The 118720-nt window shown below is 44.8% G+C and overlaps 4 protein-coding genes across 6 annotated transcripts in view; 2 read left to right on the forward strand and 2 right to left on the reverse strand.

Annotated features, from left to right (window-relative positions):
* Positions 1-21017, forward strand: part of ARHGEF16 (Rho guanine nucleotide exchange factor 16) — a 28964-nt gene extending 7947 nt beyond the window's left edge. For both annotated transcript variants that reach the window (XM_087701875.1, XM_087701876.1), the window contains exons 3-16: positions 1-52; positions 1681-1732; positions 2945-3108; positions 6470-6526; positions 7027-7187; positions 9171-9323; positions 10389-10518; positions 11712-11786; positions 13165-13257; positions 14949-15106; positions 15757-15930; positions 16827-16900; positions 18411-18512; positions 20686-21017. The exon at positions 1-52 is cut by the window's left edge and continues 520 nt beyond it. In XM_087701875.1, the coding sequence (XP_087558001.1) occupies positions 1-52; positions 1681-1732; positions 2945-3108; positions 6470-6526; positions 7027-7187; positions 9171-9323; positions 10389-10518; positions 11712-11786; positions 13165-13257; positions 14949-15106; positions 15757-15930; positions 16827-16900; positions 18411-18512; positions 20686-20825 (1585 nt within the window). In that variant the 3' untranslated portion in view covers positions 20826-21017. The remainder of the gene's footprint in view (positions 53-1680; positions 1733-2944; positions 3109-6469; positions 6527-7026; positions 7188-9170; positions 9324-10388; positions 10519-11711; positions 11787-13164; positions 13258-14948; positions 15107-15756; positions 15931-16826; positions 16901-18410; positions 18513-20685) is intronic.
* Positions 21018-24419: 3402 nt separating this feature from the next.
* On the reverse strand, positions 24420-70531 carry MEGF6 (multiple EGF like domains 6). Its single transcript, XM_087702452.1, has 34 exons — positions 70360-70531; positions 64587-64709; positions 60857-60982; positions 59961-60083; positions 58290-58412; positions 58037-58171; positions 56632-56754; positions 56362-56484; positions 55971-56141; positions 54863-54994; positions 53857-53985; positions 53337-53465; positions 52130-52264; positions 50478-50612; positions 47358-47483; positions 46948-47079; positions 45972-46100; positions 45003-45134; positions 43777-43905; positions 43555-43683; positions 42174-42302; positions 40763-40891; positions 39609-39737; positions 38693-38824; positions 36464-36592; positions 35772-35903; positions 34692-34820; positions 33095-33223; positions 31406-31534; positions 30371-30499; positions 30150-30278; positions 27582-27710; positions 26215-26346; positions 24420-24436 (listed from the first exon to the last, which is right to left on the reverse strand). Exons 1-34 carry the CDS (start codon positions 70529-70531, stop codon positions 24420-24422), a joined length of 4359 nt encoding a protein of 1452 aa, XP_087558578.1.
* An 8277-nt stretch (positions 70532-78808) lies between these two features.
* Positions 78809-85614, forward strand: TPRG1L (tumor protein p63 regulated 1 like). Its single transcript, XM_014057772.2, has 5 exons — positions 78809-79058; positions 81144-81235; positions 81357-81533; positions 82407-82560; positions 84130-85614. Exons 1-5 carry the CDS (start codon positions 78867-78869, stop codon positions 84322-84324), a joined length of 810 nt encoding a protein of 269 aa, XP_013913247.1. The 5' UTR covers positions 78809-78866; the 3' UTR covers positions 84325-85614.
* Positions 85615-87088: 1474 nt separating this feature from the next.
* Positions 87089-109279, reverse strand: WRAP73 (WD repeat containing, antisense to TP73). Of its 2 annotated transcripts, XM_087701882.1 has the most exons (13): positions 109228-109279; positions 107722-107833; positions 106807-106959; positions 104200-104316; positions 97522-97594; positions 95965-96068; positions 95704-95790; positions 93848-93982; positions 93636-93713; positions 92324-92429; positions 91074-91199; positions 89133-89324; positions 87089-87501 (listed from the first exon to the last, which is right to left on the reverse strand). In XM_087701882.1, the coding sequence occupies exons 2-13, from the start codon at positions 107791-107793 to the stop codon at positions 87356-87358; spliced, it is 1389 nt and encodes a 462-aa protein (XP_087558008.1). In that variant the 5' UTR covers positions 107794-107833; positions 109228-109279; the 3' UTR covers positions 87089-87355. The 2 variants fall into 2 exon arrangements, with proteins under 2 accessions (XP_087558008.1, XP_087558007.1); XM_087701881.1 differs by lacking the exon at positions 109228-109279 and having other exon boundaries at positions 107722-108070.
* Between the last annotated feature and the right edge of the window lie 9441 nt (positions 109280-118720).

The following is a 118720-nucleotide window of genomic DNA, read 5'->3' on the forward strand; positions in this document are numbered from 1 at the left end:
CGTGATGGAAGACGCCAAGCCCCCCGCCATCCGGAGTCCTGCGAGGAACAAGGTAGGCTAAAAGACCCCCTCAAAAACATTTGGTTCATCCATCCTCAAAGGTTCCCCTCTAAGGGTCCACCTCGAAGCAATTCTTGAAGGCATCTCCCATGCTTCATCTCTAAACTAAAGAGTCCATTTAGGGACCATTCAAAGTGGCTACCCAAAGGGTCCTGGAGGTTTTGAAGAAGACATTGGACAGCCATTTGTCTGAGATGGTAATAGGGTCTCCTACTTGAGTAGGGGGTGGACTAGAAGACCTCCAAGGTCCCTCTATTCTGAATGATTGATTGATGGATGGATTGAAATGGTCTAGGGCCTTCTGCTTGTGCAGAGGGTTGGACTAGAAGACCTCCAAGGTCCCTTCCAACTCTTTTATTCTATAATCCCAGATCAAGCCATGGAACGTCTTGCCACCAAAAGTTGTGGGTGCTGGAGGTTTTTTTGAAGAGATTGGTGTGGAATGGCAGAGGATCTCCTGCTTGAGCAAGGGGTTGGACTAGAAGACCTCCAAGGTCCCTTCCAGCCCTAGGATTCTATGATTCTGAGATTGATAGATAGATAAGATACATGACAGATGGAGGTAGGGAGAGATGGAAGGATGGATGATTGGGTGGATGAATGGTTGAGTGGATGGGTGGATGGATGGATGGGTGAAAGGATGGATGGATGGATGGATGATTGGATGGATGGAAGGAAGGATGGATGGATGAATGGATGGATAGATGGATGGATGATTGGGTGGATGGATGGATGGATGGAAGGAAGGAAGGATGGATGATGGATGGATGGATGGATGGATGGATGATTGGGTGGATGAATGGTTGAGTGGATGGATGGATGGATGGATGGATGGATGGGTGAAAGGATGGATGGATGGATGGATGATTGGGTGGATGGATGGATGGAAGGAAGGATGGATGATGGATGGATGGATGGATGGATGATTGGGTGGATGAATGGTTGAGTGGATGGATGGATGGATGGTTGGAAGGAAGGAAGGATGGATGGATGGATAGATGGATGGATGGATGATTGGGTGGATGGATAGATGGATGGATGGATAGGGTGGCTGGATGGATGGGTGAATGATTGGGTGGGTGGGTGGGTGGATGGATGGATGGATGGATGGGTGGGTGGGTGGGTGGGTGGATGAATGGTTGGGTGGATGGATGGATGGTTGGCTGGATGGATAGATGCAAGGATGGGTGGGTGGATGGATGGATGGATAAATGGTTGGGTGGATGAATGGTTGGGTGGATGGGTGGATGGAAGTAACAACTTGCCTCCAGAAGTTGTGGGTGCTCCATCACTGGAGGTTTTTAAGCAGAGATTGGCCAGCCATTTGTCTGTAATGGTACTGGGGGTTGGACTGGATGACCTCCAAGGTCCCGTCCGACTCTGTTATTCTATAATCCACCAAACCTGTGGAACTGCTTGCCACCAGAAATTGCGGATACTCCATCACTGGAGGCTTTTACGAAGAGACTGGACACAGCTCAGTTTTAACCAACCTCGGTCCAGCTGTCATGATTTAACCTGTTTAGATAGGCCTGGCTCAGCGGCCGAGGGGGGAGGGTGAATCCAGCCACATGGGAAAGCAGAGCCCACTGATGGGGGCTACCCTCTTCTTCCCCACAGCGAACGTTGGGACGCAAGCGACTGCAGCATCACGGCGGTTCGTTCAAAGACGGTGAGTCCCATGCCAATCTTCACCCTTCCTTCCTTCCTTCCTTCCTTCCTTCCTTCCTTCCTTCCTTCCTTCCATCCATCCATCCATCCATCCATCCATCCATCCATCCATCGAACGCTTACAATCGATTTTATTCGGAGCCAGAGAGTGACGAGGAGGCAGACGTAAAAGGGAGAAATGCCAGTGCAGCCAGTCCTTGACTTACAACCCTTTAGGGCCTCCTGCTCGAGCAGGGGGTTGGACTAGATGACCTCTGAGGTCCCTTCCGACTCTTGTTATTCTATTCTATCCTATTCTGTTCTATCCTGTTCTGTTCTATTCTATAAAAGATGATATACTCAAGAAGAGATGGGAAGACCTGGAATGGTTTATAGTTTCCTGCTTGAGCAGGGGGTTGGACTAGATGACCTCTGAGGTCCCTTCCAACTCTTGCTATTTTATTCTATTCCATTCTATCCTGTTCTATTCTAGAAAAGATGATATATTCAAGAAGAGATGGGAAAAACTGGAATGGTAATAATTTCCTGCTTGAGCAGGAGGTTGGATTAGATGACCTCCAAGGTCCCTTCCAGCTCTATCCTGATTGATTGATTGATTGAAATGGTCAAGGGTCTCCTGCTTGAGCAGAGGGTTGGACTAGAAGACCTCCAAGGCCCCTTCCAGCTCTATTCTGATTGATTGATTGATTGAAATGGTCTAAAGCCTCCTACTTGAGCAGGGGGTTGGACTAGATGACCTCCGAGGTCCCTTCCAACTTTTGTTATTCTTATCCTGTTCTGTATAAATCTATATAGGAGATTATATATTCAAGAAGAGATGGGAAAAACTGGAGTGGCTTAAAGTTTCCTTCTTGAGCAGGGGGTTGGACTAGATGACCTCCGAGGTACCTTCCACCTCTTGTTATTCTATTCTATTCTATCCTGCTCTATTCTGTTCTATAAGAAATTATATATTCAAGAAGAGATGGGAAAAACTGGAATAGTAATAGAGTTTCCTGCTCGAGCAGCGGGTTGGACTAGATGACCTCCGAGGTCCCTTCCGACTCGTGTTATTCTGTGATTTAGTCTGAGATCTGGCCCCGGGGGGGGGGCTTGTAGTCGATGCTCCGACCCGTCAAAATATTCTTGACCCCGAAAACTGTCTGTGACTGTCAGCCCCCCCACCCAAACAGTCCCCCCCCCTTTGATCCGCCTCTCGTCCGTCCCTCACCAGATCCGCGCTTATACCAAGAGATCCGAGAAAAGGGCCTCAACTCCATCAACCACGAGTCGGACGACGACCTCCTCGACCTGGACGCCATTCCCGAAGAACAGCCGCCCGCCATCGTGGTGAAAAACTACCGTCCTGCTCAGGTCACCTGGAGCCAACAGCCCGAGGTAGGGAAGGCCGAGCAGAAGGCTTGGTTGGCCGAATCCTCTTTCCCGGTTTTTCCTTACTCTGTCGGGGTGCGGACGCTGCCCGGATCGAGGTGGGGAGAAGTCCATTGCGGTCATAAATCAAGGATCAGCTGGAATGCCCTTCCCAGCCTCCCTGGTTTTTCTCTCCCTTCCATTCAACCCCAAGGACGCCCTTCTCTAAATTCTAAATTCTCTAAATTCTAAACTCTAAATTCTAAATTCTAAACTCTCTAAATTCTGAATTCACTAAATTCTACATGCATTAAATTCTCTAAATACTAAATTCTAAATTTTAAATTCACTAAATTCTAAATTCTTTACATTCTAAGTACTGTAAATTCTAAATTCTCTAAATTCTAAATTCTCTCAATTCTGAATTTGCTAAATTCTGCATGCACTAAATTCTCTAAATACTAAATTCTAAATTTTAAATTCACTAAATTCTAAATTCTTTACATTCTAAATACTCTAAATTCTAAATTCTCTCAATTCTGAATTCGCTAAATTCTGCATGCACTAAATTTTCAAAATACTAAATTCTAAATTCACTAAATTCTGAATACTCTAAATTCTAAATACTCTAAATTCTTTACATTCTAAACTCTCTAAATTCTAAATTCTCTAAATTCTGAATTATCTAAATTCTACATGCACTAAATTCTCTAAATATTAAACTCTAAATTCACTAAATTCTAAACTCACTAAATTCTAAACTCTCTAAATTGTAAATTCTTTACATTCTAAATACTCTAAATTCTAAATTAACTAAATTCTAAATTAACTAAATTCTAAATTCTCTAAATTCTAAATTAACTAAATTCTAAATTCTCTAAATTCCAAATTTACTAAATTCTGAATTCGCTAAATTCTGCAGGCACTAAATTCTCTTAAATACTGAACTCTAATTTCCAAATCCCCTAAATTCTGAATACTCTAAATTCTAAATACTCTAAATTCTAAATTCTTTACATTCTAAGCTCTCTAAATTCTAAATTCATTCAATCCCATATTCTCTAAATTCCAAATTTACTAAATGCCAAATTCTGTAAACTCTAAATGCCAAATTCTTTAAGTTCTGAATTCTTCTAAAAGTTCCGAATTCTCAAAATTCTAAATTCACTGAATTCTAAGCCCCCCCAAATTCCAAATTTGCCAAATTCCACCTTCTCTCAATTCAAAAGTGACCAAATTCTAAACCCTCTAAATTAGAGAAATTCAGGCAGACACAATTCCAGCCGCCGTTCTTTGATATGTTTTAAAATATCGACTCGGCCAACGTCCACCCATCCTTGGAGACGGTGAAGGTGCAAAGGGCAGCTGAAATGCAGAGGGAACACACGCACACACACACAATCAACAACCACAATCATCCCAAACTGGTGGCATCGCAAGGAGACTTTGCCCATTTGACCCACTGCTTGAATCAGCCAGCAGGAAATGCGACGTTTGCATTTTGTCCCAGTGTCGCAATAAGAAAGCCGAAGCTTGGAAACTCCCGGAGGTGTGTGGCTGTGTAATTAAACACACACACACACATATACTCCCACACAGGTCCGTGACTGCCTCTGATTTAGACACAGGTGATAGAGGCCTCATCAGAGGCCACTCCCTGCTTCATGGATTGTCATTCCGTTTCTCTAGTTTCCCATGGAATAAAATATTCCTCTTTTTGTGTTTGTGTGTGTGTGTGTGTGTGTGTGTGTGTGTGTGTGTAAAACAAGCCAAAACTTTCCTTCCAGCACACACACACACACACACACATTCACACACAGAGAGATATTTAGAGGGAATCAAAGGATATTACTTTCCGTTTGGTTTTAGATAATTTGCAACGAAAGCAAAACATAGAGAACAGAAGAGAAGAGGAAGAGAAGAGAGAATAGAATAGAATAGAATATAGAATAATATATAAAGTAGAATAGAATAAGTTAGAAAATATAATAATATAGAATGGAATAGAAAATAGAATAGAATAGAATAAATTCTATTCTATGCAGGCTACTGCTAGATCAGCAGGTCAGCGGTTCAAATCTCACCGGCTCAGGGTTGACTCAGCCTTCCATCCTTCCGAGGTGGGTAAAATGAGGACCCAGATTGTTGGGGGCAATATGCTGACTCTCTGTAAACCGCTTAGAGAGGCCTGAAAGGCCTATGAAGCGGTATATAAGTCTACTGCTATTGCTATTGCTATTGCTATTAAATTAGAAAATAGAACAATATATAAAAGAATAATATATAAAATAGAATAATTTAGAAACTAGAATAATATAGTAAATAGAATAAATTAGAAACTAGAATAATAAAGAATAGAATAGAAGATAGAATAGAATAAATCAGAAAATAGAATAAATTAGAAAATAGAATAATACAAAAAATAGAATGATATAGTAAATAGAATAAATTAGAAACTAGAATAATAAAGAATAGAATAGAATAGAGAATAGAAGATAGAATAGAATAAATTAGAAAGAATAAATTAGAAACTAGAATAATACAAAAAATAGAATAATATAGTAAATAGAATATAGAATAGAATAAATTAGAAAATAGAATAATATAGTAAATAGAATAATATAGAAAATAGAATAATAAAGAATAGAATAGAATAGAGAATAGAATAGAATAAATTAGAAAATAGAATAATATAGAAAATAGAATAATATAGAATAATATAGAATAAAAAATAGAACAGAATAGAATTAAAATTAAAATTAGATTTAAAATTAGAATTAGATTACAATACAATAATAAAACACAAACACATAAAATACACTATACAATACACAATACAAAAACTTCATTTGGCCAAGTGTGATAATACACCCAAGGATTTTGTCTCTGGTGCAGAAGTTCTGATTTGGGCTCTGAGGATACAACAAGATCACAGCCTCCTAAAGTTGGTGGAACTTTTGGGCGTGTTGCGTGGTTAGCTGTTGTTGTTTTGGGTTGACGTGAATTCCATGTCCATCCCAATCACTTTGGAGACACGGTCCAACCCGTCTGGAGGCTTCAAGAAACTTAAGTTTATGGGCCAGCGTCTGAACTCGTCCCTTACAAAGGTCTGGACTTCACCTTTCCAGATGTGAAGTCTTCACCTCCCCAGAGCTGAGGATTGAAATGTGCACATCTGGAGAGCACAAAGCCCAACAGAGCAGTTGAAGGCCTCTAAAAATTCTACTAGAACTTCTTGGAGGCTTCTTGGTGGGTCCTAATGGGAGAAGAACTGAACTTCTAAAGCATGGATGGTCCTTCTTAAAGCCCATCTCACCTCTTTTTCCTCTCTTTTTCAAACAAAGAATTAGGATATCGGGAGAACATTTCTTGAACTTGTCTTCTGCAGGTCCTGGAAAGCGGCATCTTGGACCGGATATCCCCAGAAGAACGTAAGAGGCAAGAGGTGAGCAAAGGTGTGGATGGAGTACCCATCTCCTTGGGAAACGGGAGGTCTTCTTGAGAGCCTCGAAGCATTTTTCTGTGGCCTTTCATGATCTTCAATCCAACTCAACGTTCAAAAGAAGAGATGGAAAAGGCCTTGGGCGTCTGGTGGCCACCAGGAGAGCCCCACAAGGGCCAAATTTAGGAGAGCTACAGAAAGATAGGGAACCAGCTTGGAGAATTCTGGGAGTTGAAGTCCATCCATCCATCCAGAATTCCAGGAGTTGAAGTCCACACATCTTAAAGTTGCCAAGATTGAGGAGCAATGTTAGGTTCCAACATAGCTTCTCCTTAAGCCAATTTAACGATGATTGCTTCATTCTAAGACCACCCCAATTACTGGTCCTAGCTTAGGCTTTCCAAGCTGTCTTCCTTCCCCAATGAACCTCAACGAAGAGTCAACAGGCCATCATTCGCCCACCTTCACCGTCCTCTCCCATCATCTCTCCATCTTCCCCCCAGGCCATCTTTGAGATCATCACCTCGGAGTACTCCTACCTCCATAGCCTGACCATCCTGGTGGAGCATTTTCTGAAATCGGACGGGTTGAAGGAGACCATGACCCCAATGGACCATCATCACCTCTTCTCCAACGTGGGGGACATCTTGGCGGTCAGCAAGAGGTCAGTTTTAGAGGACAGGGGGGGAAGAAGCGCGGGAACCGAAGTGACGTGGTAGAGCGGTCATCCTAATGCTTTTTAAAATTCTTATTTCCAGTTCTGTTGTCCAACTGTGGATCCAACATGTCCCATATTTGAAAGTATTCTGTGTCTTCCTTTTCTTTTATCTTCAGTGTTAGTCTGTTCATTTCTGCACAGTCTAGTATTTTTTTTAATTACTGTATTTTTCAGAGTATAAGACACACTTTTTCCCGCTTAAAAGAGGGTGAACATTTGGGTGCGTCTTATACACCGAATGTAGCCCCAATGGCCCCATCCTTTGGCCTCTGCCTCCCAGCAATTTGCCTCCTTGCAGGAAACAGCAAACAGCCTGTTTCAGTTTCAGTTTCAGTTTCAGCACAGCCTGATTAGCACAAGCAGCTGATGGTTGGTTGGATCGGCCTCCCAACCATCAGCTGTTTCAGGCTGCAGGGATTGCCAGTGCCTATTGCCGCCTCTACACTTCCCATCACCCCCCATCCCATTTTTGGCTTCTGCACCAGAGGTGGGTTCCTACCAGTTCGCACCAGTTCGGTAGAACCGGTTCGTCAAATCTACCGAACCGGTTAGAAGAGGTTCCATCAGAGACAGACAAACACAGACAGACAGACAGACTCACACAGAGAGAGAACGAGAACGAGAAAGAAAGGAAGAAAGAAAGAAATAAAAAAGGAAAAAGAAAAAGTGAGAGAGAGATGAAAGAAAAAAAGGGAAAAGGGACAGAGAGACAAAAGGAAGGAGAGAGAGAGAGAGAGAGAGAAAACACATGGCCGGCAAGCCACTCCCACCAGGTCACATGGCCGGCAAGCAACTCCCACAAAGGAGGCCACACCCACAGAATAGGTTCAAAAAAAATTTGAAACCCACCACTATTCTGGCTTCAGTGCATCATTCCAATCCCCGCCGCCCGGAATGGGTAGGAAATGGGGCACACAGAGGCCAAAAACAGGGCGTGTGGAGGCTGAAAAAAAGGGATGCAGAGGCTGAAAATGGGGCCCGCAGAGGCGGCAATAGGCAATGGCAATCCCTGCAGCCTGAAACAGCTGATCATCGGGACAATCAGCTGCTTGTGCTAATCAGGCTGTGCTGAAACTGAAACTGGCTGTTTGCTGTAAGGAGGCAAATTTCTGGGAGGCAGAGGTAGATTTTTTTTTCTTGTTTTCCTCCGTAAAAGCTAGGTGCGTCTTATACTTCGGAGCGTCTTATACTCCGAAAAATACGGTATATCTTCTTCTATAGGCATTTCCTTGTTTTTCCAGACTTATTATACAAATACAATTCTTCCTGCTCTCCAAAGATGCAATATCAAACATATATTCTTTTGGTTGTATTTTTCTAACATTATGCCTAACAAAAATAGTTCTGGCTTGAACAGCCGAGGTGGCGCAGTGGTTAGAGTGCAGCACTGCAGCCACTTCAGCTGACTGCTAACTGCAGTTCGGCGGTTCAAATCTCACCGGCTCAGGGTTGACTCAGCCTTCCATCCTTCCGAGGTGGGTGAAATGAGGACCCGGATTATTGGGGGCGATATGCTGACTCTGTAAACCGCTTAGAGAGGGCTGAAAGCCCTATGAAGCGGTATATAAGTCTAACTGCTATTGCTATCTATCTATCTATCATCTATCTATCTATCTATCATCTATCTATCTATCTATCTATCTATCTATCTATCAGATTGTTGGGGGCGATATGCTGACTCTGTAAACCGCTTAGAGAGGGCTGAAAGCCCTATGAAGCGGTATATAAGTCTAACTGCTATTGCTATTATAATCTAGATGCTGTTTCAACATTTTTTTTCTAACCACGTATGAATTTTCCTCCGAATTATTCTTTTGCCGTTGCTCTTGGGCACTTCCACCACATGTGATGATATGTGCTTGATATTCCTGCTAGGAATTTAATTGTAGGGTTGTGAGTTTCTCACAAGATGGTTTTTTCTCTATCTAGCTTTTTTGAGGACTTGGAGAAGAGGCACCGGGAGCATGTGGTGATTTCGGACATCAGCGATGTTGTGGAAGCGCACGCCTCCGGAAACTTCAACCCTTACATCATCTACTGCTCCAACGAGGTCTACCAACAGAGGACCCTTCAAAAGCTCTTGTGAGTTTGAGCGGTGACCCCCTTTAAAAAGCGAGGCTATAATTTTATATCCGTTCTCCAAATCCCAATTTTGCAAGAGGGGAAGACCCATTGTGGGGCAGAGATCAAGAGGCACAATTTAATTATTCAGTAATGCTAAAATTTTGGGCACTGGAAACTGTTGTTGTTGTAAAACTATAGCAGTAGACTTATAAACCGCTTCATAGGGCTTTCAGCCCTCTCTAAGCGGTTTACAGAGTCAGCTTATTGCCCCCAACAATCCGGGTCCTCATTTTACCCACCTCGGAAGGATGGAAGGCTGAGTCAACCCTGAGCCGGTGAGATTTGAACCGCTGACCTGCTGATCTAGCAGTAGCCTGCAGTGCTGCATTTAACCACTGCGCCACCTTGGCTCTTGGGAACTGGGAAAGGCATGCAAGATGTGGATCTCCTTTAAAGACAGCTGTTTGTCTGTAATGGTCTAGGGTCTCCTGCTTGAGCAGGGAGTTGGACTAGAAGACCTCCAAGGTCCCTGCCAGCTCTATTCTGATTGATTGATTGATTCATTGATTGATTGAAATGGTCTAGGGCCTCCTGCTTGAGCAGGGGGTTGGACTAGAAGACCTCCAAGACCTCCAGATCTATTCTGATTGACTGATTGATGGATGGATTGAAATGGTTCAGGCTTTCCTGCTTGATCAGGGGGTTGGACTAGAAGACCTCCAAGGTCCCTTCCAGCTCTATTCTGATTGATTGATTGATTGATTGATTGATTGATTGAAATGGTCTAGGGCCTCCTGATTGAGCAGGGGGTTGGACTAGAAGACCTCCAAGGTCCCTTCCAGCTCTATTCTGATTGATTGATTGATTGATTGAAATGGCCTAGGGTCTCCTGCTTGAGCAGGGGGCTGGACTAGAAGACCTCCAAGGTCCCTTCCAGCTCTATTCTGATTGATTGATTGATTGATTGATTGATTGATTGAAAATAGAGGAGGGTGCTGTGGTGGGAGAAGGCTTGAATGGTCCTGAAATGGCTTTCTGGTCAGTAAGGGAACCCAACCCTCTTTCTTCCAATTCTGTTTTTAGGGCTTCGAACGCTGCCTTTAAGGAGACGCTAAAGCAGATTGAACGGAAGCCGGAATGCGGCGGCCTGCCCCTGATTTCCTTCCTCATCCTCCCCATGCAGAGGGTGACACGCCTGCCCCTCCTCATGGATGTGAGTAAAACTGGGGGCTCTTCAGCTGTGCCGCTAGTCCTAGGAAAGGAAGGAAGGAGAGCAGGGACGGAAGGAAAGGAAGCAGGAAGGAAGGGATGCGAATGAGGTAAGGAAGGAAAGAGCAGGAAAAAAGCAGGAAGGAAGGAAGAGATGGGAAGGAAAGAAGGAAGGAAGGAAAGCAGGAAGGGAAGGAAGGACATGAAGGAAGGAAGGAAGGAAGGAAGGAAGGAAGGAAGGAAGGAAGGAAGGAAGGAAGGAAGGAAGGAAAGAGCAGGAAAGAAAGCATGAAGGAAGAGATGGGAAGGAAGGGAAGCAGGAAGGAAGGAATGGGAGGAGGGGAAGGAAGGAAAGAAAGCAGGGAGGAAGGGATGGGAGGAGGGGAAGCAGGAAGGAAGGGATGGGAGGAGGGGAAGGAAGGGAAGGAAAGCAGGAAGGAAGGGAATGGAGGAAGGAAAGAAAGCAAGAAAGCAGGAAGTAAGGGATGGAAGGAAGGAAAGAAAGCAAGAAGGAATGGATGGGAGGAAGGGAAGAGAAGGATGGGAAGGAAGGAAGGAAAGAAAGCAGGGAGGAAGGGATGGGAGGAAGGAAAGCAGGAAGGAAGGGAAGGGAGGAAGGAAAGAAAACAGGAAGGGATGGAAGGAAGGAAAGAAAGCAGGAAGGAATGGATGGGAGGAAGGAAAGCAGGAAGGAAGGGAAGGGAGGAAGGAAAGAAAACAGGAAGGGATGGAAGGAAGGAAAGAAAGCAGGAAGGAAGGGATGGGAGGAAGGAAAGCAGGAAGGAAGGGAAGGGAGGAAGGAAAGAAAACAGGAAGGGATGGAAGGAAGGAAAGAAAGCAGGAAGGAATGGATGGGAGGAAGGGAAGAGAAGGAAGGGAAGGAAAGGAAGGAAGGATGGGAGGAAGGGAAGGAAAGAAAGCAGGAAGGAAGGAAGGGATGGGAGGAGAAGGGAAGGAAGGAAGGAAGGAAGGCTAAAAATCAGGAAAAACACCTTAACAGTGGCAGCTGTGGAGCATTTATGCAAACTTGGGGGTCCCTTAGATGTGCAAACATTTGGGCTGGTTGGGGGGGGGGTCCCTCTGCCAGATGTGTCCTGAAACCCACCGGGACCCACAAAACTCGGCATTGGGAGCCTCTGTAAAATGGGGAGGGGACATTGGACGAACTCCCCTCTTTTTTTAAATTCCATTTTTCAGACCGTTTGCCAGAAAACCCCGAGAAAGACCTCTGCGTACCGAGCGACCACCCAGGCTCTGAAGGCCATCAGCAAGGTAGATTTCCCAACATCTGCAAGAAAGTCAGAATTGGGGTTTGGGGGAAGAAGGGAGAGGGGGGGGGGGAATGGTCGTTTTTGGTGCCTTTTGAAATTTTTCCGCCCCGTTTGAAGGGGGAACAAAAAGGGAATATTTATATATATATTTTCCTCAGCCATCTGGCCTTCAAAATACAGGAAGTCCTCGACTTACGACCACAGCCGTGCTCGCTGAGACCCTTGTGAAGTGATCTCCCCCCCATTCCAACCTCCTTCAACACCGTTGTTAAGCGAATCACCACACTTCTTCAATTAGTCACCTGGTTCTTAAGCAAATCACTGCACTTCTTCAATTAGTCGCATGGTTGTTAAGCGAATCACTGCACTTCTTAAATTAGTCACCTGGTTGTTAAGCGAATCACTGCACTTCTTAAATTAGTCACCTGGTTGTTAAGCGAATCAATGCATTTCTTCAATTAGTCACATGGTTGTTAAGCGAATCACTGCACTTCTTAAATTAGTCACATGGTTGTTAAGCGAATCACTGCACTTCTTAAATTAGTCACCTGGTTGTTAAGTGAATCACTGCACTTCTTAAATTAGTCACCTGGTTCTTAAGCGAATCACTGCACTTCTTAAATTAGTCACCTGGTTGTTAAGTGAATCAATGCACTTCTTAAATTAGTCACCTGGTTCTTAAGCAAATCACTGCACTTCTTAAATTAGTCACCTGGTTGTTAAGTGAATCAATGCACTTCTTCAATTAGTCGCATGGTTCTTAAGCGAATCAATGCACTTCTTAAATTAGTCACCTGGTTGTTAAGTGAATCAATGCACTTCTTAAATTAGTCACCTGGTTCTTAAGCGAATCACTGCACTTCTTAAATTAGTCACCTGGTTGTTAAGTGAATCAATGCACTTCTTCAATTAGTCGCATGGTTCTTAAGCGAATCAATGCACTTCTTAAATTAGTCACCTGGTTGTTAAGAGGATCTGGATTCCTTGTCAACTTTGCCAGTCAGAAGGTCACAAACAAGTGAACCCCCCCCACTCCCCCGGGATCATGCGACGGTCATAAGTATGAAACACGGTCTTCTGTCCCTTTTTTCGGTGTCCCTTGTAACTTCAGTCACTGAACGAATTCTCGTAAAGCGAAGGACTTCCCCGTATTCATCGATTCATGCGTTAACTTTTGAACGGTCGCTAAACGGACCTCGTCCTAAGACGAGGACTTCCCGCATCTTGCCGGTGCTCCATCTGATTGGATGAGAGAGGTGGTCTCTGCCCCATTTCCCCCCCTCCCGGAGGTCCTGGGTCATTTTAAGCGCCTCCTGTTGTTCCGGGGTTCGAGTCCCTCCTTCCCATCCATCCTTCGCCGCTTCCCTTTGTCGTTGAAGCTGGTGAAGATGTGCAACGAAGGAGCTCACACCATGGAAAGGACCGAACAGATGTGGAGTTTGCAGAACCAGCTGGATTTTGGAAAAGTCAAGGTGAGACACACACACCCCTCCCCAGAGGTCCTTAATAGGGAACTATCGTGGCTAAAGCCTGGCTCGCTTCCCAGATCTCACTCACAGCCCGAAAAGAAGCCACGAGGGAGCAGGGCATGGGTTCAAATGGAGGGGAGGGGCTCAAAGGCGTGCCAGATAGCCTCCTCCCGACATTTGAGGGGCTGCCCCAAAGGAGAGGGTCCTATTTACTCTCCAAAGCGCCTTGAGGGCAAGACAAGAAGAAGCAATGGGTGGAAACTAATCCAGGAGAGAAGCAACTTAGAACTGAGGAGGAATTCCCTGACAGTGAGAACAATTAATCAGTGGAACTCCTTGCCTCCAGAAGTGGTGGGTGCTCCATCACTGGAGGCTTTTAAGAAGCAGCTGGACAGCCGTTTGTCTGGAATGTCTAGGGTCTCCTGCTTGAGCAGGGGGCTGGACTAGAGGACCTCCAAGGTCCCTTCCAGCTCTATTCTGATAGATAGTTAGATGATGATAGATAGATAGATAGATAGATAGATAGATAGATAGATAGATAGATAGATAGATGATAGATAGATAGAAAAATAAATAAATAAATAAATAAATGGTGTGGGGTCTCCTGGACTAGAAGACCTCCAAGGTCCCTTCCAGCTCTATTCTGACAGATAGACAGATAGATAGATAGATAGATAGATAGATAGATAGATAGATAGATAGATAGATAGATAGATAGATAGATAGATAGATGATAGAGAGAGAGAGAGAGAGAGAGAGATAGACAGACAGAGACAGATAATGATGATAGATAGATAGATAGATAGATAGATAGATAGATAGATAAATAGATAGATAGATGAGAGAGAGAGAGAGAGAGATAGACAGACAGACAGACAGATAATGATGATAGATAGATAGATAGATAGATAGATAGATAGATAGATAGATGATAGATAGATAGATAGATAGATGATAGATAGATAGAAAAATAAATAAATAAATAAATAAATAAATAAATAAATAAATAAATAATAAATGGTGTGGGGTCTCCTGGACTAGAAGACCTCCAAGGTCCCTTCCAGCTTTCTGACAGATAGATAGATGATAGATAGATAGATAGATAGATAGATAGATAGATAGATAGATAGATAGATAGATAGATAGATGATAGATAGATAGATAATAGATAGATAGATAGATAGAGAGAGAGAGAGAGAGAGAGATAGACAGACAGACAGACAGATAATGATGATAGATAGATAGATAGATAGATAGATAGATAGATAGATAGATAGATAGATAGATGATAGATAGATAGATAGACAGACAGACAGACAGATAATGATGATAGATAGATAGATAGATAGATAGATAGATAGATAGATAGATAGATAGATAGATAGATGATAGATAGATAGATAGACAGACAGACAGACAGATAATGATGATAGATAGATAGATAGATAGATAGATAGATAGATAGATAGATAGATAGATAGATAGATAGATAGATAGATAGATAGAAAGAAAGACAGACAGAAAGACAGAAAGAAAGAAATGTCTAGGGTCTCCTGCTTGAGCAAGGGGTTGGACTAGAAGACCTCCAAGGTCCCCTTCCAGCTGATTCTGTGTTTTATGGTGGACAGACTTGGTGTCCACTTCTGGGCTTCATGGTTGACCTCGTAGCCAAACCAACTTCCTGCCTCTTTCAGAACTTCCCACTGATCTCAGCGTCCCGTTGGCTGTTGAAAAGGGGCGAGGTCTCCCTCCCTCCAACCGAAGACGGCGGGATCTTTCGGAAGGGACTCGGGCGAGGAATCTGTTACCTCTTCGTCTTCAACGACGTCCTGATCATCACCAAGAAGAAAAGGTGAAGGCGGCAACGGAATCCTTGGTTTTATTGGCATTTTTCATGTACTTAAAGAAATTGTGGTGAACGACAAAACTTTCCCCCCCCTCCCTTCAACTCTAAACCAGGATTATTTAAAGTCCTTCTCGGCTGATCAGAGCTTTGGAGGGAGCAAAAAAACCAACCAGAATCAAGCCAGCATTTGGGAATCGGGCACAGTTCAAATCACTCACAGTTTCAAACAAGCCAGCTTTCCTAAAACAAAGCTTTGGTTTCAGATGATGGTTTGTTGCTAAGGTGGGAAGCCTTTTAGCCTCCTCCTGTCCTCAGCCTTGAGGGGTGGGGGTGGGGGGGCAGTTAGAGCATTGCAGTAAATCTTCGTGGTTGCAAATAAACCATGGTTTTCTCCTGGCGTGGTCTGTGGCCTCGAGGGAGCTGAAATACGAAACGGCGTAAATATTATTCTGTTTGTTTGCACATTGTTCTGCTTTCTCCATGCATATCATTCTTCGCTCAGCTTTCTCCACCCACTGCTGCGTGGACTTCATTTCCCAGAATGCCCCGCGTGGGAAACTCCCAGAATCCCTCCCTCTCCCCTTGGAAAGAAAAGCTTTGCAATCCTTTTCTCGCATCCGTCATTTCCCTTTTTTTAATTTCCTCTTCCGGGTCAGCGAGGAGAGCTACTCCGTCTTGACCTACTCCATGTTGGAGCACCTCTCGGTCGAGAAAATCGACACCCCGGACAGTCCCACCGGCCTCGGACGTGGCGGGCACCTCTTCCGTCTCGCTTTGCGAAAGGACGGCGAAGGCAAGCCGGAGGAAGTCGTCCTGGCTGCAGAATCGCGGTGAGTATTTTCCCGAGCGAGAAAAGAGTCGGCAACTGACCGGGGCCGAAACAGTTCTCCGCCTGCTTGACGAAACGGCCTCTTTCCCCCCCCCCCCTCTCTTGCACTGCCAATGGGGAACGTGTCTTTTTTTCAATGGCAGAGATAACGGGGTGTCCCGTCGGGAGCCCGAAACAATTCTCCTCTTTCGAGAACGAGAGGGAGACCTTGGGTTCGAATCAGGTCACTTGGGAAACGGACTCAAAGGGGAAATTGAGGCGGCTTACTCGTCATGAACAGATTTTTTCCCCCCGTCATTTAATGACTCCATAATCTCCCGTGGGGTGGAGTTAGAGCAACTGAATGGAGCTGTGTGTTTAGTGGCCCGATGCCCTTCCTGTCACCAGAACGGAGTCACCCGAGTCACCCATGGCCCAGACAGAACCGAAAACCTTTCCCTCCTTCTTCAGGGCTTCCCATCTTAAACCTGGTTTATTTGGGGCCCTGGATGGCCAAGACGAAGCAAGGATCAGCCCATTAAACCGAGATTGGCTCGGCTTTTCGTTTTGACCCCATAACGGAGAGATTCTCCTTGCCTTTCCAAGCTGCCCCATCCTTGACTGAACTCGGGAAAGCTAAGCCTGGTGTTCTACACGAATAGGAGACCACTAAGAGATCCCAGAGCAGAGGAGGAAGTTGAAATCCGAACCCAAATTTGTGATACCCCCTTAAAGGAGGATGTTATTCTGAATTGGGATGGGGTGGGGGGGAAGAAAGAGAGGGACGTGGTCCAGATTTCTCTTCCCCCCCCCCCCCCCGAATCTGGATCCAAATTGCAGAACCATGATTAAATGCAGGGTTTTGGGGGTTGAATTTTATTCGGACCCGCTCACAAACCCACTCTTTGCTCCGTGCAGAAGTGACAGGGCCCGCTGGATCAGCGCATTAATGCACCGAGAAGAAAAAGAAACCAGCACAGCAGAAAAAGGAGGTAAGAAAAAAAACGAACAAACCAATTGTTATTCCGCCAGGCCCAGCCGGAAAAAAAACCCCGATCCATTTGCAAAATAAAACACAGATATTTGGCTCCTCCTAATCCATGCGTTCCGAGCAACTATGCGCTTTTAACCTACATCCGGCCTCGCCCGTCGCACTGTGTTGAAACCACAGCTTTGGGGGAAACTGACCGAAACCAAACAAGCCATGAATGGTGGCTTGCGGACTCCCAAGAGCCGAAAATGCACATTTGCAGTGATTTTGGGGGCAAAGGGAACACAATTCCCCCTTCCACCCACCCCCGTCTCTGTTGACGCTAAGATCCTTTTTAAGGGCAGGAGATTTACTCTTCTGGGGCACCAGATGTGCATTTGCAGCTGTTTTTGGTCTCTCTCTCCCTCCGTTGCTTCGTCCAAATGAGAAGTCGGCAAAGAATTTGGAAAGCGGCTCCGAAGAATTTTGTGTTTGCAAAAAAATAAATAAAAAAAATTGGCCCATGTGGGAGAGAGACTTCCGGCCCAGGGATCCATCCGTTCTCTGCGGGATGAAACGGGGAGTGTGAGAAGGATTGTGTTGTTTTGGGATGTTCAGAAAATGTTCCTGACCTTTTGTTCTCAGGATTTAAATAGAGGAATGTGTGTGTGAGAGAGAGAGAGACGGAGAAGGCCCTCTTGTCTTCTCCATCGCAGAAAAATAGGCTCCGTGCTCCTTCTGCTGGTCACTCATTGCATTTTTTATTATATGTATATAATATGAATGAAAATTAATGAAAATTAATGTAAAATCTATAACTCCTTAGCATTAGAGCGTGTTATTATAAGGCAAGTGGCAGTTGGAACAGAATTCCTTTCAGGTGGGGAGGGGGAGTAGACCGTCTACCTTCTTAGCATCTGAGAGTGTTAATATAAGGCAGCTGGCAGTTGGAACAGAGTCATTTTCAGGTGGGGAAGGGGAGTAGAATGTCTAAACTCCCAGCCCCCAGGCTGGATGAGACGTGCGCTGGCCACGCCCATATAAGGCAACTGGCAGTTTGAACAGAGTTCAGGTGGGGAGGGGGAGTAGACTGTCTAGGTCTTTAGCATCAGAGCATGCTAATATAAGGCAGCTGGAAGTTAGAACAGAGTTCTTTTTAGGTGGGGAGGGGGAGTAGACTGTCTAACTCCTTAGGATCAGTGCGTGTTATTATAAGGCAACTGGCAGTTTGAGCAGAGTTCTTTTCAGGTGGGGAGGGGGAGTAGAACATCTAGCTCCTTAGGATCAGAGCATGTTATTATAAGGCAACTGGCAGTTGGAACAGAGTTCCTTTCATGTGGGGAGAGGGAGTAGAACGTCTAGCTCCTTAGCAGAGACGTGTGTTAATATAATACTGTATAAGAAATACTGATGATCTGATGGTCATTCCGCTCTTCCTTTCAGAGTCTTCGGCATACATTTTTTTAAAAATCGCTATTATATTGTCTAGCATTAGGCAACGCTCAAGTGTGTTTTCTCTCTTTTTTCCCCAGCACTCCAACAGGTAGAGCTCACCAGAGCCTATTTGGCTAAGCAGTCGGACGAGATTTCACTCCAGCAGTCCGACGTCGTCCTTATCCTGAATCAGGAAGAGGGTGAGTGGCTTCAGAAAGACCCCAGTGATGCGGGGCGAAATCAATTCATTAATTCTTCTTGTTTTAAAAAACCCAGAATAATATTTTTTTTTATCCGCTAACGCAACGAAGGCAGGTCGCGGCCGACTTCCTGTTCTAAAATTCGCATTTAAAAGACGATTTGAATGCATCAACTCCCAGAATCCCCCAGCCAGCGAGGTTGGACTTTCAGCCCCCCACCTGAGGAATTCTGGGAATTGAAGTCCACACTTCTTAAGACTTGCCAAGGGTGAGTAAAAACTAGATTGGAGGATTGTAGTGGCGTCCTTTGCCTCCTCCAAACCAGGATTTAAATGGCTTGCTTGTACCTAGTCACACCCCGTGACCCGACAAAAGCGCGAACGTCAAAAGCGTGCCGACAAAACCGCGGTGCTCAAACCGCGATGTCAAAAGCGCGCCGACAACAGCACGCTGACAGAAGCGCGATTTAAGTTAAGGTAAAGTTTAGGGTTAGGTTTAGGGTTAGGGTTAGGTTTAGGGTTAGGTTTAGGTTAGGTTTAGGGTTAGGTTTAGGGTTAGGTTTAGGGTTATTTTTAGGGTTAGGTTACAGCGCGCTTCTGTCGGCGCGCTGTTGTCGGCGTGCTTCAGCGCTCATTCGTCGGCGCGGTTTAATCAGGCGCGCTTTTGTCGTTCGCGCATTTGTGGTGGAACCATCACACCCTTCAGCGAAAATTCAGGTTGTTGTTGTTTTTTAACCTATTAATTGGAGATTCTCAGTCATATCCAAGTCATGGTTGTCCCAAAGGTGCTTTTTATTTTTAAAAAAAGAGGCAACTGGACTTTCTTGTTTTTCTTCGAAGAAGTTTCACTTCTCATCCCAAAAAGCTTCTTCAGCTCAGAGCTCAAAGAACAACATTGAAGAAGCTTCTTGGGATGAGAAATGAAACCTATTCACAGAAAAACAAAAGAATTGAAGAAGCTTCTTGGGATGAGAAGCGAAACCTCTTCAAAGAAAAACAAAAGAATTGAAGAAGCTTCTTGGGATGAGAGGTGAAACTTCTTCAAAGAAAAACGAAAGAATTGAAGAAGCTTCTTAAGATGAGAAGCGAAACCTCTTCGAAGAAAAACAAGAATTGAAGAAGCTTCTTGGGATGAGAAGCGAAACCTCTTCACAGAAAAACAAAAGAATTGAAGAAGCTTCTTGGGATGAGAAGTGAAACCTCTTCAAAGAAAAACAAAAGAATTGAAGAAGCTTCTTGGGATGAGAAGCGAAACCTCTTCAAAGAAAAACAAAAGAATTGAAGAAGCTTCTTGGGATGAGAAGCGAAACCTCTTCGAAGAAAAACAAAAGAATTGAAGAAGCTTCTCGGGATGAGAAGCGAAACCTCTTCAAAGAAAAACAAAAGAATTGAAGAAGCTTCTTGGGATGAGAAGCGAAACCTCTTCAGAGAAAAACAAAAGAATTGAAGAAGCTTCTTGGGATGAGAAATGAAACCTCTTCACAGAAAAACAAAAGAATTGAAGAAGCTTCTTGGGATGAGAAGCGAAACCTCTTCACAGAAAAACAAAAGAATTGAAGAAGCTTCTTGGGATGAGAAGCGAAACCTCTTCACAGAAAAACAAAAGAATTGAAGAAGCTTCTTGGGATGAGAAGCGAAACCTCTTCGAAGAAAAACAAAAGAATTGAAGAAGCTTCTCGGGATGAGAAGCGAAACCTCTTCAAAGAAAAACAAAAGAATTGAAGAAGCTTCTTGGGATGAGAAGCGAAACCTCTTCACAGAAAAACAAAAGAATTGAAGAAGCTTCTTGGGATGAGAAGCGAAACCTCTTCAAAGAAAAACAAAAGAATTGAAGAAGCTTCTTGGGATGAGAAGCGAAACCTCTTCAAAGAAAAACAAAAGAATTGAAGAAGCTTCTTGGGATGAGAAATGAAACCTCTTCACAGAAAAACAAAAGAATTGAAGAAGCTTCTTGGGATGAGAAGCGAAACCTCTTCGAAGAAAAACAAAAGAATTGAAGAAGCTTCTTGGGATGAGAAGCGAAACCTCTTCAAAGAAAAACAAAAGAATTGAAGAAGCTTCTCGGGATGTCAAGCGAAACCTCTTCGAAGAAAAACAAGAAAATCCAGTTGCCTCTATTTTTGTTTTAAAGCCCCTTTGGATGATCTCTCAGTCCCTTCTCCATCTTCTTCCAGGCTGGTATTTGGGGGAGCGCCTGCGGGACGGAGAGAAAGGCTGGTTCCCGCAAGGCTGCGCCCAGGAAATCACCAACCGCAACGCCGTCGAACTCAACGTCCAGCGCCTGGAACGGTTGCGCATCGAGACCGACGTGTGATGGCGGAATGGGTCCCGTCTCCACCCGCTCGGAGGCCAGAGCACCGGAAGGTACTGTTCAGGGCCAGGGAGTTGCCAATCCGGATACCCGGCCGTATCCTGGACCAAACAAAGAATCTGGTGTTTTGGGTTGTTTTTTTTTAATAAATTGGATCGTAGAAAAAACACTGCCTAAAATCCAGCTGGATTGAAAAGCTGAAAAGGATTCTGAGCGAGGCTTTCTGAGAGCCGGAAGCCAACTCCTGGTGCCAACAGAAACCCCTTTTATTAATTTCCTGTGAATTCTGCTCCTTCACATCCAGCAAAGTCTTTCGAGGGAGGATTTACGGTCACAGACCTTATCTGGCTTGGAGAGCTGCCAGGCTGATCTCTGCAGGAGTCTCGGAGAGTCACGAACCAATGAAGTGAACTAATGGTCTCCTGCAAACTCCACTCCCCTTTCGCTCCTCTTTTATTTCCCTTGGGAGGGGCCATTCACCGTCCATCTGTGGCCTTACTCCCAAGCCGGCCCTGATTTCTGAGCTGTTCCCTTCATCTGGCAACTCTGCGCATGCGCACACTGGGAACAGGCTCCAGATGTTCTTCTGCCTCACTGATGTCCGACTCCGAAGGCGGCTGATAACTGTCAGACGGCCCTGGCCCCCTCTCTGCCTCCGACACAGAGCCCTCATCCGAGCCGTCCCCAGACTCCAGGACTGGCCCATCTTCCTCCCCAATCCTCCTCACTTTCCGACTCTGCTGCCAGCTTCGTTGACCGCTGGCGGGCCACAACATAAAGAGGTCAGCAACTGGTAGCCCTTGGATTTAATCCTACCCTTTTTATGGATTTCTTTTTTTAAAAAAACCCATGGAACAGAATAATTTTTACGACGGATTTTTAAGACTGGTGATGTCTTCATCTGCCCCCTTTCCTCCCCACCTCCCTAATTCCTCAGGGGTCCCTTTAATTGATATTCCCAAACCGCCCTCCGTTCTAACAGCCTCGGTGTTTACTCTTGTACATAATTCTCCTTTTTTCCCCCCCGTCGGTAAACGGTTCAATGACTCCAAACGTATCCCACTCTCTCTGAATGATTTCTCTTCCCCTTTCTGCTCCGATTCTATGAACCGTCAAGTGAGTTGTGTTGTTATTTTTCCTACGTATTCCTTGAATAAAACAAGCGGAGATTTGCGTCTTTTTTCCACGTAGTACGGCTCTTAATCTCAAATTACCAGCTGGAGCAACGGCTTTTGGTGAAAGTTTGCCCAACGAAAGGAGTTGTTTTAGGTGGACGCCGAAATAATATTTTTTGGGGTGTTCTGGGACTTTAGGGTGTTTGAGAGTCTCCCAGAATTCTCAGACTGACGAATTCACGAGAGGAAATTGGGGTTGGACTAGAAGACCTCCAAGGTCCCTTCCGACTCTGTATATACCTATAAAGAAAATCGGAGCGAAAAGAATTTAGGGCCTCGTTAAAAGTGCTAAAACCATTACCGATAGTCCTAGATTTTCCTGCCGTTCGTTCAGCGACGATTCAAAGTTACAACAGCACAGATAAAACTTTGCCAATTTTTTTTCAACGGAGGATTTCTGAATTCAACGTAGCAAAAAGGGATCGTTAGAAGCAGACAAGACGGCTCGGTTCAGATTTACAATACCGTAGCCGAGTTGGAAGGGACCTTGGAGGTCTTCTAGTCCAACCCCCTGCCTAGACAGGAAACCTTACATCGTTTCAGACAAATGGCTATCCAACATCTTCTTAAAGACTTCCAGCGTTGGGGCATTCACAACTTCTGGAGGCAACTTCTGTTTGACTGATTAATTGTTCTCACTGTCAGGAAATTTCTCCTTAGTTCTAAGTTGCTTCTCTCCTTGATTAGTTTCCACCCATTGCTTCTTGTTCTACCCTCAGGTGCCTTGGGGAATAGTTTGATTCCCTCTTCTTTGGGGCAGCCCCTGAGATATTGGAAGACTGCTATCATGTCTCCCCTGGTCCTTCTTTTCATTCAACTAGACATACCCAGTTCCTGCAACTGTTCCTCATATGTTTTAGCCTCCAGTCCCCTCATCCTCTTTGTTGCTCTTCTCTGCACTCTTTCTAGAGTCTCCACATCTTTTCTACATTGCGGTGACCAAAACTGGATGCAAATATTCCAAGTGTGGCCTTATTACCAAGGCCTTATAAAGTGGTATCACCACTTCACGTGATCTTGATTCTCTCCCTCTGTTGATGCAGCCTAGAACTGTGTTGGCTTTTTTGGCAGCTGCTGCACACAGCTGGCTCCTATTTAAACAGTTCTCCACTAGGACTCCAAGATCCCTCTCACAGTTACTACTAGTGAGCAAGGTACCACCTATACTGTAGCTGTGCATTTCGTTTTCCTTGCCTAAATGTAGAACCTGACTCTTTTCACATTTGTTCTGGCAGATTTTTTTTTTTTAAAAAAGCAATTAACAAGGGACTAACCTGAATTTTTATTTTTTTTTATTAGCAAAACGATCAGTAAACTTTCCAATGTATTCAAAGAGTTCCTAACCAGAGGTGGTATTCGGTAGATTTGGACCGGTTCGCTTTGAACTTCCTAAATCTTTTGCCTTGTAAACTTTTAAAATGATAATAATCACTTTCTCCAGAATTTTCCTAGTAATCTGCGGACCCACAAATTTAAAAATAAGATTAAAAAAAAAATTAGCAGCCATATCAAGGATGAATCAACTGCAAATGTTGCCCCTTTGGATTTTACTTCATTTTATTTATTTATTTATTTATTTTTAAAAAGGAACCACAAAGTTCTTAGCTTCAGTTTCGAACATAAATATTACGGTAATGTAAGAAAATCATAATTCTTTTTGGATACAAGGCAGGATATAGTACTTAGCCCTTTTTCTACAACGAGCCGTTTGTAGGGGGAGAGAGAGAGAGAATCACAAAAGGGGAAGAAATTGGGTTTATTTTGCACTCCGTCTGCAAAAAATAAAAATAACACCAGGCATTACATGCCCCCCAAAATTGTCCGAAAAGTTTGTTCCAAATTAACATATATATTTTCTTCCTCGCAAAAGTTGTCAAAAAGTTTGATTTTTCTCCCAAGGCCCGTGATGAGTTCAGTTCGATTTCTTCCCATCAAGATCTTCCCAAACCGAATAAAATAAAGAATTCATGCCGTTGCAGGCGTGGGACCTCCCGGAGGTCATCTAGTCCACACACCCCCACCAAGTTCAGGATTCTTGAATCACTTTTTTAACGGGTTTCCTCCCCCCCCCACGCGAGAGGAGCTTGTTTTCCTTTTAATGTTATTTCTTGGGGTGCGTATTTTGGATGTCTCTCTCTCAGCCCCTACATTTGGGAGGGGGGGATATCCCCCCCTACCCACCCTCTTAAATCTTTTTTGGGGGGGGAGTGGAGAAACGGAGTCTTAAAAGCAACAATTCAGGCAATTTAGGATGGGCCTGAATTTTCGAATTCATTTCCACCGCACCCAAAATCTTGCATTTCTTAAAAGAGCACGCGACGTTCACATTGGCAGGGGGGGGGAAATCCCTCCAAACCACAAATGTGAGCTAGATGTTGGCTAAATTTCATAGCGTCCTTGTAACCACCTCTGGAGCAAATATCTATAGTTTCGTCAAATCTGGAAGGGAAACAAAACAAAAAAAAGAGCAATTAAACATTGTCCCAGGCGTGATCCATAAACCAGCAATCATTCCTTTGGAAATCTCTAAGTTTCGATTTGCAAGCCTTCCCCGCACGTAGAAAGTTAGATTCTCAGGGAGAGGGTGGGTGGGCAAATCCCCCCCCCCTTTTGTTTCATGAGCCTCACGAATTGTGGAAAAAAAACTTCTGGATTTTGAAATGGTCCGCAAAATTTAAAAGTACATTTCTGTGTGCAAGAAAGAGAGAGAAGGTTGAAAAGGCAGGCTAAAAAATTAAATTTCTACTTAATCAATTTTATTTCTAAATAATCCATCCATTCTCTAGCACAGAGAGCTATATACCTCCTGCCTTTTTTAAAAACACTTTAATTGATGCAAAGCTCTACATCTGTTTGAGTTACTCTACCCCCACCACCATCAAATACTAGGGATACAGTGGCACAGGGGCTAAGACGCTGAGCTTGTTGATTAGAAAGGCCGGCTGTTCGGCGGTTCGAATCCCTAGCGCTGCGTAACAGAGTGAGCTCCCGTGACTTGTCCCAGCTTCTGCCAACCTAGCAGTTCGAAAGGACGTCAAAAATGCAAGGAGAAAAATAGGAACCACTAATTTTGGTGGGAAGGGAACAGCGTTCCGTGCGCCTTCGGGAGTTGAGTCATGCCGGCCACATGACCACGGAGACGTCTTCGGACAGCGCTGGCTCTTCGGCTTTGAAACAGAGAGGAGCAGCGCTCCCCAGAGCACATATGTGCAAGCTTTACCATTTTACCTTAAATCCCACCCACCCACCCCCCAATAATTGTACGAAGACTTGGAAATCACTCACTCTGTCTAGCTTCTTGCCTTGAGCTGGCTGTCAGTTGAGGGGGGCCTCCTTTGAAAAGAAGAAAAAAAAAGATTAAATTTCCAGCATGGATAAAAACCACGCCACTCGCTCGGCTGTTTCTCGCAGCAGTAAAGCTGCTGGGAGGGATGGGAGACCACCAGGAAATGCCAAGGAGGTCAGCTAGAACGGGAACTTGAAATAAAGAAGGTTTTCTGCAGAAAAGCAGGATAGTGTGCAACTTCCTGATTTATTTGGCACAAGACAGTGAGCGTCTTTTTGATAAGATAAAGGCAAAAGTTCCCCTTGCATATATGTGGTAATTGTTCCTGACTCTAGGGGGCGGTGCTCATCTCCGTTTCAAAGCCAAAGAGCTGCCCGAAGACGTCTCCGTGGTCGTGTTGCCCGCATGACTCAACGCTGAAGGCGCACGGAATGCTGTTCCCTTCCCACCAAAGGTGGTTCCTATTTTTCTACTTGCATTTTTGACGTGTTTTTAGCTTGGCAGAAACTGGGGCAAGTAACAGGAGCTCACTCCATTACGTGGCGCTAGGGATTCGAACCGCCCACCTTTCTGATCGACAAGCTCAGCGTCTTAGCCACTGAGCCACTGTGTCCCTTCGTCTTTTGGATAGAAATGTGTAAAAAATAACCACCATTAAATCAATTCGTTTATTTAGCGTAGGGTGAGAACACGGCGGAAGAGACGTAAGCATGTCAACGAAAGGAATTAAAAACAGTTTAATCCAACCCTCCAGTGCATAGAAATAACACCTCAAGAGATCCTAAGTGGCCAGTTCTGCATTTAATACCCCGGAAAGGGCATTTTATCACACATCGGCTCCCTGAACCGAGAAAGCTAGCTTTTCAGGGGAGAGAGTTTGAGATTTGTCTTTCTGGTTCTTGCAACCCGCTCGTCCGTCAGCCCGGCCTACCTTCTCGACACGTCGTTCCTACGTATCCGTGAAGACACACGCAGTGTCCGTTCTTTGCGTCACAAAAGGCGTTGGCCGCGGAACATTTACAAGTCAGAGAACAATCCGGACCGAATTTTCCAAGCGGACAATCTGGATTTAGCAGGAGGCATGGAAAGGGAAGGGTTAAATTCGTGTGCAAACCTGCCATTGGCCCATTTTCCCAATCTCTGATGTTAGAACTTGCAGAACGGATCCCCTTAATCCAGCTGGCTGGACTTCTAAAAGGGATCCCTTAGAGGGCATTTAGTCTGTCCTCTATTTTTAGACATTTTTTTCTGATAGATAAACGCAGGTTTTTTTTTAAAGTATGTTAAACCTCAACAGCATCACAAGATGCTGTAGAATAATACAATAAGTTGCAGATCTTCCCATTTATCCCAAGCCTTTTGTGATGTCTATCGGAGGAATTGCTCTGGGCTCCTTGGCAAATCTGCAGAAAACTTTACTTTGGGAAATCTGTATTTTTTTTCCCCTCTAGCCTCTTGCTAAGCCAAAGTGAACAGAATAGAAAGAACAGAATAGAATAGAATGAAAAGTGAGAATAGATTGGAATGGAATGAATAATAAAATATACAAATAGAGTAGAATAAGAAATAGAATAGAATAGAATAGAACAGAATAAGGAATAGAATGGAATAGAATAGAATAAGAAATAGAATAGAATAGAATAAGAAATAGAATAGAATAAGGAATAGAATGGAGTAAGGAATAAAATAGAATAAGAAATAGAATAGAATAACAAATAGAATAGAGTAGAATAAGGAATAGAATAGGAAGAGAATAAAATAGAAATGAATAGAATAGAAATAAATAGAATAGAATAGAACAAGAAATATAATGAAATAGAATAGAATAAGGAATAGAATAGAGTAGAATAAGGAAGAGAATAAGAAGAGAAGAGAGAATAGAATAGAAATAAATAGAATAGAATAAGAAATATAATGAAATAGAATAAAATAAGGAATAGAATATGAGTAGAATAAGGAGAAGAATAGAACGAGAAGAGAAGAGAGAATAGAAATGAATAGAATAGAGAATGAAAGAGAATAGAAAAAGAAATAGAACAGAATAGAAATAAATAGAATAGAATAGAATCTGGAAGGCACCTTGGAGGTCTTCTAGTCTGACCCCCTGCTCAAGCAGGAGGGGCCTACACCATTTCAGGCAGGTGCCTGTTCAGTCTTTTCTGTAAAACCTTCCTGTGATGAAGCACCCACGATTTCTGGTGGCAAGCCGTTCCACTGGTTAATTGTTCTCATTGCATTTCCCCCCCTCCCCCACAATCCAATTGCAATTGTTCTCCACTGATCCATTTGCACACTCACCAAGGTCACACCTGGCTCCCGTTTTCCCCGGAGGGCAGAGACAACGGCCGGTGGAGGGCTCGCACGGGGCTTCTCCTTCGCAATCACACGCCCGTTGGCATTTTTCTCCGTATCTCCCTGCCTCGCAGCCTGTAACCGAAAAGGCCGTGCCGTTTTTTTCCCTGAACTTTTTAAATTCTTGCTGCTCGTATGTGAAATGACTGCATCCCCATTTCCGTACAAAAGTCAGCGTAGAATTGGAATTAAAGCACCCAAACGCCATATTGCGGGGGAAAGGAAGAATAAAGCAGAAAGAAAGAAAGAAAGAAAGAAAGAAAGAAAGAAAGAAAGAAAGAAAGAAAGAAAGAAAGAAAGAAAGAAAGAAAGAAAGAGAAAGAAAGAAGAAAGAAAGAAAGAAAGAAAGAAAGAAAGAAAGAAAGGTTTAGGTTTTAGGTTTAGGTTTTATTAGCATTTGTAGGCCGCCCTTTTCCCTGAGGGGACTCAGGGCGGCTCACAGAAAACCAGGGGGAAGGGAATACAACATTAAGATAACAACGTATAATAAAATAGTAAGCAACATCCATTCATCATTCGGGCGGGGTAGCGATTCTTATCCCCAGGCCTGACGGGCGAGCCAGTTCTTCAAGGCAGTGCGGAAGGCCTGGACGGTGGAGAGGGTACGAATCTCCACGGGGAGCTCGTTCCAAAGGGTCGGGGCTACTGCTGAGAAGGCCCTCCTCCTTGTAGTTGCCAGCCGACACTGGCTGGCCGATGGAATGCGGAGGAGGCCTAGTCTATGGGATCTTATTGGTCGTAGGGAGGTAATTGGCAGAAGGCGGTCTCTCAAGTATCCAGATCCACTGCCATGTAGGGCTTTATGGGTGAGTAATAGCACCTTGAAGCGCATCCGGAGATCGACAGGTAGCCAGCGCAGCTCGCGGAGGATAGGTGTTATGCAGGTGAATCGGGGTGCACCCGCAATCACTCACGCGGCTGCGTTCTGCACTAGCTGAAGTCGCCGGATGCTCCTCAAGGGCAGCCCCATGTAGAGCACATTGCAGTATTCCAGCCTAGAGATCACAAGGGCCCGAGTGACTGTTGTGAGGGCCTCCCGGTTCAGGTAGGGTCGCAACTGGCGCACCAGGCGTACCTGGGCGAATGCCCCCCTGGTCACAGCCGTTAAATGGTGGTCGAATGACAGCTGTGGATCCAGGAGGACTCCCAAGTTGCGGACCCTCTCTGAGGGGTGTAGAATTTGACCCCCCAGCCTGAGTGTTGGAATATTGGCCAAATCTTTGGGAGGGAAACACAACAGCCACTCGGTCTTTTCTGGGTTGAGCACAAGCTTGTTAACCCTCATCCAGTCCATAACGGCTTCAAGACCCCGGCCCATCACGTCAACCGCTTCATTGATTTGGCACGGGGCGGACAGATACAGTTGAGTATCGTCCGCATATTGATGGTATCTGATCCCGTGCCTACGGATGATCTCTCCCAGCGGTTTCATGTAGATGTTAAATAGTAGGGGGGATAAGACCGAACCCTGCGGCACCCCATAATTTAGGGGCCTTGGGGACGATCTCTCCCCACCCACTAACACCGACTGCGACCTGTCCGAGAGGTAGGAGGAGAACCACCGTAGCACGGTGCCTCCCACTCCCACCTCCCGCAGTCGTCGCAGAAGGATACCATGGTCGATGGTATCGAAAGCCGCTGAGAGGTCAAGAAGGACCAGGATGGAGGAATGTCCTTCATCTCTGGCTCTCCAAAGATCATCCATCAATGCGACCAAAGCGGTTTCTGTGCTGTAACCGGGTCTGAAGCCTGACTGGAAGGGGTCTAGATAGTTTGCTTCCTCCAAGGACCGTTGGAGCTGGAAGGCCACCACCTTCTCAACAACCTTCCCCAGAAAGGGAAGGTTGGAGACCGGACGATAACTGTTGAGGACAGCTGGATCCAAGGATGGTTTCTTCAGGAGGGGTCTCACCACCGCCGCTTTCAGTGCGGCGGGGAAGTTCCCCTCCCGAAGGGAGGCGGTTACAACCGCCTGGATCCAGCCTCGTGTCACCTCACTGCAGTTAACAACCAGCCAAAGAAAGAAAGAAAGAAAGAAAGAAAGAAGAAAGAAAGAAAGAAAGAAAGAAGAAAGAAAGAAAAAGAAAGAAAGAAAGAAAGAAAGAAAGAAAGAAAGAAAGAAAGAAAGAAAGAAGAAAGAAAGAATACAGAATAGCAGAGTTGGAAGGGGCCTTGGAGGTCAGTTAGTCCAACCCCCTGCCTAGGCAGGAAACCCTATACCGTTTCAGACAAATGATTGTCCAACCACTTCTTAAAAACTTCCAGTGTTGGAGCACTCACAACTTTTGAAAAAAATACAAAATGCTAAACCGCTAAACCAACATTCGTTTTCCCCTCCTGATTGCCCCAAAAAAAGACGCAGCACAAAAGGAAGAAGGCGCGCAGCAGGAAGGGGGAAAAAACACGAATAAAGTTACTCGTTTTAAGCGTTGAAAAGGAGTGCATAACCCTGATTTAAGCATCACATCTTCGCTAACTTCGGGGAATCGGCCAAGACGCGGGAATTCGACGAACCTTTTTCGCAGTAGCGGCCGACAAAACCCGGCCGACAAAGACACTCCCCGGATCCCGGATCGCACGAGGCCCCGTTTTGGCAGCTGCATCGCTCCCGACAGGCGATCCCGTGGAATCCAGCTGGGCAGGCTGAAAGGGGGAAAATCAAAAGGAAAAAAAAAAAGAATATGTAAAAAAGAAACACCTAAGACAATCCACGGACAAAATCGTTGCGGGCTTACCGTGTTCACATTGATTCCCGTACCGGCCTTTCCCGCACCGACAGATCCCCGTGGCCGGATCACAAATCCCGTTGCTTTGGCAAGTGCAGTTCAGCTGACAGTTGGACCCATATTTCCCCGGAGGGCATCCTGGGGGGAGAATTCCCCTTTATATTACATATTTGAAGGTGTTTTGAGCAAGGCTTCCCGAGAGCTGGAAGCAAACTCCTCGTCCCGACAAAAATCCCTTTTATTAATTGACTGTGAATTCTGCTCCTTCACATCCAGCAAAGTCTTTCAAGGGAGGATTTACGGTCACAGACCTTATCTGGCTTGGAGAGCTGCCAGGCCGATATCTGCAAAACTCGGCCAGGAGCTTCGGAGAATCACAAACCAATTAAACGAACTAATGGTCTCCTGCAAACTCCACTCCCCAGGCGCTCCTCTTTTATCCCCTCTGGGAGGGGCCATTCACCGTCCATCTGTGGCCTTCCTCCCAAGTCGACCCCTGTTCTTTAGGTCTCCCCTTCGTCTGGCAACTCTGCGCATGCACACACTGGGAACAGGCTCCAGCTGTACTTCTGCCTCACTGATGTCTGACTCCGAAGGCAGCTGATAACTGGCATACGGCTCTGGCCCCCTCTCTGCCTCCGACACAGAGCCCTCCTCAGAGCCTTCCCCAGACCCCAGGACTGGCCCATCTTCCTCCCCAACCTCCTCACTCTCCGAATCTACTACCAGCTCCGCTTTGGAGCCCCCCCCTTCCCAATTTTGGAATTCTGGGAGTTGAAATCCACCCGTCTTAAAGTTGCCAAAGTTGGAAGAATGCTGGTTTAAGCAAGGATGCGGATTTTGAAATAATAGAAAAAAAACGGAAACCGCTCGGGTTTATATTACCTTGTCTGTCAGGAATGAAGTATGAAACAAGTTTGGAGAGCAAACCACTGCCAAAAAGGAAATGGGTTGGCCAGCGGAACTCCAGGAGACAGGAATCCACACAGATGTGAACCAGGATTCATCCGATTCATCTTAGAGGCAGGGGGGAAAAAAAATCACCTTTTTCACACCAGATCCCGGTCCATCCGAGCCCACAGAGGCAGGCTCCATCTTCTGGCAGACACAGGGCGCCATTTTGACAGGGGCACACCTGGCTACAGTTGAACCCGTAACGATTGGCCGGGCAGTCTGTTGGAGAAGCAAAAGCGGGAGATGCTGAACCCCCCCACAACTGTGGGTCGGATGCGGCTCCCGGTGGAACGCAAACACCCCCAAAAACATCGAAGGAAGCCCCCGCTGAATGCATCATGCACCAGAATCCTTTGCTTGGGAGGGACCCCCTGAGGTCATCTAGTCTAACCCGCGTGCAGGATGCTCCGTTGTTAGAAACTGAACAAAATGGGGCACGGCTGGAATGAACCAGCCTCGAGTGGTTTGTTTGTGTATCTGTGTGATAGATAGATAGATAGATAGATAGATAGATAGATAGATAGATAGATAGATAGATAGATAGATAGATAGATGATAGATAGATAGATAGATAGATAGATAGATGATAGATAGATAGATGATAGATAGATAGATGATAGATAGATAGATAGATAGATAGATAGATAGATAGATAGATAGATAGATAGATAGATAAATAGATAGATAAATAGAGAGAGAAATAGTGAGAGAGAGATAAGAGATATAGATTAGAAATAGAGAGAGAAATAGAGATAGACAGATAAGAGATAGATGATAGATAGATAGATAGATAGATAGATAGATAGATAGATAGATAGATAGATAGATAGATGATAGATATAGAAATAGAAATAGCAAGATAGAGAGATAAATAGAGATAAGAGATAGAGATTAAAGAGAGACAGAAATAGAGATAGATAGATAAGAGAGAGATTAGATAGATAGATGATGATAGATAGATAGATAGATAGATAGATAGATAGAGAAATAAAGAGAGAAATAGTGAGATAGAGAGAAATAGCAAGATAGAGAGATAAATAGATATAGATAAGAGATATAGATTAGATAGAGAAATAGAGAGATGGATAAGGGATATAGATTAGATAGAGAGAAATAGAGATAAGAGATAGAATAGATAGATAGATATATAGATAGATAGATAGATAGATAGATAGATAGATAGATGATAGATAGATAGAAAGATAGATATAGATAGAAATAGAGAGATAAAGATAGAGAGAGAGAGAAATAGAGATAGATAAGAGATAGATTAGATACAGGTAGAAAGAAATATATATACAGGGATAGATTAGATAGATAGATAGATAGATAGATAGATAGATAGATAGATAGATAGATAGATAGATAGATAGATAGATAGATAGATAGATTTTTTTTCAGCTTTTATCTATACAACACTCCTGCAGGGTAGGCCGGCCTGAATCAGAGACCCATTCTCCCAAACCCCACAGGCTGACTGTAGGTTACAACCTGAGTCCCCTGTTTGTCTTGTCAAAACACTCAGCTCCCATGAGTGCTGCTTGCCTGCTCGCGCGACATCCCTGCGAGGCGGCCCCCGAGCCTCCCTCTGTGCTTATGAAATGGGTGACCCCCGGCAGGATCGCAACCACAGCCCTGCGGGGTGAGCCAAACCATGCGAGAGACCCCATTCCGTCGACTTCCCAAGCCGGGAAGCCCCTTCCCCATCGAGGGCGCATATGATGAGATGCCCCCAATTCCCACCCTCCCCAGTCAAATGAAAACCGAGCGGGGACTCACCGTTTTCGCATTCGGGACCGGACTTCCCTGGGGGACAAAGGCAGGAACCAGACACCGGGTGACATGGGACATTTTCACCACACCGGCAGGGACGGGCACAGTCGGTCCCATAACGTCCCCTCGGACAAGCTGGAAGGGGGGGTGAGATATAATGACCTTTAGGTGGCCCTATCCAATGGCCACGGGGATTCTGGACCCCTCCCCAACTGTGGTTAGAAGCAGCTCTAAAGCAGAGAAAGGGGAGTTTAGGCCAAATAAAAGTATTATTAGTGGTGGTAGGGATGTCCCGTTTCTCGTTATTTATTTAATAATAATAGTAACAATATTAATAATAATGGTTGAGAAAAATAAGGTCACAATCATAGACATCGCAATTCAGTAGCACAAATGATCCACTGGAATTTGTGCAAAAATTATAATATTAAAACAGCAACAAACTGGTGGGAACATCAGCCTGAAAAAGTCACCGAAAATCAGATGGTCAAGATCTTGTGGGATTTCCGTATACAAACGGACAAAATACTGGCGCATAATACACCAGACCTCACACTGGTTGAGAAAAATAAGGTTACAATCATAGACATCGCAATACCAGGTGATAGCAGGGTCGCCGAGAAGGAACATGAAAAAATCGCAAAATACCAGGACTTAAAAATCGAAATTCAACGACTATGGCACAAACCAGCAGTGGTAATTCCAGTGGTAATCGGCACACTGGGTGCTATTCCAAAAGCACTGGAATTACATTTAAAACAGTTAAAAATTGACAAAATCACCATCAGTCAAATGCAAAAAGCCGCACTGCTTGGATCTGCACGCATATTACGAAAATACGTTACGACGTCCTAGGCCCCTGGGTGGTAACCAATGCCAAATCCGGCGAAACAACTGGCCGCTGTGATACAATTGTATAATAATAATAATAATAGTTAATAGGTAATAATTAATAGTTAATAGTTAATAGTAGTTAATAGTTAATAATTAATAGTTAATAATTAATAATTGATTATTGATAATAATAAACTGGCAGCCACCCGTATCAACCATCAGCACCAGTCATGTTTAATGAATAAAAGAAATAAATAATAATAAATATATTAATATATACACAGAAGTTACCTTAACAGCTGAGCTGTTAAGTTTTGACCAGTCCCAGACTGTGAATCGAATTGAAGATGAAATCAATCAGCCGTTACATTTGATAAATAAATAAGTTAAAAGCTAGCAAAAACAAGCCGGAAAAAAGGGAGGAAAAAATAAGAATCAAAAGAGAAATAATCCAATCATCGATTTTTTTATTTAAAAAAGCTAAAACGAAAGCAAGCAGATAAAACGATAACAGGCTAGAAAAATTATACATAATCATTCATCATTACAAACGCCACAAGGAGAGAAAACGGTGCATAAATCCAAGCAGAACCACCGCATAATAAAATTAAAAAATTGGGAAGCAAAAGCAGCAAAGTGATGCCATGCAGCTAGGCCTCAATGTACGACCGGAATTGAACCCGGAGCTCTTGATGGTCATTCAGCGATCCATGTTGCTTCAAATAGGATTTTACTGTTTGCGGTTGACTAGAAATAAACACAGCCTTACCTACGTTACAATCGGCGCCGATGTATCCAGCCGGACACTGGCACACCCCCGTTGTGGCCACACAACCACCGCCGTTCTTACACTGACACAATCCCTCGCAATTCGGCCCATAGCGTCCCGGCGGGCACTCTGAAAAGCCGTGGGATGGAAACGAACCGTTAGCCGGCGGAACAGCCTGCCACAGGATTTCTCTTTTCTCCCGCCCCTTGAAACAGGGATGCTCATTCAGATTTTGGATTGCGCGGGGGCTGGACTGGATGACCTCAGTGGTGCCCCCTCCCAAACACTAGGACTCCGTGATTTTTTTCTCTCCCCCCCCCCCGGCTTTGAATTATTGAAGGAGGACGTTGCCACATCAAATGGAAGAAAATTTGGCTCAAAAGGTTTAATCGGGGATTAATTTAGCGTATTAATTTAAGCTGAAACTGGTAATTAAGACACTATTTTTAAATATATTTATTTTTTTAAAAGGGCTTCCCTTCTATCGGCTGGCGCAACCCACTCAAACCTCCCACCCAAATCCAGCAAAATGCCATTTAAATTGGGCACGCAAAACTGAAAAATCCGTGGATTTTCCAGCCGTGGGAATAGAGTACAGATAGTCCTCAATTTACGACGGTTCATTTAGCGACCGAAGTCACAACAACATTGGGAAAAAGCCGTTTTTCACACGTACAACCGTCCTAATATCCCTGTAGTCACGTGATTAAAATTCAGACCACTGGCCACTGACTCGTATTAACGACGGTCACAGTGTCCTGGGGGGGAGGGGGTGTCGCACGATCCCCTTTTGCGACCAAAGATTCACTTAACGACCACGTGACTAATTTGACTGCAGTGATTCACTTAACAACAGTGGAAAGAACGGTCGTAAAACAGAGCCAAGCCCCCACAAATTTCCCACTTAGCAACACACATTTCGGATTCGATTGTGGTCATAAGTCGAGGATCACTGCTGGGCTTCCGCCACGCCCTTTGCAAGAAAGCTTCCCTGTTGTTTCTCCCCCCTTCTTCCCTCCCGTCATTGCACACAAACGCCCCCAAATTTGCTCCCATTTGCACACCCGCGTGTGAACTCACTCTGCTTGCAGCCGTGGCCGTGGTATCCCGGGGCGCAGAGGCACCTCCCACTCGCCGGGTGGCAGTCGTGATTCGCACCCGCGCACTGGCAAATGTGCGCGCATCCCAGACCGAAGGTGCCAGGGGGGCAAGCTGGGGGGGGGGGAGAGAGTCCTGTTTGCACACAAGCAAAATAAGTGTGCAAAAGAATGGGTGTTTTTTTGGCCCTTTGCATTGGAAGGCGAATAAAAATAGAATTTTAAAGGATCTGGAGCATGTCAAGAGGTCTTTGGAGAATCTGCATGCTTCTTTCAAGTTGATGCCCCCCTGTGCTGCCACTTGTGGACTTCAACTCCCAGAATTCCCAACCCAGCATGGGGAATTCTGGGAGTTTGAAGGCCACGTGCCTTAAAAGTTGCTAAGATTGGACATCCCTGCCCTACAGGCTCCTATTTCTTCATTCTAAAAGGGAAAGCTTCTCCTGGCACATCTGTGCTGGTCGTTCCCGACTCTAGGGGGCGCTGCTCATCTCCCTTTCAAAGCCGAAGAGCCGGCGCTGTCCGAAGACGTCTCCGTGGTCATGTGGCCGGCATGACTCAACTCCCGAAGCCGCATCGAATGCTGTTTCTTTCCCACCAAAATTGGTGGTTCCTATTTTTCTGCTATTGTATAATAATAATAATAATAATAATAAGTGGAGCCTCTGGACTTACGCCTTTCGCACCCGTGTCCGGTGAAGCCAGGAGGGCAGCCGCACTGGCCGGTGATGTGGTTGCAAGGGGAGCCCGAAGGACAGTCGCACTTCGTGGTACAGTCCTTCCCAAACGAACCGGGCAGGCAGGCTGGAAGAAAGGGGAGAAATCAAGAAAAGAAGGGGAAAAAATTCAGATTTTGGCAGCCAAAGGAGGATTCAAAATTAAACTAGGCAATATTCCTCATTGGTGTCTATGGTGGTGGTGGGGGGGGAGGGTTTAATTGGAGGGATGTTCACCCCTCCCAATGGCTGCTGGGAGCTGTAGTCCCACCCAGTCCATCCCCCTCCCCCCAGGTTCATTCATTCATAGTCTAGGGCTGGGGGCTCCAACCTTCCCAACTGTATGACTTGCGGAGTTCAACTCCCAGGATTCCTCAGCCATCATGGGAGTTGGAGTCCCCCCAAGGCTTAAAATGGCCAATTTGGCCTGGTCTAGGGGGTTGGACTAGAAGACCTCCAAGGTCCCTTCCAGCTCTATTCTGATTAATTGATTGATTGAAATGATCTAGGGTCTCCTGCTTGAGAAGGGGGTTGGACTAGGGGACCTCCAAGGTCCCTTCCAGCTCTATTCTGATTGATTGAAATGGTCTAGGGTCTCCTGCTTGAGGAGGGGGTTGGACTAGAGGACCTCCAAGGTCCCTTCCAGATCTATTCTGATTAATTGATTGATTGAAATGATCTAGGGTCTCCTGCTTGAGAAGGGGGTTGGACTAGAGGACCTCCAAGGTCCCTTCCAGCTCTATTCTGATTGATTGAAATGGTCTAGGGTCTCCTGCTTGAGGAGGGGGTTGGACTAGAAGACCTCCAAGGTCCCTTCCAGATCTATTCTGATTAATTGATTGATTGAAAAGATCTAAGGTCTCCTGCTTGAGAAGGGGGTTGGACTAGAAGACCTCCAAGGTCCCTTCCAGATCTATTCTGATTAATTGATTGATTGATTGAAATGATCTAGGGTCTCCTGCTTGAGAAGGGGGATGGACTAGAAGACCTCCAAGGTCCCTTCCAGCTCTATTCTGATTGATTGAAATGGTCTAGGGTCTCCTGCTTGAGGAGGGGGTTGGACTAGAGGACCTCCAAGGTCCCTTCCAGATCTATTCTGATTAATTGATTGATTGAAATGATATAGGGTCTCCTGCTTGAGGAGGGGGTTGGACTAGAGGACCTCCAAGGTCCCTTCCAGATCTATTCTGATTAATTGATTGATTGATTGAAATGATCTAGGGTCTCCTGCTTGAGAAGGGGGTTGGACTAGAAGACCTCCAAGGTCCCTTCCAGATCTATTCTGATTAATTGATTGATTGATTGAAATGATCTAGGGTCTCCTGCTTGAGAAGGGGGTTGGACTAGAAGACCTCCAAGGTCCCCTCCAATTCTATTATTTCTGTATTTGTTTGCATCCATTCATTCTATCATTCATGCATTCATTCTATCATTCAATCCTTCAATCATTCATTCATTCAATCATACATTCATTCTATCATTCATGCATGCATTCATTCATTCAATCAGTCATTCATTCTATCATTCATGCATTCATTCATTCAATCATTAATTCATTCATGCATTCATTCTATCATTCAATCCTTCAATCCTTCATTCATTCATTCTATCATTCATGCATTCATTCATTCATTCAATCAATCAATCATTCATTCATTCATTCATGCATTCATTCATTCAATCATTAATTCATTCATGCATTCATTCTATCATTCATTCATTCTATCATTCTATCATTCATTCATTCATTCATTCATTCATTCATTCATTCATTCATTCATTCTATCATTCTATCATTCATTCAATCAATCAACCATTCATTCATTCATTCTGGGCTCCTTTCCCACAAGATGGAACCAGAAGGGAACCATCTCCCCCCCCCCGCCCCCTACCTTCCATGGATGCTTTCACTCCTGTGCAGAGGGGTGGACTAGATGACCCTTAGGGGACCCTTCCTTCCCATTCCGATTCTCTCTCATCCTGGGATTGGCTGGGACTCCACATTCAAGGCCCCAGAAGCTTTCTTTTAAAGAGGGGGGGGAACCCCCTTTTTCAAAAGAAACACACCCAACCAAGGGGAAATTTGTGGAAAACGAAGACGGAGAGATTGGGGTGCAGACTTCCTCTCCACCCCCCACCCCCCCAAAAGGGTCATCCAGAAACGAACAATCCTCTTTTTAGCTGTCACCTTTCTCACAACGGGTTCCGCGCCACCCCGGCGGACAGTCACAATCCCCCGTGATGTGGTCGCACAGCGAGATGCCATGTTCACAGTCACAGGTTTCCTGGCAGCTTTTCCCATGCGTCCCTTCGGGGCAGGCTGGGGGGGAAAAAAGAGGAGGAAGTACTGAAAAAAAAAACCAAATTGTACTTATTGTGTCCTGGTACATGTTGCGCGAGGTTTTAAAACAAAGGCATTTATTCTAGGTCAGTGTTTCTCAACCTTGGCAACTTGAAGATGTCTGGACTTCAACTCCCAGAATTCCCCAGCCAGCGAATGCTGGCTGGGGAATTCTGGGAGTTGAAGTCCAGGCATCTTCAAGTTGCCAAGGTTGAGAAACACTGGTGTTTTGCAGAAGGGGGTTAGACTGGATGACCTCTAGGGTGCCCTTGGCAATTCCAGAGGACAAGGCGGCTTCCGATTCATTCCCCGGTGTTGCCCACGCCGGTTGTAAACAGGCCGCTCTCAACTTCCAGCCGGAATCGCGCCCCAAATCCCTGCTGTTAAGCGAAACATTCCTTTCGCCTCGTTTTACGACTTCCCCCGCCACCGTTGTTACACGAAACACCGCGCTTGTTAAGTCAGGTAGTCACACAGTCGTGAAGTGAATCCGCCTTCCCCCTTGGACTTTGCTTGTCGGGAGGTCGCAAAAAAGGGGGATCGCGTGACACACACACACACCCAGGACGTCGCGACCGTCGTAAGTACGAGTCAATTTGATCACGTGACGGGGGATGACGCAAAGGTCAGGGGGAAAAGGATGGTCGGTCACCGTTGTAAGGTTGAACGGTTACTAAATGAAGCGTCGAAAATCGCGAATTATCTGTAGTGATCGATCTCCCGCCGGCCACCGAGGAAAAAAACCGATGCCATTACGACTTACCGTCCTGGCACTTTTCACCGGTCCAGCCATCCTGGCAAAGACAGCGTCCACTCTTTGGGTCACACCGGCCTCCATTCACACAATCGCAACTCTCTCGGCAGCCCAGCCCATGTTTTCCTTCGACGCACTCTGAAGAAAAGAGATACAAGCGAGTCCTCTGACTTACGACACCGAGTGAGCCCAACCTTCCCATCGCGAAGCCAGACCACGGAGTTTAGACCCCTTTCCCGACCGTTCTTGCCGCAGTCGTTAAGTGAATCACCTAGCCACGCGGTCGTTAAGCAAACCCGGCTTCCCCCTTGACTTCAGGATGGACTAGAAGACCTCCAAGGTCCCCTCCAATTCCGTCAGCGGCCGTCATAAATACGAGTCGATTTCCAAGCGCCTGAATTTCAATCACTACAGGGATGCTGCAATGGTCGTAAGTGTGGGAAACGGTCATAAGTCGCTTAAGGGGCATTTCCCAGCTCCTTCAGTGCCCTTTGTGTGTATTAAGTGGTGTAGTATGGTCTGCTTTGGCCGGGGGTTGGACTAGATGACCTACAAGGTCCCTTCCAACAGATGTCAATCTGTTAACATCGGCTAAGTGGATAGAAACATGTTCCCAATTCATTTTATTCCGTAGGAAGTCAGGAAAGAAAACATTGACGTTGGAAAAATACAATTCTCTAAGGAGAAATGCATCGGCGTTTTTAAGAGTCCCTTTGGAGGGAGGTAGGGGGGGAATTGGAACAGAAGGGAAGGTGCGGGGCACGGGGTCAGACTACATGACCTTAGAGTCATGTGCACCTTCCCTTCCCTTCAATTTTTTCCATCCCAACTCCTAAAATTCTCCGTAAGCCGCCTTTTAGTCATCCAGTTGGGATAGGAGATTCAGAATAGATTCAGAATAGAATACAGCTGGAAGGGACCTTGGAGGTCCTCTAGTCCAACCCCCTGCTCAAGCAGGAGACACTCGACCATTTCAATCAATCAGAATAGAGCTGGAAGGGACCTCAGAGGTCTTCTAGTCCAACCCCCTGCTCAAGCCGGAGGCCCTATACTGTTTCATTCAATCATTCAGAATAGAGCAGGAAGGGTCCTTGGAGGTCATCTAGTCCAGCCCCCTGCTCAAGCAGGAGGAATTAAATACCAAAATGGCCGCCTTTTCTTACCCAGCTCGCATGCGAGTCCCACCCGCCCTTCCGGACAAGTGCAGCGGCCGGACACCGGATCGCAGATTCCTCCGTGTTGACAGAGACATTCCTGGCGGCAGCCGGCCCCGTAAAATCCCGGCGGACACTCTGCGAAGGTAGGAAGAAGGAGGAGGATAGGGGGAGGGGGGAAGGAGGAAGAGGAGAAGGAGGAGAGAAGAAGAAGAGGAGGAGAGAAGGAGGAGGAAGAGGAGGAGGAGAAGAACAAGAAGAAGAACAACAAGAAGAAGAGGGAGATGAAGAGAAGTAAAGGAGGAGAAGCAGGAGGAGAAGGAGGAGGAGGAGGAGAAGAGGAGAGAAGAAGGAGAAGAAGAGAGGAGGAGGAGAAAAAGACGGGAAAAAGAAGAAGAGAAGGAGGAGAAGCAGAAGGAGGAAAAGAAGAGGAGCAGGAGAGAAGAAGAAGAGAGGAGAAAAAGATGGGAAAAAGAAGAAGAGAAGGAGGAGGAAAAGAAGGAGGAGGAGGAAAAGGAGAAGAAGAGAGAAAGAGGAGAAAAAGATGGCAAAAAGAAGAGAAGGAGGAGAAGCAGAAGGAGGAGGAGGAGGAGGAGGAAAAGAAGAAGAGGACAGAAGGAGAAGAGAGGAGGAGGAGAAAAAGATGGCAAAAAGAAGAGAAGGAGGAGAAGCAGAAGGAGGAGGAGGAGGAGGAGGAAAAGAAGAAGAGAGAAGGAGAAGAGAGGAGGAGGAGAAAAAGATGGGAAAAAGGAGAGGAGGAGGAGAAGCAGAAGGAGGAGGAGGAGGAGGAAAAGAAGAAGAGAAGGAGAAGAGAGGAGGAGAAAAAGATGGGGAAAAGAAGGAGAGAAGGAGGAGAAGCAGAAGGAGGAGGAGAGAAGGAGGAGGAGGAAAAGAAGAAGAGGAGGAGAAATTGGGGGGAAATGAATTGCAGTGGGATCCAGATGCAACATTTCTTGGCCCTTGGAACCGAATATGACAATGTACAATGTAAGGACAAGGCAACACAACCACCAGAGAGTCGGATGAACAGGGAGAAAACTGGCAGAAGAACACAACCACGAACGCCAACTGGCCGTCCGAAGACATGATGAAAAATCTTTCAATTTCACCCCGGTGGTTCTGACTGAGGCTTCCTCAAAACCTCTTTTCTTTACACGACTGTGAATTTCCTTCTTTCATTCACAGCCCACAAGGCTTAGCAAACAGCCTTTCAGAGGAATATTCATCCGCACGAAACTTATCTCGCTTGGCCAGCTGCCAAAGGGCTAGTCCCCAACCGCAGGGCGAGGCAAAAATTGGCACAGTTTTGCTCCTCCATTGGCAAACTCTCTTCCCTTCTAGCCCTGATGATGTTCCCTAGTTGGGTCATGAAACGTCCGCAAGAAAACCTCCACCAGGGACCCCCCCCCTCACAAAATACCTTGTTGGCAAGTGGCGCCAACCCATCCTGGTGCACACAGGCATCGCCCCGTGACAGGGTGGCACGAGGCTCCGTTGGCGCAGTGGCATTCCTGGGTGCAGTTCTCGCCGTAGCGGTCAGCTGGGCAAGCTGGAGAGAGAGAGAGAGAGAGAAAGAGAGAGAGGTGAGCCTGAGTTCGGATCCAGACAGACAAGGGAGATGCCCTATTTTCATGCCCGGCTTCCAGGAGACACACTTTGGTTGCAGTGTGGCCCGATCCAGCCCACGGCGTAGTGGCAGTGGCCCCTTATTTTCCATAGATCCATTTGAAAGGAGAAAGGTAGGTAAGAAGGGAAGGAAGGAAAGAGGAAAGAAAGAAAAAGAAAAGGAAAGGAAAGAAAAAAGAAAGAAAAGGAGGAGGTGGAGGAGAAGTAAGGAAGAAAGAGGATGAAAAAGAAGGGAAGGAGTGAAAGAAGGAAAGGAAGAAAGAAAAAAGAAAAAGACAAAAAGAAAAGAAAGAAAAGAAAAAAGAAAAGGGAGAGAGGGAGGGAGAGGAGAAGTAAGGAAAAGAGGGAAGGAAAGAGGATGAAAAAGAAGGGAAGGAGGGAAAGAAGGAACGAAAGAAAAAATAAAAAGGATAAAAAGAAAAGAAAGAAAAGAAAAAAGAAAAGGGAGAGAGGGAGGGGGAGGAGAAGTAAGGAAAAGAGGGAAGGAAAGAGGATGAAAAAGAAGGGAAGGAGGGAAAGAAGGAAAGGAAGAAAAAATAAAAAGGATAAAAAGGAAAGAAAGAAAAGAAAAAAGAAAAGGGAGAGAGGGAGGGAGAGGAGAAGTAAGGAAAAGAGGGAGGGAGGAGGGAAGGAAAGGATGAAAAAGAAGGGAAGGAGGGAAAGAAGGAAAGAATGAAAAAATAAAAAGGATAAAAAGAAAAGAAAGGAAAAGAAAAGAAAAGGGAGAGAGGGAGGAAGAGGAGAAGTAAGGAAAAGAGGGAAGGAAAGAGGATAGAAAGAAGGGAAGGAGGGAAAGAAGGAAAGAAAGAAAAAATAAAAAGACAAAAAGAAAAGAAAGAAAAGAAAAAAGAAAAGAGAGAGAGGGAGGGAGAGGAGAAGTAAGGAAAAGAGGGAAGGAGGAGGGAAGGAAAGAGGAAAAAGAAGGGAGGGAGGGAAAGAAGGAAAGGAAGAAAAAATAAAAAGGATTAAAAAAAGGAAAAGAAAAAAGAGAGGGAGGGAGAGGAGAAGGAAAAGAGGGAAGGAAAGAGGATGAAAAAGAAGGGAAGGAGGGAAAGAAGGAAAGAAAAAAATAAAAAGGATAAAAAGAAAAGAAAGAAAAGAAAAAGGGAGAGAGTTCGGATCCAGACAGACAAGGGAGATGCCATATTTTCATGCCCGGCCGCCAAGAGACCCACTTTGGTTGCAGTGTGGCCCGATCCAGCCCGTGGCGCAGTGGCAGTGGCCCGTGGCGGGATCACAGCGGGCTCCGTTGAGACAGCGGCAGGCGTGCTGGCAGTCCACCCCGAAAAAGCCGCTCGGACAAGCTGAGAAGAGAGAATTGGAAGGTCTTTAGTGCCTGGGAAAAGCCACCCGCTGGCTTTAGATATCGGGGGGGGGGGGACAAGAGTCCAACTTACCCCGCTCACAAAATGTTCCCCTCCAGCCTGGGGTGCAGACGCAGGCCCCGCCCACATGGTCACAGGCTCCTTGGTGGTGGCACTGGCATCGCTGGAGGCAGTTGGGACCAAACCAGCCTTCGGGGCACTCTTGGGAGGAAGAAGAGGAATAAACAGGGTGGGCGGGTGAAGTGAAAGTGAAAGTAAAAGTAAAAGCAGGAACAAAGAGGAGAGATTTAAAAAGGGTGGGAGGGTACATGCGGTGAAAGCGAAAGCCAGCAGGAGGAAAGATGAGAAAGAAGAGGGAGGGAAGGGGAGAAAGTGAATGTTAACATGAACAGAGAGAAAAGGTGTGAAGCGAGGAAGTGAAAGTAAGCAAGGACAAAGGAGAGAAGAGGAAGGAAGGTGAGAAAGTGAAAGTAAGCAGGAACAAAGGTGAGAGAAAAAGAGGGGAGGTGTGAAAGTGAAAGTAAGCAGGAACAAAGGGGAGAGAAAAGGCGGGAAGGTGGGAAAGTGAAAGTGAAAGTAAGCAGGAACAAAGGTGAGAGAAAAAGAGGGGAGGCGTGAAAGTGAAAGTAAGCAGGAACAAAGGTGAGAGAAACGGCGGGAAGGTGTGAAAGTGAAAGTGAAAGTAAGCAGGAACAAAGGTGAGAAAAAGAGGGGAGGTGTGAAAGTGAAAGTAAGCAGGAACAAAGGTGAGAGAAAAGGAGGGAAGGCGGGAAAGTGAAAGTAAGCGGGAACAAAAGTGAGAGAAAATGAGGGAAAGTGAATGTAAGCAGGAACAAAAGTGAGATAAAGGGAAAAGGTGAGAAAGTGAAAGTGAAAATAAGCAGGGTGAGCGGTCAAGAGAACGGGAGGGAGGGAGGGAAGGAAGAAGGGAACGAAAAAGAGGACGGAAGCCCAAAAGAGTGAAAAGAAAAGTGAGGCAGGGAGACAAGGAAGGAAGGAAGGAAAAGAGAAAACGAAGCAGGGAGGAAATGAAAGTGAAAGTGCGAAGAGGAAGCAAGGGATGACATTAAAACAGAGAAAGGAAAGATATTTTTTTAAAGACAAAATAAAAACCCAGAGCTCCAAATTCTGCCAACGGATCCATCCTTGGGCTGAGAAGACGACGCCTCCATCTTTTCAAATTCTCCCCTTTTCTGCACCCTGGGAGAGCATGGAAACTCACCCCCCCCCCTCGGCTGAAGGGCACCCACAGACCCAAAAGAACTTGGGGTTCAAGGACCAGGAAGGAGGGGACTCACTCCGATCACAGCGCAGGCCGACGTAACCGTCTTCGCACCGGCACTGGCCGGTCACCGCACTGCAGCCGCCTTCGGCCCCCGAACAGTTGCAGGCACGGCTGCAGTTGGGCCCCCAGGAGCCCACCTGGCAGGCTGCAAAAGGCCCAAAGGAGGAAGAATTAAAGCCATTGGTGTCTCAGGATTCCTCCATTCTTCCTTTCCCTTTCTTCTTTTCTTTTGGTTAAAAAAAAAAAAGCAGCGGAGGCTATTTGTTTCAGTTGGAAGATTATTCTTTTTTAAGCCCTTATTTTCCATAGATCCATTTGAAAGGAGAAAGGTAGGTAAGAAGGGAAGGAAGGAAAGAGGAAAGAAAGAAAAAGAAAGAGAAAAGGAAAGAAAAAAGAAAGAAAAGGAGGTGGAGGAGAAGTAAGGAGAAGAGGGAAGGAAAGAGGATGAAAAAGAAGGGAAGGAGGGAAAGAAGGAAAGGAAGAAAGAAAAAAGAAAAAGAAAGACAAAAAGAAAGAAGAAAAGAAAAAAGAAAAAGGGAAGGAGAGGAGAAGCAAGGAAAAGAGGGAAGGAGGAGGGAAGGAAAGAGGATGAAAAAGAAGGGAAGGAGGGAAAGAAGGAAAGAAATAAAAAAGACAAAAAGAAAGGGAAGAAAGAAAAGAAAAAGGGAGGGAGGAGGAGAAGCAAGGAAAAGAGGGAAGGAAAGGATGAAAAATAAGGGAAGGAGGGAAAAAAGGAAAGAAAGAAAATAGACAGAAAGAAAGAAAAGAAAAAGGGAGGGAGGGAGGAGGAGAAGCAAGGAAAAGAGGGAAGGAGGAGGGAAGGAAAGAGGATGTAAAGGAAGGGAAGGAGGGAAAGAAGGAAAGGAAAAGAGAAGGAAAAAAATGAAAGAAGGGAAGAGAGCGGAGAAGGAAGGAAGGAGAAACAAAGGAGAACAAAGATTCTTCATCCCTCAAGGTCTGAAGAGTCATCCCCTCTTCTCACCTTTTTGGCAGTGGGAGCCGGTCCATCCGGGGGCACAGCGACACCTCCCCGTTTGGGGGTCACAATCCCCTTCGTTCTCACAGTCACACCGATGTTGGCATCCTGGCCCAAACCAGCCAGGTGGGCAGACTGGAGGGGAAAAGAGGAGAGAGAGAGAAAGACCAGAAGCCTTCCTATGTTTCTAAATCCCCCCTCCCTCCCTTTCACACCTTTCCCCTTCCTTCCTTCCTTCCTTCCTTCCTTCCTTCCTTCCTTCCCTCTCTCCCTCCTTTCCTGCCATTCCATTCTATTCCTCCTTCCTCCTTTCCTTCCATTCCTTTCCTTTCCATCCCTTCTTCCCTCTTTCCTTCCCTTCCCTTCTTCCTCCTTTCCTTCCCTTCTCTTCTCCTTCCATCTGCCTCCTTTCCTTCCCTTCCTTTCCTTCTTCCTCCTTTTCTTTCTATTCCTTTCCTATCCTTCCCTTCTCCTTCCTTTTCCTCCTTTCCTTCCCTTCCCTTCTTTTCCATTCCTTCCTCCTCCTTTCCTTTCTATTCCTTTCCTATCCTTCCCTTCACTTCTCCTTCCATCTTCCTCCTTTCCTTTCCTTCCCTGTTTTTCATTTTCCTTTCCTTCCTTTCCCTCCTTTCCCTTTCCCTCTTCCTCCTTCCCTTCCCTTCTCCTCCTCCCCTTACTTTCCCTTTCTCATTCCTTCTCTTTTCCTCCTTCCTCCCCTCCCCATAAACAGTTGAGTGTAACATGTAACTTTGGCCGTTTATTCTCGGAGGCACGGCCACCGGTAAGAGCGTTCAACAAAACTCTACCCCAATTTGGGGGTAACAGACAGGGACTCCCCCATAAAGAGAGCAGAAGTCCCCCCCACCCCACCCCCAAAGTTAGGAGCCTTATGGAGACAAACAGCGGAAGCCACAGGGAAGATGTTGTGTTGTCCTAACCACAAGGCTCCCAGTGCGATTCTACAAGCAACACAACCAGTTACCTTCTTGACAACGGCTCCCTGTATATCCCGAAGGGCACAAGCACACACCAGTGACGGGGTCACAACGGCCGTTATTCTGGCATTCCGGGCACAGCCGCTGGCACCCATCTCCCCAGTAGCCTTCAGGGCATTCTGGAGAAGGAGGAGAAACACAATTTCACAACTTTTTTTTCTGCGCCGCGGCCGTTAAGCGAATCACTTGTCGTTAAGCGAATCGCACGGTCGTTAAGTAAGCCTGGCTCCCCCCTCCCCCAAACTTTGCTCGCTATCAAAGGTCGTGACCTCAGCATGCTGCCAATGTGGTAAAGACATCCCGCCCCCCGCCCCAGGGGCGCCGTAACTTCAAACGGTCGTAAACCGAGGACTCGCCGCAGTATTGAAATCCAAGGCTGCGATTCTCCCTGACTTACCTTGGTCGCAGGACTTCCCAGTCCTCCCAGTTACGCAGCGGCATTCCCCAGTCACCCGACCGCAAGGGGAACCGTTACAAGAACAGGAATGAAGACAATTCGTTCCGAATTTTCCTTCGGGACATTCTAAAGAGGAAGGGGGGAAAAAATACAATTTATTTATGTTTTAAAATCTCTTCTCGTGATGTGCTGGATTCAAATCCTGGCCAGGCTCCAATTTTGCCATCCAGGGAAGGAAAAATAAACCCAATTATTTAGGCATTCCTTTAATCCATCCATCCTCTGGCCCGCTCGGGTTAGCTCCCGCCAAGCATCCCGCCGCGAACCGAAAAGCAGACCGCGAATTTTGCAAATAGGACCCCCTGGTTTTGGGTTCGGATCTCTGACTCTGGCATAGATAAATCCTATTTTTTCTTCCTCCGGTTTTCCCAAAGCCACGCAGAAGCCATTCGGGCAACTTTTGACTCCAGATGATCGGGAGAACGGTTCCAGAATGTTGGATTTAAAAGAATTGAGTTACCGTATTTCCCCGGAAATAAGTCAGGGGTCTTATTTTCTTTCTTTTCTTTTTTTTTGTGTCAAATATTTATTTTATTTCTTAAAAAAAAACACAAATATTTCATCATTTGTCAATCATTAAGACATTGAAGTACAATTTTTTTGTGTGCCCCTCCCTCCCTCCCCCCCCCCAACCCCCCTCCTCCTCCCCCCCCCGACTTCCCAGAACCCGTACACGGTATGGATTTTTAACTAACACAGTCTAAAATCTATTGAGAAAAAAGAAATAAAGAAATTAATGACATCTCTACATTGACCTTAGCTTCTTCTTACTGAACTAACTTTTAACAGTTTAAATCATTTCTGATCTTAAGCATAGGCTAACTGGAATTTCTTAGTCCCGTATTTATTTTGTATATAGTCAATCCATTTTTTCCAGTCTTGTTTATATCTATCTATCTATCTATCATCTATCTATCTATCTATCTATCTATCTATCTATCTATCTATCTATCTATCTATCTATCTATCTATTTATCTATCTATGTATCTATCTATCATCTATCTATCTATCTATTTATCTATCTACAGTATCTATCTCTATCTATCTATCTATCTATCTATCTATTTATCTATCTCTATCTACCTACCTACCTACCTACCTACCTACCTACCTACCTATATTATCTATCTATCTATCTATCTATCTATCTATCTATCTATCTATCTATCTATCTATCTATCTATCATCTATCTATCTATTTATCTATCTATGTATCTATCTATCATCTATCTATCTATCTATTTATCTATCTACAGTATCTATCTCTATCTATCTATCTATCTATCTATTTATCTATCTCTATCTATCTATCTATCTACCGTGTTTCCCTGAAAATAAGACAGGGTCTTATTTTCTTTTGACCCCCTGATATAAGTGCTTGGCCTTATTTTGGGGGAGGGCTTATTATTTTTGAGGTGCAGGAGGCGGTGAGCGGGGTCACCCCGTGGCTGCTGCTGTGTCGCCATATTTTCGTGGAGGGCTTATTTTAGCGCATGCACTCAAAAGCCCCATTGGGCTTATTATCCAGGGAGGTCTTATTTTTGGGGAAACTGGGTAGTAAATTCCTTGATTTGGAGATCAAGCAGGCTAGGCTACTTCAATCAATCAATACATCAATCAATCAGAATAGAGCTGGAAGGGACCTTGGAGGTCTTCTAGTCCAACCCCCTGCTCAAGCAGGAGTCTCTAGACCATTTCAATCAATCAATCAATCAGAATAGAGCTGGAAGGGACCTTGGAGGTCTTCTAGTCCAACCCTCTGCTCAAGCAGGAGTCCCTAGACCATTTCAATCAATCAATCAATCAGAATAGAGCTGGAAGGGACCTTAGATGTCTTCTAGACCAACCCCCTGCTCAAGCAGAAGACCCTAGACCATTTCAATCAATCAATCAATCAATCAGAATAGAGCTGGAAGGGACCTTGGAGGTCTTCTAGTCCAGCCCCCTGCTCAAGCAGGAGACCCTATGTACCAATTGCCCAATCTCTTCTTAAAATTCTCCAGGGATGGAGCATCCACAACTTCTGGAGGCAAGTCATTCCACTGGCAAATTGATTCAGGATTATAGAATTACAGAATGACTGAGTTGGATGGGACCTTGGAGGTCATCTAGCCCAACCCCCTGCTCTAGTAGGAAACCCTAGACTGTTCTAGACAAGTGGATGTCCAGTCTCTTCTTGAAAACCTCCAGGGATGGATTGCCACCAATGTCTTTAACAATCAAACAATTCAACGTTGGAAGTTTTTAAGAAGATGTTGGATAACCCTTTGTCTGAAGTGGTCCAGGGTTTCCTGCCTAAGCAGCGGGTTGGACTAGAAGACCTCCAAGGTCCCTTCCAGCTCTATTCTGATTGATTGATTGATTGATTGATTGATTGATTGATTGAAATGATCTAGGGTCTCCTGCTTGAGAAGGGGATTGGACTAGAAGACCTCCAAGGTCCCCTCCAATTCTATTATTTCTGTATTTGTTTGCATTCGTTCATTCTATCATTCATGCATGCATTCTATCATTCAATCCTTCATTCATTCATTCATTCAATCAATCAATCATTCATGCATTCATTCTATCATTCTATCATTAATTTATTCAATCATTTATGCATTCATTCAATCAATCAATCAATCAATCAATCAAACATTTATGCATTCATTCAATCAACCAATCATTCATTCATTCTATCATTCCTTCACTCATTCATTCTATCATTCCTTCATTCATTCTTTCTATCATTCATTCATTCAATCAATCATTGGTTCATTCATTCTATTATTCTATTATTCAATCATTCATTCATTCTTTCTATCATTCATTCAATCAATCAATCAATCGTTCATTCATTCATTCTGGACTCCTTTCCCGCAATATGGAACCAGAAAGGAACCCCCCCCCCCAACTTTCCATGGATGCTTTCACTCCTGTGCAGAGGGGTGGACTAGATGACCCTTAGGGAGGTTTTCCCATCCTTCTTAGTTACCACAAAGTGTTTAAAGGCAGGATATCTGAATTTGGCTTTTCACTCAGCCTCCTGCGAGTTTCGCACCCCCATCCAGACCTACCTTGTTGGCAATTCTCTCCGTAATAGCCCTGAGGACACTTCGGGAGACACACTCCGCTCACAGGGTCGCAGGCCACGCCAGGGGGACAGCCACACTTGTGCCTGCAGCCTGGCCCGAAATGGCCCGGCTCACACGCTGTGGACCAGAAACTTGCTGTCAATCTCAAGGTTAAGGGAGAGCCACTCGGGAGAACATCTGGCTGGCAAAGGGTCTTTTGTGTGTCCGATTCATGCACCAATGGAAGGGAGGAAAGAGAAAGTAGGAGAGAGGGGGAGGAAAAATGAAAGAGAGGAAGGAAGGAAGGAAGGAAGGAGAGAGGGGGAAGAAAAGTGAAAGGAGGGAACAGAGGGAAAGAGGGAGTAAGGATGGTGAAAGCAGAAAAGAGGATGGGAGGATAAATGAAAGAGAAGGAAGGAAGGAAAAGGAAGGGATGGAAGGAAGAGAAAGGAAGAAAGATGGAAGGAAGGAAGGTGAAAGCAGGAGAGAGGATGGGAGGAAAAATAAAAGAGAAGGAGGGAAAGTAAGGAGGGAGGGAGGAAAGGATGGAAGGAGAGAGAGAAGGGAAGGAGGAAGGATGGAAGAAAAGAAGGAAAAAGCAGGAGAATGGGAGGAAAAATGAAAGAGAAGGAAGGAAGAGAAAGGAAGGAAGAAGGAAGGTGAAAAGAGGAGAGAGGATGGGAGGAAAACAAAGAGAAGGAAGGAAAGGATGGAAGGACAGAAGAAGAGACGGAAGGGAAGGAGGAAGGATGGAAGGAAGGAAGGAAGGAAAAAGCAGGAGAGAGGGAGGAAAAATGAAAGAGAAGGAAGGAAAAGAAAGAGATGGAAGGAAGAGAAAGGAAGAAAGGAAGGCAAAAGCAGGAGAGAGAATGGGAGGAAAAATGAAAGAGAAGGAAGGAAGGAAAAGAAAGGGATGGAAGGAAGAGAAAGGAAGAAGGAAGGAAGGTGAAAGCAGGAGAGAGGATGGGACGAAAACTGAAAGAGAAGGAAGGAAAGAAAAGGAAGAGATGGAAGGAAGAGAAAGGAAGGAAGGAAGAAGGAAGGAAGGAAAAAGCAGGAGAAAGAGGGAGGAAAACTGAAAGAGAAGGAAGGAAAAGAAAGATGGAAGGAAGGAAGAAGGAAATAAGGCAAAAGCAGGAGAGAGAATGGGAGGAAAAATGAAAGAGAATGAAAGAAGGAAGGAAAGAAAAAGGGATGGAAGGAAGAGAAAGGAAGAAGGAAGGAAAGTGAAGGGAGGAGGGAGGATGGGAGGAAAACAAAGAGAAGGAAGGAAAGGACGGAAGAAGAGAGGGAAGGGAAGGAGGAAGAAAGGAAGGAGATGAGACTTGGTCCCAAACATCTGAAGACACCAGGTTCTGCTCTTCGATGTCCAAATATCAGCCCTAAAGGTCTTGGGTTCAAATCTCCCGATACATTTGTCCTATCAGAACAGGGAGAAAAAAACCCCAACAGGCTTCACTGGTTCTCAACCGGGCTGAACTCACACCACAAAAGCAAACCCAGGATAGACAGAACCAAGTTCAGCCCCTTGTGTGAACACAACAACACCCCCCCCCCAATTCTACACCCACCCTGTTCTGATCCAGCTGGGAACCAGTTCAGCCGATCGGTGCCTGCTCACCCATCTTCCCTCCCCCCCAAAAAATCCAACTTACCCGATTGGCACCTTTCCCCTCGATGCCCAGGCTTACAAACACAAGTGCCGTCTCGCTTGTCGCAGTGATGTGTGTTGGTTTGCACGCAACGGCACTCTCCCGAACAGCCGATCCCGTACGCCCACTTCGGGCAAGCTGGAAGGAGGGGAAGGGAAAACAGTCAGCGGGCGTGGGGTCTGTTGTGGCCTATCCAGCAGAGGCATTGGGAGTCAGGATCAGCCTCAAGGCAATCGGAGAGCTACGAGGGGGAAGAGGGAATGGAGCTGGCAGAGAAGGAGGGGGGAAAGCCTGGGCCAACTGTCAGCCCTCAGATGGAGACACTCAACAGCCCCCAGGTCTGGAGGTAGCTGATGAGGAAGAGGAGGAACAGCTGAGTCCAGTGTCTGACGCGTGGATGCTCAGGAGGCAGAGGAGAGGAGAGCAGTGGGCCGGTCCTCGGGACGGAAGAGCCACCGCTGCTAACGAAGGCACCACCCTAGCTCTGGGGATCAAAGGCAGGGGGCGGAGATGAATAGATGTGGCAGAGGAGAGGAGAGCAGTGGAAATCTATGAACTGGTCCTCGGGACGGAAGAGCCATTGCAGCTAGTGAAGCCCCACCCTAGCTCTGGGGATAAAAGGCAAGGGGCGGAGATGAATAGATGTGACAGAGGAGAGGAGAGCAGTGGAAATCTATGGGCCGGTCCTCGGGACAAAAGAGGCACCACTGCTAACGAAGGCCCCATCCTATCTCTGGGGATAAAAGGCAGGGGGCGGAGACGAATAGATGTGACAGAGGAGAGGAGAGCAGTGGAAATCTATGGGCCGGTCCTCGGGACAAAAGAGGCACCACTGCTAACGAAGGCCCCATCCTATCTCTGGGGATAAAAGGCAGGGGGCGGAGACGAATAGATGTGACAGAGGAGAGGAGAGCAATGGAAATCTATGGGCCGGTCCTCAGGACAAAAGAGGCACCACTGCTAACGAAGCCCCCACCCTATCTCTGGGGATCAAAGGCAGGGGGCGGAGACGAATAGATGTGGGAGACAACTATTCATCTCCTGGACAGACAGACTTGTTAGCCTGCGGCGAGAGAGAAACTTTTGGCCGGCGCTCCTAACAAAGGAATCGTCCCTTCAACTTTTGTTGTGTTTTGGGAGATGTGTCAGAACAGGGACTCCGAGGGCCTTTCTATCTGGGGAGAAGCGACAGCCACTGTGGGGCCTTTACCTAGGTGACAGAAACGCCCGTAGCGTCCCGGGTCGCACAGGCAGGTGCCGAAAACCCGGTGGCATCGTCCCCGGTTGGCACAGTGGCATTTTTTCCGGCAGTGTTTCCCGAAAAATCCTCTGGGACAGACTGAAAGAGACAAGGCCGCGAAGGAAGGTGTGAGGAAGGACAGAAGGACAGACGGAAGACACAATTTAATGTCTCCGTCGCGTGTTTTTGAAGGGGGGGGTGGCTCATCCCCAGGGCCCACCGGCTACCCATGGGTCCTGGTTCATTTAAGGACCGTTCCGGGGTTAAGACGGCCCTGAAAAATAAGTGACTTTTACACGTAGGGCCGTTTAATCCCCAGGGAGCATTAAAAATTGGATGCTTGGCAACCGACTCGCATTTATGACGGTTTGAATTTGGGACATTCCCAGGGTTCGTTCAAGATTGAGCGGGGTCAGCAGGTTTTGGAGATGGCTGTGAAAGTGACCCCGAGAACGTCTGGAGGGAGTGGGGAGTGGGCTTGCCATCTTACCATCTTCGCACCGGTCCCCGGCGGCCTCGGGGGGACAGAGGCAGGTCCCCGTCACAGGATGGCAGCTGCCTCCGTTTTGGCAGAGACAGAGCGAGCTGCAGTTCTTCCCAAAATTCCCTTTGGGGCAGGCTGTGAAAGGGAGATTAGTAGTGACTCCCATAATCCCCTGCCACCCCCCCCCCCCGAGAGCCATTCAGTCGGATGGGACTCGCGAGCATCAAGAGACAATGTCAGCTTTTTCATTGGACTATGCAGCCAAAGGATGGACTTCAACTCCCAGAACCCCCCAGCCGGCGTGATATTTGTACTATAATTCCCAGAATTCCCCAGCCCACATGCTCTGTGGACTTCAACTTCCAGAACCCCCCAGCCGGCATGATATTTGTACTATAATTCCCAGAATTCCCCAGCCCACATGCTCTGTGGACTTCAACTCCCAGAATCCCCCAGCCGGCATGATATTTGTACTATAATTCCCAGAATTCCCCAGCCCACATGCTATGTGGACTTCAACTCCCAGAATCCCCCAGCCGGCGTGATATTTGTACTATAATTCCCAGAATTCCCCAGCCCACATGCTCTGTGGACTTCAACTCCCAGAATCCCCCAGCCGGCGTGATATTTGTACTATAATTCCCACAATTCCCCAGACCAGATGCTCTGTGGACTTCAACTCCCAGAATCCCCCAGCCGGCGTGATATTTGTACTATAATTCCCAGAATTCCCCAGCCCACATGCTGTGTGGACTTCAACTCCCAGAATCCCCCAGCCGGTGTGATATTTGTGCTAGAATTCCCAGAATTCCCCAGCCCACATGCTCTGTGGACTTCAACTCCCAGAATCCCCCAGCCGGCGTGATATTTGTACTATAATTCCCAGAATTCCCCAGCCCACATGCTCTGTGGACTTCAACTCCCAGAATCCCCCAGCCGGCTTGTTGCTTTCTCATCTCCGCACTGCTGCTTCCTGTGGCCGGAGATGCAACGGGCTCCCAGCCGGACTCACTTTGGTTGCACAAGACCCCCGTCCAGCCGTCTGGACAGAGGCAGCCGGTCTGGTTCTGGTTGCACCGGCCGCCGTTCTGGCATCCCTCACAGGACAGGCTGCAGTCGGGGCCGAAGGTGGCATTCAGGCAGACTGCGAGGGAGGGAGAGAAAGAGAGAGAAAAAGAAGAACAGGGAACGACACCGGGGCTTTTATAATTCCTAAATGGCAGGAAAAGTGGTTTTCTTTCAAGTAATTTTCTTCTTTCTTTCTTTCTTTCTTTCTTTCTTTCTTTCTTTCTTTCTTTCTTTCTCTCTTTCTTTCTTTCTTTCTTTCCTTCTTCTTTCTTTCTTTCTTTCTTTTTTTTTGCAAGTTTGGGAAACGAGCAAGAGGAGAGCTAAGTCAGGATTGAAGAGATGTTGAGAGGGAAAAGTCACCCCAGAAGCTCAGCTAAAATTCAAAGGTCTGTATTTTTTTTTCTTTTCCTTTGTTTTTCTTTACATCTTTCCGCGCTACTATCTCTATTCTCTCTTCCCCATTTAGCTTATTTTTCCTCTGAGTGTTACTTTATGGCGTTTGTTTGTACGTTTTGTGATATTGAATAAAATTATTCTGAAACGAGGAAAATGGAGAAGGAATATAGGAGGAATATAGGGAGAGGGAAGGAAAGAGAGGGAGGGAGAAAAGAAAGAGAAGGGAGGGAGGGATGGGAGGGAGGCTAGGAAGGAAAGAGGAGGAGAGAGAAGGAAGGAGGGGAAGTTGGAGGGAAGGGGAGGAGGAGAGGGAAGGTAAGAAAGGAGGAAGGAAGAAGGAGAGGATGAGAAGGAAGGAAAGGAAAAGGGAGGGAAGAAGGGAAGAGGAGAAGAGGGGAGGAAGAAAGGAGAGAAGGGAGGAGAAGGAAGGATGAGAAGGAAGGAAAGGAACAGGGATGGAGGGAGGAAGGAAGGAAGGAGGTATGGAGGGAAGGAAAAGGAGGAGAGGGAAGGAAGGAACAATGGGAGAGAAGGAAGGAAGGGCAGGAGGAGGAGAAGAGGGAAGGAAGGAGGGAAGGGAAGAATGGAGAAAGAAAGGAAGTGAGGAGGAGATGTAAGGAAAGAAGGGAGGAAGGAAGGAAGGAATCTTCACATACTGAACTTCTCCACGACAGTGTGCTCTCCTCTGGCCTCGGCTCCTTCCCCCTCTTCATCCTCGTAGTCTTCTTCCAAAAACGGGGTCAGCCCATCGTGGAAAAGAGCCACGTGGGGGAGCGGACGCATCACGGGCCGTCGTCCATCCACGGCCTCCGTGGGCTCCTCGAGGTCTATGGCGAGAGAGCGCAAACACCTCCAAGCGATTGTCCCATAAAAAAGGTGGGAACAGAGAGGACTAGAAACATGCGCAGAGCGAAAGACACAAAACCCAGCCTGAAGCGGCCCCTTAAAAACAATCCCTTCGGTTACCCTCTGAATATGAGATTTTCACATCCCCACCCAAACTCGCGAACCCCCGGTTGCCCCTGCTGCGTGGAAATCCTCACTTACCCAGGCAGCTTCTGCGATCCTCGCCTAATTTGAACCCAATCCGGCAGCTGCAGAGAAAGGAGCCGACCAGATTCCGACACAAATGTTCACAGCCCCCGTTATTCGCCGAACACTCGTCCACATCTGGGGGGGGGGAAATAAACCAAAAGAGGGGAGGGGGGGAAAGATCCAAAGAAAAGAAGGACTTTCGGATGAGATACGGGCTGGTTCCCGCGCGGGAAAAAGGGGGTCAGACTAGAGGACCTCTGAGATTCTGCAACTCAAACCTACCATCGCAACCGCAACCCGTGGGGTTGAGCAGGTAGCCGGCGTAACAAACACACTCGTAACCCCCGGGGTAGTTGTAACACCCTTGCTGACAGCAGTGAGAACCGGCATTGCATTCGTCGGTATCTGAAACGAGAGAAACTGTCCAGTTGTGTTTGCCTGGTGCCCACAAGCGCTTCACAAAAGCCACGTTGTGTTTTCCACCCCTGAGTTTTTATAATTTTTGGAATATATTTTCATTATTTTTACGTTTAAAACAATGCCGTAGCGCGAAGTGGCCATACATTCACATTACATACGGCTAGTCTCAACCATTAACAATTAGCCTACTTAATACATTGTCTATCCTTCTGTCCAATCATAATATTATATACAGTTTATTCCAGCCTTCTCCCCTTGCCTTATACCAATCATAAAATCTGTTCCAGACTTCCAAATATTCCGATTCCCCTTTATTTTTAAGTTCAAGAGTGATCCCATCTGCTTCCTCAGATTATATCTAGCTCCGATGGCGTATTTTCTTTTTTCCAATATTCTGCATAAGTTATGAGCACCGTAGTTAGTACATGTATAATTAGATAAAGTTCATCTTTCTTAAACCCCTCCGGTATTACGCCTAGGAGAAAAATTTCCGGTTGAAACAAGATTTGGTCTCCCACACATTTGTTCCAACCACGATTGAATCGTTTTCCAATATCGTTTGGCGTCATTGCACATCCAACGCATATGATAAAAAGCACCTGGTGTTTATATTTTTTACACTTCCAACAATTTGGGACCAGATTTTTAAACCTTTTGGAGAGCCGTGCTGGAGGGAGATGCCATCTGTAGAACGTCTTATAAAGATTTTCTTTATATGCCATAGCCATTGTTAGTGTCCGATTAAGTATCCAAAGTTTTTCCCACTTAGCCAATTCCACATTATAACCGAAATTTTTCACCCAGGTGACCATAGTTTCTTTGAGATGTTCCTCCTCAAGCTTATACTAGCAATAGCAGTTAGACTTATATACCGCTTCCTAGGGCTTTCAGCCCTCTCTAAGCGGTTTACAGAGTCAGCATTATTGCCCCCAACAACAATCCGGGTCCTCATTTCACCCACCTTGGAAGGATGGAAGGCTGAGTCAACCCTGAGCCGGTGAGATTTGAACCGCCGAACTGCAGAACTGCAGTCAGCTGAAGTAGCCTGCAGTGCTGCATTTAACCACTGCGCCACCTCGGCTCTATACTCCCAACAAAAATCTATGCAGCCCTTTGATCAGCCTGTTTTCTGTCTGTATCAAAAGTTTTATCTAATGTTGTGTAACCTTTGGGAATCCACCCCTGGGTTTTTATTTTGAGTTTCACTTTCGTTTTGGTGGGGTTTTTTTGGCTTTTCTCTCTCTCAAACTACTGAGTAAGAGTTCACCGATGCAAGTCTTTTGATCTTCATCCAAGCTGTATCCAAAATTGCAACTGCAGACGGGGCCGCTGCTGGTGTGGTGGCACAAGTGGGAGCATCCCCCGTTGGTTTCGCAGCTGTTGACAATTTCCATCTCCACCCCTGGAAAGGCAGAGAAGAGGGTGGGAAAGGACTCCAACAATTCGCCTGTCAATCCCTCCCGTCCGAACCCCCGTCCGGATTCAGCCAAATTCCTCCGCCAACCTTTCCGGAAACTCACGGTAACACTGCTTGCCCTCTGCCCCGAGTTCGTAGCCAAGGTTGCACAAGCATTGATAGGAGCCCGGAGTGTTCAGACATTGATGGGCACACAAGGCCAGGCCCGTCACACATTCGTCTACATCTGGGTTAAAGGGAGGAGCATGAGAAAATTATTTATGGTTTGAGGGTGCTTGCCTTCCTTCCTTCCTTCCTTCTTTCCTTCCTTCCTTCCTTCACCTTTTCCTCCTTTCTTCCTTCTCCTTCCCTCCCTTCCTTACTGAGGAATATTTCTATTGAAATATTAGATATAGTTTAGATACATGATAGATAGATAGATAGATAGATAGATAGATAGATAGATAGATGGATGGATGGATGGATGGATGGATGGATGGATGGATGGATGGACGGACAGAGATATAGATAGATATACAGAGATGAGAGATAGATGGTGATAGATAGAGAGAGAGAGACAGAGAGACAAAGAGAGAGAAAGACAGAGACAGAGAGAGAGAACAGAGATGAGAGAGAGATGGTGATAGATAGATAGATAGATAGATAGATAGATAGATAGATAGATAGATAGATGATAGATAGATAGATAGATAGATAGATAGATAGATAGATAGATAGATAGATAGATAGATAGATAGACAGACAGACAGACAGACAGACAGACAGACAAAGAGAGAGACAGAGATGAGAGAGAGATGGTGATAGAGAGAGAGAGAGAGATGGTGATAGAGAGAGAGAGATGTTGATACAGAGAGAGAGACAGAGACAGAGAGACAGAGACAGAGAGAGAGAGATGGAGAAACAGAGATGAGAGAGAGATTGTGATAGAGAGAGATATTGTGATAAATATAGATGATAGATAGATAGATAGATAGATAGATAGATAGATAGATAGATAGATAGATAGATAGATAGACAGACAGACAGACAGACAGACAGACAGACAGACAGACAGACAGACAGATACAGAGAGCCACAGAGAGACAGATGAGAGAGAGATGGTGAGAGAGAGACAGACAGAGACAGAGATGAGAGAAGGGATGAGAGAGAGATGGTAATAGATAGAGACAGAGAGAGAGATACAGAGATGAGAGAGATGGTGATAGAGAGACAGAGAGACAGAGACAGAGATGAGAGAGATGGTGATAGATAGATAGAGACAGACAGAAAGACAGATACAGAAATGAGAGAGATGGTGATAGAGAGAGAGAGAGAGACAGACAGACAGACAGACAGATACAGAGATGAGAGAGAAAGACAGAGGAGAGAGTGATGGTAGGTAGGTAGGTAGGTAGGTAGGTAGGTAGGTAGGTAGGTAGGTAGGTAGGTAGATAGATAGATAGATAGATAGATAGATAGATAGATAGATAGATAGATAGATAGATAGATAGATAGATAGATAGATAGATAGAGATATAAATATATAGTTATATTTCTGTACAATATAATGTACATATAATTCTTATATACACCTATATATTTAAATACGTATATAAGAAAATATTATATTTTGCAGCAGTATCGTAATCAAGGAATGAAAGGGAAACAGTCCTTAAGTGCCAGCCATCACCCATCATTTAACAATCCATAACGGTGATTCGGGTGGGCTCACAGAGTGGCGCCAGGGGTGAAGACGTGCGCCAGGGGTGAAGCGTGAAACGTGGCACTTCCTTACCTTGGCAGGTTTTACGATCCGGCGCCAGTCGGTAGCCCGGGTGGCATTCGCAACGCGCCAGCCCGTTGTGGTTGTGGCATTTGTGCATGCAGGCTCCGTTGTGGGTCGCGCATGGATTCTTCACTGGGAGGCAGGGGAAATTAGCCATTAGCTGCAATACTTGGATTTAACCCTGGTTTAGCTCTAACCGAGGGTTCCCTCCCTGAGTGCGCCCTGCCCTGCCACGCCCCTCCCAGTTAAACAAGCCAGGTTTGGTGGCTTAACAGGCAGGAGCCAGACCCGAAGCAGAATCCCTAAGTGTGCTAAACCATGGTTTGTTTATTGCAAACCATTCGACTCAACTGCACTGTCCGATTTTGCAATCTTCTTTTCTCCATCCTCTTGCACATTTGGGACGATTTGCAACCCTTTTGTAGAACTGGGTGTGCATACCTCTCTGCGTGTTTGTGTGTAGCGGTTTGGGTGCGTTTGTGTAGCTTCCCTCACAACGAACTCGGAGGAGAGAAAAGTGCGGTGCCAAGGAATGCATTCCTTGCAACAAAAGGGAGCCCGTGTTTAATTTTACACATTGCGTTTGCAGTGGAAAAAGGAAGAGAAACATGTCATTAAAAAAAATACTAGACTGTGCAGAGATCTTAGCAAAACGACACCAAGAACGAGCGAGAAGGGAGCACCAGCTCGTTCGCTTTAAATATTTGCCTTCATCATTCTAGTCCTCAATGCACTGCAGTGATTTAGTCTCGGTCTATCCGGCAGAGGTGGAACGACTATAAATCTAAAAAGAATGAGGGCTTTGCAAAACCAAGCAGCTGTGTAACATTGACCCGTATATTGTTTTATTATTATTAGGTTTTGGGGGGGCTTCCCAGAGTTTTTCAGGGGGGCGGGAGACTCACCCACGCAGTGCTTGCCATCCTCTTTCAGCTGGTAATTCGGCCGGCATTGGCATCGGTGGTGGGAGAAGGTCAGCTGCACACAATCGTGTTCGCAGCCTCCGTTGTTGATGGCACAGGGGTTGCCAGCTAGAGAGAGGGAGTTTTTAAAAAAGGGTTAGCCAGGTAGGAGTCCAACTGGTGCAGCCACAACTGCTCCCGACAAGCCAGGCGGGAGTTCAACAGGTGGATCCATGCCTAAGAAGCAGAGGCTTCTCTTTGCCCTCGATGGGAGATGAGAGCAATGAAACGCATTTCTTTAAATCCACGTCACAAAGAAGCCAACCTTTTCCTTGCTAAGACAATTTCAACTGTAGAAAAATGGTCTTCCATTGTCCATCGCAGGGTTTTTCATTAATGGGGGGGGGGGACTTCAACTCCCAGAATCCCCCAGCCAACCCAAAGTTAGCCAGGAATTCTGGGAGTTGGTCCACCTACCTTAAAGTTTTCTTCCTTCCTCTTCCCTTCCCCCTTTCCTTTTCTTCCTTCCTTCCATCCATCCTTCCTTCCTTCCTTCCAGCTTTATTATTCTGCAAGGACGGTTCCAACTCTTTTATTCTGTATTTCCTTCCTTCCTTCCTTCCTTCTTTCCTTCCTTCCTTCCTTCCTTCCTTCCTTCCTTCCTTCCTTCCTTCCTTCCTTCCTTCCTTCCTTCCTTCCAGATTTATTATTCTGCAAGGACCGTTCTAACTCTTTTATTCTGTATTTCCTTCCTTCCTTCCTTCCCTCCTTCCTTCCAGCTCAGTTATTCTCTGACACTTCCAACTCTTTTATTCCATATTTCCTTTTTCTTCCTTCCTTCCTTCCCTTCCCTTTATCCTTTTCTCCCTTCCTCCCTTTTTCTTCCTTCCTTCCCTTTTTCCTTTTCTCCCTTCCTCCCGTCCATCCTTCCTTCCTTCCAGCTTTATTATTCTGCAAGGACCCTTCCAACTCTTTTTATTCTGTATTTCCTTCCTTCCCTTCTTCCTTTTCTCCCTTCCTTCCTTTTTCTTCCTTCCCTCCCTCCCTCCTTCTCTCTCTTTCTTTTCTTTTTCTTTCTTTAATTCCTTTCTTTCTTTCATTTTCTTTCATTTATTTTCTTCTTTCATTTTCTTTCTTTGTTTCTTTCATTCTCTTTTTTTCATTTTCTTTTGTTTATAAATTTTCTTCTTTCTTTCTTTCATTTTATTTTCTTTCTTTTTCTTCTTCCTTCCTTCCTTCCTTTCTTTCTTTCTTTCTTTCTTCTTTCCTTCCTTTCTTTTTCTTTCCTCAGATGTGGCCAAAAGCCAGATTTGAGCCATGCGTAATAGAAGCATTTGTAGCCCAAATTTTTTCCGCTCCCCTCTTCTGAGCCACAACCACAGCCATTTTCACACAACCCTCCCCTTGTGTGTTTGCATGTCAGAGGTTTCTAAAATCCTTGTCGTGACAGGCAAAAAATCTGCTAAACTCCCAGCGAAGAATGAACATTAAAACAGAACTGCTCCACTCACTCTAAACCGCAGAATAAAATGAAAAAGAATTCAACGCACGCTAGCAAAACTCCCCTTTGCTTTTGTTCTCCTGCAAAAATGCCACTTCTGTGAGTAGAAAAACTCAAATTTTACACGTGGTACAAATCCATGTATTAAATTGCAGCTAGGAAAGGTTTTGCGTTTTTTTTCTGAACTGAATTCCAATATGGGATTTGTTTTTAAAGATAACTCGATATATTTGAAAACACGGAAGCGTTTCCACAACTGGATTAGCCGTTCGGGCCCGAAATGGGGAGAAAAAAAGAGATTTTACATCAATAAAAATCAGGCGGGCATCGAAGAAATTAAAAACAATCGAAGTTGTCATCCGTGGCTGTGCAAATATTCGGTGTTTTTCCATCTTAGGCTCATTTTGTCTCCTGAAATTCTGCAGCTTTCCCAGTGGATAATTTCTCTACATCCCCCCACCGTGAAAAAGATGCTCACCCCATCTGAACCTCAATGTTTTTTTTCCCCCAAACTGTGTCGGCCAAAATGTATGCATTTCGTTTGCGTTGACCACGACACTAAGGAAATTCCAACCTGGGACACATAATGAGGACCAGAAGTTTTGGCTTGGCAAGAGATTTTAAAAAAAGGGGGAAAAAAACCAGACAGACGGAGAATGGAAGCTGAAGAGGGTGAGGGAGGGCAGAAAAATCAGGACCGACACACACCGCTTGGCACCCGGAAAGGCGATGGTGAAAAGGGGGACCCCCCCCCCAAAAAAAACCGCAGGAAAAGGAGACGCAAAGTTTCCACTCTTGAATTGAGGTTGGAAAACGGCGAGTTGTTTTTTTTTTAAGATTCCGCCTTGCTGATCAACCTTGAATATCTTGATTTGTGACTGTAGGTTTTTAGCCAAAATTCAGGCCAAGGAAGGCAAAAAATATCACATCCGTTCAGATTTCTTCCTTCGGTAAAAGGTGTTATTGGGTTAGGAGCCAGGAGAGGGAATTTTTCTCCTCCTCTCTGCCACAAAAACTTTCCTTTCCTTTCTATCTTTTCCTTTTGTCCTTCCTTCCATTCTTTCCTCCCTCGTTCCCTTTTCTCCCTTTCTTCCCTCCCTCTGTCCCTCCCTCCCTTCCTCTTTCCCTCTTTTTCCTTTCCTCCTCCATGCTTCCCTCCTTCCTCTCTTCTTTCCTTTTCTCTTTCCTCCATTTATACCTCCCCTTTTCTCTCTTCTCTCCTTCCTCCATTCTTCCCTCCTTCCTTTTCTCTATTTCCTCCATTTATACCTCACCCTCCCCTTTTCTCTCCTTCCTTCCTCCATTCTTCCCACCTTCCTCTCCTTTCCTTTTCTCTCTTTCTTCCATTTATACCTCCCCCCACCTTTTTTCTCTCCTCTCCTTCCTTCTTCCATTCTTCCCTCCTTCCTCTCTTCTTTCCTTTTCTCTCTTTCCTCCATTTATACCTCCTCCCTCCCCTTTTCTCTCCTCTCCTTCCTTACTTCATTCTTCCCTCCTTCCTCTCTTCTTTCCTTTTCTCTTCCCTCCATCTATCCCTCCCCCTCCCTTTTCCTCTTCTCTCCTTCCTTCCTTCCCCCAATCTTCCCTCCTTCCTTTCTTCTTTCCTTTTCTCTCTTTCCTCCATCTATCCCCCCTCTCTTTTTCTCTCTTCTCTCCTTCATTCTTCTCTTCTTCTCCCCCTTTTTTTCCTCCTTCTATACCTCCCCCCTCCCTTTTTCTCTTCTCTCCTTCCTTCCTCCCTCCTTTCTTTTTTCCTTCTCTCTCTCTCTCTCTCTCTCTCTTTCTTTCTCTTTCTTTCTTTCTTTCTTTCTCAATACCCCCCCACCCTCCGTTCTTCGCTTAGCAGGCTTCAGCGAAGCTGACTGGGAACAAAAATGGACACCCCCCCTCTCCCACGTTTCCAGAGAAAGTGTAGTTTTTAAAAATGCTTTAAAAGTTTAAAAAAAAACTTCCAAAGCTCAGCTGTGCAATGTGCAATTGCCAAAACGGGTTTTTTTTAAACTTTTTTTTAGTATTTTCTGCTACAGGTTTGGGTGAATTGGCCCGAACTGGTAGCATTTCACCCCTGCTACCCATCCCTTCTAACCATGCGTTCGAGTTCTCCCATGCCGTACTCAGAAAGAAGAGATTCCATAGACAAAGGAGCACCCAGGAGGCCTTAACAAGAGAGGGTCTCCCTCCCTCCGTGGGATTTTCCCATCGTGCCTTGCAGAAGATGACCCAGAGACTCACGGAGACACGTCCTGCCGTCCGCGTGGAGACGAAATCTTGGCTGGCACTCGCAGTGATAGCTCCCCGGGGTGTTGACACATCTGTGCTGGCAGCCCCCGTTGTGAGTTTGGCACTCGTCAACCTCTGGAAAGGAAACAAGATGGAAGCGGGACAAAAACTCTGCTCGGCAGCCACGCCGGCCAACTCCCCACTCCGCAGAGGATTGTCTCCGGTGTCAAACGCCAAGATCCCTTCCAGCTCTATTCTGATGGATGGATTGAAATGGCCTAGAAGTCTCCTGCTTGAGCAGGGGGTTGGACTAGAAGACCTCCAAGGTCCCTTCCAGCCCTATTCAGATTGATTGATTGATTGATTGAAGAGGTCTAGGGTCTCCTGCTTGAGCAGGGGGCTGGACTAGAAGACCTCCAAGGTCCCTTCCAGCTCTATTCTGATTGATTGATTGAAATGGCCTAGAAGTCTCCTGCTTGAGCAGGGGGTTGGACTAGAAGACCTCCAAGGTCCCTTCCAGCTCTATTCTGATTAATTGATTGAAATGGCCTAGAAGTCTCCTGCTTGAGCAGGGGGTTGGACTAGAAGACCTCCAAGGTCCCTTCCAGCTCTATTCTGATTGATTGATTGAAATGGTCCAGGGTCTCCTGCTTGAGCAGGGGGTTGGACTAGAAGACCTCCAAGGTCCCTTCCAGCTCTATTCTGATTGATTGATTGATTGATTGATTGAAATATCCTAGGGTTTCCTGCTTGAGCAGGGAGCTGGACTAGAAGACCTCCAAGGTCCCTTCCAGCCCTATTCTGATTGATTGATTGATTGAAGAGGTCTAGGGTCTCCTGCTTGAGCAGGGGGTTGGACTAGAAGACCTCCAAGGTCCCTTCCAGCTCTATTCTGATTCATTGATTGATTGATTGATTGATTGATTGATTGAAATATCCTAGGGTTTCCTGCTTGAGCAGGGGGCTGGACTAGAAGACCTCCAAGGTCCCTTCCAGCTCTATTCTGATTGATTGATTGAAATGGTCTGGGGTTTCCTGCTTGAGCAGGGGGCTGGACTAGAAGACCTCCAAGGTCCCTTTCAGCTCCAGATTGATTGATTGATTGAAATGACATAGAGGTCTCCTGCTTGAGCAGGGGGCTGGACTAGAAGACTTCCAAGGTCTCTTCCAGCTCTATTCTGATTGATTGATTGATTGAAATGGCCTAGAGGTCTCCTGCTTGAGCAGGGGGCTGGACTAGAAGACCTCCAAAGTCCCTTCCACACCTCTGGCCAAATGGACATTGCCCTTGGATTCAGAGCCGGTGGGTATGGTTAGGAGGGGGCACGCTTTTTCAGCCATCCTTATGTTCATTTCGTGGTAATTTGCAGATCTATTCTGATTGATATATTCCCTCGTTTGGAGAATAAAAAATGCTACCAGATTCTTGACTTTTTTTGCTACTGCTACGGAATCTCGCCACCGATAATGTCCATCCAGAATCTAGGAACACAGCCAGTTTCAAGCATGAGGATGTCTAGCCAGAAATTATTTGTATTTTATTTTTTTTACTTGGCCTTCTATGAAATTTAACGAGCTTGGGGGAAAACCGTCTGGATTAATTTTGAGCCCCGTCCATAAAATAAATTTTCAAGTCTATTTTTTTCCCCCCTCTCTCCCAATTTGGGTCAATTCCAAAATTCTACAAAGTTGTCAACTCTCTTGGGTGTTTTTGTTTTTTTGTTCCCCTTCCATAAATTAGCTGCAAAAAAATTAAAAAGAATATTTTTATAAGTTAAAAAAAAAGAAAGCAAATATTTCTTATAAACAGTAAACAAATGCAATCAGAAAACATAACAAATTACACACTGTGGTTTAAGTCACGCTTGCTCATGTCTATTTGTTGAGAAGGCCAAATGGGTGAATTATAAATTGTGAACATATTTAAGGTTTTAGAAGTGCGGCTTGCGCTGCATTAACCCAGCATTGTTTTGGGACATATTTTTGGAACCCTCGCATAAATCTATTAATTTGGCTTTCGGCACCAAGAAAAATTGGCAAACATGGAGAAATGAGGGGGGGGGGGAGAGAGAGAAAAGAAATGCATAGCTTCCAAATCAAATCTTTGGAATACGCAGAAATGGAGAAATGGGAGAAGGAAGATGACAAAATTAGGAGGGATGGCGAAATTGACTTCCTTGATTAAAGAAAGAATATTAATTATATTTATTAGGGACCCGAAGACCCTTATGGAGTTTTGTTTTTTTTTGCTGGGGAGAAAAATGAACTTATGATGTGTGGCTTTAGGGTTTAATCAGGGTAGATTATTTGGGGGGGGGATTGTGTTGTAATTCGAGAAATATAAATGGAATTGCTGTTAAGATTGGAAATCATCTCTTTGTTTTCTTTCCTTCTCTCTTCCTTCCTTTAATTCATTTCTCTCCCTCCCTTTCTTTTCTTCCTTCCTTCCTTCCTCCCTCTTTTCTTTTTTATTTTTCCCTCCTTTTCTCTCCCTCCTTTTCCTTCCTTCCCTTCTTCCTCTCTCTCCTTGCCTCTTTACTTTGTTTCCCCCTCCCTCTCTTCTTTCATTCTACTTTGCCCTTCTTCCTTCCTTCCAATCTTCCTTCTACTTTCCCCTTTTCCTCCTTCCCTCCTTTCCTTTCCTTCTCTACTATCTATCCTTCTCCCCTTCTCTACTATCCATCCTTCTTTCCTCCTTCCCTCCCTTCTTCCTCCCTTCCTTCTCTTACTTTCCCCTTGTTTTCCTTCCAATCTTCCTTTTCTTCCTACTACTTTCCCCTTTTCCTCCTTCCCTTCTTTCCTTCCTTCACTCCCTCCCTCCTTCTCTACTGTTCATCCTTCTTTCCTCCCGCCCTCCCTTCTTCCTTCCTTCTCCTACTTTGCCCTCCTTCCTTCCTTCCTTCCTTCCCATCTTCCTTCCTTCTTACTTCTCCTTCTTTCCTTCCTTCCTTCCAACCTTTCTTCTCTTCCTACTTTCCCTTTTTCTCCTTCCCTTCTTTCCTTCCTCTCCCTCCTTCTCTACTCTCCATCCTTTTTCTTCTTTCCTCCCTTCTCCCTCCCTCCGGTTTTCTCTACTGCCCATCCTTCTTTCCTCCTGCCCTCCCTTCTTCCTTCCTTCCTTTTCCTACTTTGCCCTCCTTCCTTCCTACATATCTTCCTTCTCTTCCTTCTACTTTCCTCTTTTACTCCCTTCCTTCTTTCCTTCCTTATCTCCCTCCTTCTTTCCTCCCTCCTTCCTTTCTTCCTTCCTTCCATCTTTCCTTCCTCCCTGCCTCCTCTTTTATCCTCCATTCGTCCCTCCTTCTCCTTTCCCTTCCCTTTGCTTTCTTCAAAAAAAAAAATTAGGATTGCTTATTAAAGAAAAGGAAACTGAGCATCCTTGGATGGATTGGGGTTTTTTTTTTCCCCAGCAGGAAACCGTACAAAAACATTTTTTAGTCGATCAGTTTTCTTCCTTCTTTGTTTCTGCGCCCGAAATCCAGTTAAAGACAGCAAACTGGTGTGTTTCCTCCTTTCTGTTTTGTTTAGCTCCCCATGCTGCCCCCACAACGTCTCGGCCCTGGAATTGAACATCTGGCTGGCTGCCCCTCTTGGCTGCCCGCCCTCCCTCCCCATCTCTCGCCAAGCGTCTCCTTTCGAACCCAAATCAAGGAAGGCGTTCCAGTCCACCGAAAGGGAGGTTTTTGCATCCTGAAAGGGAAATATTTGCGTTCGTCTTCTCTGAAGAGACTTCGGAAAGTTTGGGTCCCGGTTTAAAAAGCTTTGAGAGAGAAGATGTGGAGACGGGATTTAGCAGGCAGGAAGGACGGTGTGTGCATGCAAAGTTCTGGGTTCGTTTGTTTGTTTTAAATTCCCTCTTTCCCATCTCTAGCTTTGGGTGGCAAAAATGAGCGGGAGGGACCCCCGGAGGGCATCTAGTCCAACCCCTCTCAGGCAGGTGGCCGTCTGGCCTCTGTTTGAAGGAGGCCTTTGGTGAAGGAAAAACTGAAGCTAAACATCTCCGGAAGATCCGATTCTCAGATCTTGCAACATTTTAATCGCCCTATTAAAACCCCTGAATTTTTTTTTAATTTTTATTTCTCATACATACATTCCCAAATATACAGTCTCATAGCTATTATTAATCATATGTGTTATCTTATAAGGTTTATAACAATTTCTTCCTCCTCCTAAAATTTAAAAAATAATCTTTTCTACCATTCTCCTTCTTCTTCCTTCCCTTTTTTTCCTTCCCTCCCTTCTTCTCTCCTTCTCTCCTTTCTTTCCTCTGCTCCTTTCCCTTCTCTCCTTCCCCTTCCTCTCCTCCACTCCTCCCCTCTTCTTCCCTTCCCTGCCCTCTCTCCTACTCTTACTTCCCCTCCATTTCTTCCTCTCCTTTTCCCTTCCTTCTTTCCCTCTCTTTTCTCCTCTCCTTCCTATCTTTCTCCGTTCCCTCTTTCCATTGTTGTGTTTACATATTTTTCCCCTTCAACCTGGTGTGTTTTCGGGGTGGCGTTTTAGCAAGCTCCGTTCTGTATTTAGATAACCATCTTAAATCCCCTCTTCCACCATTTATTTCCCAGTTTAATAGTTACACATATATCATCCTTTTAAACGTATATTTGTATATTAATACCTTTCTATTTTCCCCCTCCTTCACTTGATGGCGTGTCATCTGAGTTTCTATTTCCTTTCCTCCCCCCTTTTTCTTCTCATTAACTCTTTGTCCTCTCCAGTTATTTGATTTATATTCTTTTATTTATATAAAACCCCTGAATTGTGGGGGCCGTAAATTGGACCCAGAGCTCTGATTAGGGCACAAAGTGTTGTGAGTTGACCTCCAATGTGCATACGGACGCAGCTTTTTCCTCTAATTTTTTTGTTCCAATTCCTGAACTGAGCAGGGGCTGGACTAGATGACCTCAAGAGCACCAACTCTATTTGTTTTTAGCCCCACTCCGTTCACCCAACAACCGACTGCAACCTTCCATCCCGTGAGTGTTTCCGTGCGCTGATGTTACAAGAAACTCACAACTGCCTTGGATGTGTGTGTGTATGAGTGTGTGTGTGGGGGGGGCACCCAATAGCACTGCTCCAAAATTTGAGGGGCTGCCCCAAAGAAGAGGAGGGGGGGGTCACCCCATCCTCCAAAGCACCAGAAGGCAGGACAAGAAACCATGGATGGAAACTAACCCAGGAGGGAAGCGACCTGGAATGGGAGAGGAATTTTCTCACAATTTAAGCAGTGGGCACAACTTGCCACCAGAAGTTGTGAATGCTCCAACACTGGAGGTTTTTAAAGAAGAGATTGGACCGGCATTTGTACAGAAAGGCATAGGGTTTCCTGCCTGAGCAGGGGGTTGGACTAGAAGACCTCTAAGGTCCCTTCCAGCTCTTGTTACTCTCTAATTCTATAATCCCAAATCAATGAATCAGTGGAACAACTTGCCTCTAGAAGTTGGGAATGCTCCAAAAACGGAGCATTTAAAGAAGAGATTGGACCACCAATTGAATTGAATGGTCTCCTGCTTGAGCAGGGGGTTGGACTAGAAGACCTCCAAGGTCCCTTCCAGCTTCTGTAATTCTAGAATTCCAAATTAATCGGTGGAACGGCTTGCCTCCAAAATTGGAGCTTTTGAAGAAGAGACCGGCCACCTTTTGAACGGAATAGTCTAGGGTCTCGTGCTCGAGCAGGGGGTTGGACTAGAAGACCTCCAAGGTCCCTTCCCCGCTCCGTTCTTCGCTTATTCTGTAGCCCGCTCGGTGTATTTCTTACCCACTGGTTTCCCCGCAGGAGCCCACTCACCTGGCCTGCTCTCCGAGCGTCCCCCGCCGTAACCCGCCTGCCCCCCGTAGCAGGGGAGGCAGCTCTTCCAGAGGTACCGATAGTGGAGCGCGGAAGCCGGGCGGGGGTCCCCAATCCAGACCACCAGCCACCAAAACACCAACGCCCGAAGCCCCTCCGCTCTTCCTCGCATCTTGCAAATGCTGTGTCTTATCCTGCAGCGTCGTAAAAAAAACAAAAAACCCTTTTTCAGCGACGTCCATCCTCCCCTCTCCACAATTGCAGCCCCCTCCCCTCACTGCATGCCTTCTTTACCTCCCCCCTCCAACACCCCCCCCCACAAAAAAAACCCACCCAAGCATGTCAAATTTTTGCTAGTTTTGCAACTCCAAACGCTGCGATTTGGACGTAACTGGGTCCCCCTTGTGAGTTAAATTAATATATAATATATATATGTGTGTGTGTGACTCTTCTCTCTCTCACACACGAGCCCCCTCCTCATCCTCTCCCCACCTCGCACATATTTTCGGTTGCGTGCACCGCACACACAAAACACAGGAATCTTTTTTCTGGCTGATGGACGGAGGGAGGTTTATACGCATTCTTGGCCTGCGTCCAACTTCGCATCTTGGCCATGTCAACAATCAAAGGGGGATGGAAATCCGGGGGGGGGGGGGTTGGGGGGGTGGAGAGGGGAGAGGGGGGGGCTTAAATTAAATCCACATTTTGAAAAAGTCCTGAATGGCACAACCACAGTGGCGGCTCTTTTTTTCCTTCCACTGAGCGGCGGAGAGAAAACATCCCCAAATATTATAAATCCGGAGTAATTTCGTAGCGATAGGATCCCATCTGCAGGGAGGGAGGGAGGCGGTCCTCGACTTACGACGGTCTGTTTAGTGGCGAAAGTTGCCACGTCGCTGAGAAAAGCGACTTAGGGGACGTTTTTCACACTTATGGGGGTCTCAGGCGATCCAAATTCAACCGATTTGTATTTATGACGGTCACAGGTGAATAGTATGTATGAGTTTCCGGCCATAAAACTGGCTGGATTGCGCCGTAAATTGCGCCAATGGTTCTTGACTTAACAACAGATCGTTTAGCGACCGTCCAAAGTGACAACGCGGCTGAAAAAAGTAACTTAGGACCAGTTTTCACACTTACGACCATTGTAGTCTCCCCGGGATCACATGAACTCCAGCCGCTTGACAACTGACTCATATTTATGACGGTGGCAGATTCCCCCACCCCGGGGTCACGTGATCCCTTTTTGCGACCTTCCGGCCAGCCAGGTCAACGGGAAAGCTAGATTTGCTTAACGACCGTGCAACCGACTGAACCGCTGCAGTGATTCACTTAACGACAATGGCAAGAAATGTCGTAAAATGAGGCAAAAGTGAAATGTTTCTCTTGGCAACAAAATTTGGGGGCTCCATTGGTGTTGTACGTCAAGGACTCTTCGCATTAGGAATGACAGATGTGAGAATGCCGTATGAAATTTTGATTCTCTCTGGGGGAAAAAAAATTCCAATTTTATCTCCAAATATCTCGGCAGGAAATTAAAATCCGTGGTGCCCTAAACAGAGCCTCCGTCTTGGCTGGCATAAAACGGGCACGAAAACTACGAAGGGGACTGTCGTTTTATTATCCTCGTCAGCCAGCTCCAAAATTTTTAAAAAAAACGGAGCCTTGCTGAGCGGACTCCTCGAACTCGGAGCCCGCTCGGCCGAATTCGAACACGCAACCTTTCAGACTCAAGCGCCTCCGTTTCCATTTCCAGCTTAGGGTGAGCCAGAACTGCAGGAGATTTAATCCTCTCCAGGGGTGGGGGGGGGATGGGGACCCCCCTGCTCTCTAATTTCCAGAAGCAAACGGCACACCGTGGGGGAAAAAACCACGGGAGCCATTGTGCAAAAGGGCAACTGAGGGGAGCAAAAGAACGGGAGAGATTTCCCCAGGGCTGATGACGACGGATGAGGTGGGCTTTGGAAGGGGTGAGGTAGGACTTGCCACAGTTTATGTGGGACCCCCTAAGTGAATCCAGGCTGGGAAGAAAGGATTTGCAAAATTCAGAATATGCTCTGAATGGAGCATGTTTTTTCCCCCCTAGGTGAACGAATGAACGAACGAACGAACGAACGAACTAACGAACTAACTAACTAACTAACTAACTAACTAACTAACTCACACACTCTCTCTCTCTCTCGTCTGTCTATTATATTGTATTCAACCTTTGAATTTTTCTTTGTATTGTATTTATCATATTTCTCTACCAATACTATTTACAAATATCTATATTATGTCTGTTTTATGGATTTACCTATTTATATTGCATTTAACAATGTTATCCATTTATTGTATTGTTTTTAATTGTATCTAGTTTTCCATTCTATTTAGTTTTCTATTGTATCTATCTTTTTTTCTTTCTTTCTTTCTTTCTTTCTTTCTTTCTTTCTTTCTTTCTATCTATCTATCTAGTCCTCGATCCATCCATCCCTTTCTCTATTTACCTCTCTATATCTCTCCATTTCTGTCTCTTCCTCTCTATCATCTATCATCTAATCTGTCATCTATCGATCCATCTATCATCTATGTAATCTATTTAATCTATCATCCATCTATCATCTATTTATCTATCATCTATCTTTCCATCCATCCCTGTCGCTATCTACCACTCTATATATCTATCTCTATATCTCTCCATCTCTATGTCTATCTCTCTATCATCTATCCATCCATCCCTGTCTCTAGCTACCTCTATATATTATCTATCTAATCTATCATTCATTTATCATCTATCTATCCATCCATCCCTCCGTCTCTACCTCTCTATATATCTATCGTATATCTCTCCATCTCTATGTCTATCTATTTCTCTATCTATCATCTATCTAATCTAACATCTATTTAATCTATCATTCAACATCTAACATCCATCCATCCCTGTCTCTAGTTACCTCTACATATTATCTATCTCTATCTTCCCATCTCTCTCTATGTCTATCTATCATCTATCTAATCTAACATCTATCTATCTATCTATCTATCTATCTATCTATCTATCTATCTATCTATCTATCTATCATCTATCTATCTATCTATCTATCTCTATCTATCTATCTATCTATCTATCTATCTAATCTATCATTCATTTATCATCTATCTATCCATCCATCCCTCCGTCTCTATCTCTATATATATCTATCCTATATCTCTCCATCTCTCTATGTCTATCTCTCTTATCATCTATCTATCTATCTAATCTATCATCCATCTATTTATATCTATCTATCTGTCTGTCTGTCTGTCTGTCTGTCTGTCTGTCTGTCTGTCTGTCTGTCTTCCTGCCTGCCTGCCTACCTACCTACCGTATCTATCCATCATTTATCATGATTCCATCAGAAATCAGTTGGTGGTTAATTTGGATCTACACCAACCCTTCATAGCTGGCTAAGTTCAACATTTTGCAACAAATCCGTTGGGTTTTCTACATTCCAGGACTCCATCCATGCTCAAAACGAGAGGGGGGGGAAGCACTTTTGGGGCAGGGGGGGGGAGAGTAAGTGGAAACTAGGAATTAAGTGACAGGTCAGGGCCAAGGAAGAGACTCCTTCCATGCTGAGCTTCAGGAGGCCACAACAGATGGCCCGTCCTGCGGTCAACCTCTCTCAGCTGGACCTCTCTCCAGAACATGGTTGGGTTCTCCACCCCCATGGCTGATGTTAGCCAACCTCAAACAAATCTGGTTTGTTTCCCTGGAAAGCCAAGTTTTGAAGGAACCGGTAGATGCTGGGGATTTGTGTGTCTCTTGGCCGGGAGACCATTTTTCTCTTCTCCTGTCTGTGTTTTTCATTCAGCCAAAGGAATTTGGAGGTCTTTCTTGCTCTCCGTCCAGATTTCTTCCCTCCGGGGGTTGAGAGGATCTTGGCCAACAAAATCCCACCCCCCCAAAAAAACGTGTGATGGATGATCAGCAAATGTGAAATCTGCAGAGAGCAAAGGAAAGGCGATAAATTCAGAGAGTGATGTTCCAATTGTTTTACTTGGGCTTCTCCAAAAAAGAGAGAAAAAAAGGTTGGAATTTGCTAACTCCTCAGAAGGTCTCCTGGCTTTCCACAAATCCTTCCATGCTCCCCCCCAGAAATCAACACGTCTCGGGCCAAGCCAGGCTCTAGAAAGTCCACTCGGATTGTTGGGTGGATAAGCAAGCAATTTAGGTGGTTCTTCTTCCTTCCCTTTCCTCCTCCTCCTCCTCCTCCTTTTCTCCTCCCCCTCCTCCATCAACTTCCTTCTCTTCTTCTCCTCCTTTTTCTTTTTCTTCTTCCCCTCCTCCATCATCTTCCTTCCCTTTCCTCCTCCTCCTTCTTTTCTCCTTCTTCTTCTCCTCCCCCTCCTCCATCAACTTCCTTCTCTTCTTCTCCTCTTCTCATTTTTTCTTCTCCCCCTCCTCCATCATCTTCCTTTCCTCCTCCTCCTTCCCTTTCTTTTCTTCTTCTCCTTCTCCTCCTCCCTCTCCTCCATCATCTTCCTTCTCTCTCCTCCTCCATCATCTTCCTTTCCTTGCCTTCTCCTCCCCTCCTTCATCTTCTTCCTTCTCTCTTCTCTTCCTTTTCTTCTCCTCCTTCTCCATCTTTTTTCTTCTTCTCCCACTCCCCATATTCCTTCTCTTCTTCTCCTCCCCCTCCTCCATCTTCTTCCTTCTCTCTTCTTCCCCTTCTTCTCCTCCATTTTCCTTCCCTTTCCTCCTCCCCCTTCCTCTTCTTGTTGTTCTCCTTCTCCCCTTCCTCCATCTTATTTCAATCTTCTTCCTCCTCTTCCCCTTCTTCTCCTCCTCCTCCCCATCATCTTCCTTCTCTCTTCTTTTCCTCCTCCTCCATCATCATCCCTTTCCTCCCCCCTCCTCCATCATCTTCCTCCTCTCTTCTTCTTCCTCCTCTTCTCCTTCTCCTCCCCCTCCCCCTTCCCTTTTGGCTTGCTTTGCCCTTCGGCAGATCAGCAAGCCAGAAAGATCCCCGTATATTCCTTAGCTGACTTACGACACTCGCTCTAGCAATGGATCCTGACCTGGGGGGGGGTTGGGCTAGATGACCTCCAAGGTCCCTCCCGATTGTTACTGTCTGCGATTCTAGGTGGCAAACTAGGGCTCCCGGGCAGGAGAGGTAAAGTGGAGGGTGAGAAAAGTTGTGGGTTGTCACAAATTTTAAACCTGGGTCCACAAAAACGCAGGTATTTTTTTTTACCCCTGGCAGTTTCAGAGGGAAAATGAAAGCAGGGAGGTTTAATGCAAAGATTGGTTTCACGTTTTCTAAACTGCCCCGGCCGAGAATATCCCAGTTTTGCCCCCAAAGCGGCTGGGTTTGGAAGAGCCAAACCGTTCCTCCCCTCCAAAAGATTATTTTTTTTAGACTTTCCCCCCCGAATGCCAGACACGCTCCAGAAATCTGTCCTGGGGCCTCGGATCTGGTCTCAGCACAATGGCAGCGCCCGGAAGGTGGCTGGGATTGGCAAAAGGGCTTGGAAAGCTTCCCAAAGCCTTCAAAAGAGACAACGAGAGAGAGGGAGGGAGGGAGAGAGGAAAAAAGAAGGGAGTTGGGGCGTGAAGGCAAAGAAAAGGAGAAGGAGGGAGAGAGGAAGGAAGAAGAAAAGGAAAGAAGGGATGGGGAGAGAGGAAAGGAAGGAAAGAAAGATTAGAGAACAGAAAAGGAAAGAAGGGATGGGGAGGGAGGAAAGAAGGAAGGAAAGACTAGCGAGTAGAGAAGGAAAATGAAGAAGGGAGGAAGGGAGAAAGGAAAGATTAGAGATTAGAGAAGGAAAGAAGAGAGGGGAGGAGAAAAGAAGGAGAGAAGGAAAGAAGGGATGGGGAAGGAGGGAGGAAGAAAATATTAGAAAACAGAGAAGGAGAAAAGGGAAGATTAGGGAAAAAGGAAAGGAAGAAAAAAGAAAAGGGAGAGAGGATTAGGGAAGAGAGAAGGAAAGAAGGAAGGAGAGGATTCACATCTGGCTCTTTTATTTATAGAAAGGGATGAGAATTCCCACAAGAGAAGACGAGACACTGGTTTAAAGCCAGGAGACTTTCCCACATATGTGTATGTATGTATGTTCCAGCTTAACTCTGGAAGGCCTTGAGCAATTTCAAACAAACTTGGTACACAGATGACTTACTCTCTGGAAACGAATACTGTGGGGGTAAGACGCCCCTAACGCCCCTTGGGGTGTGTGTTCTGTTAAGATACAGCCTGTTGTGTCTTAAAATGGCTTCTACTGTACAAATGGCTCTGTGTGTATGTATGTATGTTCCAGCTTAACTCTGGAAGGCCTTGAGCAATTTCAAACAAACTTGGTACACAGATGACTTACTCTCTGGAAACAAATACTGTGGGGGTAAGATGCCCCTAATGCCCTTTGGGGGTGGGGGGGTCCATGTGTGCGTGTGTTCCAGGATAACTCTGGAACGCGTGGGCCGCTAAAATGAAAAGGGCTGAATTATATCTATAGACTATTATATCTATAGTCAAGTCACAGTACTTTTGACAGGGATGGTGTGCATTTTGGATTCCACGATTGGTTAAGATACAGCCTGTTGTGCCTTAAAATGGCTTCTTCTGTGCAGCACAGGGGAGTTGCCATGGTAACAGCTTCCCGCGTTATCAGCTAGTAATAATTAAAAAAAAAAAAAACTAGGAAAACTCCACATCAGAACAGAGTTTAAACAACTTTCCCCCGCCCCCATCTGATTTATTTAGGCAATGCAGAGTCCTCGGCTTACAACAGTTTGCTTAATGACGGGTTCCAAGGTCCCAACAGCACTGAAAAAAAGGGGACTTGTGAACAGTTTTCGCACTTGCGACCGTTGTCGCGTGATTTACATTCGGACGCTCGGGAACCGACTCGTATTTACGACGGCCGTGGTGTCCCCGGGGTCAACGTGATCCTCCCCTTTGGCGACCTTCTGACGAGCGAAGTCAAGGGGGAAGACTTTGCTTAACAGCCAGGTGACTCATTGAATAACGGCAGGGACTCACTTAACGGCTGTGGCAAGGAAAGTCGTGAAATGGGGCAAAGCTCAACTTAGCAGGGGGTTGGACTAGAAGACCTCCAAGGTCCCTTCCAGCTCTATTCTGATTTACTGGAAACATTTTTTTTTAATTCCTTGCTTTCATTGCTTCGGCTGCAACAAATATCTCTTTTCTTTGAAATCTCCTTTTTCTTGGCAAACCTTCCTTTTTCATATGACAGGTTTTAACATGCATCCCAACAAGGAACAATACATTCCTTAAGACAAAAGAGAAGTATCCTCTAAAATCAGGATAAATATGTATTTTAAAGGGTGCGGGCATTTTTGAAGGCAGGTGACATTTTTCTGGCGGTCACGGACGGGTTTTATGAACAGGTTTTCCCCCCTTGAAACCGATGAGCTGCGGGCCAACACAGCTGTGTTTTCAAAATACCAGGTCGTCACGTTTCACTTAGCGACAGAAATGCTGGGCACAGTGGCGGTTGTTAAGTCGAGGATTTTCCCGTATAGGTTCATTTGCTTTTAGAGTGTTTTTTTCTTCGCTATTGTTTGAAAAGCAGGAAATTCTCTTTCCCTTCCTTGACTCCGTAGGGCAGCAGGCGGGCTGAAGCGCTGACAATATCCTTCTATCCATTATTCTCCCTTCCCTTCCTTCTTTTCCATCGGTTCTATCCCTCATGCTGGCTGGGGAATTCTGGGATGCTGGCTGGGGAATTCTGGGAGTTGAAGTCCAGACATCTTCAAGTTGCTAAGGTTGAGAAACACTGCATTAAAGCCCATTTTACATAACAAAGATAGTATCAGCTTTGCACAGAAACTCACCACAGGGCATCTGAGAACCCAACCAAACTTGGGATTCAAAATACAGCCTAGAGAGTTGCCCCTGCATGGCCCTATGGGAGTCTGACAACCACTCAGAATGCAAGCTCAAGATCAAAGGCCAGAGAGGGCATAAAACCAGGGACTCAGCATCTCAGTCGGCCCTTCTCTTCTTCTCCACCAACATTGAAGCATGTGATCCCCTTTTCTGTTCAGGGCTCAAGCCATGTGGTCCTGTCCACCATTAAACCATCTTTCCAAGCAGCCTCCATGTCTCCAGTGTCTTTTTCCCCACTTGGGAGCCGAACTCAGAAGGACGTTTCTTTCAACAGCATGAGTGCAACTTGCAACCTTTCCATCAATGCAGCCTGCAACCTTGCATGCATGCAGCATGCACCTTTTCCTTGAATGCAACCTGCACCCTTGCATAAATGCAACACGCATCTTTTCATGGAGGAATCTTATAAATGCAACGTGCGGCTCTCCCCGCCAAAAGCGCGGCTGCGCAATGAACCCGCCAGCGCGGTGCCCTCCGCAGAGGCGGCGCCTCTGCAGCTCGCGTGAGTCTATGAGAGCGAGCGCGACTCCTCCACGCGCTGGCTCCGCCCTCCTGGGCGGCGGTTGGGGGCTCGGCGCCTGCGCAGAAAAGCACCGCCTGGGCCGGGAGAGGGAGAGAGGCCGCGGCCGGCCGCCGGCGATGCTGCAGCTGCGGGACTCGGAGGAGGGCGCCGGGCCGGCTCTGCTGGTGCCGGCGGCCGAGGCCGACGTGCCCTTCACGCCGCCGGGAGAACTGGAGGGCTCGCTGGCGTCGCCCCGGCAGACGCTGCGCCCGCTCTCCGTCCGCAACCCCACGCGGGGGGGCCGCCTGAAGGAGTACTTCGTCTTCCGGGTGGGTGCCGGGCGCGCATGCGCGGAGTGGAGGGGGGAAAGGAGGAGGCCACGCCCCCCGGGAGAGACTGCCTCGGGCTCTGGAGGCTCCACGGGGGACGGGAAATCCTTCGATGTCTCTGTCTAAAGTGTGTGTAAAGTCTATGTAATCCCATCCATACAGAGTGTATATTTAATATGTTAATATTAATAAATGCATATTTTTCTAATACCAATATAAAGCTATTAACTACACCTAATAAGACTATAATTATAAGTTGCCTCCATGAAAAGATGCGTGTTGCATTTCTGCAAGGATGTAGGTTGCATTCAAGGAAAAGGTGCATGCTAACATATATATGTGTGTGTGTATATATGTAGGCACCTACCTCCGTCTATGTAATTAAATCTATATAGTATATGTTTAATATATATAGAGATTAATTGCATTTTTCTATATTAATGTATATATAACTATGTAATTAAATTATATTCATACATATATACATACACATATATTTCATTTTTCTATATTAATAATGTAAAACTATACCCAACTGACTATAGTTATAAATGAGAGAGGTCGCATATATATATTATATAACTATCTAGTCTATTAGGTAGTTTTACATTATTAATATAGAAAAATTATATGTATGTATGTATATATGTTGTATATGTATATATGTTGTATATATGTATATGTGTGTGTTATACATAAAAAAATACACACACACACACACACACACACACACACACACACACACACACACACACACACATATATATATATATATATATATATATATATATATATATATATATATATATATATATATATATACACACACACATACATATACATATACAACATATATACATACATATATATTCGATTCCCAGTAAGGGTATGGCTAGCTGATGAGAGCTAAACAGCTTGAAATAGATCTATACTAGTCTCCCTTTATTTATTTATCAGCACAAATACATACACATAGATACATATACATATATACACATATATACATATATAAATACATATATTAAAACATATAAATAAAATGCTTCCCTTTTGCCTTTCAGCTCCCTCCCATATTTGGGCATGCCAGGTGCTTTGGCATAACACTTAATCATTTCCTTGGCTCAGCTGATAAGGCGGGAGAGCTTGTGGCTTAGAGGCTAATACAATTGCCTAACATGTAAAAACAGCCCAGGTTCGAATCCCAGTAAGGGTCTGGCTAGCTGATGAGAGCTAAATAGCTTGAAATAGATCTATACTGGTCTCCATTTATTTATCAGCACAAATGCAACACACACACACACTAGATATAATTACATAGATAGGTACCTATATAATGATACAAACACACACATAGAACATAGATATTATATGTCTGTGTGTATCATTTATATAGGCACCTATCTCAGTCTATGTAATTAAATCTATATTGTGTGTTTTAATATTAATTGCATCTTTCACATTAATGTAAAACTATACCTAATAGACTAGATATAGATATATAATATATATACTCACTGTGTGTATAATTGTATTTATATAGGCACCTATCTCAAAAAACAGGACTCCTGGAGATGTAAACCATGTGTACATTTGTGCATGTGGTTATGTTTGTGTATATATGTATCTATGTATCTATGCATGTATGTATATGTGCATATGTATATGTATATATATATATAAACACCATAATAGAGTCTAATATCATTTATATACCGCTCCATAGTGCTTTACAGCGCCATCTGAATAGTAAAATAAATGTACTGTATGTCTGTCTACAACTATATGAAGATCAGAGAGAGAAAGAGAGATAGGGGAGAGAGAGAGAGAAAGAAGAAAGAAGGAAGGAAGGAAGGAAGGAAAGAAAGAAAGGAAGGAAAGAAAGAAAGAAAGAAAGAAAGAAAGAAAGAAAGAAAGAAAGAAAGAAAGAAAGAAAGAAAGAAAGAAGAAAGAAAGAAGGAAACTAACTCGCTCCCTGGCTGGGGAATTCTGGGAGTTGAAGTCCACCTGTCTGAAAAGTCAGCCTTAGGTGCAACGTTTGTGAAGCGAGTGGTTAACAATGGCTAATGCTTTTCTCTCCCCATCCAGCCGGGCACCATTGAGCAGGCGGTCAATGAGATCCGGGTGGTTGTGATGCCCGTGGAGGACGGGGAAGTCCAAAGCGTCTGGCTACTGACTGAGTAAGTCCCAGGAAGCCCGGAAGCCTCCTTTGCCTGGACGCCAAAACAGATGAGCATGAAACAAATCACCATTATTTTCTGAAATGTTTAGCCACGCTGGTGTCTTTGCTCTCCTTGGCAGGATCGACCACTGGAACAACGAAAAGGAACGCCTCGTTCTGATTACCGACCGCTCCCTTCTGATCTGTAAATACGACTTTATCAGCCTTCAGTGCCTGCAAGTGACCAGAATCTCGCTTAACGCTGTCGATACCATTTCCACGGGCCAGTTCGAATTTCCCCCCAAGTCGCTCAACAAGTACGTTCTAACAGGGATATAAGGGACCCGGGAGGTCTTCTAGTCCAACCCCCTGCTCGAGCAGGAAGCACTAGACCATTTCAACCAACCAATCAATTGGAATAGAGCTGGAAGGGGCCTTAGAGGTCTTCTAGTCCAGCCCCATGATTAAGCAGGAGACTCTAGGCCAGGTGTTTCCCAACCTTGGCCACTTGAAGATGTCCGGACTTCAACTCCCAGAATTCCCCAGCCAGCATTCGCTGGCTGGGGAATTCTGGGAGTTGAAGTCCGGACATCTTCAAGTGGCCAAGGTTGAGAAACACTGCTCTAGGCCACCGCAGAAAGAGTAGAGCTGGAAGGGACCTTGGAGGTCTTCTAGTCCAACCCCTCTGCTCGGGCAGGAGACCTTATGCCATTTCTGACCGATAGCTTTCCAATCCGTTCTTCAAAACCTCCCGCGTTGAGAGAACTCACAGCTTCCCACGGATCGTTTGGCCAAATTCCTCCGATTCCGACCACGATCCCCCCTCCCGCCTAATATTTTTATTTTAACAAAATGATACAAAAGACTTTAAACGGCTTGCTATGAAGGTTCTTAGCAATTAATGCAGAGTGATTAGAAACCAAACCAGTTGTCACCAAGTGATGGTCTGGAGAAAAATTATTTGCATTTTTTTAGATTGCGCTAAATACTATTTATCTTCTTTTGTTAAAAAACAAATCATATTACTGTTCCACGGGATTTAAAATTATGAATTTAGTAGTCCCTGGGGTCCGAAAGGTTGGCGGCCCCTGAATTAAACCATTCTTCCCACCTCCCCAAAAAAATTATTGATCGTGATCATCCTGAAACGGTCGGCGCGAGCAAAGGTTTCTCTTTCCTCTGTTCTCCAGGCGGGAAGGCGTCGGGATTCGTATCCAGTGGGACAAGCAGAGCCGGGCTTCGTTCATCAACCGCTGGAACCCCTGGTCCAGCAACGTGCCCTACGCCACGTTTACCCAACACCCCATGGCGGATGCCGACGAGAAGATTGCGTCTCTGTGTCAGGTTCAGATATTCTACCATATTGATTGATTGATTGATTACATTTATATGCCACCCTTTTCCCCGAAGGGGACTCAGGGCGGCTCACAATTCAATCAGGGAAGGAGGTACAGACAAGGGAATAAAAAAGACGAGACATAACAATACAAAATTTAAAAACACACAACAATCATACCATTCGAGACGGGGGCAATGGTTCTTTAGCCCCAGGCCTGTCGGAACAGCCAGGTTTTAAGGGCTTTGCGGAAGGCCTGGAGGGTGGTGAGGGTTCGAATCTCCACGGGGAGATCGTTCCAGAGGGTCGGAGCAGCCACAGAGAAGGCTCTCCTCCGGGTAGTCGCCAGTCGGCATTGGCCGGCGGATGGAATTCAGATCGAATTCGGATTTTGGTTTGTTTGAAGGGATTTAGGATGAGGCAGGATTTGGAATCTTAAGGGAGTGAAAAATATTCCCTTATTTGCTTTATTTTATTCCCTCTCTCCCCCTACCCCCACCCCCCCTGGTTGGGGCTTGCGCAGTGGTGGGTTCCGAACCGGTATGCTGCGCACGGGGCCAGTTGTCCTAGTCGGACACCGCCCTCCAACACAGAGCTGCTCATCGGCTGTGTGCACGTCGCATTACAAACAGCTATCGGTCAAAGGAGCCGCTGCTCCCGGCTACTACCGGTACGGCTAAACCGGGCCGTACCTCCCAGAACCCACCACTGGGGTCGCGGTAAATAAGAACCACTCCTAAAACTTTTTCAGAGGTCTTGCACGCTAGGGCAGCCTCTCTGGACGAGGTGCGGGTATCTCTCGAGTTAAGACGGTGATGGAGCCCGGCCGCCGTTGGTCATTAACGTTCGTTAAGCTAACGCAGCCGTCGTAAAACAAATGCCACGGCGGTTAAGCAAAGCAGTGGCTTGCTAAAGGCAGCAGCCCCGTGTGAAGTTCGCTTGCATGGCCGCCGAGAGGCAACCGCTGAATTTTTGGACCCGGCTCCTAACTTTCCGTTTCCAGGTAGGCCGTAACTTCAACGGTCAGTAAGTGACCAGTTGTAAGTTGAGAACTACCTGTAATCCATTCATTCGACCAACTAACCCTCCAGCGGTTTGAGCGGCACGACCGTTGGGAGGTCCCGAAGTCAATTTTCTTAGGGCAGGGGGATCAAACTCAAGGCCCGCGGGCCGCATCCGGCCCGCGGTGTGGTCGGCTCTGGCCAGCGGGCCGTCCTGGGCCACCAGTGCAGAGAGGAAACATGCCAGTGGTTTGGGGAGTGGCGTTAAGCCATGCCCGCCCAGGCCCCCTGAGGTCAACCACAGCTTGGATGTGGCCCGCAGTGAAATTGAGTTTGACACCCCTGTCTTAGGGGGTCAAAATGCAATGGGGTGGTTTCTCCAAAATTGGCAGGGACCCTCCTGATTGTGAAAAACCAGCTCCCCGCTCTATTGTCCCACTAGGTTTAAATCCACTAACGGTGCCTGTTGTACATCTGCGGCGGGAAGTCTGTCACTTCACCGATGTCCGAGGTCCCGCCGGGATGACGCAACAACCCTTCAGCGTCTCCTCCCTCCTTTTTTCTTTCCTTCTGCAGTTGGAGAACTTCCAAATCCAGCTAGTCCAGGCCGTCAAGAAGGCGCACAGGGAGTGTCCCCTCCCGGGCCGGGCCAACGGCGTCCTTCTCCTCGATCGACCGCTCCTGATTGAGACCTACGTGGGGCTGATGTCCTTCATCAACAACGAAGCCAAGCTGGGTTATTCCATGACCAGAGGGAAAATCGGATTCTGAAAAGCCCGCCGAGGTCACCGTCGCCCCTCCGGAAGAGTATAGGGGAGAGAAAACCACGTCCATCAATTTTTTATTTTATTTTTTCCTTCATCTCGTCGGAAATTGCGCCGATCCTTCCCGACGGATTGAGACAAGAGGCGGCCATAGAGTGCCGTTAACCATCCCACCGGAGCCACAATCTTTCTCCATTCCTTCCGTGTTGTCTCGGATAAGATAATCGTTACGTTTTTCACGCATGCTGTGGAGTTTTCCCCTCCCTGTGTAAACAATTTAACCTGGGTTAAATCCTTCTCATGCGGTGGCTAAGTCCCCCCCTCCCCGTGATTAAAAAGGGATCGCTTGAATAGTCTCGCGCAGCTTGTACGTCTCGTTTGCGTTGCAACGGAATCTTCTATATTCTAGCAAGCAAGCACACCTGACGAGTTGTTGCGGCCGCTTCTGCGGTGTGTTGTGTTCAGAGAACTTCCCCCGCAGTCAAAAGGAAAGTCGCGCAAAGAACAATTTCTTCCTCGCGCAGCGAAATTCTACACCACAACGGCGCTGGTTTTGTGGGAATTTCCCGCCATGCAGAATCACGTTTTTCTTATCGAGAAAGGGGGGGAAAGGGAATTTTCAATCAGCTGCCAGTCCAAAGCCAGGGTACTCAAAAAAAAATATCTACCAAAGCAATGGGTATCGAAGCAAGAATGCGTAGTTTTAGTTTGAACGGTGCAGTTTTCTCGCACCGGTTCGAATCCGCCCGGTGCTTAACGTGGGTGGAACGTTCCAGAGGTTGGAAACTCTGAAAAAAGGTGAAAATTGAAATTATATATCCAAAAAAGTCTTCGGAAAAGAGATATCGGAGGAAAATGTCTACTGCCACACGGGGGAAGCAATCTTTTTTTTTAGAAGCATGGAATTTCGTTTTTCGGTGTTTTCCAGTTTTAATTTCCGCATTCCTTAAACGAGGGGACGCTTTTTAAAAGACGACTGGACTTCAACTCCCAGCATTCCCTAGCCAACATGGCTGACTGAGGAATCCTGGGAGTTGAAGTCCAGGTGTCTTAAAAGTCGCCCAGCGGAGAAACACTGCCTTAAAAAACTTATCCAGAACTGAATTTCTGCTGCCCCCATATATACCCTGGTCCTCTCGATACCTCTTTTGTCACTCGGCGTTGTCGCTGCTCACAGCGCACAAAAGATTGTTGCGGGGAGGATGCCAGATAAAATGTCTTTGTTTGTGTTATAAGTTGTGTATACCGAAGCTTAATAAAAATGAGTCCCTACGAATCGCAGAAGCGTTTAACCCACTATTCTTTTTCCGTCTGCCTTTTGTTTCCGTGGGGGGGGCCACTTAAGTGCTTTTATCAGCCTCGGAGACCCAGGGGAGTTTTGCTGGCAGTTGGTGGGCGCACTCACAAAATGGTTGGCGTCGGCCATATTGCATATTATTTGGCTTCCCAGTCACGCTGGAGATCTTCCTTTCAAGGCAGCGGGTCGGGTTTCTCTTCGTTCGGCGTTTTCTTAATAGGATTTTTTTTTTCTTTTTAAAGATGAGAGGGTTAGCAGGGCGGCGTTTAAGCCGTGATTTATTTCATAAGCCAGGATTCAAGGTTTAGGGTTCTGGGTGGTTTAATGAGTGAAAAGCTTTTCTTGAAAAAAAAGCTTTGAAAACCAGGCTGAAGGTTGCAAAATTTAGCTGGCATTATCTCATCCGCCACGTCAGCGCCAAGAGTGGGCTAGATCCATTTAGGATGGGGATGGAAGACCACACGGAAATCCTACCGCTTCAGCGAGCCTCTCACTTCCATTACTAGCCAAGACAACTATGTGAATTGCACAGGAATTCTCCAGGATTTTTCTCAAAAGGAGAAGGGGGGGGGATCAACAGAAAGGTCGTGTTCCCTATTTTTTCTTGTCTATCTCCTTCCTCCTTTATTTTCCTCTTTCCTTCCTGTTTTCTTTCTTTCCAACTTTCTTTTGCTCTTTCCTTTCTTCCTTCAATATTCCATCCTCCTTCCAATTTCCTTTCTTCCCTCCTTTTTTTTCCTCCTTCCCATATCCTGCTTTTCCTTCCCTATTTCACTTTCCTTCCCTTTCCCTCTCCTTCCCTCACTTCCTTCATTTCCCTCCTCTCTTTCCTTTTTCCTTCCCTTTTCCTCTCCTTCCCTCACTCTTCTTTTCATTTCCTTCCCTTTCTCCCCTTTCCTTTTTCCTTCCCTCTCCCTCCCTTTTCCTCTCCCCCTCCCTCATTTCCTTCCTTCCCTTTCCCTCTCCTTCCCTCACTCCATTCTTTTCTTCATTCCCTCCCCTCTTCTTTCTGTTTTTCTTCCTCTCTCCCTCGCTCATTTCCTCCCTTCCCTTTCCATCTCCTTCCCTCACTCCCTTTTCATTTCCTTCCCTCACTCCCCTCTTATTTCCTTTTTCCTTCCCTCTCCCTCCCTCTTCTTCCTCTTTCCCTCCCTTATTTCCTTCCCTCACTCCCTTCTTTTCTTCATTTCCTTTCCTCACTCCCCTTTCTTTTTCCTTCCCTCACTCCCTCTTTTCTTCCTCTCTCCCTCATTTCCTTTTCTCTTCTTTTCTTTCCTCACTCCCTTTTCTTCCTCACTCCCTTTACCTCTCCTTTCCTTTTTCCTTCCCTTCCCTCCCTCATTATCTATGGGGAGGGAAACACCTAGCTTTCACAGGTCTCCCCCCAATGCACACATTCAATCAAAAGCCAACAAGAAATTGCTCTGCTTTATCTCCCTTCCCAGAATGCAAAAATCGCTGCCTTCTCTTTTCTGCTTTTCATAACAAACACGTTTATTGAAAATCTGAGAAAAAACGCAGGTCGCACGCTATTAAAATCTACATCCTTTTAACTTCCACATCCGGCTTCCAAGACAGCTTCAACCTCTGGCTTATTTTGAGTTTTATGTACAGATTTAAATTGTGTGTGTGTGTGTGTGTCTGTAGAAAACCAGATGAGTGAACAAATCCGAGACTGGCTCGCTTACGTTTTTCTCCCCGGTTTCGGAGAAGCGAAAGTTTTTTAACAACAACGGACGTTTCATTTTTCACTTAGCTTCATTTGGGGTCCACCTGCTTTGCAATTTCCTTCTCTTTCTAAGTAACACAGGCAGAAATTGTCCTTGCTCAAAAGAACGAGGGAGTCCCCACTGGGGTGCCAGGAAAACGAAGTCACCTTGAAGTCACCTGCGCACAAAATTGGAAGTTTATTAGCATTTGTATGCCGCCCATTAATTTAAATCTATTTTAAATTAATCCTTTCCCCCACCCCCTTTTTGCAATAATTTCCAGCATTTCAGGTAAAGCCTTTGAAACAGAGAAGAAGAAAATAAACTCTCTGGTAGCCCAAAAAAAAAAAAGTACTTTTAAGAGGAGCGACCACACCACAGGGAGGGGTCCTCGATATTTTAAACTTTTCCAGCCAAATAAATGCCAGAATTATCACAACGTACAGCTTATTACGTGGTTAATCTTTGGCGAGATTCACAGCCTTTGGGGCTGGTTGGTAGCTCAACAGCTCGAGTCCTAACCAAGGACCTAGGAACTGTTAAGGTAACGTCGGAGGATATAAGCTGTTCCAAGTAGGGCGGTTTTTTGTAGAATCAGAATGGTCAAGTCCGATAAATTTAAAATTTCCAAATAGCGAGGGAGCCCTTTGGGTATTGCTCCAAGGGCTCCAATTACAATCGGGACAACACACGATTTCTTTTCCCACAGTCGCTCAACTTCAATTTGCAAGTCCTGGTACTTTGTGATTTTTTTCTTGCTGCTTAACTTCAATCCGTGCATCTCCAGGTGTTGCAACGTCAATGCACCATACTTTTTTCTTTTCAACTACTGTTATGTCAGGTGTGTTGTGGGCCAAGTGCCTGTCAGTCTGGACTCTGAAGTCCCATAAGATCTTGACTTTCTCATTCTCTAAAACCTTCTCAACCTGATGTTCCCAGTGGTTTTTGCTGTACTCAAATCCAAACGTTTGGCACAATTTCCAGTGAATGATCTTAGCAATGCGGTCATGGCCTTGTAGGTAGTCAGTTTGTGAAATTTTGCTGCACCCACTGATCAAGTGGTCGATGATGATTATTATTATTATCGCAACAACAGAATTGTATCACAGCGGCCAGTTGTTTCGCCGGATTTGGCATTGGTTACTAGTCGGGCCCCACCCAGGGGCCTAGGACGTCGTAACGTATTTTCGTAATATGCGTGCAGATCCAAGCAGTGCGGCTTTTTGCATTTGACTGATGGTGATTCTGTCAATTTTTAACTGTTTTAAATGTCATTCCAGTGCTTTTGGAATAGCACCCAGTGTGCCGATTACCACTGGAATTACCACTGCTGGTTTGTGCCATAATCTTTGAATTTCGATTTTTAAGTCCTGGTATTTTGCTATTTTTTTCATATTCCTTCTCATCGACCCTGCTATCACCTGGTATTGCAATGTCTGTGATTGTGACCTTGTTTTTCTCAACTAGTGTGATGTCTGGTGTATTATGCGTCAGTATTTTGTCTGTTTGTAGGCGAAAATGCCACAAGATCTTGACCATCTGATTTTCGGTGACTTTTTCAGGCTGATGTTCCCACCAGTTTGTTGCTGTTTTAATATTATAATTTTTGCACAAATTCCAATGGATCATTTGTGCTACTGAATTGTGCCGCAATTTATAATCAGTCTGCGCGATTTTTTTTACAGCAGCTGAGTATGTGATCAACAGTTTCATCAGCTTCTTTGCAAAGTCTGCATTATTATTATTATTATTATTATTATTATTATTATTATTATTGTTGTTGTTGTTGTTGTTGTTGTTATTATTTACCTTCCATCGGTATCTGTACAGAGGTACATCCTGCAGCAGACCAGAGATAGATTTTTGCGTTGCCGGTACACAAAGCGAGCCGAGATTCTTTGGGGTCCCACTGGAAATGCTGGACGGGACCCAAATGTTCCAGAACCACGCAGAGTTTCATCTTCTGAACATCCCAGATCCATACGGTATTCGGGAGACTGTCTGTGTTTAAAAAACACACATCCCGAGCCATTAAGAAACACAGGTTCAGCCCCCCAGGCAAAACATATTAATGGCATTTGTAACTCTGTCACTAAATGAACCATTGCTAAGTTGAGGACTTCCTGTATCGATGGGGAGCTGGGATTTTTTTAAAAAAATGCAGGAAGTCCTTGACTTGCAACAGGTTCGCTTAGTGACCAAAGTTACGACAGCACCAAGAACAGAAAAGACAAAATGTGCCCCGCGTAGGATGAACGCAACCGTATATACGGTGACTGTATTTTTTCGGATTATAAGACGCACCTAAATTTAGAAGAGGAAAACAAAACAAAACAAAAAAGGTTTTTGGCCTCTGAGCGCCTCATTTTCGGCCCTTTTCCAGCCTATTTTCTATCTATTTTCAAAGCTTTTTTCAGTCCTTTTTTAAAGATTTTTTGGCCCATTTTTGGCCTGTTTTTGAGGCTTTTTTCAGCCTGTTTTTGAAGCTTTTCTTGGCTAATTTTCAAGGCTTTTATCAGCCCATTTTCAATGCTTTTTTGGGCCATTTTTTCAAAAACAAATGAGCCAAAAAAAGTGTCGAAAATAGGCTGAAAAAAAGTGTTCAAAGTGGGCTGAAAAAAGCCTCAAAACCAGACCAGAAAAAACCTCAAAAACGGGCCAAAAAAGGCCTCAAAAACGGACCAGAAAAAGCCTCAAAAATGGGCCAAAAAAAGCCTCAAAAACGGACCAAAAAAGCCTCAAAAACGGACCAGAAAAAGGCCTCAAAAACGGACCAGAAAAAGCCTCAAAAACGGACCAAAAAAGGCCTCAAAAACGGACCAAAAAAGGCCTCAAAAACAGACCAAAAAACCCCTCAAAAACGGGCCAAAAAAGGCCTCAAAAACGGACCAGAAAAAGCCTCAAAAACGGGCCAAAAAAAAGCCTGAAAAACGGACCAAAAAAAGCCTCAAAAATGGACCAGAAAAAGCCTCAAAAATGGACCAGAAAAAGCCTCAAAAACGGACCAGAAAAAGCCTCAAAAATGGACCAGAAAAAGCCTCAAAAACGGGCCAAAAAAAAGCCTCAAAAACGGACCAAAAAAGGCCTCAAAAACAGACCAAAAAACCCCTCAAAAACGGGCCAAAAAAGGCCGCAAAAACGGACCAGAAAAAGCCTCAAAAACGGGCCAAAAAAAGCCTGAAAAACGGACCAAAAAAAGCCTCAAAAACGGACCAAAAAAAGCCTCAAAAATGGACCAGAAAAAGCCTCAAAAATGGACCAGAAAAAGCCTCAAAAACGGACCAAAAAAGGCCTCAAAAATGTACTAAAAAAAGCCTAAAAAACAGGCCAAAAAACCTTCAAAAATGGCCTGAAAAGAAGCCCCGAAAACGGGCTGAAAAAGGCCGAAAATAGGCCTGAAAAACGAGGTCTGTGGAGGCCAAAATATGGCTGGCCGGTGACGGTCCTTCCGCAATATTCGGTCTATAAGACGCACAGACATTTTTAACCCTTTTGGGAGACAAAAAAGTGCGTCTTATAGTCCGAAAAATACGGTTAAGTAGGAAACGGAGTTCATTCCGGCTGCTATCGACCACCCAACTTTCAGGAATATTAGCCAAGGGGACGGTTTTAATTTCCACCTGTTTAGAATCCTCATAGCAAACGGCGGAAAGGAAGGGCTCGGTTCTGAATCCCTTTGTCCAAAAAGCTCGTTTTGTCGGTGGGACGTGGAGGGAAAGTCAGTTCTGGGCTCGCCCTCAAAATACTCACCGTTTTTGCTTGCCAAGAAACTGTTGTCCGAACTAAACGCTAACACGGCGACGCCAATCCTAGGATTCGCTCGGTCCGTCGGGGGTTCAACATGGTGCAACGAAACGGGGGCTTGGAAAACTTCGTCTGAAATTGAAATTAAAAACAAGATTAACTGCTAGCTTGAACCCCTTTTCACTAAGACCAACTAGGAAACCAGTCTGACAAGTCCTTGACTTATGACCACAATTGAGCCTGTTGCTAAGCGAGACGTCTGTTAAGTAATTTCCCTCCTCCACCCCCCCCCAATTTACGATCTGGCTTGCCACGCTGGTTAAGTGAATCACTGCAGTTAAGTTAGTAACGTGGTTGTTAAGTGGATTTGGCTTGTCAGAAGGTCGCAAAAAATGCGACCCTAGGAAACCGCGACCGTCGTAAGTACGAGTCAGTTGCCAAGCACCTGAATTTTGATCAGGCGGCCACGGGGATGCTGCAGCGGTGCGGAAAACGGTCATCAGTGGCCGCCTAACTTCGTCCGGTTCCTAAACAAGCTGTTGTAAGTCAGGGACCGTCAGTAGAATGGTTAACTCCTGAACTAGCAACCAGGAGGTTGTGAGTTCTAGTCCTCCTTTCAAGCATGCAAACCAGCTGGGTGACATCGGGCAGGGGTGCACAGTGCGATTTAAATTGTTCTGCCCATGCGCAGACCCGAAAAACAAGATGGCGCCTGGGTCGCCAAGGGACTCAAACTACTAGTGGTGGAAACCTTCATTACAGATGCAAACTTTGAGTTTGAGCCGAGGTGGCGCAGTGGTTAGAGTGCAGTACTGCAGCCACTTCAGCTGACTGTTAGCTGCAGTTCGGCGGTTCAAATCTCACCGGCTCAAGGTTGACTCAGCCTTCCATCCTTCCGAGGTGGGTGAAATGAGGACCCAGACTGTGGGGGCGATATGCTGACTCTGTAAACTGCTTAGAGAGGGCTGAAAGCCCTATGAAGCGGTATATAAGTCTAACTGCTATTGCTATTGCTATTGCTATTAACCAGAGCTTAGGTAGATGAAAACCAAATCAATAAATAGTCTTTTCCAATTTCTTTGGCCCACATTTCTTTAATTCGCTTTCCTTCAACCTTGGCAATTTGAGGAAGGGTGGAGTTTTCAGCTCCCAGAATTCCCCAGTCGGCTAGGGGAATCCTGGGAGTTGAAGTCCACCCACCTGAACTCTCCTGCCTCTCGCCAAGGTAAACAACACCACGTGATACCTGGACGTACATTTTGTCTTCCGGCTGAAGAGCGCATTGGCCATCCTCTTGCTGGGTGGGAAGGTCAGCTTCTCCAGGTCCACCGCTGGGGTTTTCTCAACTTCCTTGTAGATCACCTGGACAGGAAGTCAAATCGGGCCGGGGGGGTCATTCACAAAAGCACAGAGGGAATCAACATGGATCTTACAGAATTATAGAGCTGGAAGGGACCTTGGAGGTCTTCTAGTCCAACCCCCTGCTCAAGCAGGAGACCCTGGACCATTTCAATCCATCAATCAGAATAGAGCTGGAAGGGACCTTGGAGGTCTTCTAGTCCAACTCCTGTTCAAGCAAGAGATACTAAATCAAGCAATCAATCAATCAGAATAGAGCTGGAAGAGACCTTGGAGGTCTTCTAGTCCAACCCCCTGCTCAAGCAGGAGATACTATATCAATCAATCAATCAGAATAGAGCTGAAAGGGACTTTGGAGGTCTTCTAGTCCAACTCCTGTTCAAGCAGGAGATACTATAACAATCAATCAATCAGAATAGAGCTGAAAGGGACCTTGGAGGTCTTCTAGTCCAACCCCCTGCTCAAGCAGGAGATACTATATCAATCAATCAATCAGAATAGAGCTGAAAGGGACCTTGGAGGTCTTCTAGTCCAACCCCCTGCTCAAGCAGGAGATACTATATCAATCAATCAATCAGAATAGAGCTGAAAGGGACCTTGGAGGTCTTCTAGTCCAACCCCCTGCTCAAGCAGGAGATACTATAACAACCAATCAATCAGAATAGAGCTGAAAGGGACCTTGGAGGTCTTCTAGTCCAACCCCCTGCTCAAGCAGGAGATACTATATCAATCAATCAATCAATCAGAATAGAGCTGAAAGGGACCTTGGAGGTCTTCTAGTCCAGCCCCCTGCTCAAGCAGGAGATACTATATCAATCAATCAATCAATTAATCAATCAATCAGAATAGAGATGGAAGGGACCTTGGAGGTCTTCTAGTCCAACTTCATGCTCAAGCAGAAGACACTCTACAGTCAGATGCTTGTCCCCTGACTCATATTTATGACCGTTGCCGTGTCCCGTTCATCCCGTTCTGCGACCTTCCGTCAAGCAAAATCCATGGGGAAGCCAGATTCACTTAACGACTGCTGGGTGAGTCCTTTTAACCGCTGCAGGGGATTGACTTAACAACGGCGCCAAAGAAAGCTCATGGAATGGGGCTTAGCAAACGTCTCACTTAGCAGCATCCCTCTCGGGCTCCACGGCGGTCGTAAATCGAGGACCTACCTGGATTGCCTTCCCTAACCTCCCAGAAATCCACAAGGCTTACCGTTTTGGGATTAGCGACGTTGACTGGGTGGTCGAATTCCGCGATCTTCGCCCAGGTCACGTGATTTAAGAGCCGTACCTGGTGGAAAGCAGAAAAGGAAGGCACCATTTTTTGGGGGGTGGGGGATACCCAACCCGTAGTGAAAAAGAAAAAAACGCAATGGGAAACGGGGATATTGGGGGCAGGGGGGGGTCAGCTTTGGCCAAACCCACCTTTCCATCGTAGCTGCCGACCGCCAAGAACTGACTGCTGGGGCTCCAAGCGAGGGATTTCACGCCCAACGACCATTCGTAAGCGCTGTAGGTCGAGAGGAGGCGTCCGTCCAACGAGAAGAACAACACTTTGTACTGGGGAGGGGCGGAGGGGGGAGGAAGAAGAATGACAAACCATTTGTCTGAAGTGGTGTAGAGTTTCCTGCCTAAGCAGGGGGTTGGACTAGAAGACCTCCAAGGCCCCTTCAAACCCTGTCATTCTATGCTACTCTATTCTATGCTATTCCTTATTCTATTCTATTCTATTCTGTATTCCACTCCATTCCATTCTACTCCTCATTCTATTCTATTCTAATTCTAATTCTATTCTATTCTGTATTCCACTCCATTCTATTCCATTCTACTCCACATTCTATTCTATTCTATTCTATTCTGTATTCCACTCCATTCCATTCCACTCCACATTCTATTCTATTCTAATTCTATTCTATTCTGTATTCCACTCCATTCCATTCCACTCCACATTCTATTCTATTCTAATTCTATTCTATTCTGTATTCCACTCCATTCCACTCCACATTCTATTCTATTCTAATTCTATTCTATTCTATTCTATTCTGTATTCCACTCCATTCCATTCCATTCTACTCCACATTCTATTCTATTCTAATTCTATTCTATTCTGTATTCCACTCCATTCCATTCTACTCCACATTCTATTCTATTCTAATTCTATTCTGTATTCCACTCCATTCCATTCTACTCCACATTCTATTCTATTCTATTCTATTCTATTCTATTCTATTCTGTATTCCATTCCATTCCACATTCTATTCTATTCTAATTCTATTCTATTCTGTATTCCACTCCATTCCACTCTACATTCTTTTCTATTCTAATTTTATTCTACTCTATTCGATCCTATTCCTATATTTCCTATATTCTATTTTCTATATTCTATTCTATTCCAATCTATACTGTATTCTATTCGTATTCTATTCTCTATAGAAAATAGAATAGAATAAGAATAGAATGGAATAGAATAGAACAGAGTGGAATAGAATAGAATAGAATAACAGAATAGTATAGAATGGAATAAAATAATTAGAATAGAATAGAATAGTATAGAATAGAATAATTAGAATAGAATAAGAATAGGATAGGATAGAACAGAATAGAATAGTATAGAATGGAATAGAATAATTAGAATAGAATAAGAATAGAATAGAATAGAACAGAACAGAATAAACAGAATAGAAGAATAGTATAGAATGGAATAAAATAATTAGAATAGAATAGAAGAATAGTATAGAATGGAATAGAATAAGAATAGAATAGAACAAACAGAATAGAAGAATAGTATAGAATGGAATAGAATAATTAGAATAGAATAAGAATAGAATAAAATAGAATAACAGAATCGAAGAATAGAATATAGAAAAGAAGAGAAGAGAATCTATTCTATTTTTTATTTTCTATATTCTTATTGTATTCTATTCTACCATCTAAAATGGTAGACTAAGATAAGCAGCTAAGATGATTAAAGTCCTGGAGACTAAAACATACAAACAAGGTTTGCAGGAATTCGGTTTGGCCAGCCGAAAGAAAAGAAGGAGGGGACACGATTGCAGCCTTCCAGTATTTGAGGGGCTGCCCCAAAGACGAAGGGGAGAATTTATTCTCCAAAGCACCAGAAGGGAAGGGAAGAAATAATGGTTGGAAACTAATCCAGGAGAGAAGCAACCTGGAACGAAGGAGAAACTTCCTAACAGTTAACCAGTGGAACCGCTTGCCACCAGAAAACTGCGGGTGCTCCATCACGGGAGGTTTTGAAGGAGAGGCTGGATTTTGCTCACCTCCAGGCAGCTGTCCCATACGGCCACCACGCAGCCGTTGGGGGCCCAGTCGATTCCCGCAGCATCCTGGGTCTCGATTTCAAAATGCTTGAGAAACAAAAGGCAGGGAAATAAGGAAGGTTTCTTCAAGTCAACCCACCTCCCAGCCCCAGAGGGAGGGAAAGAAAATCGGAGAAGGGGACGTCACAGAGCAGGCTGGGAACCCCACAAACCACCAGGGGAAGAGGAGGCCGCGGAGTCCAGGAAAAAGGGGGTTCCTACCCTTAAAAGCTGCCAGTCGCTGCAGACGAAGAGGCTGACGTAATCTTTGCAGTCCCTTCGTTCGATCAGGGCCAGATAGCGACCGTCTTTCGTGAAAGCCAGGCCTGCAAAAATAAAATATAAATGCAATGCAACGTATAAACAATACAGGGAATAAAATAAAACATAAAGTAAAATAGAAAAAAAACAGAAAACAGAAAATAAAACAGAAAATAGGAAATAAAATAGAAAATAAAATAAAATAGAAAACAAAATAGAAAATAAAATAAAATAGAAAATAAAATAAAATAAAATAGAAAAGAAATAGAATAAATAAAATAGAATAAATAAAATAAAATAGAAAAAAGAAAATAAGAATAGAAAATAGAAAATAAAATAGAAAATAAAATAAGAATAAAAAATAGAAAATAAATAGAAAATAGAAAATGAAATAGAAAATAAAATAAAATAGAAAAGAAATAGAATAAATAAAATAAAATAGAAAAAAGAAAATAAGAATAGAAAATAGAAAATAAAATAGAAAATAAAATAAGAATAAAAAAATAGAAAATAAATAGAAAATAGAAAATGAAATAGAAAATAAAATAGAAAATAAAATAAAATAGAAAAGAAATAGAATAAATAAAATAAAATAGAATAAATAAAATAAAATAAAATAGAATAAATAAAATAAAATAAAATAGAAAAAAGAAAATAATAGAAAATAAAATAAGAATAAAAAAATAGAAAATAAATAGAAAATAGAAAATGAAATAGAAAATAAAATAGAAAATAAAATAAAATAGAAAAGAAATAGAATAAATAAAATAAAATAGAATAAATAAAATAAAATAGAATAAATAAAATAAAATAGAATAAATAAAATAAAATAGAAAAAAGAAAATAATAGAAAATAGAAAAGAAAATAGAAAATAGAAAAAATAGAAAAGACATTAGAAAAGAAAATATAAAAAATATATAAAAATAAAATATAAAATAAAACCATAAAATATAAAATATAAAATAAAATCATAAAATATAAAATAAAACCATAAAATATAAAATAAAACCATAAAATATAAAATAAAACCATAAAATATAAAATAAAACCATAAAATCTAAAATAAAACCATAAAATATAAAATAAAATCATAAAATATAAAATAAAATAAAACCATCTTCTTTTAACAACCCCATAATCCCTTGTCGGGTGGAACCTGGGCAACTGAATGGAGCTGGCTGTTTCCTGGCCCTCTGCCCTTCCTGTCCCCAATGAGAAGTTTTGTACAGCAGTTAAATTCTCATTGTGCCCAGAGAGAAATATTTGCCTGTCCCCCAAGAAAAACCTGATTCACTCAACGGCGGGAAGGATTCATTGAACCACCATAGCAAAACAACAAGAACAACAAGTACTAAAATTGGATGTGACTCATTTAAAAACCACCTTTTTTTCTCAGCCGCGGAAGTTCCGTTTCCAATTGTGGTCTACCTGTTAGAGAGGGGGGGGGGATGCAGAAGACTCACTTAAGCTGGGGGGGGGGGGAATAAATAAATCTGAATTTAGTTCACTTCACTCACCCTGCTGGCAAGCTTTGGGGTATTTGATGTAGGAGACGGATTTTGTACACAGCGACCAGACGGTGATCCGCAGCTGTTAGCAGAAGACAGAGGAACGAGAGAGCGATTTAATTTTGCGGATGCGATGAAGGAAGGCCGAGAAATTTCCTAGAGGTTCTTCCCTTCCTGGCCCTCCCTCCATTCGACTCTTAGAATCTGTCTTTATTTCTATTTTTTATTTTTAATCAGCCAGGATTTGCTGCCACGTGAACGATAACTTGGTTTAAAAAATAGACAAATCCAAACAAACCCTAACAAATTTAGGAATTTTTTTTTTGGTGGAAGGAAATGGAGAGAAAAAAGAACATGTGTGTGTGTGTGTGTGTGTGTATGTGTTCATATTCATACACACACACACACCCCATCTTTTAACAACCCCTTAATCCCTGGCAGGGTGGAGTTTTGGGCGACTGAATGGAGCTAGAAGAGCACTGAATGGCCAGATGCCTTTCCTGTCACCGATGTGGAGTTTTGTTCAGCAGATACAGTTCTCATTGTGCTCAGAGACAGAAATATCCGCCTCTACCTTGGATTGAACTCACAGCCTCCTGATTGCGAGGTGAGATAACCACCTCTAGGCCACCGCACCACTACACCTACATCTACACACACACACACACACACACACACACACAACCATTTGTTTAGTAACCAAAGTTACAATGGTGCTGAAAAAAATGGACTTATGGCTGTTTTTCTCGCCACCGTTGCAACTTCCCCACAGTCCCGCGATCAAAATTCGGACCCTTGGCAACCGACTCGTATTTATGATGAGTTGCATGGTCCCTTTTTACGACCGTTTCCGACGAGCAAACCCAACGAGGAAGCCAGATTCGTGCCACAGCCACGTTGCTTAACTTAAGAACGGCAGCGATCCGCTTAACAGCCGCGGCATAGAAGGTGGCAAAACGGAACAAGGGCTCCCTTAACGGCGGTCTTGCTTAGCCCCGGAAACGTCGGTCGTAAATCGAGGACTGCCTGAAAAAGAGCCCGAAGGACCCGACTCCTTTGACCTGCTTTCTGTTTATACCGGTTTTTCCAAAACAGACGGGGGGGGGGGAGGGCTTTCTCCCACTCCCCCAAACCCACATTGCTGGCTTAGCGCACACGCGGCCAGCCTCCCCTCTCCGGGATCGGGGGCCTGGCGCAGCTGCTCTTCGGAAAGGAGAAAACAGCAGCATTGCTGGAATGCCGACAACAGGAGCAGCTGAGGAGCAGCATTTCAAGCGGCTCCAGGGGGAGACGGGGTGGGTGTGGGGAAGGAGGGGGGGGTTGCACCCGTTTTCTGACAACGGCGGGCAGGTGGCGAGGCGTCCCACAAAAACCCCACGCTCCCACCGCCCGGCCTTCCCGAGGGATCTCAACTGTTATCCCAGACTTGACGGGGTCAAATTATTGAGATGTTAGCACGGGAATCCGGGGGGGGGGGGGATTTTGGAGACTGGATAAAATTGTTGGACTGAAACAAAAGAGGGGGGGGAAGGAGGAATGGATGGATAGGTAGATGGGCAGATAGATGATAGATAGATAGATAGATACATAGATAGATAGATAGATGGATGGATGGATGATAGATTAGAGAGAGAGAGAGAGAGAGAGAGAGAAGTAGGGATGGCTGGATGGATGATAGAGATGATAGATGGCTGGCTGGCTGGCTGGCTGGCTGGTAGATTAGAGAGAGAGAGAGAGAAGTAGGGATGGCTGGATGGATGATAGAGATGATAGATGATAGATAGATAGATAGATAGATAGATGGATGGATGGATGGATGGATGGATGGATGGATGGATGGATGGATGGATGATAGATTAGAGAGAGAGAGAGAGAGAAGTAGGGATGGCTGGATGGATGATAGAGATGATAGATGATAGATGGCTGGCTGGCTGGCTGGCTGGCTGGCTGGTAGATTAGAGAGAGAGAGAGAAGTAGGGATGGCTGGATGGATGATAGAGATGATAGATGATAGATGATAGATGATAGATAGATAGATAGATAGATAGATAGATAGATAGATAGATAGATAGATAGATAGATAGGTGATAAGATGGATAGATAGATAGATAGATAGATAGATAGATAGATAGATAGATAGATAGATAGATAGATAGATAGATAGATAGATAGATAGATAGGAGAAAGGGAGCTAGAGATGGATGGATGGATGGATGATAAAGATAAGATAGAGAGAGATAGAGACAGAGATAGAGATGGATGGATGGATGATAGATATAGATAGATGATGGATGGATGGATAGATGGATAGAGATGGATGGATGATAAAGATAAGATAGATAGATAGATAGATAGATAGATAGATAGATAGATAGATAGATAGATAGACAGACAGACAGACAGACAGACAGACAGACAGACAGACAGACAGACAGACAGAGGATAGGGTAGATAGTTGATAGAGAGAGATAGACAAACGATAGAGATGATAGAGCTATGATAGAGGAAGGAAGGAAGGAAGGAAGGAAGGAAGGAAGGAAGGAAGGAAGGAAGGAAGGAAGGAAGGAAGGAAGGAAGGAAGGAAGGAAGGAAGGAAGGAAATCAATTTATTCTCCAAAGCACCTGGAGGCAGGACAAGAAGCTACAGATGGAAACTGATCGAGGAGAGATTCACCCTTAGGAATAAGGAGAACTTTCCTGGCAGGGAGAACAATCGACCCGTGGAACTGCTTGCCACCAGTAACTGTGGCCGCTCCAACCCTGGAAGTCTTTAAGAAGAGACTGGACAGCCGTTTGTCTGAAGTGGTGTAGGGTTTCCTGCCTGAGCAGGGGGTCAGACTAGAAGACCTCCAAGGTCCCTCTAGGCACCTCAAACTCTCTCCGCTTTGCCCCTTTTAAAAGTCGGCCCTTCATTGTTTCCCAAGAAAAGGACACTTGCAGTTATTATCTCCAGCTTGTGGGGTTTTCTTTCCCAGAAAGACGCACGGACGCGACGCAAATATTGCGGCTAAAGCTGATCTGAAAAACTCTCCGCCTTCTCCGCTCCCGAAAACAGCAGGACGAGGATCAGGAGGAAGCCTAAACTAACGTGTCATTTCCCTCTTCGCGGCGCTGAATGGTTGCGCCGGCGCTGCGAGACTCCATTTGCAAAAAAGGAAAAAGGGGGGGGGGGAAATGCCTTTTAAATGCGATTTCGGGCAGCGAGTTACGACAGGCCCTGATGAGATTGGCGGGAAACCTCAATTTACACCCGAGCTGGAAGCTAGAAGGGCAGATTTGATTCCTCCGCCAGGCGGCCACGGACGTCACGGGGCTTCCCAGGCGGGTTTCGAAGCGCCTTTGATTCCCGTGTGCGGCTCCGTCGAGCCACTAGGCCGCAAACCACGACAAGGAGCCATGATGGCTTCCTTCAGGCCCCTCGTGAAGCAACCGGGCCTGTCCGCGGGTGTCCAGAGAAGTTAAAATGGCCGCTGGAAACGTGCCACTGAAGCCATGCGGTTGGACTCGGCTTCCGACCACGTTTCAGCCCCAAGTATATGTTGTTAAGCGAGGAAATGTGTTGTTTTTCCCCGTTTTATGCCACATTTCTTAAGTGAATCCCTCATTCGTCTTTTAATGAGCTCATAATCCCTTGCGGGGTGGAATCTGAATGGAGCTGAGTGTTTCCTGGCCAGATGCCTTTCCCTGTCGCCAGTGCGGAGTTTTGTTCGGCAAATATATTCTCCTTGTGCACACAGAGAGAGAAATGTCTGCCTCTCGCTAGAATTGAATTCACAGCCTCCTGACTGTGAAGTGAGGGCTCCGCCTCTTAGGCCATCGCACCGCTCTTAAGTGAATCACTGCGGTTGTTAAATTAGTCACATGGTCGTTAAACAAATCGGGCTTCCCTGTTGACTTTGCTTCCAAGAAGGTCACAAAAAGGGAAATCCCGTGACTTCAGGACACAGCGACCGTTGTAAATGTGAGTCAGTTGTCAAACATCCTGAGGTAAATCACCTAACCAGGGTCGTAAGTCCAAAAAACAGTGATGGGTCACTTTTTTCAAGGCCGTCGTAACTTTGAATGGTCACTAAGTGAACTGTTGTTAAGTTGAGGACTCCCTGCCTCTCTAGAGCGACCGGTCAAAGTTACGGCAGCCCTGAAAAATATGACTTACCACCCCTTTCCACACTTACGACAGCTGCAGCATCCCCATGGTCACGTGATCCAAATTTGGACGCTGGCCAACCGATTCCTATTTATGACGGAGTCACGCAATCCCCCGTTTGCGACCTTCCAACGAACAAAGTCAACAGGGCAGTTAAATTCACTTAACAACCACGGGACCAATTTAAGAACGGCAACAATTCGCTTAAGAAAAGCAGCAAGAAACATCGTAACACGGGGACCGAACTCCCTCCACACTTCCTCACTTAACCAACGTAAATGTTGGGGGGACTCAATTGTGGTCGTACGTCGAGGAGTGACCCCTCCCTATCTATCTACCATCTATCTATCTATCTATCTATCTATCTATCTATCTATCTATCTATCTATCTATCTATCTATCATCTATCTATCTATCATCTATCTATCTATCATCTATCTATCATCTATCTATCTATACCTATCTATCTATGTATCTGTCATCTATATCTATCTATCTATCTATCATCTATCTATCATCTATCTATTATCAATCTATCTATCTATCTATCTATCTATCATCCATCTATCTACTATCTATCTATCATCTATATCTATCTATCTATCTATCTATCATCTATCTATCTATCATCTATCTATGTATCTATCATTATCATCTATCTCTATCTATTTATTGATCTATCTATCTCTATCTATTTATTGATCTATCTATCTCTATTTATTGATCTATCTATCTATCTCTATCATCTATTTATCTATCTATCATCTATCAATCATCTCTATCATCCATCCAGCCATCCTTACTTCTCTCTCTCTCTCTCTAATCTATCATCCCTCCCTCCCTCCATCTATTATCTATCTATCTATCTATCTATCTATCTATCTATCTATCTAATCTGCCCATCTATCTATCCATCCATCCCTACTTCCCTCCCTCCCTCCCTCTCTCTCTACGTATCTATCTATCATCTATCTATCTCTATCTATTTATTGATCTATCTATCTATCTATCTATCTATCTATCTATCTATCTATCTATCTATCTATCTATCTATCTATCATCTATATATATATTGCGACATGCCTGAGAGACACAGGGGCTTCTCTGCAAACCCTAACCCTCTCCCATCGACTCTGAGATCTGGGGTGTCCGTCCAGCCACCAGTTCAAATCCCAGGTTATCCCATCCAGCTGTCGGTCGAAGTTATTATATCCCCTTGTTTACGGTCCCGGAGTAAGTCTCCCCACGCAGCAGGGCAGCTGGCTGCATGCGAGCCCACCGGGGTCAACTCAAGTTGCTTCAGCCTGAGAAGAAATATTTCCCCGTCCGCCCCCGTCCCCATTTGCCACGAGGGAGCAGACCCTAACCCCTTCCAAAGATTCTGGAAAGAGGGCAGAGAAGAGCAACAAAGAGGATTAGGGGACTGGAGGCTAAAACATAGGAAGAACGGTTGCAGGAACTGGGTAGGTCTAGTTTAATGAAAAGAAGGACCAGGGGAGACAGGATAGCAGTCTTCCAATATCTCAGGGGTTGCCCCAAAGAAGATTTGGGAGTCAAGCTATTCTCCAAGGCACCTGGAAAGCAGGTTAAGAATCAACGGATGGAGGTTTGTGGAAGAAATTTAGAAATAAGGAGAAACTTCCTATCCGTGAGAACGACTAAACCGTGGAACTCCTTGCCACCAGAAGTTGTGGGTTGCTCCAAAACACTGGAGGTTTTCAAGAAGACCATTTGTCTGAAATAAATAAATAGGCTAACAGAGTTCGAAGGGACCTTGGAGGCCTTCTAGTCCAACCCCACTGCTTAGGCAGGAAATCCTACACCACTTCAGACAAATGGTTATCTCAATGCTACACAGGGTTTCCTGCTTGAGCTGGGGGTTGGACTAGAAGACCTCCAAGGTCCCTTCCAACTCTGTTATTCTGTATTTCCTTCCTTCCTAATTTCTTTTTCTATTCTCCTTCTTTCCCCTTCCTTCCAAATTTCTTTTTCTATTCTCCTTTCCCCCCTTCCTTCCTAATTTCTTTTTCTATTTTTCTTTCCCCCCTTTTGTTCCTTTCTAGTTTCTTTTTCTATTTTCATTCTTTCCCCTTCCTTCCTTCCTTCCTTCCTTCCTTCCTAATTTCTTTTTCTATTCTCCTTTTCCCACTTTTGTTCCTTTCTAGTTTCTTTTCTGTCCATAAAATATGTGTTTTTATACTGGATTTTTTTTTTAAATTAACTTTTAATCGTTTCCTTTGTCACTTTTAACTTTCTTTTCTTTTTTAAAAAAATTAGAGGTTCTACGAGACTTAAAACCATTTTTAAGGAGCTTTGGGGGAGATGCTCCATTCCCGAAGACCAAATTTGGCTGCTTAATTAACTTTGGGGAATGTTTTCCTACAATTCCACCCACCCACCCACCCTAAAACCTAGATAGTCAGGTACAGCTGTTCCTCTATTTTTTTTTAAATGGCAATAACAAGCTATTTAGAGGGCTCGGGGGCGGACGGGAGCCTCACAGCTCCTGGGAGTGGAGACCCCAGGTTTCCCACACTCACGTGGAACTCGACCGTGTTCAGGATGTGACGTCCGTCGGGACTCCAGGACGAAGCCACCAAGCCGGCCGAGCCTTCGTCGATTTTGCAGTGCCAATCGGGCTGCTCCAACGACCAGACCTTAAGCGAGGCAAGGGATAAGAATCAGCCGTGAAAAAAAACGCCGTCTTTTAATCAACGAGAGGACTCCTGCCCTGGGGTTGGACTAGACGACCTCCGAGGTCCCCTCTAGCAGCTGTAGGATTCTATGATATATTTTTTCCCCCCAGTTTCCGAATATATTCACCGCGATCATGAAGGACTGTTGCTGGGCCCCGCTACAAAAGTAAGTTTTCTTTCTTTCTCTCTTTTTGTAGAACACCATACAGGCCGTCCTCAACTTACGACCACGTGTTTAGTGACCGTCCCCATAGTTACGATGGGGCTGGGGGGAAAAAATGAACGGGCAACTTAACAACTGTGTTTGCATACATGTCACTTTCCTTATGACTGCCGTTAAGAAGGTTTGCGAAAGGCTGAACGGCCGTCTCGCTTAACGACGGCCCCAACTGTGGTCGTAAGTCGAGGACTAATGATAAATGGAGGCATTTTGGTGTTTTTAAAGAAGCAGGGAGGGGCTTTCTCTCTTTCCGCCCCCCCTCCCCAAATGTTAGGTCAGCTACAGATGCTGACAGATGTTGTGCAAAAGTTTGTTGTCTTTTAGAGGGGGGGGAATTAGGACGGCGTGAATTTTCCTACATTTTCCTTTTAAAAAAATAAATGGCAAACGCTTCTTCTTTTTTTAATGAAACATCCATTTATTTTTATATATTGACTAGACGCTATTTAGTATTTTTTATTATGGAATTGTAATTGTCAATTGTCCTTGACGGGGGGCAACATTGAGCGCAACATTTATGTCGCTCAGTGAGAAATGAGCTCGGTCCCGTTTTACGACCCTTCCTGCCACGTTTGTGAACGTGAATCGCCGCCGTCGTTAAACGAGTCGCGCGGTCCTTAAGTGAATCTGGTTCCCCCTTTGGCTTTGCACGTCGGAAGGTCGCAAATGCGGCCGTCATGAATGCGAGTCCATTGCCAAGGCTCTGAATTTCGACGGGGGGCTGCTGCAACGGTCATTAAGTGTGAAAAGCAGTCGTAAGCTCTCTTTCTTCAGTGCCGCAGCAACCTCGGTCACTAAACGAACTGTCATAAGCCCAGGATTACCGTTACATTGGAAGAGGATCCCAGAATGCCTTTTACAGCCAGGTAAGCCTCTGTTAGGAAAGGTGCGACTTTATCTTTCAAAATTTGCAAAATTCGTGACTTTTTCAGGGGAGGGAAAATATCCATTTTTTTCTGTTCGTTTGAAGAAGTTCAACTTCTCTCCACCAGAGGGAGCTAGCTCCCTTTTCTTCTTGAAATGGGCTGCAAAAACTGATTCCAACTCCCCCCCCCCATTCACCCCCCACCTCTCTCTTTTTGGTTCTGTTTCCCCTTGCAACTTTTAACCTTTATTATAACCTTTATTTTTATTTTAATGCTAGCTTTATTTGTCCTAACCCTGTATTATAAAGGAAAAGCCCTGATTTCAGCAATTGAATTAGTTCCAAGTGTTTTCACTCTACCCCCCTCCCCAGAAGCGTCAAGAGAAGGGATACCACCATTAATTTCTAATGTGGGGTTTTCCCCCTTACCAGAGGGAGCCCCCACTTGTGGAGTACTGTGAAGCCGTTTACTATGGCGACTCCACTGCGCTGCACAGTAGAAGCCGTTTGGCGGCAGGACGGTAGAAGCCGCTGTAAGGGCACAACAGGCTGTATCTTAGCAGAATACACACACCGAGGGTGTTAGAGGTGTACCCCCACCCCCAGACTTTGTTTCCAGAGAGTAAGTCATCTGTGTACCAAGTTTGGTTGAAATTGCTTGAGGCGTTCCAGAGTTATGCTGGGACACGCATACACACCGAGCTGGGAGAAGGGGAGGAGGAGGAAAGGAAGAGGAAGGAGGAGAAGGAGGAGGAGGAGGAGGAGGAGGAGGAGGAGGAGGAGGAGGAGGAGAGAAGAAGTGGAGGAGGAGGTGGAGAGGAGAAGCAGAAGGAGAAGAAGAAGAGAAGAAGAAGGAGGAGGAGGAGGAGGAGAAGGAGAAGAAGTGGAGGAGGAGGTGGAGAGGAGAAGCAGAAGGAGAAGAAGAGGAGGGGAGAAGGGGAGGAGGAGAAGAAGAGGAAGAAGAAGAAGGGGAAGGGGAGGAGAAGGAGGAGGAGGAGAAGAAGAAGTGGAGGAGGAGGTGGAGAGGAGAAGCAGAAGGAGAAGAAGAGGAGGGGAGAAGGGGAGGAGGACAAGAAGAGGAAGAAGAAGAAGGGGAAGGGGAGGAGAAGGAGGAGGAGGAGAAGGAGGAGGAGGAGAAGAAGAAGTGGAGGAGGAGGTGGAGAGGAGAAGCAGAAGGAGAAGAAGAGGAGGGGAGAAGGGGAGGAGGAAAAGGAGAAGAAGAGGAAGAAGAAGGGGAAGGGGAAGGGGAGGAGAAGGAGGAGGAGGAGAAGGAGGAGGAGAAGAAGAAGAAGAAGGAGGAGGAGGAGGAGGAAAAGGAGGAGGATAGATGAGGGACAATAACCATTGCAAAAACCAAGGTACTCACCTGCACAATTCCACGTTTATACATGGCGCAAAAGATAAATAAGGAGTCGGAAGACCACTCAATGTGCTGGATTTGATCCAGGCAGGTAAACAGCTGCAAAATTTGAAGGCTGTTGACATCTCGGATCACCAAACGGTATTGCACGGCAGATGCCTGAAAATCATAATTTTAAGCATAATTTTAATCGTGAATGACCCTAAAGACAGAGACGCTCTGCTTATCTTTAAAAACCTCTGATATTTCTATCCTTAATTCTCAAAACGCTCAGAATTTTGCTCCCTCCAGTCTCAACATGCAAAGCTGATACCAAGAGGTTATGGCTATCATAAAAGGGAAAGGTTCCCCTCGCACGTATGTGCTAGTCGTTCTTCACTCTAGGGGGCGATGCTCATCTCCGTTTCAAAGCCGAAGAGCCAGCGCTGTCCGAAGACGTCTCCGTGGTCACGTGGCCGGCATGACTCAACTCCCAAAGCCGCATCGAATGCTGTTCCCTTCCCACCAAAATTAGTGGTTCCTATTTTTCTACTTGCATTTTTTCACCTGCTTTCGAACTGCTCGGTTGGCAGAAGCTGGGACAAGTCACGGGGGCTCAATCCATTACGCGGTGCTAGGGATTCGAACCGCCAAACTGCCGATCTTTTCTGATCGACAAGCTCAGCGTCTTAGCCACTGAGCCACCTTATGGGCACCGTAGGATCCTGCATAAATCACGATTTATTTTTTTGACTCAGCCGTATTGCACAAACCACAGCAAGGCCAGCTTACCCGACAAACCAGGGTTTAATGCAATGTCACCCCCTCGGCATAAACTGGCAGAAAAAGGCACATTTGTAAGGATTCCCCAAGCAAAAAAAGACACATACAAACCCCAATCAACACTGCACCCTTTGAACCCACAAAATTGTCTTTGCTCACCAGGTATTTCCCATCCGGGGAAAATGTGCACAAGTGGTTGGAAGCTTTGAAAAGTTCAGAAAAATCCACCATGGCCCAACTTCACGGAGAAACAGGCCTTCTGTTGCAGGAACTGAAATACAGTTTTAAAAAAAAAAGTTTATTTACCAAGGAAAAACAAAAAGACGTTGAGATACAGTCCTATCCAAAAAAAAGAAAAAAAGAACCTCATTTCATTAAATAAATAAGTATATTATCCAAAAGACAAGACACTTTCCTTTCAAATTAAACAGCGAGAGGATAACAGAAACAGACAAAATAATTATATTATTTCACAAAAAGACGTTGATACAGTCCTATCAAAAAAAAAAGAGAACCTCATTTCATTAAATAAATAAGAATATTATCCAAAAGACAAGACACTTTCCTTTCAAATTAAACAGTGAGAGGATAACAGAAAGACAAAATAATTATATTATTTCAGCTCCCCCCCTCCAAAATAATCAGAAAATAAGGCAATTTCTGCTCCCCCCCTCCTCCAATTTTGCAAGAATGCAGAATAACAACAATTTTTTAAAAAGCGAGTGCATTAAATGGAGATTATAAAAGCCCCCCATCTCCAAAATGACACCCCCCCCAAAATGAAGCAAGCTCTAATTCTGCAGAGCGAGAAGGGGCCCCCCTAAATAAAAAAATATTAAATCAACCCTAAATTGCACCGTAAAAAGTATGCATGAAAAAGAAAATTTGAAGACAAGATGAATAGGGGGGGGGGTTCCCCATAAAGGAAGGCGAAGAACGGGGGGGGGACCCCAAAATAGAATTAATAACCCCCACATGGACAAAATAATTGAAAATAAATGAAAAATATGGAAGGATCGTTTTAAAAAGTTCTTCTTTTAAGAGGAAGTGCTGCATTTCAAAAGGGGGAAAGGGGATCTCTACGTTTCATATTAATCTAGGGGGGGGGGAATAGGTCTCCCCTAAAATATGTATTTAGGGAGCCCACCCACCCACCCAATTTTTTCTCCCCTTTTAAAAAAAGCACTTTTTAAAAGGATGCCCTCCAGACACCCCAGGAAGCTGGAAAGTTGCCAATTAGCCATGATTTAACCTCTTATAAAAAAATAATTATCATTGAATAAGCCTTGGGATGATGAATTCCAATTATGAATAATGGAAAAATAATGCCAATTATTTCCAACCCAGGAGTTTTAAATAAAGCTGAATATTTCTTTTAAAATAAAGAAAAGGGGAAGGAAGAGCTCCTAATTTTTTGGGGGGAGGGGGGGAGGGATAGAAAATTGGGGAGATGCCCCCCCAGAGGGACAGCCTCAAAGGGGGGGTGGAAAAAAAGAGGAGGGGTCCCCCAATTATTAGAGACCCCCCCTTAAGTACAAAGGGGGTTTGAATACAGCCCCCCCCGTTCAGCCTGGCAAGGGGAAAGGAGGGGGGGAAGGGAGCCCCTCCCCATAAATTGGGGGGCTGGGTAAGAGAGGGGGGGTTGAGTGGGCGGGGCTTCAGCACCCTCAGGCGACGCGGGGTCCCCTCAGTTTGGCGGCCGCCGCTCCCGCCTGCCGCCGCCTCTGGCCCGCTTCGACGGCGTCAACCAATCAGAAACCTCTCTTTCCTCCCCGCTCACCCCCGGCCGGAAGAGGCGGGAGAAGAAAAGGCCGGAAAGAGCAAAGGCACGATGGGAAATGTAGTTCGGCGGGGGGGGGGGGAAGAGAGAGACAGAGACGCAGGTCTGCAGGCTTAGGGAAGGGGGTGGCGTTGTGATTGCTTTTATTTTCTGCAAATTGAAGCGGTTTTGTTTTTTTTAAGCTTTTAAATTTATTTATTTATTTTACAAAAATTAAAATGTAAGTGTATTTCCAATGGGGCCCATTAATTATCATAATATCCGGGATGCGTTGGATAATCTAACAGGAATTTCTCCTTAATTCCAGGTTCTTTCTCTCTTTTAATGATCTTCCCACCTGTTGCTTCTGGTCCTGCCTTCAGGTACTTTGGAGAACAGGTGGACACCCCCCCCTTCTTCGGGGCAGCCCCTCAAATACTGGAAGACTGCTTAACAGAATCACAGAGTTGGAAGGGACCTTGGAGGTCTTCTAGTCGACCCCCTGCTTAAGCAGGAAACCCTACACCACTTCAGACAAAGGGTTATCCAACATGTTCTTACAATCCACCAAGGATGGCGCACCCACAAGTTCTAGTGGCAACTTCTGTTCCACTGGTTAATTCTTCTCACTGGTCAGGAAGTTTCTCCTTAGTTCTAAGTTGCTTCTCTCCTTGATTAGTTTCCACCCATTGCTTCTTGTCCTGCCCTCAGGTACTTTGGAGAATAAATGAGGGATAAACTGCCCATCTTCTTTGGGGAAGCCTCTCAAATATTGGAATATTGCTATCGTATCCCCCTAATCCTTCTTTTCATTATATTAGACATCCCCAATTCCTGCAACGTATATATATATGTATGTATGTGTGTGAGTAGATAGAATGATAGATAGATAGATAGATAGATAGATAGATAGATAGATAGATAGATAGATAGATAGATAGATAGATAGATAAAACCTCCAGTCCCCTAATCATCATCATCATCATCATCATCATCATCATCATCATCATCATCTCTCTCTCTCTCTCTCTCCCACTCACTCACTCACTCACTCTCATTCTCACTGTCTGTCTCGCTCTCTACATATCTATTATCTATCTATCTATCTCTATCTATCTATTTATCTACAGTATCTATCTATCTATCATCTATATCTATCTATCTATCATCTATCTCTATCTATCTATCATCTATCTCTATCTATCTATCTATCTATCTATCATCTATCTCTATCTATCTATCTATCATCTATCTCTATCTATCTATCTATCTATCTATCTATCTATCTATCTATCTATCTATCTATCTATCTATCTACCATCTATCTCTATCTATCTATCTATCATCTATCTCTATCTATCTATCTATCTATCATCTATCTATCTATCTATCTATCTATCTATTTATCATCTATCTATCTATCTCTATCTATCTATCTATCATCTATCTATCTATCTATCTATCATCTATCTATCTATCTATCTATCATCTATCTATCTATCTATCATCTATCTCTATCTATCTATCTATCTATCTATCTATCATCTATCTCTATCTATCTATCTATCTATCATCTATCTATCTATCTCTATCTATCTATCTATCATCTATCTATCTATCTATCTATCATCTATCTATCTATCTATCTCTATCTATCTATCTATCTATCTATCATCTATCTATCTATCTATCATCTATCTCTATCTATCTATCTATCTATCTATCTATCATCTATCTATCTATCTATCTATCATCTATCTATCTATCTATCTATCTATCTATCTCTATCTATCTATCTATCATCTATCTATCTCTATCTATCTATCTATCTATCTATCATCTATCTATCTATCTATCATCTATCTATCTCTATCTATCTATCTATCTATCATCTATCTATCTATCTATCATCTATCTATCTATCTATCTATCTATCTATCTATCATCTATCTATCTATCTATCTATCTATCTATCATCTATCTATCTATCTATCTATCTATCTATCATCTATCTATCTATCTATCTATCTATCTATCATCTATCTATCTATCTATCTATCTATCATCTATCTATCTATCTATCTATCTATCTATCTATCTATCTATCATCTATCTATCTATCTATCTATCTATCTATCATCTATCTATCTATCTATCTATCTATCTATCTATCTATCTATCTATCTATCTACAGTATCTACCTACCTACCTACCTACCTACCTACCTACCTACCTACCTACCTACCTACCGTGTTTCCCTGAAAATAAGACAGGGTCTTATTTTCGTTTGACCCCTGAAATAAGCGCTTGGCCTTATTTTCGGGGAGGTCTTATTATTTTGGAGGTGCAGGAGGCAGCGAGCATGGTCACCTCATGGCTGCTGCTGTGTTGCAATATGTTCGTGGAGGGCTTATTATCAGGGGAGGGCTTATTTTGGCACATGCACTCAAAAGCCCAAATGGGCTTATTATCCGGGGAATGTCTTATTTTCAGGGAAACTGAGTATCATCTATCTATCTATGACTATCTGTCTGTATCTGTCTACATCACTATTTATATCTACCAATCTCTCTCTCTCTCTCTCTCTCTCTCTCTCTCTCTCTCTCTCTCTCTCTTTCTTTCTTTCTATCATATCGACCCAATCACCGCACAGACACCCACCCCTGACCCTCTCTGCAATCCATTCGATTCGGTTTACCCTCAATTCGGATCAAGCGCCTCCTCCTCCTCCTCCCCTGCAGCGACGCCCCCCTCCCTCCCTCCCTTCGGAGCCGTTCGGCGAAACCACTTCGATTCCGACTTCACAAGCGCCCCGAGCTCCAGGTTTGGAGCTGACTCGGAGATCCGCATTCAGACAAACCACACGGCCGCCCCGAGTCTCTTCCTTTCATTCCCACGAGACGCGGGCGGTGGTCTCCAAGGCCGCCCCCCCCCTTCCCTCCCTCCCGCTCCGGCGTAGCAATTAATCCGGTGTCATCTGAATTTGTGAAGCTGTGGGTGAATTAGAAATTCATATAATTACAAAGCGCCCCCCCCCACCACTCCGGGCGCACTTTATAGAAAGAGTTCAGGTAAACAAGCGAACACACAAGGACACACAATATCCACAAAGACAGCCCCCAAATATCGGTGGTGCGTGAATAACTTAAAAAGGCGTTCCTTTTCTTGAATAGACCACGGTGGGAATATTTGGAGCGCGGGGATAATAAGAATAACAATAGCGACGAGGAGGAGGGTAATGATGGATGATGAAGAGAGGGGAGGAGGAAAGGAAGGCTGGAGAAGGAGAAGGAAAGGAACGAAGAGGAAAGGAAGGAGAAGGAAGAGGAAGAAAGGAGAAGGGAAGGAAGGAATGAGAAGGAGAAGGAAAGGAAGGGATGAGAAGGAGAAGGAAAGGAAGGAATGAGGAGAAGGAAAGGAAGGAGGAAAAGGAAAGAAAGGAAGGAGACAGAAGGAAAGAAAGGAAGGAGGAGGAGGAAAGAAGGAGGGGGAAGGGAGGAAGGAGAAAGAAAGGAAGGAGAAGGAAAGGAAGAAGAAGGAGAAGGAAGAGGAAGGAAGGAGAAGGAAAGGGAGGAAGGAGAAGGAGAAGGAAAGGAAGGAAGGAGGAGGAAGAGAAAAGGAAGGAAGGAGAAGGAGGAAAGGAAGGAAGGAGACGGTAAGGAAGGAGAAGGAGAAGGAAAGAAAAAAGGAGAAGATAAGGAAGGAGAAGGAAAGGAAGAAAGGAGGAGGAAGAGGAGAAGGAGAAGGAGGAGGAGAAAAGGAAGGAGAAGGAGGAAAGGAAGGAGACGGTAAGGAAGGAGAAGGAGAAGGAAAGAAAGGAAGGAGAAGGTAAGGAAGGAGAAGGGGAAGGAAAGGAAGGGAGGAGGAAGAGGAGGAGAAGAAGGAGAAGGAGGAGGAGAAGAAGAAGAAGAAGAAGAAGAAGAAGAAGAAGAAGAAGAAGAAGAAGAAGAAGAAGAAGAAGAAGAAGAAGAAGAAGAAGAAGAAGAAAGATAGATTAGCACCAAATAACAGGGCGACCAATAATTTCACTTTTATTGGTTGGAACGGCGGAGGGGGGGGAAAAATAGAACACAACAAACCAACAGACCCCCTATCATTGTTGTCCTCATCGTGGCTAGAAGCTAGTTTGTGACATTTTTCGCCCCTCCGCGTCTTTTCAGCCTTCATTTCGAGATTCCAGGAAAACCAAATTTGTTTTAAACCAACCCCCCCCCCCCCCACTTCTTGGAGAGAATTGTCCGATGAGGCGTTGGAGTGGAAGCAGAAAAGATGAAGACCGTTGACATTAAAATAGATCTATTTATTTATTGGGGGGGAAGCGAAATTGGGGCGAGCTCAGTTTTCGGCGGAGGGGTGCGAGAGAGAGAGTGTGTGTATCTGGAAGGTGGGTGGGTTTTTTTGAGGGGGGGGGAGAAATCTAAGAATTCAGAAGAAAAGGATGTGCAGTACAAGAAGGATGAGGAGCTGAGATGGCGAAAGACTCGCTCTTTACAAAAATAATGTGAAATAAAAATAAAACAAACCTAAAACACACAATGAAAAAATAAAATAAAATAAAATAGCACAACTGCCCCATTGTCCAGGTCGATGGGGCTGTATAGGAACCCGATAAATAAAAGACAGAATTATAATCTCCACCAAAGACATAAAAAGAATTTTATAAAGCCCCAAAAAATCGCACCTCAAACGAGAATAATTCATAAAACCAGCAGATCCCCAGCGCGCTCCATCCATCCATAATAAGATGCATCTTTTCTCTCTATTTTTTAAAAAAAGAAAGTTTCCAAGCCAGTACATATTTCCCCCCCCCTTTATTTATTATCTATTATTAGCATTTTCCTCCAGGATTACGAGAAGGAAGGAAGGAAGAAGGAAAGAAAAGAGAAGGAGGAAGGAAGGAGGAGGAAAGGGAGGAAGGAGAAGGAGAAGGAAAGGAAGGAGGAGAAAAGAAAGGAAGGAGAAGGAGGAAAGGAAGGAAGGAGACGGTAAGGAAGGAGAAGGAGAAGGAAAGAAAGGAAGGAAGGAGAGGAGATAAGATAAAAGAAAAAAGGGGGAAAAAAAGAAGGAAAGGCGAAAAGTTTTTAAAATCTCCTTTTCGGTCCATTTGACTCTCTCTCTCTGTATGTTTGTGTGTGTTTGTGTGTTTAAAGATAACTACAGAGATACACACACACACACACACACCCCTTATCATTTCTAAAACATAACCCCCTTCGTTGTCAGGCGAAATACAAAGATGGATTAAACCCGCAAATTAAAAGCGAGACATTTGTGTGCAAAACACGCGTCTTACTTTCGGGGCCGATGCGTGAAGCTCCGCTTGAGACGCACCCCAAAATTTGAAGTTTGCAAAAGCTCTCTAGCCGCGTAAAGATCAAATAGAATAGGAGCAAAATAAAATAATATAAATATCAATATGAAACAATCCCTAAAGTTCGCTTGCTTCTTTCACCTGCCGCTCGTGGGGAAGCGGCACGAGAGTCGCGGGTTTAGCCTTCCGACGGCCCCCAGAGCTGCTTTCAAAGGAGAAACCCCCCCCCCCAAGCCGGGCTCTTTAAATTAGCCCCATGGCGCGCGCCCCAAACCCACGCGCGACTCTTACCCCCGTTCCCACGACCCGCTCCCTCCCTTGCGGGCAAACGGAGCACCCTTGCGCCTTAAAAATAGGCGGGGGTGGGTGGGCTGCAAACCCCCCACCTCACCCATCCTGAGTGACCCAGGCTCACCGCCCCCAGCTTCCCCAACATCGGGGGGGGGGGACAGAATGATGGGCATTGTATTCCAGAATTGGAGAACCCTGTGTATCAGGGTGGGAGGGGGAGGGAAAGGTAGATGGGGGGAGGGAAAGGTAGAGAGGGGGAGGGGAATCCCCTCCTCCCCCTCCCCTCCTCCCCCTTCCCCATCCCTCCCTCCCTCCCATCCCTCCTTCGCTTCGCTCCCCTTCTCTCTCTCCTTTCCCGCCGCTCGCCGGGAAATGGCGCGGTTGGTACGAGCGCTTCGCAAGCCCAGGTGATCACGCGTCTCGCGTCTGCAAAGCGCCCAGCCTTGCCCGGGGTCTCCAGAAAGGGAGAGGGGCATGCAGGCTGCAGCCCGACCTCTCCCCGTGCCAAGGGGGCACAGCCGGGGGCCCTGGGGATCAGCGCGGCAGGAGAAGGACGCTACCCACCAAGGCACCAGCCAGGTCCCGAAATCTGCCAGCCTTTAGATGCCCAACGACCAGGTAGGAGAGGGAAAGGAGAATGGGGGTGGCAGCAGGTGAAATTTTGGGGGTGTTTGCCACAGGGGGAGGAGACACCCACTCTTGGGGTGTCCCGCTGGCCCATGACATCCTTGTTTCGCTGGAGAGGTGCTGCATTCACACAACTTTGAGTTTAGAAATCCAAAGTCTAGATCTAGAAAACTAGAAATCACCCAAGTGATTGTGGGTTGGGGTTTTCGCACGACACCTGTAACCCGCGTTTCGGAAGGACGCCTTTGTCTGGATCGGCACAAGGCGGTGGCCACACACAAGCCGACCAGGGTTGGCAGAGGGAAACGAGCAGAGAAAGCAGAGCGTGAAAACAGATGAACTTGGGCTGGTCCTGATCCGTTCAGGTTAAAGGAGGATTCGTGTGAACGCGCTCTGGGTTAAATCTGGGTTTACACTGAACTCACTCAAACAAGGGGAGGGGATTTAAAGCGTTTTCATTCCCATGGCTAGCTAGCTTGGCTCTTTTATTGTAGCTGTGTTACTGTGTTCGCACAACACAATGAACCCGGATCAAATCAACCTGCTAAATTTAAGCATCTCTTGGACTTGGTTATTTTGCTTAGGTATCTCCGCCCTTTTCCCCCCCTGGTTTATTGTGTCTTGCCTGTGTGCCAGAAAAGAGTTTCTGCTGGAAATATAAAATACAATGGGGGTAGAATTCATATCTTGCGCCAGTTCAAACCAGTGGGATAAACCAGTAAGCGACTGGTTAGCAAACTGTTCTAATATCTTTGCTGGAGGTTTAAAGAAAAACACCCAGATTGTGTGACAGGCAGGCGTGAATTTGGTTCCGTTTTGACTGCGCCAAACGCAACCGGTCAATCTATTTTAGTGTCCTTAACGCTTGTGGGGGTTCTGTTAATGCTGGTTTGTGAATTCTGGTTTACGAGACTGTGTTCTGTGCAAAAACCCACCCGGTGGTGATTAATCCAACAAGCCAGGATTTAGAAACCCCCTCCGAATATCTATCTGTTATGTATTTAAAGCAGGTTTAAAGCATTGTAAAAGAGGGGGAAAGAAATATTAAACACTAGCCAAGTTTGATTTTTCTTTAACTTTGATCTCCGGGCAAGTGTTTTTGCATTGTTATAATGATTGATTGTGTGTGTGTGTGTGTGTGTGTGAATCTCACATAAGAGAGCTTCCTGAAGGCATTCGATTAAAAATTGTGTAAACTGTTGTTGTTGTTGTTGTTTTAAATTTGTGAACTAATCCAGTTGGGCTTTTCTGTTCTTGCAAACACAAACGCACAGCTTCCTCCTAACAACAGCCCTTCAGGGTAGGACACGCTCACCTCCAAGAGGTCTTAAAAGATGCAGACAGTGAAAAGATAATTTGCCGTTGGCTTCTGGGTCATTCTAGAAATTTATTCTATTCCTTTCCAAGGGAGCAAATTCAATAGGGTCAAATTCTCTTGGTGCAGTCTGTCTGTCTGTCTGTCTGTCTGTGTCCATTCCAATGCAGATAAGTCTTCAACTTACAACGGTTTTGTTTAATGACCATCCAAAGTTAGAACGGTAGCGAAAAAGCATTCCAGGCCATTTTTTCCCCACACGTTCACACGTACCGACCGTTGCAACGGGATCCAAAATTCGAACCTGCTCATACTTACGACCGTAGCAGCATCCCGGGGTCACGTGATTTCCCCCTTTCGCGACTGGCAAAGTCAGGGGGGGGAAGCCAGATTTGCTTAATGACCGCTTAACAACGGGGGGGGGGGGGCAAGGAAAGCAGTAAAAGGGGGCAAGGCTCGCTGAAGCGACGTCTCGCTCAGTGACGGAAATTTTTGAGCTCCCTTGAAGTCCTAAGCCGAGGACCCCCGTAGCTTTTCTTGGCTGGTTTGTTTAATGATTATTTTTTCGAAAGTCGGATCAACCCTGCCTAACTATATTAAACTAGACTAAACTGTAATTTTTTTAATTAATATTTTTTTTTTACATAAGGCACACAATTAATTCGTGGAAGTCAAAGGCAGCTCTCAAGGATATAAAACCTGGTATAATTTGATTATTATTATTTTTTGGGTGGGGTGAGGGGAAATCTGGTTACGCAGGCAGTTGCTGTGGAAGGTAATGTATCCAGGTTAAAGACATCGGATACCTGGATTTGAAAACGCAACAGAAATAAGCTTAAAAGGTTATTCCCCAGTGGAAAGAGGAGGGGGAAGGAAACACACCAGTGGCTTCACCAGGGAGATTTAATAGGAGTGCATCTGTTGGAGGCTTTTAAATTAATTTTCTGCAGGCAAAAAATAAAATAAAAGAATAAAACAAAACAAAAATTATAATATAAAATAATATAAAATAAAAGAATAAAATATAATAAAATGATATAATATAATAAATATAATATAGTACAATATAATATAATAAATACAATATAATATAGTGTAATATAATATAGTATAATATAATATAGTATAATATAATATAACTTAATATAATGTAATATAACATAAAAAGCATAACATAACATAACATAACATAATATAATATAAATATAAAATAAATATAATAGTATAAGTATAAGTATAAGTATAAGTATAAATAATATAAATAATATAAATATAAAAAATATAAATATAAAATAAATATAAAAATATAAATATAAAAAATATAAATATAAATATAAATAAAATATATAAATATAAATATAAATAATAATATAAATAATAATATAAATAATAATATAAATATAAATATAAATATAAATATAAATATAAATAATATAAATATAAATATAAATAATAATATAAATATAAATATAAATATAAATATAAATAATAATATAAATATAAATATAAATATAAATATAAATATAAATATAAATATAAATATAAATATAAATAATATAAATATAAATATAAATATAAATATAAATATAAATATAAATAATATAAATATAAATATAAATATAAATATAAATATAAATATAAATATAAATATAAATATAAATATAAATATAAATATAAATATAAATATAAATATAAATATAAATATAAATATAAATATAAATATAAATATAAATATAAATATAAATATAAATATAAATATAAATATAAATATAAATATAAATATAAATATAAATAATATAAATAAATATAAATATAAATATAAATAATATAAATATGATAATAATAAAATACAAAC

Source organism: Thamnophis sirtalis, unplaced genomic scaffold (assembly GCF_051295495.1).
Source record: "Thamnophis sirtalis isolate CommonGarterSnake01/CBP01778 unplaced genomic scaffold, rThaSir2_p1.2 scaffold_15, whole genome shotgun sequence".
NCBI lineage: Eukaryota > Metazoa > Chordata > Lepidosauria > Squamata > Natricidae > Thamnophis > Thamnophis sirtalis.

Excerpts from the sequence above, each read along its gene's own strand:
- MEGF6 (XM_087702452.1), bottom strand. The coding sequence starts at position 70,531 with ATGCGAGGAAGAGCGGAGGGGCTTCGGGCGTTGGTGTTTTGGTGGCTG. Across the intron at positions 47,484-50,477 it reads CGGAGAGAATTGCCAACAAG|AATGTCCCGAAGGAAAATTC; the intron begins GTAGGTCTGGAT and ends CTTCCTCTTTAG. Across the intron at positions 27,711-30,149 it reads CGGCCGCTACTGCGAAAAAG|GCTGCGAGGCAGGGAGATAC; the intron begins GTTCGTCGAATT and ends TTTCGGTTACAG.
- TPRG1L (XM_014057772.2), top strand. The coding sequence starts at position 78,867 with ATGCTGCAGCTGCGGGACTCGGAGGAGGGCGCCGGGCCGGCTCTGCTG. Across the intron at positions 79,059-81,143 it reads AGGAGTACTTCGTCTTCCGG|CCGGGCACCATTGAGCAGGC; the intron begins GTGGGTGCCGGG and ends CTCCCCATCCAG. Across the intron at positions 81,236-81,356 it reads AGCGTCTGGCTACTGACTGA|GATCGACCACTGGAACAACG; the intron begins GTAAGTCCCAGG and ends TCTCCTTGGCAG.
- WRAP73 (XM_087701882.1), bottom strand. The coding sequence starts at position 107,793 with ATGGTGGATTTTTCTGAACTTTTCAAAGCTTCCAACCACTTGTGCACA. Across the intron at positions 91,200-92,323 it reads CTTCAGCCGGAAGACAAAAT|ACGAAGTTTTCCAAGCCCCC; the intron begins GTACGTCCAGGT and ends TTTCAATTTCAG. Across the intron at positions 87,502-89,132 it reads TGTACAGATACCGATGGAAG|GTGACTTCAAGGTGACTTCG; the intron begins GTAAATAATAAC and ends TTTTGTGCGCAG.